This window comes from Brassica napus, chromosome C5 (genome assembly GCF_020379485.1).
Source record: "Brassica napus cultivar Da-Ae chromosome C5, Da-Ae, whole genome shotgun sequence".
NCBI classification, from domain to species: domain Eukaryota; kingdom Viridiplantae; phylum Streptophyta; class Magnoliopsida; order Brassicales; family Brassicaceae; genus Brassica; species Brassica napus.
Genome location: NC_063448.1, coordinates 56080823 through 56214298, shown reverse-complemented (window position 1 = coordinate 56214298; position 133476 = coordinate 56080823). Strand labels below are relative to the sequence as shown.

Below are 133476 nucleotides of genomic sequence, written 5' to 3'. Positions count from 1 at the left end.
AGAAAAAAGATAAAAGGGGAACAAAGTCACATGAAGCAATTGGGCAAGTGAGACTTGGTGTTGGGGTTGATGGGGAACCATCTAAGCAAAATACATTTTCAACAATATTTTAGAAATAGCAATTTTGAAATCAATTAAAAAGACCAGTGTGTATTCTTTTACGTTAAGTTTCAATGTCTATTCATCCAGTTCAACTATTGGCACATGATCCCACTTATCATATCCACCATTCAACATTTGTTTAACTTCACCATTAATTTCTGTGGGGTTTCTCTCCTTGATTTTGGATGTCAACATTACATACACATCTTCGCATGGCTATATAATTCCTGCTTGGAAGTTATTGGAAAATGTTAATAAAAAATCTAACGAAGAACAATTCTACGTGAATTTAATAGTACTGGTTTTATTCTGACTATATATTTAAGCCATCATATTTGACTAGGTACTATAATTAATCATCTGGCTTATGGTCATCGATAATTAATATTATTACTTCCGTGATTTTGTATTAATTAGTGAAGCAAAAACTAGTATATTAATTGTAAGAAACGATGAAATATGTCTTTGAATCGATACATCTTTAAACGTCTAGATTGTTAATTAAGCAATGATTCCTTTCTTCATTCATGCTTATAGTTATCTATTACTATAATTCAGTGTCACATGAGACGTCGGATCTAATTTTAGGGAAATCCAAAAACAAAAAGTTATTTCTGTCATCGTTTATCGATCGGTTTTAAGTCGTTGGTTTTGATTATTGATTAACATTACAAAGTATGACATGTTGTATCGTAGTATTCTTTACCAAAAGAAGCATCTGCTAGCTCATAAGAACGTAAAGTTCTAACCGAACATGCGGTAGCTCTTGTTTAGCTACATGATTCCAAGTGTTATGTTTAGTGTTTAGGTGAAATAGATAGAAGTAATTTTAATGATTAAACTGTGATAACTCTTTTAGAATAATTTGTTTTATAGCTTCTTTCATATGCACATGGTCATTTCATTTGCACTTTTACCCATATCAAGTTAATTCATTTGTTGGATATGCTAGCTTTAAAATGTTTCTTGAGTTGTGGTAATCATATGGGCATTTACTTTCACAAATCTAAGACCCATAAAGTAACTAAAAGCTCACAAGTACATGTACCTTGGAGATTAATTTGTTAGATTCTTTGCAGAAAATACATTTTGTTTAACACATGGGCGGGAGAAATAGAACCATAATAATACCGTAAACCATAAAAAATAATAATGCAGAGTTACTTTACAAAATGGGCGTACAATTGCAAAAGATATAGTATGGAACCCATATAAGATAAGAATCATTATGCTTTGTCTGATGCAATCTTTTACTTTCTCGTTTCTTGTATCTTAATATTTAAAATGAGCTCATTTCCTGATGATCTAATATCTATAATGTTTGGTCCCTTGGATATGATCACTTGGTGCGTGCGACTCATGTTAAATTAATAGTTCACTGTTACAAAATAAAGACTATTTTATTGTTTCGTTCACTACACATTGAACATATATATTACATACTTCAGAACCAACAAGGAAACGATTTGCTACAGCTCTAAGAGTTATAGGAATCATAGTTTCCCTTATTAATAGAGTCATCCTGCCCATGAGATCATTTACTTTCAAATAATTTAAGGTCGGTCATATACAAGATTCTTGTACTCTTAAAAAGCAAGAATATTAGACCATGATTAATCCGGGGTTCTTAGAGTAAAATTCTTAGCGGAAGTTAAGAAACGGTTTCTTGACTTTTAATTAAAAAACTAAAAACCAATTCTTAAAGTCTTTATTTAAGAACTGGTTTTTAGTTTTTTTAGTTAAAAATTAAGAAACAATTTTTTAACTTCCGCTAAGAATCATATCCTAAGAACCCCGGGTTAATCATGCTCTAATGGGCGTCCGATGAAAAGTAAAAGAAAGATATTCAAAGGCAGAGTACGATTTGATTTTCACATGTCGTCATTGCCATCTTTCAGCATCACTTAAAAATCTTTAAAGAAGTCAACTAGGGAATCTCATCCGTAGGTTAAAGATCATGATGGGATGTTCGTACATATTCTATCATGATGATCACCCTCGAAGTCATGGGTTCACATAATGGATTAGGTTCTTTTCTGTCACAATTTCCAAAGCAATTGTAACTCTGCTGTAATATTTTATTGTTTCTATTTATTCTAACAAACTAGTGCATATCAAACCCTACTGCTAGAAACTAGTGCATATCAAATCCTAACAGTTGTTCGGGTTGTTTAATGTTTGTTCTCGTTCAAGCTAAAAAACGGCCAAGTGTGTTTCTAATTAGGGTTATCTAAATTTGAATAAGTACTTTTTGATAACTTTGTCTCATGCGGAGCAAAACCTTTTTTAGTCAAGTTTAATTCCTTTAGAGTATATTTAAAGGGAAGTGCCGATCTGGAGTGTTTTGTGTAGACGCTCATAAAACCTCAACCCTTGAGTAGCTGTCCAGGTACTAAATTTCGTATCAAATGAGTACGAAGACCTATGATTAGCTTTTTAGAAAATTTCTAAACGAACAATTTCAACAAAATCTCAATTTCTTATTTTACTAGGTTCAACTCTATGTATTCTTCTATCCGTAGAGTACATTGGATGTAGGCTATAACAAAATTTCTGTCATTCATATTAACAGAGTAGGAAGAATGTTTTTATGTGGTTTAGGAAAAGCTTGAAAGACTTTAATCCGCGAGATCATTATAATTCCAAAGATATGATACTTTTTAACCCAAAGAATAGGAAAAGTTTAATAGACTTTAATCAAAACTTTGAATATATTTTTGTATAGGTATTACCTATAGAAAAAAATGTAAAAATTTGAGTGAGTTATTGGATATTAAATTAATTGGGGGACAGCCACTTTCTAGACTCCTAATAAGTGAGTTTTGATCAAATGAAAACATAGTCCATATTACCAAACTTTCAAAGTCTGAGATAAACAGAAAGCCCATAAGTAATTCAAGAAGAAAAGCCCATAAGTAATTCAAGAAGAAAAGCCCATTATGGATAGCTTTCTTTTTCCAGTTTATTCTCTCGGTGAATAATCCACTCTCACATCTGGTTCTTGACTTCTTGTCTTCCTTGATTTGCGACCAATCGTAAAAGAAGAGAGAAGAGAGATTCTACGAACTACAAAGAGGTAAAGACCAATCCTTTTGACGTGCCTTCTTACCTACGTTTCTGTAATTACTCCGTTATAGAGAAGATTTTCTAAAACATATTTTGAGATTCAAAAGAACTGAATTTTTTTTAATTTCAAAGCTGATAAAACCACCAAAAAAATGTGTTGGATGATAATGGGAACAAGAGAGGCCATCAAATGTGCGGCTAAATCATACTGCGATGGAGTGTAATGTTTGAGATTTATCTGTGAGCATTTTCATAATCCGCTTATGTATTCATCATAAACTAGAAGCAGAGTCAAATCAATAACAAAACGTAATAGAAAGGGTGTAACTTTAGATACTCATAATATATTATTCATGCAGAAGATAAAAACTAAAACTTAAACCACAATTCCGAAAGTAAAATAGCAAAACTCGAACGAATAAGATCATGGCAGCGAGCTCGGATGATCTAGAACCCGAGCTTGGTACGGCGCCAATGCCTACGCTTAGCGTTGTACCTGCGTGAAGAAGAAACAATGGGCTTTTAGTATCAAAGACTCCAACTTTTTTTTTTCTCAAAGGCAAACAAAAACAAAGATGAAGAACCTGATCTTGTTATCGGTACGGAGACGGATCCAGCCAGGGATAGGCCTGTTTTGCCTCATCTTCTTCCCCAGCTTCTTCTTGATTATGAACGTCTTGTGCGACGGCTACAACAGTTTATCGTGATATTAGTCAGGCGAAGACAAAGATAAGAAATATGGAGGAGAAAAGAGTGAACGAGTTATAAGTACCATCTTAAGCTCTCGAACGGTGAACTTGAGCCTTGAGGTGGCAACGGTGATGATCCGGCGGAACACGGCAGCTCTAAAACCCTAATTCCAAATGATAATAATTTGAGGAAGCGAATGGTTTTTATACGCGGTGTAAAGAAAGTAAAGCTCAATCTCGACCGTTTGATTTTTACTTACTGGTTAACTAGCCGTCCGATGCTTAAACCGTTAATTAAGTGAACCCCATCCCGGTTCGGTTTAACTAAACCGGGAAAGATAAAAATGTGGATTAGGGTTTATTTCTTCTCTCTCTGCTCGGCTGCTCAAAGAAGATTATAGTTTCGGTTTTTTTTTGCTCATCAGCGCCGCCGAGAGAAGAGAGCTTAGAGAGCTAAGAAGCTATGACGACGATTGTTCCCACCTCCGAAGAAGATCCATTTCTCTCCGTCGTCCAATTTACTTCCCAGCTAGCCTGGGCTGATGCTGGTCCCGAGGTACAATCTCTAATCTTTTTCGTCTCGATGATCTGATTGGTGAAGCATGAATGGTAGAATCAGTTTGATTTAACTTTGCATTGATGCAATTTGAATAGTTTGTGTAATTTTTCATGATTCTGATGCATAACAAATTCAATTAGTCTAATTTTCTAAGATGTAGTTTGAAATTTTGAAACTTGTGTTGTTTGATTAGGCTGCAGAGCCAGAGATTAGCAGGCTATGTAGAGAGGCTGAGGAATCGATAGTAGCAGGAAAGTGGTTGGAGTTGGCTTCGTTAATGGTTACTTCAGCTGAATTGGTTTCTTCCAAGATGTCTGAGAAAGGTTTGTTTCTCTATTATATTACACAATCCACATCCTTTTTTTTTTGCATTATCAGTAGGTTGATGTTGTTTGTATGTTTTGATTCAGATCTTGAGTGTACCTACACCATCATTTGCAGCCTTGTTAAGAATGCGAATAGCCCTGAAGATGTTCTCGAAACGGTGAAAGCTATCTCTTCTAAGGTTGTTCAACAGCCGAATGACAAGGCTTCACTTCGTTTGAAGATGTATGAAGATTATCTCCAGCTTATATGTTTAATGTTGTGCTTATAAGTTACATGTGTCTTATTTTGGCTACTTTGTCTTTGTTTATTAGCCTCTTCAATCTCTATAACCTCCTGGATCACCCGTATGCTCGTTTCCAAGTGTACATGAAATCTCTCACACTGGCTGTTGAAGGGAAGGTTACTGAGTACGTTGTTCCTTCTTTTAAGAAGATCGATAACTTCTTGAAAGAGTGGAACGTTGACACTAAAGATCAGAGGGAACTCTTCCTTGCCATTGCTAATGTTCTGAGAGAGAACAAAAGGTACTGCAACTTATAACCTGCTCATCAGTCATTCTCTCCCTAGTTTCCTTTTAGTTATAACAACAGTATAAATTCATGATTTTATCTTATCAATATTCCAGCTTGGTAAAAGAATCCCTTAACTTCCTGACGAAGTATCTAGCGACTTTCTCCAATGATGATGCTCAAGTCCTGGGTGAAGCTAAGGAGGAGGCTGTGCGTGCAGTTATTGAATTTGTCAAGGCTTCCAGCATCTTCCAGGTATCATAATTCGTAAAAAGCTTGATGATGTGTAAGATCTATCTTTCTTGTTTTGACATAGCTCTTATAATAATTCTGTGATTGCAGTGTGATTTATTGGACTTGCCGGCCGTAGCACAACTAGAGAAGGATGCTAAGTATGCACCTGTTTACCAGCTGCTAAAGATCTTTCTTACTCAGAGGCTGAATGCTTACAGTGAATTCAAAGCTGCAAATTCAGAATGTCTGCAAAGCTATGGTACTATATTGTATATCCGTTTATGTTTTTTTCCTTCTAAATATTATCTCCGGAGGACCCCTTTCATTTGTGTATCTGCCTGTTTCTTAGGACTTGTCGATGAAGATTGTGTAACGAAGATGAGATTGTTGTCACTAGTGGACTTAGCGTCACATGAATCTGGCAAAATACCTTACACCTCAATTAAAGACACTCTACAGGTAATAACTCAGATAAACATGAAAATTGTAATATCTTCGTTAGGTGCTTACTTTTCCGTGTGTGTGTTTTCAGGTAAAGGAAGAAGAGGTTGAACTATGGATCGTGAAGGCAATAACTGCGAAGCTGATCGATTGTAAGATGGATCAGATGAACCAAGTTGTCATTGTCAGGCAAGTCCTTTCGATTGAAACTTTATACTTATAGATATGTATACGTATGCAAGTTGATAATTTGATGTATGATTTATATCTTTCAGCCGCTGTTCCGAGCGTGAATTCGGGTCAAAGCAATGGCAATCACTTCGAACTAAGCTCGCTACTTGGAGGGTAATTTCAAAACTTCACTTCATTTTTCATACAAAACATCCCCTGTATCTGATTTTTGTTGTTCTTTTCGTGTTGTTTTAGGATAACATTGGAAACGTCATAAGTACAATTGAGTCGAACAAGGTAACCGAGGAAGGCTCTCAGACATCATCATCTGCTGCACCACTTCAAGGCCTGAGTGTTCGTTGAAAAGCTATCAATATTAAACCCTTTTTCATTGCCAGAAGCTCTCAAACCCGACGTTGTAGTTTTAAAAGCTTTTGTTCCTCTCTTGGCATTTGGTTGCAGAGATTTTTTTTTTAGTCTTTGAATATTGTTTTTGTCCCTGAAACAATGTGGAGGAGACTTTTGCTATACTTTATCTATCGCTTAATAACTCATCAATCAAGACTGAGAATACTTTTTCAACTGGATCTTGTGTGAACATGCAATGAAAGACAATAGTTGATTAAAATGTTTAAGACGAGATGCTAAGCTAATGATACTCGCTGATGAGTTTTCCTCAGATCAGTGCAATAAAGTCTACACTAAAATGATTCTTACAACATGCCATGTGAGAAGGCAGTCAGTAACAAGGAGATCGATCCTAGTATTGCTGCAAACCAAGAACTTATAGGCTTGTGTGAGGCGGTATTGGGGAGCCAAGGGTAAGAATCAGGAGGTGGCATCACACAGTTATCTCCATTGAAATAGATTCTTCTAGGGAACGCCCAACCTTTCTCAAGTGTGAAAGCTGATGCTTCTTTCTGGAAAAGTAACTCGGATTGTACATTCCCATAAGGTCCAGCTTGCATCAACAGATCATTGTAGAACTTTACTCCCCAGAGTATCCCTGTATCATCTACACAAACCAATAAACAAAAATCAGGACTGTTAACTTTCTAAGGAAACAAGAACTCTGCAGGTTCTAGATGGTACTTACTTATGGAAGCATAAGGAATCAAGGGCTTGTAGTTGAAGCTGAAAGTCTGAGTGAGGTTATCGAAATTCGGATGCTGCACCACCAGGTTCCACTGAGAATAGTTCATGTTGTAGTTGAAATTTGTGATGGTGACTTTAACTCTCCAGTAGGCTTTGTAGTTAACCTTGACATGCCAGTGGATTCTTACTGGACACATATGGTTTGTACATTGGACCAGAGGCGGTACGTACAAGCTCTTCCCTGTATTTGGAACAACAACAGATGCTATCCTTGGACCTTTTGAGCTGTGGTTGAATCAAAGAAGTATACACCAAAAGATTAAAATAAAAAGTTTAACAGGCTTTTGTGAGCTATGAGAAGAACTTACTCTACACAGTTCCCTGGCTGAGAAGTGTTTCGGCATCCACAAGAGCATGTAGGACAAGGAACTATTGTGCTGTTATAGAAGGATGAAAGAGAGACACAGCAAGTAGGTGTCCTCTGAGCTAAGAACTGTGAGTAAGTGCAAGTTACATTCCAAGTCACTGTCACAAAACAAGAAGAAAAAACACAAACTCAGTTTCAATTTGACTTTTGTTACATTTCAAGAACAGTATTAACTTACTCATTGCTTGTGTGACTCTACGCTTGTCAGTACCAACGAATCTACTAGGTTTCACAATCTTCCCAGGGCCACAAGTGTAGCCAGGTCCAGGAGCCTTTAGAGTGAAGTTCTTCGGCACCCTGACCGTCTTATTAGTGGTTCCAGCTTGTCCAACAGTGAGCTGGAAAGAGGAAACGGCAGTTGCTGGATCTTGAGCCCACGAGTTTATCACACCGCCTCTACAACAGTTAGCAACTTGTTGATTGTAAGGCATTCCGGGCAAGAGATCAACAACGGAAGGTGTTTTCTTGCAGCAATGAGGAATGGTTCCTTTGAATTTTGAGCAGTCCCCTTGCTCTGTTGTCTGTCCTCCATTCATTCCCCATATGACCTCTCTCTTTGCCCATGACCATCCAAGGGTCCAGCCTGGTGCTTGGATGTGTCGATATTGCTGGAAGTTATACAGCGTTACAGTCGCCTGCACCGTGGAACAAATAACACAATCAAGATTCAAGATATGTTGATGATAATGTGTGTGTGTTTATACATACCACATAGCCATCTCCGGTCCAGGTTATGATGTCCCATTTGATGGTGATGTTCCCACTTGGGTCCAAAGGATCATAAGCATCTGAAAAACCCCCAAAAGCAACATCATGACCAAGCAATAATTGACGCTTTTTTTTGTTTTTATGCTTTAAAGTTTATCTTTCTAATTTCCATAACAGAGCATTAGAGATGAAATGTCATTAAGAAAAACTATTCAATAGCTCTCTTTCTATATGCATCTAAAAGCTTATACAACTCAAACAAACACAAGCTTCCTGCAATGTCAATTAAAAAAGACCCCCAGAACGAAAGTTGCACTTAGACTCAGAGATGAAAGAAAACGCTAGAAAGTAAACTCTAAACTGAATAGTAAAACAGCGAAAAAGTTGGATAAAGATGGAATCTTTAACGGCTTACCTGCAGGAGTGTAACCAGAGAAAGAAACTAGAAAGACTATAGAAACTCCGAGCTTGAAGACGATTGAAGAAGAAGAAGAACACAAGAACCCCATTTTTTTTTTCTTAAGAGAAAGAGAGAGAGAGAGAGAAACTCTTCGCCTTCTTTAGCCTTAACTTCTGACAAGTGACAAGTGACAACACAGGGACGAAGAATCTCGGTGTAATATAGACTTTTAAGGCAAAAAGAAAAGCTTAGGAGATAAGTCAAATTGATTAGCAACCATGAAAAAAGATTATACTACTAGATTTTAATTAGAAACAAGTAATGACCAATTAACTTCGAAGTCTTTGTAATTAATCTTTGAAATTATAAAGGCTCATAAGTGTTGTTCATTGAGAATGGAGAAGTCCAGCTTTTCGCAGAGATTAATGAAAAGCCAAAAAGAAAGTTGCTTTAGTGGGAGATGTGATATGCCAAGTGTAATAATGTGCCTTAATGCACACGTATTTATGCCACTTAGCCTGCAATTCTTTTCTAATTTCAAACATTCTGATTCACATTTATTATTGTTCAGTGAATCCAAAGACTTTTGAGAATCTCCAGACAGTGTCATACACGTTGCTGTTAAACTGGGCCGATAAGGAAAAACACAAGGCCCGTTTCAAGTTCAGCCCAATACATTATAGCCATGGAATGCAGGTAACAAAGTAAAAGTTTATCAAAACATTAAAAGGATAACCAGTTTTGCAAAATCTCACAAGCCTCTATCAAAATTGACAGAAGTACAACCAAAGTTACATTCACTTCTGCACTTCTTCATGCTCATCATCATCACCACTGTGATCCTCGTCCAATTCAGGTTCACTAGCAACATCATCTTCATCTTCATCTTCATCGTCAACAACATGGCCATGACCAATAATCCCGCTAACTCTTCCAGACTTGTTTGCATATTCTTCAAGAGATGTTGATGGAAACACATCACCAACCTTGCTGCTATCGCTCCTCGTTGCTTCTTCATCTGATTTCTTCGGGTTGCTATCTTTGTTCATCTGTGTCACGCCAAAAACACACACAACTTTAAGGCCTCACGCACACTCTACAAAGTAAAATAAACACATCATACATGTTTGGAAACACAGATAGTTAAAACTACAGAAGCTTACAGCACGCAAAAGCGTCCTTCGATCTCTTTCCCTAGCATTCTTGATAGTCTGCAACACATTAACCAAGTTTTAATTTCGAAACCCCCTAAAGCTTCTTTTAAGCTCCAATAAGAAGGAAATGAGCGTTGTGCTAAATACTATATAGACAAACCTCATCGAGCAGCTTCTGTTCAGCTTCTACTTCATATATATCCCTGAGAAACAAACAAACAATTACCTTGAAGCTCACGATATAAATAAAGGCAGCATCTAGCAGAAGCAAAAGAAAGACTTTATTCAGTAAATCAAAATTACCTTCCCATGATTTGCTCAGAAGAAGAGTAACACTTGGCACACACTTTCTGCTCCTTGGCACAACCTGTTATCAGAATTTCACTAAAACACATCAAAACCGAGATACCTAACTAATGTCATGGGAAGGTAATATGCTTGTGAGAGAGAGAGAGAGAAACAGAAGACTAACCAGTGCATAACTTGTGATATGCTTGACGAACATTACGCTTTAAACACTTCTGACTGCACCAAAGGAATAAAAATTGAATCTTTCAAATTTTATCGACAGAGAAACAATCAAATACAGTGAAACGAGATCATACCATTTGGCGGGTTCGGTTAGCTTTTTGTATTTGCCGTATTTGCGCTTCCAAGCGATCTGCTCCCGACAGCGATGGCAAACTCCCGTTATCTCCGACAGCGGTCTGAATCTCCCGCCCACTTCCTAAAAAAAAAATCATAAATTTCCGACAATAAGATCAATTGTTTTACCTTAAAAGTATTCAATGGATTTCGTTAGAACGAGCAGAGAAAAATTGTTTACGGTTTCGTTGATCTTCACGCCGGCGTTGGGTACCCACGCGAATTTGTTCTGATGCTTCGGTGGTCCTTGCCGTGAGCCCATCTCTTACTTCTTCTTCTCTGTCAAAATCAGAGCTCGGAAGCGCGCGAGTAAACGAATGAACAGAGTAAATGATTCAATCAGTAAGACGGCGAGCCAAGGGAAGAAGAAGAAACAATTAGGGTTTTTTGTCTTAAGTCCATTGGGCCCTTTTGAATGCCGATTATGGCATGACTTTCATGATGGGCTGCTAATCTATTAATTTAAAGCCCATGTATATCAGTAACATATTTGTTTTATTTTCTCTCTATTCGGTTTATGCATGTGTTTTCTATAAACTTCCCAAAACTATTTAAAGTTTTAGTTTGTTTGGTTTTGGCCTTAACACTTTTCCGATATGTAAAAGGAAGACTGATATGCTTGGTTATATGGATTTGTCTAGATGACTTCTTTCCTTTTGTTTCTTCCAGTTTGGATGTTTCAACATTTTATATTTGTGTAATCATCACATGTTCATGCTCATGTAATGTTTATGGATAAGAAAAAAAAGAAGAACTTTTGCACCCAAAAAAGAAGAAGAAGAACTCTTACGTTTTTTTCACGATGCACGACGTTACTCCATTCATTTAATGTTTATTGATATGCAATTTCACTTCATTTTTTCTTTCAAAATAGAGTAAAACTGAAAATAGAATAAGGATTGGTCCAATCCAACTCCAAATCTTATTTCATAATAGAGTTTGCTCCATAAATGAAGTAATTTATTTTTTGTTTGTTCATCACTCAGTAATGCAGTAGGATTAGAGTATTTTTACTCTATTTTTACTCTTAATCCATTTTGGAAGAAAAAATGGAGTATTACATTGGAGATGCTCTAAGCAAAAGATCAATGATGGTTGTTGAAAATACTAATGTTGTCCGTTAAAAGCTATGGAATTTTATAACATCCAACGTATAATATACCGAATTAGTGACTAGTGAGCAGTTATTATCCGTGTGTATTTTATTATGGTCGTACTTGAAATATTTCAATTTCGTCTAAAACACTAAAAGGAATGTGAAGATCAGAAGATAATTTGTATAACTTTCCCACATGGAATGGGAATGTTCCTTCGTTAAGTAAAGTAGAATAACGTTGACTACCAGCTTCTGGTTTGATGTATGGACTCCGTTTGGCCAACTCATTAATCACATCGGGCCTGGAGGTCCACGGGCACTGCATGTGAGAAAGGATGCTATGGTGGCAGATGTTATCAACAAAACATCCTGGCTGCTCCCTCATCCACGCTCCCAAAAGGAAGTACTTCTTCACACTCATTTAACCACTCTCCCTCTTCCTTTACAAAATAACATTGATGATGTGTTTGAATGGAGAGCTGCTGATTATCCTTTGAATGTGTTTAATTCTAAAGCTACTTGGGAGGTGCTGAGGCCGAGACAACCTGTCCAAGATTGGCATGATGTGGTCTGGTTCAAGGGGGCTGTTCCGAAACATGCTTTCACGATGTGGGTGGCTAACTATGACCGGCTTCCGACTCGTTCAAGACTGGCTTCTTGGGGGATGGCGATTCCGACTGTGTGCCCTCTTTGTGCCTCTCTTCCTGAAACTCGAGACCACCTTTTCCTATCGTGTCGCTACAGCTACGACGTCTGGTCCTTAGTGTTTACTCGTTGCAATCCTCCTCACCAGAGGATAGCGAACTGGCCCGAACTGCTTTCTTGGATCCGAACGACGCAATCAAGGAGGATGCTACTACTCAAAAAGCTTGCAGTACAAGCGGTTGTTTTTCACCTTTGGAAACATAGGAACAATTTAATTCACAACAGTGTCTCTGTGCCTCGTTCAATTGTTTTCAAACCCATTGATAGGGAGCTGAGGAACATCATCTCCTCTAGGAGATCCATCAAGCAATTCGAACGTCTGATGGTTTTGTGGATTCGATAAACTGCTGCGGTTTAAGCTTTCCAATGGTTTGGATGTTGTTGGTCCATCTTGTTTTTATTATTTTTTGTCAAGATGTATCAAACCTAAGATCTTGCCTTTGTAAAATCTTTTCTTTATTTATATGATATTTACAATTTAGCAAAAAAAAAAGAATAACTTTAACGATCTACGTTAATTAATTTGCATCCTAATGAACACCTTTATTGATGTTACACTCCGGTCAAAATGTATTAACTATTGTTAGGTTTTCTATCTACCATCTTTTAATTCGCAATCGCACACACCACTTTTCTTGTTTGTTTGTTTGTTAAAAACGCACACATGCCACTAAATACATTTATGAAATCAAGTAGGAAAAAGTTATAAACCGAAACTAATTAAATTGTTAGGTAAAATATCTCCTTTATAGCGTTAGCCAAACCTACTAACGTAGTAACCACGTTAAACTTCTAAAATAAGTACAAAATTTTGAACCACAAACACTTAATTAGGATACCACTAGTTTAACTTAATATGTTATTATTATCGTAATGAGAACAATATAACGGTATTGCTTCGTATCTAACAATTTTTTTAAAAAAGTTTTGTAATGATTATCTCATCGTGTTGTAAATTCTTGGTTTTGTCAAGAGATGTAATCACTAAGTTTTATAAACAAAATTTATTTGAATTTTTGTGATTTTTTAGTAAAATATCTGAGTTTCTACAAGTATTACCGGTGAAAGGTAAATCAATTGACTCAAACTTCAAACTACAGAGCTCTAATAAAAATTAATAAATTTAAGAAATGTATGTGTAAGTTTATACAAATTGATTCAACAGCAGATAAATAATAAGATTCTATTTTTGGAAATCAATTAATTTTATAATGTGAATTTACAAACGAACAAAGACAAATTAATTCCCCATAGAATACGGACAATTAAGAGACAAAATAGAAAAGTCTTCAGTTTCTCACCAAAACAAGGGTAAAATTCTTTTGACCTGTTAGAACGAGTCTTTATCGACCACGTGTTAATCTTCATACACGTCACACAAATACATCGCACGTGCCGGATCTGTTATAAAACTAACAACGACGCTCTTCTTCATGTTCATATCAGTTTCAAACAACGCCGATCTCAAACCTCCCTCTCTTCTCTCAATCATGGTTGAACCGGCGAATACCGTTGGAATCCCGCTGAACCACGCCGCGTTGCTGAAGGATGAGCTCGACATCGTGATCCCGACGATCCGCAACCTCGACTTCCTCGAGATGTGGAGGCCATTTCTCCAGCCTTACCATCTCATCATCGTCCAAGACGGAGATCCTTCCAAGACCATTGCTGTCCCCGAAGGGTTCGATTACGAGCTCTACAACAGGAACGACATCAACCGTATCCTCGGTCCGAAAGCTTCATGCATTTCCTTCAAGGACTCTGCTTGTCGCTGCTTCGGCTACATGGTGTCTAAGAAGAAGTACATCTTCACTATTGACGACGATTGCTTCGTAAGTTTCCCACAATTCTCAAAGTTTACTCCTTTTTTTTTTGGTGCTGTAAAAAAAAAAACCAACTTTTTTTTTGGTCGTTCTGTTTCGTCTGAATCTGTAGATCTGCTCTCAGGTTATGTCTTAAGGATTGTGTTGTGTCTATGCGAGATCTGGTTACAGTGTCGGTACATTTAACAGATCTCAAAATTTTGAATTTTGACATAGATCTATAGATTCATATGCTCTGATTGTGCTCGATCTGTTTTTTTCTGAACTTCAATTGTATAGTCTAACTCAGTGATCATGATCTCTTATGTTTTGGTGATTCTAGTGATGACATTGTTGTTGGATCAATCTATCTTAATGTCGTAACAGTTTAAGTTCACAAGAATCTTGCATGTCATTCTCCTGAAACACTTTAAGGAACCGTGGGGCTTGTGTCCAAGAATTGATTTTTTCAGTTACGCCATGAGTGTAGCATTGATGTTGCTGTCATAATGTTAATGTGGTGGTTTGAATAATGTTTTGTTAATTTTTAATATATTATTGTGTTTGTTGTCATGTGTTTATATAGGTTGCCAAGGATCCATCTGGAAAAGCAGTGAACGCACTTGAGCAACACATCAAGAACCTTCTCTGCCCATCCTCTCCGTTTTTCTTCAACACCTTGTACGATCCCTACCGTGAAGGTGCTGACTTCGTCCGTGGATACCCTTTCAGTCTCCGTGAGGGTGTTTCCACTGCTGTGTCGCACGGTCTCTGGCTCAACATCCCTGATTACGACGCCCCAACTCAACTCGTCAAGCCTAAGGAAAGGAACACAAGGTACTACTTTATTTAAAATTTTCTTTCCACATTTTTTTTAATTCTTTAGCTAACAATATGCTTAAATGGCCATCACTGTGAAGGTATGTGGATGCTGTGATGACCATCCCAAAGGGAACACTTTTCCCAATGTGTGGCATGAACTTGGCCTTTGACCGTGATCTCATTGGCCCAGCTATGTACTTTGGTCTCATGGGTGATGGTCAGCCCATTGGTCGCTACGACGATATGTGGGCTGGATGGTGTGTCAAGGTACTTACTTACTTCCCCACTCTCCTACATAGTTTTTGCGGTTTCTTAATGGTCTGTATTTTTGCAGGTGATCTGTGACCATTTGGGATTGGGAGTGAAGACGGGTCTTCCCTACATATACCACAGCAAGGCAAGCAACCCGTTTGTGAACCTGAAAAAAGAGTACAAAGGAATTTTCTGGCAGGAGGACATTATTCCTTTCTTCCAGAGCGCAAAGCTCTCGAAAGAAGCTGTGACGGTTCAACAATGCTACTTGGAGCTGTCAAAGTTGGTGAAGGAGAAGCTTAGCCCCATTGATCCTTACTTTGACAAGCTTGCTGATGCTATGGTCACTTGGATTGAAGCTTGGGATGAGCTTAACCCGGCCACTAAAGCTTGAGCACACCGCAGTTTTGGTTTTTTAGCTCAAACCTATCATCATCTATCTTCCTCCCTTCCTTCCCTGTTTTGTTTTATCTCATTTTCCGGCGATTCTTCAGTTAAGTCGCCGGAGTTTATTAAAATAGTGATGATGGTGTAGTTCTATTTAAGATCCGAGACAAATCTTCCTCTGAGCTTTTTGTCTTTGTTTCAATAATAAAATCATATAGTATTCCTTTAGTCTGGTGTTATAGTCTGCTTCCTAATTTGTTGACAAGAAAGTTTGAATATGAATTGATACTAAACCAAGGCTTAAACTATGCTTGATATTAGTTGACTTGAGCTCAGTTGCTTAGGAGCAGTGGTCTCCACCATATGTTTAGCAAAGTTCAGCAACATGACTAAAAATGTGCCTATAATAATGGGCCTCTAAGTATTTGAATGCCCCACTAGGCACCATAAGCCCAGATATTGGATTTCTCATCTAGTAATCCTTTTTCTAAAATATTTATGAATCTTTTACACCAATTTTCCAAGTAAAACCCCAAAAATTTAACGTTTTTTTTGTTTAAACTTTAAAGTGGCATCCACACCTACGACTACGACAAAGCCACAAGGATTGAATCGGAGGACCCGCCCTCGTGTCTCAAAAAGAATATAGTATCAAATTCTTCGTAAACATAAAAACTAATATAGTAGACTTTTTGGCTCAAATTTAGCTAAGTATACACACACAAAGCATTTTTAGCAAATCCATGGTTAAAAAAGATTTTTGGAATTATAAAAGGGCTTCATTTAGAAACCCCAAGCAATAAGCAAATGTATAACATTAACTTAAACTACTTTTTTTCTTTTGCTAAAGAAAGGTAATGTCAAAATATTAACTCAAACTACTTGTACTTTAGGGCACTTAAACTCATGAAAGCTTCTCCATGCCATGCCTCCTCGATTTCTTCAAGAATATTTTTGTCCTTTCGGTTTATATACTCCATGTCGGTACCAACTTTCTTGACCACTAATAGCAGTTTCTCGTTAAATCTCTTGTGTTTAAAATAATTAATAAAAAAACTGAAAAAGAGAGAAAAAGTGTTAAATGCTCAGAATCGTCTCTCCGGGAAAAGACTTTGAAGTACTTTTTATCTATATGTTCTTTTAATTGGTCTAACCCTCTTTTATGTTTAAGAAATTAAAATAAATATCTAAAGATACTCTCTTAAAAATATGGACCGATGCTAATGCTCTAAGTTCTTTATTTTCTATTTTCCCATTCGGAAATATGGATGTTTGATCTACATAAATTTACAATATTCCTTTTATTTTATTTTTTTGACAAAATTTTACAATATTTCATTCCTATATATATAAAGTTATTTTCATAAGAAAAGGTTGATACACAAGACAAGTTGAGTATATTATAGCTAGTATCCTATCTGAATGAAATAATATAATCTGAACTGTATGATCGTTTGGCGCTAGAGCTGTGAGACAATCGCAAGACTCAATTACCAAAGTATCGTGAAACCAGCTTATTTGGATAGAGATGGCAAAAAAATTGTTGAGTTATTTACTTTGATAATTAAAAAAAAAATGGTTTGACCTATACATCGTTCAAATGTATACTGCTGGAACATTTTATTTATTTCACACTAGCATTAACAATTACCGATGATGAGTGTGCCTTTTTCCGGTTTAAATTTTTTTTATACATAAGTATAGACAGATAACTCTTATAAATGAGCTTCACTCACATCAACTAAAATACTAATCGCTTCCTTAATATTGTCAAAGGCAAACGACATGAAGAACACAAACGCAAAGTTAATCACACTCGTTGTAGGGTTTCTCGTCCTCATGATGATGATGAATCTTCATCATGCGCTTCAAGGTCTGTACATGACAAACTCTTAGTTTTCTCCTCTGTTTTTTTTCTCTTCTTATTAGATCATCTTCATGTGTGTCTACATATATCTTTAGGAGATGTTAAATGTGTCTGTGGCGTCCCTTCCTAATGATGAAGATGATATATGTAGCTAGGTTTTATATAATGTGTGTTCTGTATATATATTTGTGCGTTGTTTGTTATGACGATGGTAATCATCTATTTATGTGTGTGTGTATGTCTGTGTGTATTGATGTCTACAATACATCATGCATGTGTTTGTCTTCTCAGTATACCTAAGCGTATGAGTACATAACCATGTGATGCTGATGATGTTGTAGTCTTTGAGAACTTACAGGTGGAAACATAGATGTAGGTGGATCCAAATATGAAGATTATGGTCTTATGGTGAGCCGAAGTGAACCTCTCTTGATGGGACGAAAGGTACACATGCACATTAATCAATAGCTACAATATCTTATTGTTAATTGTGAAAATATAGTCGTGAAAAATACAAATATGAGTGAGGAAGATTCATATAAGCATGTTTCCTTATATATAATCATATATGTTTTCTGGCAGTTAAAAAGTTCAAAACCTATCGAGTCTGGAACAAAGAAAAGATCAACAAAAGGTTACCGTCAACAGATTCAGCAAAAGAGATCGATAATCTAATGAGAGGCGATTATTCTTCACGTATGAAAGGAAGGAAAAGGAGCCCAATCCATAATTGATGGTCATTTAAGTAGTTTAAGAAACTTAATTAGAAGTTCATTATGTGAGAAGACAACGTTAACCAGGCCTATATATGTATATATAAAAATATATGCTTTTTAAAAATAATGTTTTGTTACCCTTTTATTTTGCTTCAAACTATGTATTCCCTTACTTTAGCTCATATATTAGAAGGCTCATATATTAGAATAGAGACTGTAACATTTTTTTTGTAAAATGCATAATGAGGGGACTTCTACATATGATACTAGAATAGAAACTGTAACATTTGTTGCTAAAAAAGGCTCATATATTATAATAGAAACTGTAACATTTGTTTGTAAAATGCATAATGAGATGACTTCTACATATCATACTATCTTGTGGGTAAAGCATTTATTTTCTTACACTTCCCTCAAAACATTGATAGCTCTTCAGAAAGTCGCTGTACACCAAAGAACCTCAAATAACGTCTCATTGGGGGTGATTGGTCACCTTTTAAACCCCATCTTCCAGATTGATATACAATCCAAAGATCTCGGCTCCAAGATCTCCATCGACAATGGTGTGGATCAGATCACATTGTTTCTTTAAGTGAAGTGCCATTACTCTCACGTAATAGCTGAAGACATTCATATGGATTAGCATAGAAGTAGTTTTCTTCTTTAGGTTTACTCGGAATCACAAGCCGCTTCTTGGGACCTCCCATTCTTGTACCGTGAGAGGCCTTCAGCCTGGTCGAAAACACTTCCCAGCTCAACAGTCCTTCATAGTATTCATCTATTAGATCAACCAAGAACTTCCTCTTTAGCTCAATCGTTTTCTTGAACCCCAAGAACCTGAGGATGAGGAATTAAGTGCATATATTAGTCATTGATAAAAGAAACATTATATTTTCTTTAGAGTACAACAGTGATAAATTGATAATGATTCACCTGCGATGACCTTCCACAACTTTGGCCATGTTCCCATAATAAGTAGGAACGAATATATCACTTTCTAGAGCGATGAGATAATCAAGAGCAGCCATTTGAGAAGAACGGTTCTGACAGAAACTCAGATCAGACGAATCCAGCAGAGTTTCTTTGCTGACCTGGTTTCATCATCAAAGATCATCATCAGTTACTGACACTATTGAGTGAACCTTTCAGACATTTTTGATACTAACCACATTTGGAAAAACATCTGTTAAAGCCTTTAACCGTCTTCTACCACCGTATATCTCTCCAGCCGCTATGTAAATCTGAACGTTACGGTCAATGCCCAATGCGGATAGTGTAAGAGCTGTTTCTTCCGGAGTTAATGGGCAAAGACCTTCTTTCCTCTTCAACTCGGAGTTTATTACTTTCTCTTTCCACCATGGATAAGCATATCTAAGCAATATGGAAAAGATTGATAACATCAATATCATGAATAAATTTTAACAATAAGATGAAATGTTTTTTGGCTAACCTCATTCTTGTGAGCTCTTCCTCTTCGTAGCGGTTGCAACCGTGAGAGCAACCAGAGAATGCCAACATGTCCATTTCGTATCTGAGATGGAGAACCAGAAAGGGACCTTTCTCCCTCAGAATCTTGACTACTCTTCTACCTAGTTCCTCAATCTTTGGAGTGAACCTAAGCCCGTTGAAATTTACTCTGCATCTCAGCTTCTGAACCTCGACAGGAAGTTCGTTATTGGCAAGTCGAGTATCTGTTTTGTTCAGTTGTAAGACCTTGTGCTTCTTCACCAACGGAAGAATCTGTTTCCAAAGGATCAAGTACAAGAAGCTATGAGAAAGAAACCACTTGGGTATATAGAAGACAAGTGTTCTAAGAACCGGTCAAACCGGGTTTGAACGAAACATTTGTTTTAATTTTTAAAAAATCGGTCTAGTAGTTCAAAAAATCGAACATGTTGGACCATAATTCTCTCTAAGACGCCTAACTACCGCCTAATGATTTTTTGAACACTGTAGAAGACTAATCATATAAAATTTATATTATTGAACTCCTAGTGTGACCGAGGAAAGAACCTGGTCTTGGTAGTAGGACATGTTAGACCAGCTAACAGGAGGCATGGTGTGGTACACACCGAGCTCGACCCTTCTCCTAAGCCTTGGAGGAACCGCTTTGAGTATACGAACCTCATCTCTCAAACAAGTTATGAAGTGGTCCACATCAAATATGTCTTTGAATTCACTGTCAACATGAGAATCCGATCAATAACTTTAAGAGAGGTTATCAATTATGAAAAATAAGTAATTCAGAAAGAAGCTCTGAGTGAAATGGATGGAAATGATAACCTAGGATCATTCCAGAAAGAGGCCTTGTCAAGCTCTGGGACAATAAGTGTGACATTCATGTACCTTGCAATAGTGACCATATCACATATCTGAAAAAAAGAAAGCAGAGTTCCAAAGTCATATCTAAGTATTAAGAAATGTAAATTCATTTTTGATAAGGATCCTTTGACAAAGCAAACAGATTAGTTCTGATGTTTACCGCAGCTCGCATTTGGTTGAGTCCTCCATTGCAAGAAACCATAAGATAACCATTGTTCTGATATATCCCTGAGTGAAAACAAAGAGTACACAAAGGTATAAACATTGGTATAAGTAACCAGAAAGAAAACATGCTTACTTTTAGGAGGGAGGGCTATTTTCATTGGAAGAGAAGCCATTTCTTGTGCAGCCATTGGGAACTCATGGTGGCTGAGCCAACAAGGCCAGCCTTTCAGCAACCTTGGTCCCCACATCCCACCCAAAGCAACCAAATGAACAAAACAACTCCATATCAGCAATATGGTCATAACCCGAATCATCCATAGGCTCATACGAGACCTGGAAACCAAGGAGTTCTTGAACTTGTCAATCTTGGTTTCTCCTAGAAACTTAACCTTCATCTCTAAGAGCTTCCTGTGGTATAGACACTTCTCCGCTTTACACATTTCTAAATCTCCTCACAGGGGGGGGGGGGGGGGGGGGGGGTGGTTCATCAAATAGATTCCACGCTTTAAGTCTCTATAAGAAGACTAATCAGATCATTAAGTCAAGGTAAGTGTAATCATCACCACGCAAAACCAGGGGAAACATTTATTATTATTACTCCTCGAAAAAATCAAGAATCTCTCTCACTCAAGTCAACCACAATTTCCGGATTAACACGACCGCATTCTCATAATCTCTGAGTTTATGAACCGACAATTCTCAACGCATTAACAATCTCACCAACCAAAAACAGATCTCAAGTTCTATGAGAAAACTCTCCAAATTACAAGGAAACTAATGCAATGGCCATCCTTGGAGCTAAAAGTAAGTAAAGCAGCAATCAAAACTGAAGAAAAGGAGGAGACAGAGTTGCTTGAGAGAGAATGCTTGTTGATATTGTCGACGAGATTCTTTCTTGAACCAGATCCGGTTGGTGATCACCGGAAACTGAACCGAAGCTAGTCAAAGAGATTGGGAGGAAAGAAGAGGAAGATTGAGACAAGAATGTGGCAAAAGATAATTTGTCTTTTTGATATCTTTTATTTTGTCGGTAGTCTTTTTGTTTGTTTGTGACCGTTCTGTGTTAACAGTTGAAGCCATTGTTAAATATCATATAGCTTCTTCATCATATAATCTATGAAGGAAACAAAAATCTTCAAGTTGCATTCGTTTCCTTTTTAGCCAACTAATTGTACAGATTATGGTAAGTAAATTATCTATATATATCAACGATAAGATACTTCGCTGAGTTAATCTTTGTCTTATAAGTTTATGTTTTATATGATACGAATAAAGAATACTCCGTAAGTTTCTAAACAAGTGTCACATTTTTCGCACAGACTAAAAAAGTTAGTGAAATATATGTAAATTGTTATTAATTACACATCTCTGACCAATAGTATTTGAGATAAATAAAATTATTTATAAAATCAATGCAATTTTCGGTTGAAAGTAAATATAATTTGCATTGAAATTGTAAAGTGACATTTTTTTTGTGTAACAAAAAAAAAATGTTAGAATGACTCTAAACAGGCGGAGTATAAACATGGGTGTCATCTCAATATTTCTTTCCCTTTCTAAAAATATTTTGTTTACTTCTGAACAAAGAATTCAAAATTTTATATTGTAGTTAGCATTATAACAGTTGTATTATGCATGAATATATGAGCTGCAGTTGGAATCATAATATTAATTAACAATGCATTGACGGAAAATATGATTTAAAGATGTTTAATGACTAAGGGCATTCATGACCTGAATTCAACTTTACGTGTACGTTGCATGGTTGATACACTGATATGTAAGTGTATTGGTTGAAGAGAGTCAACCTTCAAATCAATTAGTTAATTATATTCTAATCACCAAATCCATGATTTGTATTTTAGTAGTAGGAGTATTTATTAAGATATTAAGTAACAATTTTTTTCTTCATAAATTAACCTCATCGATCAACAAGTCTTTTTTTTTTTTTTTTTTGAGTGAAACAACAAGTCTTTTCTTAATGAAACGATTGAAGTATTCTGCCTATCTTTTTTTTCTTCTAATGCCTAACTTAAGTACATGTACATAGACGATAAAATAATATTTCTTCATTTATTCTTGATAATCTTAAGAATCTATAAATTGTTGTATATTGATTCGTTATTCTCATGAGTGACCACCAAGTTACTTAAACCATAGTATATAGTTTGCTTATATTTTTGCTCATATTTATGATTGTCTTTTGATATTCTTAAATAATTAATTCTGAATGTTTTCAAATCTCAAAAACGTAGGTTCCACAAAATACTAACCTACATTGTCACTATAAGCTATCAGTTTTCATTCTAATTACAACTAGATACATCTTACCCGAATCCTTCCATTCATGCATATATATGGATTATGGATAAAATTCAGCAAACTCCAAATAGTTTTACTTCACGTGAGCTATGTTTTATAATATACGTTTCACCAGAATTTCTACTGTGGAAAAAATAATAGATATATAAATTAGACCTTAACATAGTTAATATGAAAATTGAGAAAATTCATCAAAATAGAGTTAAAGGACAAAATGCCCGTGACCAAGAGAGTTGCTTGCTTCGTTTGTATTTTACTATCTTCTCAAGCTACAATTATAGAAACGTCACGGTCCACACACATATACACATAACCACATTTTCTCTATTATCATTCATTATATGACGTATAACGATATACAATTATTGATTGTTAATGACTTATTGTGCAACCATAAGTATACAACATCAAAAGGAACACAACCCATAAGTATTCATAAAATTGTTAATTTTGGGCCTATTTAATTCAGCTGAATTCTATAGCAATTGCCCACGTTGTGCATGCAGATGCACAGAAAAATAAATAGATTTTAACAAAGCCCAAAATTGACACAAGTATTTAGATTGGGCTTCAGAGTCGGAATCCTACGAATAGATAGATTGCTCCGACCGAATTAAACACTACAATCTTAACTAAACCAAAGTCTGGTGAGAGGTAACCAATTTTTGTTTCTTCTTATGTCTGCGAGGTTAAACAACAAGCGAAATACGTGTGCTCTGCATTAATAGCAAAAGAAAACAAGTGTCTCGATGTTTTACAAGAACGAACATTCTCTAAAGTACACAACAACTCAATCACACAGTATCAGAAACAAGAGACACACAACCAAATATAAATACACAGATCAGAGCTCTCTTCGTCGTTCTCGACAAAACCAAACTTTTTTCAGCCTTTCCCATTTCCAGCAACTATCGCTGATCTCACAAACTCATCGCACTGAGAAACTCCTCCGGACAAAACATCAGCTAGAACGCCGACGATATCAAAAGCTTCTTGTAGATCAGTTGCAGAGTTGATGTCGTCGAGCCAAGAGATCAATTCTTTTGAGAAACCAACCATATCTTTCACATTCAACAACTTCTCTTTCATTACAATCTCCCACGGTTCCAGCTCTACCCCACTTGACGTACCTTCTTTCTTGTTTGGTTCGACCTGAGCTGGTTTCTTTGGTTTAAAGAACTGTTGAAGCTGTTCTATCATACCGGTGTAGACCAGCATTGGCTTGACGATAGAGAGAAGTTCATCGCCGGTTAAGGTTTCCGCGTCTTGGCTTTTGCCTCCTGCACTGGATGATTCCGCAGCACGAGAGGCTGCCCGACCGTGAGCGTGTTGCATGAAGGTATGGTAAATCCCGCGCTGGAGAAAGACACGACGGTGTTGGAGCCATGATTCATACGATTCCGACAGAAGCGAGTTTACCATCATGAACTGAACGGTTTCCTCCGTTCCAGTTGATGATAGCTGAGATCCAGGAGTTATAGGCCGTGAGTCCGATGACGGCGCTGTTGCTGTAGATGTCGATGATGATATGTATGATGAAACGGATTTAGCCATGTTGGTGCGTTGCGAGGGACCTCCTTGGTCGAGAAGATGACGGGCCATTTGAAACATGAAAGGCAAGAAACGTGAATTGCTATCTCTTCCTCCACCTCTGCAATCCGCGCTAAAAGAAGCTCCCGTTGCAAACCGAGCCAACATCTAAGCGAGGAAACAAATGGTTAGCATATCAGACAGTGACGAACAAAAAGAATTGTTTTAAAATCGATTTTTTAACTTACCAGGACTATGTCATATGTCAATAGGCGGAGTCTGCTTCCGTCGGCTCGACCAAGAGCATTGAGATTATCCCAGTACTGGTCAACGTAGCGTAGGTACTGAGCTAAAGGAACCAAGGGACCTTTGACAGGGAAGAGAGAGTTGCAAAGAGATTCATTGTTACGTAGCATAGCTCCTTCCCATTCTTTCTTCGGGTTTTTAAGAGCAGCATCGGCTCTTTTTGCCTCTTGATGACACTGGAAATGAATGATGTTGAAGTAGCTCACGGTAGTATAAACGCATTCGCCACGTGCACTTCCGGAAGTGCCAACACCAAGATTCACCCGTTTGCTGTAAGAGTACACTCCTAATAAATCAGTAGGTCTGAGTTTGTAGCCTTCTCTGCACACCATGCAAGCTAATCCATCACCTTCTTCCTCCACATCCTCAAAACCTTCGAGAATTGGTTGAGAAACCACAATCCTTTCACCACCATCAGAAGATACCTCTTGATGCATTCCAAGGCCCTGTTTACAAGTGAGAAACTAGGTTAACATTGTCACAAGACCACTACAATCTTTGCGAGAGAAATTTACCTTTAGGAGCTCCTGTCTCTTTTTTAGTGCACGGCGTCTCATCTCATTTTTGGTAGCATCTCGTAATGCACAAACTTTCTCTCCAAGAAATCCATCTCCTTTTCCTTCTTTATCAGCGAGAGTGTCTAGCAAATTCTCAGCTCTTGCACCAATCTCGTTTTCTCCAGCGACTCCTTCTAAGGCATGAAGTAAGGGTAGAATTCCTCCCTCGTCTATGCAGGTCTGGGTTGGCAAATGCCCCATCGACAATCCTCTTAGCATTGACAAAATAAGAGGCACCGAAGGGAGTTTAAGAGCCGCAAGCCATTCTGGGCTAGATTTGTATCCAGCCTGTTTTGTGACAGAGAATATTTCTTTGATGTGTTTGACAGCAGCAGCTATGATGCCTTTCTCCAAAACAATGTCCTTTAACCTCTCTCCACATGAACTTGTCTTCAGAGATTCTGACACTCTAACAAAATTCTCAACAGTAAATCTCTGCTTCACCGCTTCCTGAGTAATGCTCTCGTCTTTGGGATTCTCTTCATGACGTTGCTCAAGTTGATCAAATTCGGCCCAGTTTTGCAGATAAGGGTTGAAGTGCTCTATGAGTGCTTCCATCGCTGCTGGCTCACCGTATGTTAAGTAAGGCAAGATTCTAGCAACCATCTCCGTGTTTCTTTGCTGTTTGTTTGACTTCTTAAGCCCCGAAGGATGGCTTAGCCTTTCTAAGAACATAAGCACTATTTTCTTGGCCTGTTCCCAAGTTCCAGTTTCCTCGTTACTGGCAGTCAAAGAACTTTGTGCAGCGCTGACGCTGTCACTTTCGTTTGCTTCAAGAGTCAAACTCTCGACAATTAAGAGAATGCCTTCAGCTGGCTCCATAGCATCCACAGAAAATGCCCTCCTAGCTGTTTCAAGAAGTAAGCTTAAAGCTCCTAGCCTGAGCAAAGCTCGCCTGTTCTCTCTAATCTTGCAGCAGTGGTTTAGGAGATCAAGAACTGCAACCATCTCTTCTTCGTTGGATTTGAAGTCATCTCGTAAACTCTGCAAAGTCAGCAATGTAAATTAAATTAGCGAACTCAACCAGTTTCTTCGGATTATACTACATGAATCTTCGAAAAAGCCACTTTTTTCGTATAAAATATTCTTGTTTTGAGCACCTCTACCCTGTATCCAAAACTGCACTAAGACAATAAGGTCTACCCAGCGTGTGATTACAATGAGAGGAAAAATGTCATTTCCTTTTATGATATAAGAATCTTACCTTGATCATATCAAGTAAAATTTCCAGACCACCATATTCCCGAACTGCACTTGCTATTGCAAACTCAATCTCTGGATCTTGTGATTCTTCTCTATCTTCTTCCAATTCCTTGATCATAGGTTCAGTAGCTTCACCATCTAGCCCCTGTCAATATTTAACCAAACAATCAGAGCAATGACTTTTTCAGCGCTTTCATATTAAACAAAAACACGGAATCACTAGATTTTTCCGGGGCCTAAACAGTAAGTAAAGGCGAGTAAAACCCAAACCCAAAAGTCACGAACCTGAAGTCTGTATGTCACAGTCATGGGAGGACAATCCCTGCTGGGAGCTGCATTTGAAGCTAAAAGTGCCGAGTTTGTCAGGGAAGTAGAAGACTGATTTGATTTCTTCCAAACCAGCTCATAAACTTGTGCTACACTCAGGTCTAGTGAAATAATGTTTCCTGCTACAAGCAACTCCATGCCATAGTCATCTTCCAATAGACCTAACAGGTCCAACTGCTGACAAATCTTGTTTTTAACATCCCGCATCAGTGGGCCAATATCAGCACTTGAATATGGACTTTTCGTCATTGAACCCCGGATAAACTCCTCTTGCGTGTGTGACTTGTTCAAGATCAGCATATACACAGCCTCGGGTTTCGATGGGCAGATCAAATTACAAAGCTGCTCAAGAATAAACTGCAGATACCATTGAAATGTCAGATGACCGGTCAAAGATATACGTTAATCATGAAATAAAGCTTCGATAACTACAAGTGATGAATGCGAAGATCGTTTCTAGGAAACGAAATTTGAAACCATAGCTACATAGGCTGTGCGACATACTCCTAAGTCAGACTACGTGTATATAAAAATACTCTCATCCAGAAGTCTTAAAAGAAGAATATAAGATCCCCATGTTGTAAAGTAGTGAACATCTCCACAAAGAATCATAAAATTTCGAAAATGATAGTGGTCAGAATAATATTTCTTCTTACCAAACAGGTACGTCCTTTCTTCTCTACCGCATGGGTTTGTAGTCCAGAAACACATGCACGGATGAATTGTCGTTTATTTTCACTGCTTTCAAGCAGAAGACCGTCGAGAAGATCTTTCAGGAGTCCGTTACAGTCATTTATAAGCTTCGTCTTTTGCACTATCAAGCCACGGATGACAATGAGGGCCTCCAGAACATGTGACAGCAAATTGTCTCTCATGAATCTGCCAGAATCGTAACATTAGACATGTATGAAGAAGTGGATGTAAGATCAATAGATTTAAGGATGAGAAAATTACCTGGATCGAATATTTGGAACCTCTAAGAACTTTCCAAGGAGTTCTAAGAGCTTATGGAGGGTAAATCCCTGTGAAATGTCTATCTGAAGGCTTCTTTCTAGAGATTCAATGTTTCCTACCTCTTGGGAGATCAATTTACAGATAGTTGTCAGACAACCCCGAACGGTTAAAAATAGAAGTGAATCTTGGGTCTCGATCATTTTAAAGAGCAGATCAAAGTATTCGGCGCTGCTTTCACCAGCTGCAAGCGTAGCGGGAAGCAACCCTATCAGCAAATTGATCAGCCTGTAGCGCCTAGGTGAGCTTTGGGCAGAGAGTAAACTAACCAGCGTGCACATCTCTGATCTAATAGATTGAGAACATGCACTAAGAATTAGCTCTGTGACCCAAGACCCGAGCTCAAGCGCCTGTAAACCACCTTTAGATGCCCTGCTAGTGCGTCGCTTCCACCTAAGTGCATATTTAAGTGCCAAGAAATCTGATCTGTGGGTTCTAGACTTTTGGCTAGCACCTCTAATTGACTGAGAGGCTTTGTATTGCCTCCTCACAAAGTCGAGATATGATGCCCCCTTCTCCCATTCCAAATAACTCACAAGCTGAATATCTAGCGTCTTCTGAGATACATCCGAGTTATTATCTTCGGTTTCTGACGAAGACTTTGAGATGCCGGGAGCTTTCTCATCCTTTTCTTGCACTGTGGGAGCAGTTTTTCCTATCATTGTTTCTTTCTCTGTCGTATCTGGTTTTGGAGGTGTACACGCCACAGAAATGATCTTTAGGCAAGGAAGAATTATGTGCTCTGATATAGCAGGATGTTTAGCACCCAATTTAATGGAAGAAAATAATAGCTGAAAAACAAGGCGCAGTCTTGACTCCCAGAATTCATCAGTGAGAGAGCATACTTCTGAAAGCAACAACATCTCCTCACGAGTGGCGAGCGCAATGTCCATGGAACGATGGTGTTCAAGGCAGTACATTATTTTCTTCTGTACCAGATTATTTAACTCACTCACTGCATTCAGATCACCTTCCGAGAAAGTTCCTAGAGCTGCCCTAGCTTGAGCACGGGCTGTTTTCGGACCTTGGTGAATATTGTTTTCAAACAACTCGGACAAGATACCAGCTGCAACAAGTTGTTTCCTAGATCTTGGATGCTTCGACAGCATTTGAAGAATCTCGAGACATTGAGTGACAAATGTAGTGGCACAACCGTAACAATTGTTTGGGGTCTTTGAAACCACACATCTTGAAGCACCAGATGAAAAGTTCGAATTTTTCTGATGGAGGTAATTCATCAGAACTCTGCGAAGTCCCTGCAGTGTTTGTACACTTTTGCTGACAGAATCAAAAGCAGCTTTGCACTTCTCACCATACAGTACACCCAAAAGTGCGACTTTGCGGTTTATCTTGTTGCATGAGGGACCAGGCAAAGATGCCATCATTTGCTGGACAGTGTCCTTGTGCTGTGAATCCATTTCAGTTTCACCAATGCTTGATACTATCTTCAGAAGCGGCTTCTTGAAGCCTAAGAGTTGCTGATATCTCCTGTGAGCGTTTTCAGACTCAGACTCTATAGCAGCCAATCCCCTCTTCATATCTTCGTCATTTTCCATATTATCAAATATGAAGCTCGGTTTTGCCATGAAGTTGAACTCAAACCTCCCATACTTGCTATAACCACACTCGTTGCACAGGAAAGAATCCAAATTTTCGTAGTTGATGTTGCGGCATTGCCTGCACTGATAAGCATTCTCATGACAGTTGCTGCAGATACCATGCTTATCAGTAACCGGTCGACTGCATCGAGGGCATTGCAATGGTTCAAGAGATAACGCCTGAAGATTCTCATAGAAGGAATCCAACTCGATCATGAAGTTACAAGCCGTAATAGGAATGGGAAACTCCACCTTCAGTTCAGTTTGGTTAAAGGACAAATGGCAACTCTTGGCACGCTTCCACAGTGACCAGTTGTTTTTAAGCTCTGACAAATCCGAGACCGGGCGATTGTTGTAATACAGGTTTAGGACCTTCACCGACTTTGACTTCCGTGCATCATTAACATTCATGGTCACAGACTGTATCGTATAACTCCCAGTACATTTCACAATGATGCGGTTATCGGTAAACTTTGTCTCAGATTTCAAACTTTCAAGCTTCATTTTGCTATATGGCACATCGGGCGAACTGCAGGCAACGCAGGGTTCGCTCTCAAGATAATAACCGTCAAATTCCACAAGATTGCTCAGAGTGTTGTATATACGGGAGTTTGGATGATTGGCAATGAGTTCGTTCTGAGAATGCAGCGTCTCAAAAATGCACCTTATCACTTCAGGGTTAAGGCAACGATCCACAAGCTCGTTTATTGCTTGCTTTGAGTTGCTTTCTGGAGCCTTGCCGAGCAACAAGCAGACAAGTTCTGTGTACTCAACAATATTCTGACCATACACTGGCAAGTCTCTAACCTTCTGCAAAAGAGCTGCTAACAGAATTTCTTTGAACGATTGTCTTCCATGATGCCACAAGCCATAGATAACAGATTTTGCTTCAGTGCGAACAGAACTTGAATTCCATTCCAGCAGAAAGAAATCAATAAACTGCTTCAAGAGATCTCCGCCCTTGGCACTGAAGATATCTACCACCCCTTCCATATCCACGTATGATTTGTCCAAACCAGAATCATGCGCATCTTCACCTTTTTTCTTCTTTTTTGAATCCACGGACTGGGGTCCAGATCGGTTTGAGCCTGTCAATACATCACTTGCTTCAGCTTTCTGCACTGAGCCGCTCACATCTTTTCCTTGATAAAAGGCTAAATTGAGGAGTTTAAGTGTCTGGATAACAGACTCTTCCGCAAAATGGAATACGCCATTCAGTAAGAAAGACAGAAAATCTCCATGCCTGAGACAGTATTTTTGCCAGTTCCGAGGGCGCGCTAAAGCAACTTCAGCAATTGTAGAAAGCGACTTCACAATCTTTACACTCCTTTCATACGAAACATTGTTTTCAAAACCTCCAGACTTTTCAACATGCTTGTATAGGTTCTTCACTTCATTGGAAAACTGCCATGAATCTCGGACACTGTAGTACTGAGTTTTGCTTCCACAAAGATGCAAAAACAGCCTTCTAGCATATCTCCTAACAAAAGCCGTATGAGGGTTATTGATATAGCTGCACAGAGCATCCTGGAAACCGTCCAACTTTAAATCTTTAGAAGAAGCATTCCTGTAAACCTTTTCCTTTTCCCCCATTTTCTCTTGCTTTTCAGGTCTAACCAAGGTATAAACTAAGCGAAACACATTCTCAAGTAGCAGCCTGTGATAGTCCACAAATAAATCTGCTCGATGGGCTTTTGCATATGAATCCGAAAAGAAGGGGGAATAGTTACCCGCAGGTAAATCTCTTCTTACTGTAAGCATGGCCCCACAACCAGAGCTTGATCCACGTGCTTCAACATTGGCAGTACGGGACTTAAAAACATGCACTAGCTGCTGAAGAATGTTCATTAGATAATTAACAAACTCTTGGCTCCTGAGGCAACTACAAGCTCGAAGTAGCTGAGACGTAAAGTCATCTCTCACTTGAACATCTAATGAAGACTGAGAAGTAACCACAGTGGAGCTCTGGACACTCCTCCGATCATGTACATCTGTGCTTCCACCTGCCCTGGACGTACTACCATCACTGCCAGGTTGGTGCCAACTCCGAAGCATCAAGGTGAAAAACATAAACACAAGAATCACAATTTCCCCAAAGGAAGAGCGAGTTGACGCATCAAACGGCTTGCTTAGGTTGATTTCAGCCAAAAGCCATTTAACTAACTTTTCCAAGCTTATTTCTTCGGGCTTTGAGCTATCCATGAAGGCTCCACCAATGGCAGATGATAATCTGTAGAACAATTGCATGATAGGTATAGCTTGAACACCGGATGCTGTATCCATCCATCCACTCAACTCTTGAAGAAACTCGGAGAGAATTAACGAATTAACAGCCCGCATAGAAGCTGAGATAGAAACGGGATCGGTCACTGGGGCCGAAAACTCAGCAGATTCACCAGGTTCCAAGACATGGATTGAAGGAGCTGACGCTTGTGGGACACTACTGGTTATCGCTGGCAACAAATCAGTAATACCTTCATCTGCGGAGAACTGAATTTCATTGGTATCAGCACCAAGTGATTCCACATCAATTGGAATTGCTGTCATGGGATGATCTCGAGTATGTGGTGGTGGCAGACGATCTGCATCTAACACTTCATGGCATGCCTCACATAAATCAAAATCTGGACACACGGTGCAATGCCACCTCCTTCTCAGTATAGGGACAGTGGAGCAGCCATCACAGCAGTATTGAACAGATGAAGTTATAGAGTCCTCTTCAATCATGACATGTGTATTTCCACCGGCTGTTCTGCTAGGTACCGGAGGAGTTGTAACATTGTCTACCAATTCATCTGTTGTCAACATCGTTTGCTTTGGGAAAGGAACCTGAAGTAACCTTGATGATATGGCTAAGCTGTAAAAAAAATTAGTTAGCAGACTGGTTCATATCTAAGAAACAGAATACAATTAAACATAAAGAACACACCTGCTGGATGTTTGCACAGACTCATTAGGAGATAATATAAGTGCTTTCAGTAACTGAACAGCAGGAGCTACAGAATGAACCCCGGTATCCTTTCCTTGAGATGCCAAACACTCAGCATAGCTATAGATTAGTTCAACGGAGGACATCACGATATTGTTCATAGTTGGTGTATCAAGTGGCTCCGTATCTAAAATTCCCCATAGCACTTGCATCAGATTATCCACTACTTCAGAACCTACAAAACAAAAATATTTCATTTAAACAAAGCGAAATGAAGATGACAATTTTAAGATAAATGTCGCTACTATCACCTTATACAAAGGATAAACGAAACAAAATTGTGTTTGAACTACACATGCAAATAGATAGACAGTAAACAGTAACAGAAAGGCATATACCATTCATCTCCAGAAAGACGGAGAAATTGGATTTACGGGTCAAAGCTATTTTAGACACCGCCCGCATCTGAGCACTGAACTCTTCAACAATCGACCCTCCAGTACCAGAAATGCCCAACCTTGAAGAAAGAATAGAGGTGACCTTGACCACTCCAAGAAGTCGCATGGTGTCTTTGACCTATACCAACAGATAAATCAATGTCAAAGACAACATACATATTTAAAGCTTATCTGCACAACTGAACATGCAAAGCCGAATTTGGTAGAGGCATTACCTGATAGTATATCTCCTTTTTTGGAAAGATAGACTGCAAAACACGGCAAGCTGCAGTTTGTAACAGAATTTCCCTATCACTTTCGAAAATTGTCTCCAGTAGCTGTTTGCATTTAAGTTCACTAAGCTCCACTTCTTGCCGTGGCCTACAAACTGAATAATAGATTGATAGGAGTTTGAGACCATCTGCGATAACTTGCTCCTCAATAGAAGCAGACCGTGTCAACGCTTTCTTTTTACTAGAGCCTGGAAGAAGCAGACCATGACCAAGCACACGAGCTTCCATATCTATCACAGCATCCATTTTCTCTTTCCAGCCAAATTCATCTTTAGCACGACCATATACTTCAAGTGAGTCTATTCTGGGCAATGCAGTCCCACTAGTAGTCGGCCCCACTGAGATTACAATATCTTCATCAGCTAGAAGTGACTCAGCCACTGTAAATGGAATGTCATACCAGCACCTCATGCCCTCATCCATCTTAATCGATCTCTGAAAAATGGTCACTTCTGAAGGTATAGAGCTTGCTGATGTAGTACCCACATGCACCCGGATGCCAACCATAACAATGTCAGGGTTTGGATTGGAGACTGATATCTGAAAAAGAGAAGAAAATTAACTAACTAAGATGCCTTAGGGATCCGGTCACAATACTCGTAAGAGTAATGACTAAACATAATACACAGATTAACTTATCATACAAAAAAAAAATAACTTGGGAAAGCCAACCATACCTTAAAGCCCATGGGACTGGGGCTCTCAATAAAACCATCGTCAGATCCCAAGCTTTGTTTCGCTCCCTCGGAATCACCATTTCTGATAGCATCACTACCGAGTCTCACATCTGCTGTAATGCAAAATGCCTTCTCAAAGAAATCCAGGGGAAACTCCGGCTTTTCACCAGCGAAGGTTTTGTTGTTAAGAATCTTAGAACCCAACCTTTTAACCTTTTCAGCTGAGAAATTGGAGTCAGGATCAACTCCATTCCGAACAAGGGAATAAATCTGAAGGCTGCCATCATCATGCAGAACAAGACAGTGAACATTGTCTTTTGACAAAGGTTTGTATGCAGTTATTCCGACCATAGGGGACGAAGATCCTGTCGGATGACGTAGATTCTGTGCACATACCCCATCACCCCTTAGGGACACAGCCAAGGCAGCATTTGATTTCACGGTGGAGAAGCAAATAAATAATCCACTACCACCCAACAACTCCTTCCAACGATGCAGTCCAGCCACACTCTGTTTACCATCTGAGTCCTCCTCAAACATTGCAGATGTTTCAGTTACGGATGTTGCGTTTGAGCTGAGCCGACCCACAAAGGAACTTCCATCATGATAGGATATAAAAAGCAGTCGATATGTCGGAGAGAAATAGACAGATGAACCCTTTCCGGCAACATCCTTTCCTAAAATCTGAACGATTTCCTTAAGTGGTGTTGCGCCTGCATTTCCTCCCAGAGATAGTTCAAACCTGTACAAATTTCCCTGCTCTGAAAGAACAAGAAGAAAAACCCTCCCACGATGAGCAACAAAGAGGGTAGCATCCACAATCATGTCATCTGGCAAGGTGAAGTACTGTGTTGGACTGATGATATCCTGGGATAAATCATAAATCTTCACGAATTTGTTTGTAACGACCATTAACTGAACCTGTGAACCAGGAACCCAGTCTATACGCCTGATGTATGCACCATGCAAGGCAAGCTCAACAGCAAGCCTGTCGATGACTTCACCTCGATGATTCAAAGTAAGTATCTGGCAGTCTTCAAGGCCTGCGACAGCAAGATAATTCTCCACAACTGAGTTGAAAGAAAGATGCACAATCTCAAAACGAACAATATTCCTGGAAAGTGGTTTAACATTGGCCTTGTCTGCATTTATCGTTGCAGGTGTGGCTTGTCCTATTAGCTGCCCAACATCAAATATAGCAACTTTATCACCTTCTCCAACTGCGAGGCGACCCCGCATACTAACACTCAGAAGAGACTTGGCAAGGGAGCCACTGGCTAAAAGAGATTTAAGGTCCTTCGAGTTAGCATAGTCAGCCTTTATTTTCAAGTCAAGTGATCCACTTTTATATGCTTTTTTCAACTGCAAAAGATCTGTATCAAATGAAAGAACCTTGTCTTTCCCGAGACTGACTTGCTTATCTCTCGGAAGACCAGAGTCTCTTTTGCTAGTGATAGACGGAAGCAAAGAAGAGAAAAGCTCCAGCACTCTGTCCTCTATGCCGAGCTCTTCTAGTAGCAGTGACATCTTATATTGAGTTTCCTTAGGGATAGATAACACGACGTTATTTTCCTCCTCGAAAGTATCTTCGTCCACATCGGAATCGCTTTCTGCAAGCTGTTCTACATCCTCAGACAAGGGTAAAAAGGACTGCAAATTATTTGTACCAAGAGCTGGAGCGCTACCAATGCCACTGAATTTCCGCGGCTTCAAGCACTGGCAGCTGCTTCCCCTTACACCTCCGGCTCCACAGTCACAGAAAAACCGACTTGATCGTGAATAGACAACACGGTGACCCCGGTGGCAAACTTTTGCGCAAACAGAACAGCAACCTTTGGACACAGTAAGGTCGCAGGTGTAACAAAAATACCAGTGTTGCTCCATGAAATTACTGCCACTGGAAGTGAAAGTGCAGACTTTTGAGGCAAGGTACCTCTCACTGTTGGCATCTTCTTCATCTTCCTTGTCTAAGCTGGCCACTTCACCATCAGATGTTCCATCATCTTCATCTTCATCAACAGAAGTGACATCACATTCAAGTGAAATTGAGCTTCCTTCCTGATCCAGGGGGAGAGCCAATGTTTCAGATTTTTTTGCTGTTCCTGCAAGTTTTGGGATCAAAGGACCAGTTGCAGTATTTTTATTGCTCGCCAAGGACTTTCCACAGGAACTCGTTCCGGGGCTTGGAGAACGGTTACTCAACAAGCTGCCTATCACGCCAAAAAGAAACTTTAAACCAGGAAGCAACTTCTCATCGGCAGAAAGCTTCTCCATTAGCATTATGGTTCTCTTTAAGACCATTTTCATCAGGCTGTCTTCCTTTGCTAGTTGAAGAACAAAATGAAAATATGACATAGCCATGTGGCTATCAAATGAGATAAATGCTGTCTCAAGGGAGATCAGGATGGCCTCGAATAAATGATTCTGTAACTCTGTGGTCTGTAGGTCGTTAGCAGATGACACAAGACAATTCACAAAATTCATTGCTGCCTCTCTGAGAGGAAGAGAATTTCCTTTTGCAGTCTTTTTACCATCATTTTCCTCAACGACGGAACCCAACAGTGTTCGCTCCAGCCACCCAGACAGAGTTGTTAAATCCATGTCAATAAATTTTTGCTGTATTCTTCTCCTGATATCGGGGGATATAGCTACAGACAAAAGATCAACAAGGAAGTTGAGTACTTTTACGTTTACCAGTTCCGAAGAACAGTAGTCCAGTGAGTCGATAAAAACAGACAGATCTCCGCGTTGCAACCGATAGAATTCCATGGTATGCTCAGAGACTGAATCCACACCAAGATAAAATTTGAATATATCAGATTTCGAAGAATCCTTGCTTAGGCTGTCCATAACATCTACAATCTGGGTGATCACCCCTTCAAGCACATTGCTTTTATCTATCTTCTCAGCATTGATATCTCTTACAAACCCCTCCATGTCTTTCATCAGGAACAACTCCGTAAAATCTGGAATCTCCAACATGGCACATATATTTTGATTGATATCCTCACATTTGTCATGAAAGCTTTGGAATACCTGATCAAACTTAATAGCCATGATCGAGTTAAATATCTGTTGAAGTACATGAGAATCTGCCCCAAAATTTTCCTTTGACTTGCGCAGCTTGAGCAAACCATCTATTGTCAGCACAATACACCTTATGCTTAGAATACTTGACAGAAGAATCGCACTGGAAGTTTGAAGACTAGTGGGAAAACCATGTACCATAAATTCCCAAAAGACTTTCCATAAAACACCCGAACCTCTTCCATCACCCAGAGCATCCAGTTTCGACAGATAAGAAATGCACTGAAGATGAAGGGAATTGTCACCAATCTTCGCGTATTCAGCTTGGAGACTTTTACCAAATAGAGTATGCTTGAGAAGTAGCAGAGACGGCAAACTGTGGCCATGGTGATTCCAAGTACTGAAAGTTGCAAGGAAAGCTTTCCTATACACTTGTAGATATTTGCTAGCCAACGATGAAAGCATTTTCAGCAATTCTGTAAAGTCACCAGTTTCCATCAAGCAGGAGAGTACGCCTTCGGCAGTAGCAATATATTTAGCGTCGATAGATGTGCACTCCCTCCAGAAGGGATCGATTTCTGAACATGAATTTTTCTTGCAATAACCCCAGACGCCACCATTGATGAAATATAACAGAAGAGAGAGCCAAGATCCTTCACGAATAAAATCCCAACCCAAATCCTCAACCGCCTTCTCAGGTGCAGCATGGAGCTGATTTAAAACACCAATCAGAATGTCTCTGAACTTCATATTCTTACCAACGATGTTGGAGTCGCCTACAAGCAAATGACTGGTGTAGATCATATCCACAGTGCTACATATGTCCACATTCTGGTAATTGATATGCAACGAAGGCTGACTATCCAATGAACAGTTAACACGAGCAATATCCCAAGAAAGTATGAAAATGTATCTTTCCACTATCAGGTCTTCCACTTTTCCAGCCTTTTTCCCCTTCCACAACCCCAATATCCGGGACAAACTTGCAGACAGATCTCTGTAATCCAGGTTTAGGGTTTTGGCAGCAGACACATCAATCTGAAATGTAGGAGGATGTGGGGAAAAGTCGATCATTTGACTCATCAGATGGTTGACTGACTCCTCTTCAGCCCATGAATCAGTTATTCCCCTTGCAACAAGAGACGCCCAAGAAGACAGATGATCAACGGTTACATGTAAATTACTGCCAGAGCTACGAACTTCCCTCAGTTTAGACCTCAGATCTAGCATTAATGATGTTGGACAAGTGTTTGGATGCAACAACATATGGTGCAACAGCACTAACAACCTAGATATCAGCATCGCCCAAGAGGACAACTGAGGACCATCACATATTCCTGACGGAGTATCAACTTTATGCAGACACGAGGCAATAAGATTTGAGAAATTGGCCTTCTCTGATTCATCTGATAAATGGAAAGCCATAAGAAGAATCTCAATATGGAAAGCAGAGGGAAGACACGAGTTCAACTCCTTGACACTCGAACCTTCAGCACATATTACTCTTGCTCTGTCGGCAATAAAACTAACGAAACCACCATAAGCTTTGGCTCTCAACTGTGCCCCAGCCAATCCCGGCCTACAAAGGAGAGTGTGAGCCAAAAGTGCCAGAGTCTTATCGTTATACTCGAACTCACCATTTTCAACAGCAAGGATTTTCTGAAAAAGGTAGGACTCAAGAGAATCAGACAGAGCACGACCTCTTAAGAAATTGAGTAACAGCTCAAAGGCAACATGTCCAGGTTTTCCTTCATCTTGAAGCATGCAACCACCACCATCAGAGGCCTTGTCTTCAAAACTGCTGCCTAGTATATTGAGCAGGATATCAATGTGACATGTATCAAGCTTTTTGCATCCATCTTCGTATATGCTAGGAACCCATTCTTTACAGAAAATGCACACTCTAAGAAAGTTCAACAGTTCCTTTACAGCTTGCAGTGGTAAATTGCTGCTGACAGCAACGGGTGGATGATCGTTTGGTTCTATGGAACACAGAGAGCGGCGATCCTCAGAGAACAAGTTTCCAAACAGGGCTTCATCATCATGAGAAATTTGGCTTTCAACTTCAGCAAAACTGTTGGATCTCAAACTAGAATATGCTCTCTCCACTTTTGGTCGTAATTTTACTCCTTCAAGGTGAAGGAAGTAAACAAGATGAAACAAGTTGTCCACCCACTGACTTGAGGAAGGAAATATCACTCTCACTATATCCTCGACCGTGAAGCCTCTGAGCAACGGGATCTTTTCCTGGCGCAGATGGAAATAAACAGAATCAGCAGGGGAATTGGCATTTTCACAGCCGACTTCTGACTCTAAAACCCTCAGATCTTGGATATGGTATGTTTGTCTATTCAGATCTTGAACGAGTCTCAATGTGTACATGACAGACCGAGGGAAGTAAGCAATCGGAGGCATCAAATTACAAGAGGACACATCATATCTCCACACTGAGGCATCTAGATTGTTCACAATAGAAGCTGATACACATGCCTGGACATTTTGAAATAGACTACTCTTGCCAAAGATGAGTTGGACAAGATTAAGAAACCCTTCCACCAGCGCTAGAGAAAGACTCTCAATACTACCCTCTGTAGAAGTGTGAGTAGTGAAGTCGGAGAAAACCCTAAACAGCTTAGGCAAAGCATCTGTGAATGTAGCTACAGCTTGTAACAAGGTCCCGTCGTTTTCTATACTTTGAACATCTTTGGAAAGTCTTCCAAGCAGCTTCAGAATTCTTAAGCAGAAGGACAACTTATCAAGGAAAGCATGATCAATGATCTTCTCATCTAACACACTTGGCAGTTGAACAAGCTCTTTGCAGACCATAATAAGACGACAAACACAGCCAAGGTGAACAACAGCCAGGTGTCGAGTCAGGGGATTCAGGTTGCCGTAGTCTTGCTGAAAAGAGGGTTTGCTTACTGAATGAGTCTGGACATCAGATTCAATGCATTCAGACATCAGCGAAATAAGAAGCCGGTCAACTGGCTTCTCTTCAGTTGAGCACCTGCCCCCTGATTGATAGGTCAAAAGGTATTAAGATCATCAGATCAATTTGAAGTAATATAACAATACATTACTGAGTGGATTGGCAGCAACAAGCATTACCTTGAAAAGTACATTTCACAAGGCTATGTAATTCCAAATTATCATTCTCGGGAGAAAACATTGACCACAGTTCTGCAGCTTCACCAGGAGAGACAGGTGGCAATATATCATATTGCTTCTCACTTCCATCAAAAGAAGCAATCTCCAAAAGCATTTCCATGTTAATCTGATTCAAAAACAAGCATTTGGAGAGATTTAGATTACTTAACGCACTATACCCCTCATGAGAAAAGTTAAACGAAGACACATGCTAATGAGTTTGTGTGACTTATATTCCTACGGTACAATACTGAAACTATCAAGCTTTAAGCCTTTAACGACGAATCTATATCACAAGTTGAAGTAAATAATCCTGGTAACACAATTATTATATAAATAAAATAAACAAACCTCCATTTTCAGATCATTTTGTGTGAAGTTGGACTTCTCCAAGAAGCTGAGAGAGAACTCCATCACCTCCTGGATAACACCCAGAACTATAGGTTCCACTTGGTCCACTGACACACACACACACACACAAACAGTTAGGCCATCACTGTTTACTTCTTAATCTGAATTAAAAAAAACATTTCTACGAATTTTTGACAAAATAATCAGATACCAAAGCTCATAAAGTGGGAGATAAGTGTATAATCAACAAATCTGGCAAGTAAATCTCGATTCGATTTAAAACTATTCAGTTACCTAATAGAGATCGCGATAGTAGAAGGATCGCCTGAGATATCGAAACAAGAGCTTGAAGCTGCGAATCTGACCAGGTCGCAAACCGTAGCTTGACGGATGAGCCATCATCATCTCCGCCGATCGGAGCGATTCCCGAGCGGAGGAGTAGATAGAAGTAACGGAGGCCGCGCTTGATCGAATCATCGGAGCGTATGCGTTGCGAAAAGAGATCTGAGGATGACGTCGACGAGGTGAGGCCGGTCTCGTCGAAGAGAAATCGGCAGAGATTCGCCAAGTCATCTGCCATCTCTGGCGAGGCGAAATAAGAGAAAGTGAGCAATGAGGAAAAAAGGGGTTTCTAGAGAGATGGGGAAGGAAGGAAGGAAGGGTTTATAAGTAAGGAATCAAAGGCGGTGAGAGAGGAGAGGACTTTGTAGAGAAGACGGTGCTTTCCTCTTCTTCGCCGTAATCATTTTCTATTTTCTACGAGAAAATATTTATAAAAGTACATTATTATTCTTTGATTAATACTTTAGTTAAAATCTAATCGAGAAAAAAAAAAGACAAAAATAGCACTAAATCAAGTTTTGGTTCCCAGACTAGCACTCAAAGTCAAAAATCACAAAAATAACACTTAATGTTTTATCAAAAGTCACAAACTTAGGGTTTAGAGTCAAAGGGTGGGGTTTAGGGTTTAGGGTTTAGGGTTTTGAGTTTAGGGTTTAGGGTTTAGAATTTAGGGTTTAGGGTTTAGGGTTTAGAATTTAGGGTTTAGGGTTTAGAGTTTAGGGTTTAGGGTTTAGGATTTAAGGTTTAAGGTTTAGGGTTTAGAGTTTAGGGTTTAGAGTTTAGAGTTGAGAAATGAGGTTTTGGGATAAGATATAAACTTAGAAAGATGTTATTTTGGTCATTTTAGTTTGTGAGTGCTACTTTTGTGATATAAACTTAGAAATGTGCTATTTTGGATATTTGTCCAATCTAATTCGGTAGATAAGTATAGTTACTATTCGTTTTTGGGAAATAAAACTTTACAAATTTATGATTAATTACTAATTAGTAATTTCCCCTGTTCTAAAAATCGGCCGCCTAGCCGTCTAGGCGGCCGCCTAGGCGCTACGCGTCACTATTCCACCCCGATTTATGCCAAATCGGTGAAAAAAATCGGATATCCGATTTTTTTCCGCCTAGACCGCCTAAATGACCGCCTAGCCGCCTAGGCGGCCGCCTAATCTATTTTTTTTTTTTTTTTTTTTTTTTTTTTTAATAATATTTTTATTTTTTATTTGATCTAAAATTTTATAAATATCATTTATATTCATAATTTTGATGAAAAATACACTATATTAAGTTTATATATTCTATTTGTGTGTTTTATACAATCTTAAACATGAAAATGTATTAATGTTACACACAATTAAAGATTAACATGTTTTATAACACAGTAAACCATCTAAAAATTCCGCCCCGCATAATTTCCGATTAATCCCCGATTTTCTCTTTAGGCGCTAGGCCCAGCCCGACCGCCCGACTAGCGCCTAGCGCGTTCAAGAACAGGGGTAATTTCCAGTATAATAAACTTTTTAATCGGGCATGTGTAACGAAGCCGACGTATCTGGGCTTCTATGAGGCCTGTTTGATCCTTATATGAAGTTAAAAAGGCTTTGGAAACCCAAATGTCTAAATCAGAAAAGGTCAATACCAAAGCACAAAGGTTTTTTTTTTTTGCACAAAGGTTATCTTCATTCTTCAAACTTTAACACATAATCTAATCATATTATATAGTTTATTATGTCCTTTGATTATCATTATTTTAAACACACTGTTATTTAATTTTTATTAATGGAATCGTATTTTTGAAGGTCAATTCTTGTTTGTTTTTATTATTGAAGCTTCCATTGGCATTCAACAAAGCTCTCTCTCACCCACTTTCACAACAACAAACATCATTCATCATCGCCCATCATCTCCAGTGTCTCCCACTTTTTTGAATTTCCTGGGAAATTGCGAAATAATAAAAATTAATTAATGAGTATCAGTATTTAATTAATATTGAATTTTTTAAATCTTTCTTATTGGTTCTCTCTTTCGTCGGTTATCTGTTTTCATCGCTCTCTCTTTACGCTTAGCCCCGATCAAAAGATTGAATTGGATTTGGGGGTAATTGATTCTTCTCTCCGTCCAGCTCAATTCTCGATCATAAAGGTTTGCTCTTTCTTCTCAATTTTGCGATCATTTCAATATTAGTGGAAATGGGTTGTGATAATTCGATTCCGATCGTTTCTGATCTCAATTCTCTGGTCAAATTTCGCTGATTTTTGTACTTGATTCACTCTGTTGTCTCAGTGCAATCGAAATGGGTTTTCACTCTTATCTCAATTGGGCTTATTGTAGCAAAGTTTTTATTTTTCACTTTTGGAGATTTACCCAAAATAGGGTTTTATCAGTTCATGTGCTTGCATTTCACTTTAAGTTAGTTCTGTGAGTGTTTGAAGTTCAGATCCAAACTCTCAGACAAAAGTTTTATTGAGATGGGTTTAGTTAAATGTGCTTGATCACATCATAAGGGAATCAAACCCCATTTTATCATTGTAGGCAACTTGGAGATATGAAGCAGACTGTTCACCATATGGTTTGGTGAACGAGACTTCTTTAGATAGAAGCTTTCAATCTTTGAGGAAAATAGAGAGGAGGAGGAGGAGAAGATGGGATGTGTTACTTCTTGCTTTCGAGTCCAAGACATTGATGAGTACATGAATCCAAATAGCTCTGTATATAGGAACTGTCCCTGCATAAGATGCCTTGCTCGTAACTTCCTTAACCTGGTACGTTCTCACTCGCATTGCTTTTTTATCAGCTCATAGCTTTCATATGTTTACTCTCACGAGTTTATCCCATATTGAATACTTTCAGTATAGCTCGGTGTTCGGAAGAGGAGAAATACGCGCTCTGCCATCTTCCGTTCAAGCGACCACTCCATCGATAACTTCCTCTTCTTCACACGATAACTTTCTTTCCGAAGCTTTCCGTTCTACTCCGAGGCCTCTGCCTTACGATGCTGATCCTAGACACTTCCGTTCACTCGTCTCACGGCGTGAGAAGGGTTCAAGTCACTCCCATGAGGAAGCTGAGCCTCTAAGGAGCGATAGCGATGCGGATTCTGAATCTTTCGGATGCAAATGGGCGAATAACAAATCAGTTGTCTCTGAGAAAGATCCCAAAGAAGAGTACTCTAGTAAATCCAGTCTTAGGATTATGAAATCAAAGTCGGCGTCTGGAAACATATGGGATTTTCCTTTGTCTGAAGATGAAGATGCATGTCCAACTTGTCTTGAAGGTTATATATAATCCTAATCCTATTATTTTTCTTTCGTTGTTCCTTCAGGCTTCAACGTTCATCGGTCTTGTTTGGCTTTTTTGGCAGAATATACATCAGAGAACCCAAAGATTGTAACAAAATGCTCTCACCATTTCCACCTTGGTTGCATTTATGAATGGATGGAGAGAAGTGAGAACTGTCCTGTCTGCGGAAAGGTATCTTCTTTCTCTTTCTCTGTTCATTCTCAGAACATATATGCTTTTGGTTTTATCTGTCTGTGTGATAGATACAGTCAGACAGAGAAGTCTCCATATAAAGAGGTCCCATTTTGTTTTCCAATGTCCTTGTGTGCAGGTGATGGAATTCAATGAAACACCGTGAACATCGATCATCTATCTGTGTGTCCTGTATCTGAACTGAAACCGGGGAAGATGGCAAGGCAATTGCAGAGGGGATGTTCTGTAAATTTGGCTTGTTGGTTTTTGTGAATATTGTCATTTTACAATGTTAAATATATGAAGCAGGAAGGGTGAAAATGTGCCTCTGCAACATTTTAAGCTTTATGATAACTCCATGAAAGGTGGCCACAAAAAAAAAATGCAAAACAAGAAGCAATGTTTCCTTTTTTAAAAGTGATTCTTCTGATTAACTGCCTCTGTTTGTATTCTTGAATCGTCGAAACTCTTACATCATTGTTGGTATATAAATTATTTTCCCCGTTTTAATGTGTTGAATCTAAAGAGTACAAAGGACTGTCTTACGAACTGGGAAAAAGAGAAAACAATTGAAAGTGCACTGACTTTTGATTAAATGTTTCATAAAATGAAGGACTTAAGGTGCTAATATACAGAAACTTCTCATAACTTTCTCGGAGACAGTGAATCTCCGTTTTATTACACGCATTAGGCATCGTTGCCCAAACCGAACACACAGAAAGGTCCAGAAACTTCGATTCTTTGTCAAAGTTTCAACATTGATCTGTAGAGGTATGCTCTCTCTTCTGTTAATTAGTTTCCTTTTGACTTGTTGTGAATCGAGTTCTCATTTGCGTGTTGTGTCATCTTACTGGTGAAAGTTCCTTCCTTTTTTTTAAAATTCATGATTAGCTCTAAAGTGGGTCTTGCTTGATTCGTGATCGCTTCTGCCTAGAATGATACACGAGTTTTCTCATCTCTGTTGCCGTGATTTGCCTAAACCCTTTTCTTTCTCTCTTTTGGGAAGTCAGTCTCTAGTCTTAGTCTAGTCGCTGGAAACTCCACTCTCGACTTCTTATTTAAAGCGTAGTGGTAAAAAAATATTATTTTTTCTTGGCTTTCATTTGCCTGTTCGTTCTCAAGAAGCCTATTACTAAACCACTAACATGATTGATGGAAACCAAGTCTGTCTTTCCTCACCTGTGACCCAGACCAAGAAAGTAAATTCTGTATCAAAGCTGGCAACACCATGAACAGGTTCGCACGAGTTCTCCCTTTTTTTTTTTTTTCGCTTTTGTGTCGGTGATCATGTTTCTGGTGTATGGACAGATTCAGCAATCTGTCTAGAAATTTGGGTTTCTTGTTAGATTACTTTGTGTGTGTTGTTGTTCAGTTTTTAAGGATATATATACCATGTGATGTCTGATGTAATTGTCCTCTGGGACAGGGTGCTTGCAAGGCAACTTAGGACTAATGTCTGTGGATCAAAACATATCTTTCAGAGGGCTTGTTCTACTCATGTGACACGCAAAGTCTCTTCTACTGCGGGTTCCAATGTAAGATGATCTGCTTTTATGTCCTTGTGAATTCGCTGTCTTGTCTTGGAAGGACACTTTAGATATTCTTGTTGTGTATATTGACATCCCCAAAGTCTTCTTTGGTCCATGTAGTTCATCGTGTTTGGGACAACAAGAACCTTGTTTGTTTGCTAGAGTGGGACATTGAATATGATTTTGTACAAGTTGATAGTCACTTTTGATAAATGATTTGTAGGAGAGCAATGCAAATTCCACTGGCGATAGTCCTCAACATGACATTGCTATTGTCGGTGGTGGAATGGTTGGAATTGCTTTAGCTGCTTCGTTAGGTAATCCCATGTTTGCTGGCTAGTCTTGTTCTTCTCAGTTGTTGATTTTGACGACATGGTTGTCTTCTTTCAGCTAGCAAGCCATTGACAAAGCACTTGAATGTTGCTATTATTGACAACAATCCTCTTTTGGGGAGAAAAAACATCATTGAGAAAGGGCACCTACCTGATCCTAGAGTCAGTACCGTCACACCTGCAACAATATCCTTCCTCAAAGGTTTCTCAACTTTTCTCATTTCTTCCCACAGTTTGTATTTTCTAGAATTTGCTACCAGAAGGGCTTAAAAATTGTAGCATAAGGAGTTTGAAATGCTCTGCTTTTGCCACTTCGAACCCAAATTTTGATCTAGTCTTTGTCCTCTGATAAAGTCCATTTATTTCCTTTATAGTTATAAAACTTTGGTGTCATTTTATCATGCAGATATTGGTGCCTGGAAATACATTGAAGAACAGCGACATGCCTATTTTGACAAAATGCAGGTAATGATTATTAACTTCTTAATACTTCCGAAGTTGTTATATTATGGCTGCTGAAATGCATATAGCTCACTTTGGTTTGTGGCTATGATTTTGGTGGAACTTATTTCTTGATCATGGCTCGACATTGGTGTGATTTACTGCCGTTTTGCGCTTATCTCTTTATTTGAAGTTGATCTTAAAACCAAAACTGTTATCAGATCTAGGTGTGATGTGTAGGATCTGCATATACTGATAATGATCTGCTAGACGTTAACAAAGTCCTCCTATGTCATTTTTTTGTTGTTGTTGTTTTAGGTCTGGGACTACACGGGCCTTGGATATACAAGATACAATGCTAAAGATGTCGATCAAGATATCTTGGGGTAAGCATATTGGTATATACAGTACATCTGCATCCTTGATGATGTTTACAGCCATGTGCTCATTCTTGACATGATCCAGGTGCGTTGTGGAGAATAAAGTTCTTCAGAGTTCTCAGCTATCTTGTGTTCAGGTATTTTTCTTTCTTGGCTCCATCCCAGTTTACCTAAGAAGGATACGTTATATGCCCCCATCCTTGTAACTCGCACCTTGCATGTCCTTTCTCATGTCATTGCAGTAGTTTTGCCCGTTTCAAAATTTCCATCTACCTTTTCATTCGTTTCTTTCGATAAATGAAGCATAGCTAAATATCAAACTTCCAAAAAGCTTATGTATATAGCTAGTCTGGTTTCCCCTGAACGCAAGTTTAGAAAGAGAGTTTGTGGTAATTTCTTATAAATTGCTAAACCAGCTAGTACTTTCTTCAACTTCTTAGTCAGATTATCTGAATTTTAGAGAGTTCATAAATCATATTTTTGTTTTTCTAACACGAGAGAGGTTGGGATTTGCAGGAATCAGATCTTCAGAAGACTATTTATCCAGCGAGGTTAAACTCAATGGATATGTTACCTAGTTCTTCTTTGACTGGTCTTGGTGAGGTACCATCCACAGCAGATTTATTTATGCGAGGGCGCCTTGCGAAACTGGAGCTAAGCGATGGAAACAACGTCTATGCAAAACTGGTGGTAGGTGCCGACGGGTCCAAGTCGCGAGTGAGGGAGTTGGCAGGGATCAAAACAACAGGATGGAACTACTCTCAGAACGCTATAATCTGTACAGTTGAGCACACTGTCGAAAACTTCACTGCATGGCAACGGTTTTTACCCAATGGACCCATCGCACTTCTTCCTGTTGGCGACAAGTTTAGCAACATAGTATGGACTATGGATCCAACAGAGGCCTCAGATCGCAGATCCATGAGCGAGGATGACTTCATCAAAGCTGTAAACGACGCTCTGGATTATGGATACGGCCCACATCCAGAGACAACAAGTTCAGGAGGTAGTAGTCTCTCTTGGCTTACAGGAGATGTGAACATATCTGCCAAGGAGAGGTTTGAAACTCCACCAAAGGTTGTGAAGCTTTCATCAGAAAGAATGATGTTTCCTTTGTCTTTAAGGCATGCAAAAGACTATGTTTCAAACCGTGTGGCTCTCGTGGGTGACTCAGCTCATACTGTTCACCCCTTGGCCGGCCAAGGAGTTAATCTAGGATTTGCAGATGCGAGTGCCCTCTCCAGAGCTATAGCAGAAGGCATCGCTCTTGGTACCGATATAGGCGAGGTACGTATGCTCGCTTGGATTCTAACTCTTTAAGCCAAATATTGATGACCTTCTTCCCTCAGTTATTGATTGATTGAACATTTTGTCTTGTAGGCGAATCTTCTGAAACGATATGAAGCAGAGAGAAAGCCTGCAAATATAGCAATGATGGCGGTATTAGATGGGATCCAGAAGATGTATGCAGTGAATTTCGGACCTTTGAATGCATTCAGAGCGGCTGCATTTCACGGGGCTCACTACATTTCCCCTCTTAAAAAGCGTATCATATCATATGCTTCCGGAGAGCAGTCTTTGCCACTCTTTTCTTGAGAAAGCCTCTCTCTTATCAGAGATATTGGTCGCCTCATACTCTGAATCTTCTCTTCCTTTACCTTATAGATACTTAATGGTTATTGCAAAACAGCTTCTCTAGTGTAATGTGACATGTATCTTTGAATTTTATATTTCAGAATAAAATCTTGCATGATGTGATAAAATTATGCCTTATCTCGGGAGGATAGAGAAATGGGTGCTACTCAATACCTTTGATGATGAAGATAAGCCTTATCTTCCAAAAGTTTGCTTTTGTGCTTTTGTATAATTTTGTTATATTAGCTCTTTTGACTCTCTACGTTCGAAGCGTATTCTGATATCAATTTGTTTTTCTTCTTAAACATGATTAGATTAGTTGAACACAACCAACACTAAAGTGGTATTTGTCTGTCTTTCTTAAGGACTGTTCAATTATAAATATGCTAGCAAAAAAAAAAATCTTTCGTCCCCTCCTCAACCTCCCATAAGCGACCTCCTTCATTGATGTCTTATTTACGCGCCGCTGCTCTTCTATGACCATACCACTAAACAACAACAACAACAAGCCTTCAAATGCATCTCCACTTCTCGCAACAAGCCTCCATGTACCATAGTTGATGTGCCCCAGTCCGAGGATCAGTCTTTGGAATCAGATCAGAACGAGGATCAGAACGTCCGGAACAACGCAAGTGAGGTTCAATCCATCGATCGGGCCGAACATACCGCTCGGGCCGTGTATCGTCTTGACCCGCACTCGTCCGGATTGGAGCTTCAGCATAACCCACGACCAGATGGTCAAATCAACCGCACTGAAGTTCGCCTTTCCCGTCCTGTTCGTCATGCTAAGTCCATTGGTCAAGCCAAAAGTGAAGTTGTTCGAGTGGAATCCAAATCCGACCATGGTCTCTCTCTCTCTTAAGCCGTCTTGGCCGAACCGGCGATCGTTCTGATGAACTGATCCGACACTTCGATCAGTTCATGAACTTTGATCAGCCAAATCTCTCTAAGGCAAGACTCTTGAGGTTGTCCGAAGACTTAGCCACCTTTTGGCCCGGAACAGTCCATGAAAGTCACCCGTCCGTACATGAAGAACGAACCGGCCGTGTACTTCTTCTCACCGCGGAACGTGCTATCAGTTACACCGAACCTGGACAAGAGTAGCCGAAGAGTTCAAATCGACCAGTCAACATTATTTTCTGTGCTTTGACTAGATCTGGTCTTCTATCTATTTTCTATGTCTCTTTTTCATACATTCTACTTATTATCTTTGACTACAAGTTGTATAAGTATGAGAACACATCTTTGAGATAGAAATAATCTGAACTGAATTCTCAACAGTTAATTTGCTTCTGTCATGTGATTGTTCTCTTAGTCTTAGTTGACGTCTTTAACTGACCAACAGATCTCTAATTTGAAATGATAAGAGAATCTGGTCTCATCTCATATACTTTGGTTCGGTTTAACCGTGTAGTGTTTCTTGAATTTTTATCCATAACTGATTCTTTAGTATGGTCTGATTCTTAACTGCTGCTACTAAGGATCACTAAAAGGTCCTTCAGATTCAAGGAATACATATAACCCCAACGACAAGAACGCCATGACTCGAGTGGTTAAAGTTCTTAAAATATAAAACCTCAGATACTCAAATATTAAGTAGCACAAAGCTCAATTTTCTCAGAGAAAGAAGGTGTGTGATAAATAGAACAAGTGAAACACATGTTCCTTTCTATGGCAGGTGATGGAATTCAACGAGACACCATGATCATCGATCATCAATCATCAACCATCTATCCTTTGATCTATGTCACGTGTCTGAACTGAAACCGGGGAAGATTACAAGGCAATGTAGAAAGGGATGCTTTTGTAAATTTGGCTTGTTGGTTTTTTTGTGAATATTGTCGTTTTATCAAATGGTAAATACATGAAAGCATGAAGGGAGAGAATGTACCCCTGCAACATTTTTAAGCTTTGTGATAACTCCTTGAAACAGTGAAAAAAATGCAAAACAAGAAACAATTTTCCATTTGATTGCCGCTGTTGTATTCTTGAAACCTGCATCATTGTTGGTATATAAATTACTACTTTCCCTTTCTATGTGCTCAATCCAAAGAATACAAATTACTGATACACATTCTTATGAAAATGGGGGAAATAGATAACAATTAAAATTTAAGTGACTTTTGTGTAAATAATTTGTAAAATAAAGGACTTAAGGTGCTAATATACAGAAAAATTCTCAGAACTTTTTACCCAGAGGTCTCGGAGACGAATAAACGAACGACCCTCATTGGTTCTTCTCTCCTTCCCTCCGTTTTATTACACACATTAGGCATCATCCCCCTCCCCCCCCCCCAAAACCGAAAACACAAAAACGTCCAGAAACTTCGATTCTTTGTCAAAGTTCCAACATTTCATCTTAGAGGTATGCTCTCTCTTCTGTTAATTAGTTTCCTTTGAATTTGTTGTGAATCAAATTCTCCTTTGCGTGTCGTGGTGAAAGTTCCTTTCTTTCTTTTTAAATTCATGATTGGGTCTTCCTAAACTTACTCATTTCTATATTATCAGAGTTTAGTTCGTTTATTAATGCATATTAAACCGCATAAATTTCGAGACTTTTTTGGAATAATTTATGCAATTTTGTTACAGGATTCTTTGTCTCAAAAAAATGGATATTGGAGAGATCATTGGCGAAGTTGCTGCTCCTGTGAGTATCCCAACAAAGAGCGCCATATACGTTTGGGGATACAACCAAAGCGGGCAAACCGGTAGGAAAGGGCAAGAGAGTCTTTTGCGTATCCCAAAACAGCTTCCTCCTGAGCTTTTTGGTTGCCCTGCTGCTGGTGCCAATTCACGGTGGCTCGATATCTCCTGTGGCCGGGAACATACAGCCGCTGTTGCATCAGATGGATCTCTCTTCACTTGGGGTCTCTCTCTCTCAATTTCCATAAACGCACATTGCTGTTTTTATTTGATACCAAGTTATTTCCTTTCTGTAGTCTTTGGATCTTGTGGTTGAATCTTAGGCAATGTGTACTTTCCTTAAGTCGGTGTGGTTGATGTCTAATGGTTTCAGGGGCTAATGAATATGGTCAGCTTGGGGATGGAACCGAGGTTGGGAGGAAGCATCCAAAGAAAGTGAAGCAGCTGCAGTCAGAGTTTGTGAAATTTGTGTCTTGTGGAGCTTTCTGCACTGCTGCTATTGCGGAGCCTCGTGACAATGACGGTACTCTTTCAAAGAGTAGACTCTGGGTTTGGGGACAAAACCAGGTAATATAACAAAAGGTTTATTCCCATTTAATGTGTCTGAAACCAAAGTTGTGCCATTCTCTAAATATTTCTCAAAACTTTGAGTGACAGGGGTCAAATCTGCCACGATTATTCTCAGGGGCATTCCCTGCTAACACGGTATGTACTCTCTCCTTGTGGAAAAAAAAACAAGGATTAATAAGCATTGGTGTATGAACGTGTTTCAGGCAATTCGCCAAGTTTCATGTGGGACAGCTCATGTTGTGGCCTTATCAGAAGATGGCTTTCTTCAAGCTTGGGGTAAAGAAAGCTTTGAAACATTGTTATATGGTTAAACTTGTTTGTGGTATAATTATGGTATTTAACTTGTTTGTGGTATCATTATGGTATTTATGATTTTAATTTTTTTGTGTTTTGTGAAAATAAGGCTATAATGAACAAGGCCAACTTGGTAGAGGAGTCACTTGTGAAGGACTACAAGCACCTCGTGTGATAACTTCTTATGCGAAGTTCCTTGACGAAGCACCCGAGCTTGTGAAGATAACGCAAGTCTCATGTGGAGAATACCATACTGCTGCTGTATCAGAAACGGGGGAGGTGTAAGTTTTCTAAAAGACCTTTCTCTTTGAAAACTTTGTGGTTATTCACATACCAATTCTCTGCAAGGGTTCTGGAAAAGGAGATATCTATCTCATCACCATCCTACCAGATGGGGAATGCTTGAGGAAGCAAATGCAAGTCTCCCTCCCTTTTGATTAATTATCTTTCAGCTAATCCTACTCAGTGTCCACTCCTTATCTCTCTCGTTGCAGTTACACTTGGGGACTAGGAAGCATGGGCCAACTCGGTCATGTTTCTCTTCAGTCCGGGGACAAGGAGTTAATACCAAGGCGAGTCGCTGGTCTGGATGGTGTGTCCATGAAAGAAGTCGCTTGTGGCGGTGTGCACACTTGTGCTTTATCTCTGGAAGGAGCGCTTTACGCTTGGGGTGGTGGCCAAGCAGGACAGCTAGGCCTTGGTCCTCAGTCTGGTTTCTTGTTTTCTGTCTCTAATGGAAGCGAAATGCTTCTGCGGAACGTCCCGGTTCTAGTCATCCCGACCGATGTCAGGCTTGTTGCTTGTGGACATTCACACACTCTGGTTTATATGAGAGAGGGACGGATCTGTGGTTGGGGATACAATAGCTATGGTCAAGCGGCTAATGAGAAATCATCGTATGCTTGGTACCCTTCGCCTGTAGACTGGTATGAGCTCAAAGAAGTTTGTTTGTCATGCAGACATTGTGGTATTTTTCGGTTAGATTAAGGGGAAACTCTGGTGTTGTTTTCAGGTGTGTGGGACAAGTGAGGAAGCTAGCAGCAGGAGGTGGTCACTCAGCTGTTTTAACCGATGCATTCTCGTTGAAGGAGCTATGTGAGTTTCAGTTAGCAGATAGTGTGAACCTCTCGAATGCTTCAGAGATTCAAGATGTTGCATTCAGGATGGGTTCCGAAGCTTTAGCCCGCCTCTGTGAAAGACTCAGGTGATAATGTTTTTCTCCAAACTTCTCTGTTACGTGTAGTAAACTTGGTATAACTTGGGAAGAATCCAAGTCAAGCAAAGCTAATTACATTGTGAATTGTTGTGTTTCAGGGAGCAGTTTCTTGATAAAGACTATCCTGATGGGGAAGAAGTATATTGAAAAAGCACAAACCCCAAATTCTAGAACAGTTTAGTACTGTTGGAAGTGATTTGATTATATGCTATTTATCATGTTATCATCGAACAATTGAAAATATGTAGTAAACTAGAAAGTCCATTCTTCAGCAGGACTCTCTGTATCATTTTACTTTTCAGGACATAGTACTTTATTATTATCTGTGCTGTCTGAGCAAGATCCAGATACTGTAATGATCTATTATGTACATTTAAGACTTGGAAATAAAAGCTGGATCTTGGTGGCATTGTGAAGTGTTGAAATCTAATTGTTAATTTGAAGTTCATTTGCCTCTCTAGCAAGCAGTCTCTGCAGTTACTTTTAGCATCTAACAGCGTTTTGTATTATACAAAGACATGATAACGTGGTTAACGTTAACATTTCACACATTACAATCCGTTTATATATAAGCAAGGTTTCAAAAGGCACAAACATCTCCTGCAACGGAAGAAGAGAGATGTTGAAGGCTATCACAGCTATGTATAGCCACTTATGTCTACAAATAAAAAGTCTTTTCCAGCATACATAAACACAATTCATTACATTCCATACTTATTCATATAATAATCCATCTCATTTTCATCATCAAGAACCCACCCCTTGAACGCCTAAAGATCCATCTGATTCTCATCATCAAATCAGAGGCATCAACTCACAGCATCCAGCCAGGGATGTAGCCGTTTCCTGGTTGGTTCTGACCTTGAGTTGTTACAGCCATTTGCTCTGAACACACTGGATGGCTGTACCTGTTTTTATCACCACAACAACATAGTTTAACAATCTACAACAGAAATTAAATTTTTTACAGAATCTGAAACTCAAGGCCTATAGTTTTTAAAAAACGTGGTTCCATGTAATTGATTTTCCTTCTTTAGACATCAAACAAAGCGTTTTAAAAACCAAAACTACAGTGTTAGGCTATATCAAACGTTTAATGGTTTACCACCCAAAAGTTGATGTGTTAAAAATCAAGAGAAGTTGTTTGGTTTAATTTACCCAATTTGCAAAGTGGGATCACATTCAAGAGACTGGAATAGTCCCTGAGATTGAGCCTGATGATGTCCATAGGCAACATTTTGCTGATCACCACCTTCCCATGCCCCTCCTATTTGGTGACTCCTCACGCCGATCATATCTTCCAGCTAAATAAAGAACAACAGATCTTCAGACTCGCATATAAATGTGGACTATGTATGAAGTTTTGAGATTCTATTAGAAACTAGGGAGAGGTAGAAAGAAGCAATGTGTACGTACCTTAATTGACAAAGCTCTATTGGCTTCAAGCAACATATGCTCTTTGCCTTGGAGGTCAGTGAGCTGGTCAAGCATATACTGCGTCTACACGAAACAAGCATTTTCAGACATTAATCTCACGCAACTAAACCAATGCAAGTGTGTTCTGTAGATATACAGCGGAATAGCTAATTAAATCACCTTGATGCAGCGAACTTGCTTAAGAGAGCCGTCTAGTCGACGCTCAAGCTGCTCTAGCTCCTTTGAGTTCAAAGGTCCAAGGTCCTCTCCAAGTAGATTTCTGCAGCAAACGTACACTTACATCAATTCAAACACATAACATATATAGATATGCTGTTTATTATGTGAGCATACATATACATACCTCTGCTGAAGTTGCAGATTTTCATATCTACCTTTCAGCTTCAAATACTCTCTGTAGCTATTCTGAAAAAAATGCCAAGCAAAGAGACGCGTTAGTGTTGGACTCTCTAGCTAAAAAAATATATTTTTATTCCAGTCTTTGAATCTTTAGTTCTGAAGCTCTCTAGCTTTGGTGTTAGTTATTATATCAAATAAAATTAGTTAATTTAAGTGATGGTGGAGATTTAAACCTCGAGTTCTTTGGCAGGTTTGTTGTTGACTTCAACTGAACCATAGCTACACTTCTGGTATCTGTCCAGTGTCTTGAGCATGCTGAAAGATCAAACCATTAAAAATTTAGAAGAACAACAAACTATTAATTATTAATTTAGTGGCTGAAATAAGAATCTAGCAAATATTTTAAAAATTGTTAAGAAGAAGATCTTTTGGCATAATTGAAAAGAGATGTAATTAAATTCCTTTGGTGCTTAAATATCTGCATGAAGTTGAGTAAGACTGGTTAATGCATGGATCCACAAATTATTCTACGTTGGATCCTTTATATTTTTATTGAAATCCGTGAATCTTTAACTACTTTAACAAATCTCTAATCGAACATATATATCTGTGTAGATACAATGATATCAGTATATCATTAAGACACTTCTGTAACCTATAGATCTCAAATCTACTAAAAAAATGACATGATTAGAGATCAGATCTCAAAATTTAATCATTCAAAACTCAATTAACCAAAACCTTAGACATCAGATTTAAAAACTGAAACTCAAATTTGTCAAAAGTAATTAAGAACAACACAACCAAGAAAGATAAAAGTCAACACAAGATTTAAAAAAAAACGAAAGATATATATATACATAGATCTAACCATTTTTAACATGTAAGAGGTAGAAGAGAGTATATAAGTAAGTACTTGGAGGTGCTGCAGAACTCATAGAGCTTGCCACGGTTGGAGAAGACGATGAGAGAAACCTCAGCATCGCAGAGAACAGAAAGCTCATAAGCTTTTTTCAGCAAACCGTTCCTGCGCTTAGCAAACGTGACTTGTCTGTTAATCTTGTTCTCAATCCTCTTTAGCTCCACTCTTCCCCTTCCCATTTTGATATGTAACCTTATTAGGGTATGTAAATGTTTATCTATATTCAGACACACACACACAAACACGAGTTGGGTTTTACTTTTTTGGATGAAAGACCTTTTTCTTTTGGAGAATAAAATCAAACCCTAGTTTCCTCAAGAACAAGAAGAAGAAAGTAAAAGAGGGAACTTTTGCTTTCTGGTTTGGTTATGATTTGATTGTACAGAAGGGTTCTTGTTTCTTCTTTAGATCATTTTGAAAGGGTTTGTGTGTGTTTGATGAGATTGTGAATCTGAAGGAAGCTTCTGTAAATCTATAAAAGCTATAAAGATAAGATATTTGTGAGGGTGAGAGAACATTAGGGTTTGGTGATGTATCTGGTGTGTCTCTCTCTCTACTTCTTTACTCTTTCTCTGTCCTCCCTCTTTCACAAAAAGTTAAGAAAATCTCACACTCTCTTTTCTACCCGCGTGTCACAGAGACGCCATTGTTTGTAATGAGTTGCTACTAATTAAGAGAAATGAAGTTTATAATTCATGTCTATTACATAGATAATTAGATATTGTGTTTCCACTCCTTTTATGTTTACATACATTGCCTAACTCCATAGAAAATTTTGAAACATCGATATAGCATAACTCTACTACTGCATATAAAATTTTGATTTAACAAAATGTTTTATGTATGTACCTTTCTTCTTATTTGGCTCAAGATAACGTAGTTATCCAATTTGTCACGAGAACTATCGTTCGTTACAATAGGCACGTGTGTATGTAGTTATGGGTACTTTGGTATATGCATTCCAATGAAATAGTATTATAAAGGTGTCTAAGTGGTGAGGCGCGTGGAGTGGGATTAACATTTGGCTTCTACAGTAATAATATGAAAGTAGCTATATCATTTTCTACTTCACAAGTTGCAGAAAAAAACTCTCATACCTTAATATGGACATTGTATGTGTCGCATGTCTATTGGTAAGTTCCTCTGGTATTTATTGCTTTAAAATCTTTAATAGATTCATTGATCCTCTTAAATATAACAATCACTCACTTTATATTTGAATAGAGTGTTAAAATTGGATAAGATGGAAATACAATCATAAACCATGCTTGTACAAATTTGAATTGAATGTTAAAATAAATCTCCCACAAATTTAAAGCATGTCTTCACTATTAAATCACAAATCTTCTTGTTTGCAAAATAGGTTTAGCATGTTTCAAGTTTTGAAGATATAATTGAAATAATTCTACGTAGATGTCATTTAATCACTTACACGATTTTTTTGGTATGTTTCAACGGTCATATACGACCACTATTATCATCTCCAAAAACTAAACATGCTCAAGGTGTTAGTAGCAAAATCACTCCATAGGTGATCGATCTGATTTGGTTTACTCGGTTTTTAAAGATGACAATCGGATCGAAATTGAATTTTAATTAATGACCCAAGTAAATTTTTTTTTTTGTAAAAGTAAAGGGTTAAACCCGGGTCTATTAAAGACACAGACCTAACCCCCGAGTGGGAGGTGCAGCCCACGGATAGACCCTCTCCCGGGTATTCAAATGGGCTGAAATGCAATAGCCCATATCCGTGTAGGTGACCAGGAAAATGTGACTTAGTTTCGCATAGCAGGTGGATCGAACTTGAAATGTGGTGACATCCCAAGCCCTTCCCCTTACCACTTGACCACAAGCTCCCAGTCGAATGACCCAATTAAATTTCAGTTAGTAACTATGATATGAATATTCATGTTGTATATATAATGTAATATGATGTTACTTTTTCAATAATCATGATGATTTAATTACTTTAGAATTAGTGGAAATTTGGTATGTGAAAAGAATAATATTTTTGATTTTTTTAACAATATTGTTGACTTATATAATACGATCCAACAGAGAAGATCTACGACCACCGACTAGAGCTGAAAATTTTAGTTTTTATCCGCGGATCCCGTTCCGTTTAACCCGCTGCGGGGTGGATGTGGGTCGGTCATTTCGAAAAATTCAACATGCAGGTGCGGGTCGAGTCGATTCTACCCAGAGCGAGTGCGGATCGGTCGATTTTGAATCGCGGTTACCCGCTAACCCGAAAAAAAAAAAATATTTTCGTAAAAAATATATAAAATACTATAAATTTAGAAAATAGTATATAATTTAATTATTTTATTAGAAAAATAAGTATTATATAATTAAAATAATTATTTTATTAAAATTTATATTATCTGCGGGTCCCGCGGGTTATCCGCAAACTTGAACGGAGCGGGTGCGGGTATGTAAATCTTTCTTTGCGAGCCATGCGGTCGAAGTTTTGAGTGAAAAAAATGAGTCGATCCGCGGGTTGGCGGAGCGGGCGGGGCGGGTTGACCCGCAACCCGCAGACCCAGCTCCACCACCAACCCACCTCTTCTCACCTAACGCAGAGTGGCCAACTTTGACAAATACTTTTATTTCCAATTGGTGCGAATCAGACCCGTTCATTTGCTATATATCTCTGTTGCTCCCAAAATCACCACTCCGAAATTCTTACGCGTTTCAGATCTCTCCTGGTAAAAACTCAAATCAATTTCGGGAGAAAGCAGGTTTGTTCGTAGATTGATAGGTTGGTTATGTAGTAATCTGCGTAGTCGTAAATTTTGTATTCTAGATCTGTAACACTCTTCTTCTTGTTGATTGATCCTTAGTTTCTTAGTTGCATGTATCAGTTATGTGTTAGATATTTTTGATCCCTGGTTGAATCGATTGGTTTAATTGTTACTAGTTTGCATCTTGATCTCATCAATTATCTATTAAGGTGCCTTCTTTGTTCTAGATTTGAGATCTGTGAGTTTCTTTTATAACAGCAGAGAGAAGAAGAAGAAGACAAATACAATGGCTGTTGTTCAACCAACAAGAATAGGTTTAGCTGGACTGGCTGTGATGGGACAGAACTTAGCTCTCAACATTGCCGAGAAAGGCTTCCCAATCTCAGTCTACAACAGAACAACTTCCAAAGTCGACGAGACCGTCGAACGAGCCAAGAAGGAAGGGAATCTCCCCGTCTACGGCTTCCATGACCCTGAGTCTTTCGTCAACTCCATCCAGAAGCCGCGTGTTATAATCATGCTCGTTAAAGCCGGTGCCCCCGTCGACCAGACCATCAAGACCCTCTCTGCTTATTTGGAAAAAGGTGATTGCATTGTGGACGGTGGTAACGAATGGTATGAGAACACCGAGAGGAGAGAAAAAGCCGTGTCTGAGAACGGTTTCCTCTACCTAGGAATGGGAGTCTCCGGCGGCGAAGAAGGCGCTCGTAACGGCCCGTCTCTGATGCCTGGAGGGTCCTTTGACGCTTACAAGAACATCGAAGACATTCTCCTCAAGGTTGCGGCTCAGGTCAGAGACAGTGGTCCTTGTGTGACTTACATTGGTAAAGGCGGGTCTGGGAACTTTGTCAAAATGGTCCACAACGGGATCGAGTACGGTGACATGCAGCTGATTGCTGAAGCCTATGACGTTTTGAAATCCGTTGGTAAGCTATCTAACGAGGAGCTTCACGGAGTCTTCACCGAGTGGAACAAAGGTGAGCTCGAGAGTTTCTTGGTGGAGATCACAGCGGATATCTTCGCGATCAAGGATGATAAGGGAGATGGGCATTTGGTTGACAAGGTATTAATTACAATGATCACTAGTGTTAACAAACTATTAAACCAATAACACAATATTAAACCGACTAAACTATTTTTTACATAAAGGTTTTGGACAAAACGGGAATGAAAGGTACCGGGAAATGGACTGTGCAGCAAGCAGCTGAGCTCTCTGTTCCTTCTCCCACCATTGAATCCTCTCTCGACGCGAGGTTCCTCAGCGGGCTAAAAGATGAGCGTGTGCAAGCCGCTAAGGTCTTTAAAGAAGGTGGGTTCGGAGATGTCTTAACCGACCAAACCGTTGACAAGAAGCAGCTCATCGACGACGTGAGGAAGGCTCTCTACGCGTCGAAAATCTGCAGCTACGCGCAAGGGATGAACCTAATCCGCGCCAAGAGCATGGAAAAGGGCTGGGGCCTTAAGCTAGGCGAGCTGGCGAGGATCTGGAAAGGAGGGTGCATCATCAGAGCAATCTTCTTGGACAGGATCAAGCAAGCTTACGACAGGAACGCAGAGCTGGCTAACCTCTTGGTGGATCCCGAGTTTGCGAAAGAGATCATCGAGAGGCAGTCGGCTTGGAGAAGAGTGGTCTGCTTGAGTATCAACTCGGGTATTAGCACTCCCGGTATGTCTGCGAGTCTGGCGTACTTTGATTCTTACAGGAGAGAGAGGCTGCCGGCGAACCTTGTGCAAGCTCAGAGAGATTACTTTGGTGCTCATACTTATGAGAGGACTGATGTTGAAGGCTCTTTCCACACCGAGTGGTTCAAGATCGCAAGACAATCCAAATCCAACATGTGATGATGATGTTTCACTCTCTGTTTCTCTCCTTCAATAATATTTTTCACACTGAATGTGTTGTTTCCTCGATGTGTGAAATACCTTACGTTATGATTTGTAAGTTTTTAATTATTTTGGTTCAAATTGTTACTTTTCTTTTAATTGGGTCGTTTCTCAAATTTTTAAATACTGTGTGGTCTATTTATCAAAAGGCCATCTACTTTTGTCGACATAGAATCGAACAGGAACTGAACCAAAAAACTCGAACTCAAAATCGAATTGAAATTTATAAATAACCGAACGGTTCCTATGATCACCGAAAAACCGAAACCAAACTGATAATTGAATGGGTACCCGAATATCCGAAATACAGTTTATATACAAAAAAATATTAGTTATATTTTATTTTAATGATTCTAAAAATATTATTTATACACCAAACTACCCGGAAAACTCGGATTACCTTTATCTAAATTATTTGAATTATTCTTAAGAATTGGATTACACCGAATAATTTTCATTTAAAATATTAAGTTTTATCCGAATTACCCATTTTTAATCTAAAAACTAAAATTTATGTTTTTTCATTTGAATTATCCAGAATTAACTAAAAAATTGGAATCGAACCGGAGCCGAATTTAAACTTAAAATTTATCGGATAGTAGCCGGTTCTTATATTTGTTACCCAAACCAAACTAAAAACTGAAATAATTAAACCGAAATCGAACCAAATTTCATAAATAACCGAAGGTAAATACCGAATGAACCACTGAAAACCGAATCCTAGCCCAGTGATATACCATTCGCGAGTTTCTCGGGAAACAGTAAAGCCTATTGGGCTATTACGAAAACAGCCCACTGGGCTGGAGAGTGGTTTAAATATTTCAGCATTTCGTATCCCCTCGATCGTTGACAAATTCGAATTTTCAAATTCAGTTTGAATCTTCACAGAGAAGATGGTTCCGCCATTGTTGAAGCTCGCGTTCGTCCAGGGACCAAGAGACGGCGAATCTCTAGAGTACAAGCCCGGATCCACTATCCGGATCGGCCGAATCGTTCGCGGTAACGAAATCGCCGTTAAAGACGCCGGAGTCTCCACGAAACACCTCAGAATCTTCTCCGATTCCGAGAACTGGATAGTCCACGAACTTGGATCCTCCAACGGCACAATACTGAACTCGGAACCTCTCGATTCCGATACTCCCGTTGCTCTCCTCCATGGAGACGTGATCAAGCTAGGTGAGTGTACTTCCATTGTAGTGAACTTTGAGACTGATGCTCAGGTGGTGAAGGAGGAGGAGCATAAGATTCCTCCGAGGCCGAGAAGGAGTAACAGGCGTCTTGCGGATTCGGATCCGGTTCCTATCGAGTCGGTTGAGGAGAAACCGACGCGCAGGGTTGGTAGGCCTCGGAAGAACGAAAAGAAAGTGGCGGTTATGAAGGAGGAGGAGGAGGAGGAGGAAGCTGTTGCGGTGGAGAAGAAGGGAACCTCTAGGGCTCGGAGAGGTAAGAGGAACACTGAGGCTGTTTTGGATTCAATCAAATTGGAGATTGAGGATATTCCAAAGGTAGTGGAAGTCTCAGAGATGAAGAGAGGCACAAGGAGCAGGCAGATTGGAAACGAACGTTTGGGGTTGGAAGAGAATGTGAAATATGAGGATAGTGTTATAGAGGAGAAGAGACCTTCAAGGGCTACGAGAAGCAAGAAGGAAGCGATTGGTGGAGATTCTTTTCAGGAGCTGGAGATGGTTCTGAACCAAGCTCGGAAAAGCCGTGCAAAGAAGAAGAAAACGGAGCAGAAGCCGTCAGAGAGCGTTGTAGAAGAGATGGAAGCTATCAATGAGGATGTTGAAGAAGATGAGAGGGTAGATCAGGTGGAGATTAAGCCGAGAAAGAGCAAAGTAGTAGGAGAAGAGGACATCAACTGTAGTGTTGGAGAATTTGGAGAGGCAGAGAACTTACAAGATGCAATTGACAAGGAAAGAGACTGTAAGAGAGATGAGGCTGTAACTGAGACATCAGAAGAGAAGGCTGAGGAGGGATCCAGGAATGAAAAGAAGGTAGAGAAGGTAGATTTAGAGAATATGACACTAGGAGACTGGTTTGAATACATGAAAGTATACCTGAGGAAACAGATAGTGGATGAGACGGAGAAGTTGATAGAGGATATGAGAAGTAAATCTTTAAGAGTTCGCCACCATATTGCAGAGCAGAAGCAAGCAAAGGAAGAAGGCAGTGTGAATTAATCTGTACATGGTTGAATATATGATATTCTGATAGGAAACTTGCTTCAGTTTTGACTCTTTTGGATCCATATTGTTTTGTTGTCCAGAGTTAAAAGATGTAGCTTAGGAAAAGAGAGGCTATAATTCAAATCATATTTACATGTGCAAGTTTTTTTACATATACTTTTAGTCAAATAAATAAACAAATTGAAGAAGAAGAAGACAAAACAAAACAGAACAAGAAGTTACAACAAACATATCGAACATTAGTCTTCATGTTCAGAAAGGGCTGACCTTACCAGCCAGTTTAAGCAAAATCTCAGGCACAAGCCGTCTTCTCGGTGGTGCAACCGCATCTTTACTCAAACCGTCACTGTCATTGGCGTGTATCATGGAGACTATATGATCAAACAGCTCGTCTTTACCTCCTCTCAAAGGATCCTTTGCAATGCCCAAAAAAAGTGATTATCCCATTACTTCGTTATTATGTACATAACATTGAGCTATGTAGTATTTTGCTTACCTGAAGAAATAGATCGGTGTGAGTTTTACCATTGTAGACAATTAGGTCTGTTTTAACTTCAACACCTTGAAGAGCTTCTGCAAAAGTCTTGCTACAAAACGAATAAAAATGTTTTGTCTGTTTTTAAGATGATGATTTAAACTAGCATATTGTCCAGATTTGTAGACGGGTGATCTAACCTTGCTTCACATGGGATGGAGTAATCTTCAGATCCATGAAAGAGCACAATGTGAGTCAATAGAGATGCAGCTTTCCTTACTCTCGGCTCTTTCAATCTGATGCCAGGAGAGTATTGTTCAAATGACTCTTCTCCTTCCATTATGCTGCAAAGTTGATCAACAAATGAACAACCATAAGTAATGTCTTACTTATAATTTATCCATATGGTGCCTAAGCAGGATATACCTAAGGAAAATAGAACGATACAGGCCTCGGTTATGCAAGTGTTCAACCATATTGAAGAGATTGTACCTGTTCCAAGTTTTTCAAATGGTGAAACAAATCTAAGCTTCATGGTAGTTAAGTAACGTTTAAGTCAAGTAATAATTTACTTACCCGCCAGATAAACCGAAGTAAGCTTTTATCTGAGAAGCACTCCATGAGATACGTTCTCCTCTTGATTCTTTAATGGCTTGTTCAATGAGAGCACAAGAAGAGATATGTGCACCAGCTGATTGTCCCATCAAATATATTCTTAAAAAAAAAACAGACATGGTTTAATCACCAGAGCTTGTGAAATATATGGAGAAGCCAATATAACCAACAAGTACCTATTAGGATCGCCTCCAAATGCAGAGATGTTATTGCAGACAAACGAGATTCCTTGAGAAACATCTCTTACCATATCACTAATTGTTCCCTGAGGGAAGTTTCTGGACCAAAGATGTTTTGGTTACATTTTATATTTGTAGATAAAGTTATATTAAAACGGGTAAGGGATTTTTTTAAATTTGCTTTACCTGTAATCAAGACATGCAACAATGATATCCCTTTCTGCTAGCTGAAGTCCCAAGAGAGAGCCCCAAGCTTTGTACCTAAATGATATGCAAAGTATGAAACTACCAATTCGACTTTTATCTTTAAAAGAAAAAAGATGTAGTAGCTTCAGGGAACCTACTGTTCTATTAAAGTTAACCAAGATAAAAAAATTTATGGATTTTACATACTAAAACGTATTTAAGCAGAGATGATTGAGAGTGGGATTACCCGATAATCCAAGCTCCACCAGTCACGAAAACTACAACAGGCTTGAGGCCGGCACTTGTTGGTGGTGGTATGTACAAATCCAGCCTGCCAAAACAAAAAAAAAAATCTAGATCACATCAATCGTTTATGATATAAAAGTGAAGGGAGCACGCCTAGATTATGCTTGGTTACACAAGCTCAATTACCTATTCCTGGGTTGATCTCCATATACAATACTCCTCCTAACTTGGGGTGAGAAAAAATAATGATATGCAACTGTAGAAGAAGAAAAACAAAACAAACTTGTTTAATTTAGTGTACAATAAACAAACAGCTTCTTAATAATCAATAAGAAGAAATCCTTCAACACTATTTATCAGCAACGAGGATAAGATCACCTTGAAGAAAACCAGGCATAAGGAGGATTGCATAACAAGCAAGAGCAAGTAATCTTGTGATCCACCGATAACCTACCCTGAATCAAAACTTGCAACCATTAAAACACAATCTCTCTGTTTCTTACATCTGATATGTCACAAGATTACCATAAAACTAATTAATAAATAAATAAAAATTCAGGGACTAATTGTAAACTCTTCCACAATTTTTTTTGTTTGTTTCCCTGTTGAGCAAGTTACAATCACAAGAGCAAATTAACGATACCCTGCCGCACAAGGTACTCTGAGGACATCTTATGTGTATATCCATGCGAGTGGGGGAGGGAAAATTGAAATACGTACCCGAGATAACCAAGAAGGTCGAAGCTAAGACGAGTTATCAAATAAGTTTCCGCCGCTGCATGGCCTATGTCGCGACCGAACGACTGCTGCCTGCAAATTTGAGGCGCCGAAGACTTCCCCATTACTCTACGACGAACCTTTCCTTTGTCGGAATCCGCTGGGCCAGTATTCTCAGTTGGAAACACTGGACGGCATCTTTCATGATGGTGAATCTCCGAAGATGATTGCATGTCCGCCGTGAAAAAATATTGGATCTCGTGTTTGGTTTCTCCTCTTCCCTTCTTGGCTTTCCTTTTATTATTGACCAGGTTCTGTTTTTTAAATTACTTCAAACTTTTGAAAAAGCTATTTAAGCCTCGTCACCGAGGAGGAAAGATACAATACGCTGGAAACGGCGTCGTATCATCCTAATTGACTATTTTTAATTGGGATCTCTACTAGTGAATTGTTTTTGTATTTTTTTATAGGTGAGAGATATCATTGTTAATTAGCTATGTATTTGTTAATCTTACTAGCCATACTTTGGAGCTGATATTAAACAACTTGTGATACAATAATCTCCCAATAATTGCGATGGGAAGAATAATGGGATTGCGTTCCAACGCATGGTAGGTGCTAGCGCTAACGCTATGTATGGGTAATCATTTTGTGTGTTTGATGTCTTGTGTATAGACGCCACATGGAACCGCGAGATCCACGTCTTAGAACGTGATGGGTAAACTTAGCGGTGGCACGAGCACCAACCATGAGAAGAATCCAAATCAATGATGGCATCTCTTTTGTTCCCTATTATTGGATTCTTTTTTCTCCTCTTCAGATTCAATATTTTAGATTTTCCCTTTTACGAACAGAAGACTAATTTACAAACAACCAATCAATTATGAGCACATATACTATATTTTCCAATATCTTTGATTATCCTTAAAATTTGCTTACACTATAAACCCGATTTTAATAGAGCCATATATGATATGTAGGAAATTTATAAATCTTAAAATGATAACCTATGCAAAAGGGAATTAAGTCACATATATCTAATTAACAACCAGAAGAGAGTAAAAAATCATTAGCAACAATAATATTTCATAACCCAAAAAGAGAAGAATCTACTTTACGCAGAAAGTTGAAATGAAAAATAAAGCTGAAACCTTTTCTTCTTTTGTTTTAAGGGGTTTCAAAAGTCACCTCTGCATTTTTCTGTTGGTTTTTCACCTGAACCACCATCTCTTGACGGCAGTGACCGGAGTATTCAAGAAGGGAGCGTACCGTTGGATAATCGGATTCACCGTCATCCCGATTCTGCTCCACGTGCTCTGGTGGTATCCTGCTGTTACTGGTGCTTGATACATCAGCTTCAATAGCTGCCAACAAAAACAAAACAAACTCATGGAGAGAATGATGAAAAGGGTAGCTATAAGCTTATGTCCATATGTTCAGTTGATCAAGTTTTAACAATGAATTCTACTTGGAGATGTTGAGCCAATAGAGAGATATGATGACTCAGAACCAAAAGCAAAGCAAGAAAAACATTTGAATAGACGTACCTGCCAGTACATGAATGTCTGTATAATGTTGCGTTGCCATCTGCAGTAAATAAAATGATAGCCTTGGTCAGATGAGTGAAAACGAGTAAATGCAGTTCGAACCAGAGCAGCATATATGAACTCAATTTATTCCAAAGGGTTCCAAGGAATTTACGAGAGCAGAGAGATAATCAGAAGGAAGCCGATAGCTATCTCAGCCTGCGATGAGAGGATGTTAAGAGTAGTTGTGTTTGACTCCACCCACACGCAAGGATCTTCCAAGTACTTTCTGATAATCATTACAAAACAGGACACAGAGCAAGAGGTAAGGATCGGCAAGAATTCACAAATGAAACCTAGTTCTACAATCAAACCTGCTGATCAGCAGGATGCAAATCTACCTGTATATGGTGGAGCGAGCGAAGTTACGCCTCAGGAACTTGGCTAATTGTTCAAGTGCTCGACACAAGATGGGAATCAAAGCAACTGCAACAAATCGAAAAGGAAACTAATCATTAGAATGTATATAGTTTGAAGAAAATCAGCCCCAAAAAAACTCAATCAAGCAACTCTTACACTTGACACAGAGATGTGAAGTGACAAATGTAAGGCAGTAGATGAAATAGATGAAATCTTTTGCTCCCATAATTGATTGAAAATAAACTTGCAGCCCTTGCATATTCCATGCACTTGGCCTCTGCAGATAACAAAATTCGGCTTAGGAAAGGAAATTCGACACTGAATGGATCCTAGAGAGTAGTAAAGGGAGACCACATGGCTTACCCCGTAAAGAGAGTACAAGGAATAAAGAGATGAGCATGCAGTTCCCATGAAAGATAGACGATAAGCCCTATTAGAGAGGTTCTTTGGCACTAGAGGTAACACTGCCAGCACAGCTATAACGAAAACCTGCAAAAGATGAAATAGATTAAGAGACTAGCCGAGGAAGAAACAGTTAAAGTGAAGTATACCAGACAAAACGCATTAGTCTTCATTAGTTCAAATCTGAGTATAACAAGCACATCAAGACATGAGAACAAAAAGACAGAACACCACACAACATCTAATAAAAAGTCCAAGTAAAGGATTCAACAGCAGAAAGTAAAAGTAATCCCAAAACTCAGAGCCCTAATAAGAAGCTAAACCTTTTATAAGAATTAAGTCTAGTAAAATTCTACACTTGTGATTTTTAAGAAGAAGATACACAAAAGTCTGGAGTTCACTGCATAAGGAGTGATGCTGATCAATAAATTACAAAGAGAAAAGCACTCGGGATAAAATATTTTCACTTGCACAGTTGCACCAAGAACAAGAAACTGCAATAGGGAAAACAGAATAGTACCCAAGCATTGACAGAAAACTGAATAGTCTGCTGATCCCAGCGCCCTGAACTTGGACTTGCACCTGCAGTAGCAGATGGCCCCGTTGTTCGGGGAACAGATCCTGATACACAACAGTATAGTCAGTAAACTCAATCTCATATTAGCATAAACTGAAAGTTGACTATATCAGAAAAGGAAAAAAAAAAAAAAGTCCACCAGAGTTCCGTGAACGAGCTTGTTCATTTGCATTGGTAGATGCAGATGGTCTTGCAGATTGCGACGAAGAAGATGAACTAGCCATAGGCTCCACAACAAGATCAGGATCCTACAAAAAAAAATACCATAAACACTCCAGATTCAGCAAAGAAAATTTAATTATTCAGCAGAAGGAACATCTAAATTTCAAATCAATCAACTACAACACACGTTAAACCCTAAGATTCAAAGTTCACAAAAACTCTTCACACAAAATCAAACTCGAACTCACACTACTGAGACTTGAAACGCAAATTCAAGAGTGTAAAAGAGAGTACGGACCACGTAGCGTTGGTAGAATTTGCGCTTGTAGTGCTCGACGACCTCGGGGCGACTAGCCATGTGAGGAGGGATGAGGATATTAGACCAGTAATCCACCCATCGAGAATCGTTATCGTACTCGTAAGCTGCCGCCGCAATCTTCTTCAATCGCTGTGGATCATCGCCGCCTTCCGCCATCGAATGCGATCGTTATTTCCGCCGGAGAGATTCGATTCGACGACCTTTCTGGGTTTTTGTTTACTCCATTTCTCTTTTTATAAGGGAATCTTCGAAAACGACGACGTCATGTACATGTTTACAATACGTTCTCGAAACGACGACGTGTTAACAGCGTTATGTTTTTTTTTTTTTTGTCAACTTCATTATATTTAAACCCATTAGGCTAACATGAGTACAAGTGGATCTTTTATGAACACAGCCCAATCACACAACAAACCCACCCAAGCCCAACAAAATTAGATAAGATCAATAACACATGTTCAAATCGAGCTCTCTGGAAGCTCTTCCACGTGTCGCTCTACGCATCTGTTGAAGGATGAGTCGTCGCTTGGTTTGCTTGAGATCCCACCGATCTTCTTCTCCGGCTAGAAGCAAAAACTACTCTCCGACCATGGTGAGATTCCTCCGGTTTGATCCACTTGCTTCTCCCTTCCCCTATCTACCGTCGAGACTAAGAAGATTTCAAGACTTCCTCCGGATGTGAACAGTAGTGAAAAGCTTCATAAGAATCCCGGAAAGAGACTTTGTTGAAACACTTCTCTATATGAGAAACTTCAACTCTACTGAGTCTTCCGAAAATTCCCAAGCAAAATCAATAAACTCACTGACTAAATTTGATCAGATACTTTTCTTAGAGGCACATGCCAATATTTTAGAAAGCAAAGATTGATTCTTTTCAAATATTAGCCATGAGAATAACCGGAGTAAAACCATCATCTCTTCAATATCAAACGGGATTTAAAGAGGGTGAAAATCAAAAGAGAAGGGAAGATGAAACTAAACTAAAACACCACAAAAAGATCGCCAAGCGAAGATGATATCCGCTACCGGAAATTTAGATCGATCTTCAAGATCGAATTTATTATACAAGAACAAACAAAAAAACAAAAGGGAGGTGGTGACCGGCGGCGAGAAGCCACCGGCCACCGGAAACGAAATTTTTTTTTTTTTTAGTCTAGTGAGAAGTTAGAGAGAATAGAGAGAGAAGTAACAGCGTTATGTTAATAGGTTTGTATTTGACTTGTTTAATTTTTTTTTTTTTAAACAATTTAACTTGTTTAATTTTTTTTTCCGTGACAAAAAGAAAAATTTGACTTGTTTAATCAAAAACGCTTTGTAAACACTAAACAGAGATAGGAACGCATACAAAAACGTACATTTCAACAAAATTCAGATACAAAGAGACTTTATCAGTGGATTTGCTCTCTAACCGGTTTGACTTGGTTTGGTTCAGCTGAGAGATTGATAACCTAAGGGTCCTTGTAAACCGTCTTGATCTGGTCCGTTCCTCCCAGCCAAAGAAGGCATCCACGGGAACAACTTGCTGAGCTCATTTCCTAACGTCCTTGCCTTCACTTCCTTATCATTGATCCCATACTTCGCCCTCTCTATAGCTTCCATTATATCTTCCCTTGCCACAGCTTCCCCACCTGAAAAAAACAATCATCTCTTTTTACACATAGGAAGCAACAAGATTTTGCTATATATTATATGAAACAAAAAGGCTGACCTCTACGAGCAGCGAGCAATGCAGCTTCATTGACAATATTGGCGAGATCAGCACCTACGAATCCGGGAGTCAGAGAAGCAACCAGATCACATATGAGAAACGCGTCTTCTTCTAGAGGAACGTCTCTCAAATGTACGGCCAAGATTTTCCTACGTCCTTCTTGGTCTGGCTCTGCAACCACTACTTTCCTCGAGAATCTTCCTGGCCGACAAAGAGCAGGGTCTAATGCCTCTGGTCGGTTAGTTGCTGCGATTACAATCACTTTTATGTCTGACTCGAATCCATCCATCTCAGTAAGCAACTACAAAAAGGGAAAGAACCATCTCAGCAATTGGGAAATCACGGCAAAACCACGTGGAAAGTGGGAACAGACGAGGACTTGGCCGTATCATCAGCAACTACTTAATTAAAAGGTTTGATTCATTACCTGGTTTAGGGTCTGGTCACGTTCATCGTTGAAACTTCTACCGCGTTTTCCTCCAACTGCATCGAGCTCATCGATGAATATAATGGAAGGCGAGTTCTTCCTGGCTGCGCTAAAAAGATCTCTGATCCTCGCAGCGCCTCTTCCAACAAACATTTCAACAAACTCGCTAGCGGAAACAGAGAAGAAGGGAACTCCTGCCTCTCCGGCTACGGCTCGAGCCAACAAGGTCTTACCAGTCCCTGGTGGACCGACTAAAAGCACACCTCTAGGTAGCCTTGCTCCTAGTTTCTTGTAGTTTATACTTCCTTGAAGACATGACACTATCTACAAAAGTAAAGACACCACAAAACATCATAAACTAAGCCTAGAAAGTTGAATTAACTGAATCTTATTATTACCTCAACGAGCTCGTCTTTAGCGGAATCAACGCCCTCCACGTCATCAAATCCAACTGTGGGATTTTTAGACCGTCGTTTTTTGGCAGGGCTGTTGGATGCTGAGAGTTGCCGGTAGAGAAGCCACATGAGAGGAGTCAAAGGGATCCATAGAGTGATGATAGTTATCAGAGCAGTTCTCATTGACTTCAACGCAGATTGAGGAGCTGAGGTATAAGTAATCCCTTTCTCCCTCATCAAACCAAGAAGAAACTTCTCATCGTGATCTACTTTCCTCGTCACGTACTTCCACACAGGAGCCAATGCTCGAACCTTTGGCCGAACGTCTCTCGTAACTGCTACTTCAGTGTCAACATCTTCAACAACCTCAACGTTCTCCTCAGCAGTGTTGTAATAGATTCGACGAGAACCTTCTTCGAGCAAAACCTTTGAGACAGAACCACCTCGAAGATTCGTTACGAAGTCGGAGTAAGGGACAATGGATGGAGAGGGAACAGCTGTTAGCCTCAAGAACAGATAACAAAGTCCGAAGATAACCGCCACGCCGGTAGATAAGATCACTCTTTTGATATTCTTTCTCAAAAACAATCGAAAATCTTCTAGTGATGCTCTGAGATCGAATCTGCCAAGTCTCATGCTCAGTAAGCGTAACCTAGGTCGAAGCCTAAGAGAAAACCTTCTTCTTCTCGTTCCTTTACTCGTACCATTTTCACCGTTCACTAGTCGCTTAACCTCGCTATTACAAGAAAACCGACCAAGTCTCCGACAACTAAACGACAGATTCTTTGTCCGAGCGACACTAAGATTAAGCTCACTAATCCTCGAATACACTGTTCTGCTGAATCTCCCCGGAGGATTAGCTCCTTTGAGATGAAACCGATCACTACAGATAACATTGAAAGTAGTAGCCATTGACTCTGGTTCCTGGGAAGCTGAATCATGCGTTGTTCATCGTTATTGGGCGAAACATTTGAAATGAAACCAGCGCAAATAGTAGACGACTGCGTGAAGCTCGTGACCCGATTGAATTGGAGATGGAATTGGAAAAGTTATCGTGTTGAAGCTTGCGGCTGTTTCAATTGAAAGGATAAGAGCTCGCAAAAGCTCCAAACAATTGACGGAAAAAAAAAAAAAAACTTAGTTTGTGAACATTTTTTCTTTTTTAAAAATTCCTTAATTATGACGAATGGATTATCCAATAGAAAAGTAAGACGCAATAGCCCATTGGATATGGATGGGCTAATCTGGGGACATGATTAGCTTGATGGATAGTTTTATCCTACTTCTAGTGAACAAAGGAGGCACTAATTTGTTGCTCAAAAAAAAAAAGGAGGCACTAATTTTTGTTAATTCTTGATTGGTAGATATCTGAGCATATAAATGCTTTATTCATCCCATGTATGTGTTTGGAAAAACTGGTAAGCGGATTATGAGAAGAGGATTGCCAAACCGGTTCAACCATAAGAAAACCGGTTTGGCTAATAACATGTACCCATACGCAGGGATTTTAGTTCTTTACTCATTCTTTATCTTCTTCTTTTTTGTTGGAACATATTCTTTTTATGTCATATTGGTCAAATTTGGTGGGGTAGGGGGGGGGTGGTGTGGTGGGAGGGAATTCTTATCAGAAAACGCTGTGATTCTTTTTAGCAATATCTTGGTAAAGACGGTATATGATGATCCATCCAGCTTTTAGATAGTGAATTGTTTTTGGAGAAAGAAATCTCATTATTAATTTAGAAAGGTAGATCATTATTAAAAAAGTTTTAATAATGTTTGATTGGTTTTTTTCTTTGTCAGCCATTAAGATTCATTAAGAGCCCACTAAAGAGAGAGGTACAAAGGATTTTCAGAATTGGGTTTACTTTTTGAGTAGAATAATTACATAAAAGTCAAATGTTAACTGGATTTACTTTTTAGTAGTACAAAATTGCATTAATGTTGTACTTTTGTTGACAAATGGGCTCATGAGTCATGAGTGAGTCACGGGAGGGCTCGCTTTGTCATTTAGGGGTGTAGGTAAGAGAGAGTAGGCCTCTGAGAGGAAAAAAATTAATAGAAGTTTGATTCTCTCAGCCCGAGTTACGTGACAGACAGCTCACCTCGAGCTATCCGCCCAAACGATACACGTATCTTCTTTACTCGGCCGAAAGATAATTGTCCAAAAATATAGTGCATGTTCAAAAAGAATGTTAAAAGGAATTAAATAATTTTCCTAGTGGTAGCAGGAAAACCAATTAAAAACAAATAACTATTCACGCACCTACCGTTACCATTTTCCACATATTAAAGAGTTATTTTTTAGTAAATCGTTGAAATAAAATAAAAACGGACGGTTCAAGAAGTGGTTAACGCATTTTTAACACGAAAACCTTTCTCATTATTAAGTTATTAGGGTAAAACCGTAAATCACGTGGCGCGTAACTTTAGGACAGGCCTATATAAAGGACGATCTCTGTCCTCCTTGTCTCTTCAGAAAACGCTTCTTCATTGCCTCATTATTACCAAATCATTCACAAGCGTTTCTCTCAAATTAGGATTTTATCTTTTATCTCTTCGAAATCCTCCAACAGTTTTTATCGTTCAAAAAGTTTTTCGGCTTCCTGATTTATCTTGACCTGGTAAGCTTTGTTCTGATCGTTCCTTTTGATGAAATTGCATTCTTAACGAAGAATTCATTACTGTTTTGACTTTCAGGTTTGATTTGATATCTGGAAAGGAGGGATATTTTAATTCGTGGTCTTGATTTAAATTCATATATTATATGTAAGTATCTCTGACGTATGATCTATGTTTTTGATTGATCTACAAATGTTATCTTAGGTTTTTGTATGGGATTGATATTGATAATCGTTATGTCTTGATTCTAAATGTTTTTGTATGAGATTGATATTGATAATCGTTATGTCTTGATTCTAAATTCATAGTTTTACATTTTAATGACTAGCCGTAATCTTAGAGGTTCATCATAGTTGTAGATCTAATGAAATATTTTCAATAATGTGCCATCTGATTAACTGATATGTATCATGTTTTATTCGAGATCTGTAATAAAAAAAGAACTCAACTTGGAACATCGAATCTCTGTTCCTCTTTATTTGACCATTTGTGGTTGGTCTTGTAATAACATTGATGAGTCTCTGTGTTACTCTTTACCTAACACATATGGTTTTGTTTGGTCTTGTAATGACAGAAGAGCGTGAATGAGATTATGATGGAATCGAAAGGTGGTAATAAAAAGTCGTCTAGTAGTTCATTATTTTACGAAGCTCCCCTCGGTTACAGCATTGAAGATGTTCGCCCCAACGGTGGAATCAAGAAATTCAAATCTTCTGTCTACTCCAACGTAAACCTTCTTCTTCCCCATCATTTTACTACTCTTCCTCATTCATTAAAGTTTCTTAACATTTTTTTTACTTTCTTTGCAGTGCGCTAAGAGGCCATCCTGAGTTGTAACGTGCACCGAGTCTCCTAATATTAGTTATCGCTTTCCTCATTTTCCAGTTTACAATTTTACTTTCTTCTAAGCTCTGTTTCTGCTTGGTTCCCCAACCCAATCGTTCTCTCCTCCTACAATGGCCTTATCTGCAATCGGTTTTGAAGGCTACGAGAAGCGCCTCGAGGTCTCTTTCCTCGAGCCAAGCATCTTCCAAGACTCCAAGGGTTTGGGTCTCCGTGCTCTGACCAGGTCCCAGCTTGACCAAATACTCACTCCCGCTGCCTGCGAGATCGTTTCTTCTCTCTCCAACGATCATTTGGACTCTTACGTCCTCTCTGAGTCCAGCTTCTTTGTCTACCCTTACAAAGTCATCATCAAGACTTGCGGCACCACCAAGCTCCTCCTCTCCATCCCGCCGCTTCTTGAGCTGGCCGGTGAGCTCTCTCTGAGTGTGAAATCTGTTAAGTACACTCGTGGCTCCTTCCTCTGCCCTGGAGGGCAGCCTTTTCCTCACAGAAGCTTCTCCGAAGAAGTCTCTGTTCTTGATGGTCACTTTACTAAGCTGGGCTTGAACAGCGTCGCCTACTTGATGGGGAACGATGACGAGACTAAGAAATGGCATGTCTACGCTGCCTCCTCTCCCCAGTCCTCCGGGGACAACAACAATGTCTACACGCTCGAGATGTGCATGACTGGTCTAGACAGGGAGAAAGCCTCTGTCTTCTACAAGAACGGCGAGACGGGAACAATGACTGACAACTCTGGAATCAGAAAGATCCTCCCTAAGTCCCAGATCTGCGACTTTGAGTTCGAGCCGTGTGGCTACTCTATGAACTCCATTGAAGGAGATGCGATCTCCACTATCCACGTGACCCCTGAGGATGGGTTCAGCTACGCTAGCTTCGAAGCTGTGGGTTATGACTTGAACACTATGGACCTGAGCCAGCTGGTGACGAGGGTTCTCTCTTGCTTTGAGCCGAAGCAATTATCTGTGGCGGTGCACTCGAGCGTTGGGGTGAACGCGTACAAGCCTGAGATCAGTGTGGACTTGGAAGATTATGGATGCAGAGAGAGGACGTTTGAGTCTTTGGGAGAAGAGAGTGGAATGGTGATGTATCAGACGTTTGAGAAGCTAGGCAAGTACTGTGGGTCGCCTAGGTCTACGTTGAAGTGTGAGTGGAGCAGCAACAACAGTAGCTGCAGCAGCGAGGACGAGAAGGACGAGGGAATCTAGCAGAACTCTTATTATCTAAAATTACTTTTGAGCTTCTGTTTTTTTTTTTTAATGAATAATGTCTTGAGAAGTAGAGGTAATCTCCTTGTCAAGCAAGTGTGTTGTGTTTATCGTGCGTTTGTATGAATTTGGTTTTTATAATATATATGGGAGACTAATTATGCTATTATGGCGTTTTCCTTGTAATGTCGAACCTGAAGCAATTGTGTGCTTTTCTTGTTCTTGTTCTCAAGTTTTGTAGCATGATTATAATGGCGAAGAAGAGAAAGAAAAAAAGTACCAAAAACAAGGTTTATTGATGACCGGCACTGAAAAGACAAATCAGTTGTTGAAAATAGAAGAGTCCGGCACTGAAAAGACAAATCAGTTGTTGAAAATAGAGGAGTGTTGATATTAATGTATGATGTTGGTTTATATCGGTTATGTAAAATGTATTCGGTACAACTATAAACCGATACTATAAATGTAACTCGATTGTAACAGAATCTAATAACAGAAAAGAACTTTCTTCTCCATTCTCTCTCGAGCTCGAGCTTTACTAACAGTTGATGTAATAATAATACAAATCCATTAAAAAGAAAAAAAAAAAAACATAAAGGTTTGACAACATGAGCATCCAAAACACATACTGCTCACAAGATCTTATTTCATTAGAGAATCCCCGTAGAGTGAATCCGCCTTCATCACCTGAAAAAAAAACACACACACAGATGTAAGAATATATGCAAGTATCGTTTGTGGTTTTTCTAAAGAGAAACAGAGAGACTCTGGAAATTCTGTGTATTGATAGCGTGATATGAATGAAGATCTCACACATATATTAACTCGAACAGAGAGACTTAAGGAGTATCTACGCTCTAAACTTGACTCCTAAGTTACAAACTTATCTAGACTACAGAGAAAATAGATAACCAAACTCCAATAGTTTCTCAAAACAACGAAAAAGATAAAAGGACAAAAACAATTACCTGTTCACGTAGCAAATTGTTTGATTCTATCTGTTTATCCAACATCCGCTGGCGTCGAAGTACATTCATCCTACCTGAGGTACGGAAAAGAATGTCTTGTAAATAATGGATATAAATCAATAAAAAAGAAGATATACGAAGCATTACTCCGAACAAAGCTAACTGTATAACCAGCCACCACCCATGGGAGAATAGAAGGATTCTTCTTCTTTGGCACCAAAGATGAGTCTCTACTCTTCAAACCCCTCGTAGCCTCTCCTGAGATCACAAACGAAAAACATATTATATATATATATATATATATATATATATATATATATTCATAAATCAGAAACCGACTCATAAACAAATTTAATGCGTACTACCAAGAGGCGATGAGGATAAGTTGCGAGACCCACCCCGGTACATCTGCGCAACGACGGCTCTCAGATTACTCGGCGGCATGATCAGGAATTTAGGTTTTGCTTCTTCTCTCTCGAAAGGGGTAAAGCTAAAATTAGTCATGGGCATACTATCCAAAATCCTAACCGAGCCGAACTGAAAAAACCAAGACCAAAATCGGTCCAAAAATTACAAAATCCCCGGACGATTACTATATCTCTTAATACGAAAAACCGAAACAGAACTGGACCGATTTGAAAATCGAATATTTTTTGAATGTATTAAAATATTAATTATTTTAAAATTTTAATATATATAAAATATACTTTATAAATAAAAATATTTTTAAAAAATCGAACTACACGAATAACTTTTAATATTTTTTTCGGTTTTTCCGAATTTAACTCGAGTTTTCGGGATTTTTTTTTCGTTTTTTGGGGCTTTAAACATGAATTATTTGTAATATGGTTTCACTTTGGATTTTATAAAGAAAAATAGAAATCCGATCTGAACCCGACATTATCCGAACTGAACCGATCCGAAAAATGTCCGGCTCGTAAGCATCCCAGCCCAAATAACCTGAAAACCCGAATGCACTTGACTAGCTAAAATTATAGGGACATTAAATGGGCCAGCATTGTACACTGTTGGGGTCATAGCCCGAGTCCTGAAAAAAATCTATTTGGTTTGGACCAGCAATTGCTTTAGAAGCCACAGGTGGAATCATCCCAAAGACGGCTCAATTCCTGACCAAAAACATTTCCTCTTCTAGAGGCAAGTTACAGATAGTTTATTCCTTATTCTATACAAACATCTTGGAGAGATAGTTTAGTACTTTCGATCAGACACTAGAGCAGCTCGTGACCTCAGTCGATCTTCCGCCGCAAACTGAGCCCACATCTTCTCGGAACGTTCAAAGTATTCAATGTTTTCATCATACTTCCTCTGGTTCTGAAACACAAGATGATCAAATATGAATACTAGCAATCAACTGTCGGTCACATAATGTTTAATGATTATGCTTTTACCTCTTGGACCCAATCGTGCCAATAAACCTCCCCTTAATACAAAAAAAACACACACACACACACAAAACAAAAAAGAAACCAAAGAAGCTGTAACTCGAGGGATCTTTCAATTACGGATCTCAAATTCGGCGTCATGATCGGCTACTTAGGGTTTGATCTTCGATTTGGGGTAGATATATGGTCTCACCTGTGGTAAATTCATAAAAATGTTAAGCAGATCACACCCTAGATGGATTACAGCTCTCACTAAAAGCTAAACATACTTTATCGCGTACCAGATAATCACGACGACGAAGAACGCTTGACGCTGGTGGTGGAAAGGTTTACAGCTTGCTTACAGAGCTTCGGGTTCATGAGGCGGTTTCAAATATGGTGAACCAAGAGTTATAAATAGGTTTCTGTGCTCATGGTTGATGATGTTTATCACCCTAACTGGGCTGTTAATAGGTTTTAAACCAATGGGCCTTATAAAATTAGTTTTCCTAGGTAGCCCAATGTGCATCTTTAAAACCTTTTACGCATACCTCTTTCTTTTGTTTGTTCACCCTGCTTAGTGTCATGATAATCTTCTTATCAAGTGCATTAAAGCATCAAGTCCAACTCTGCGTATTTATAAATTTAGTTTTGCGTCAGTTCATATCTTTGAGAGTTTAGTTTGGATTTGGATATCATGTTTAAATAATTTTAAAATTTTAATTTTTTTTCAAAATTTGAAAACAGAAATAATATATAATACATAATTTGAATTTTGTATAACTTAACATAACACATGTTTAGTTTGAATATTTAGATGCAGATTCAATATATATTAAAAATACTTCTGATGTTTTGAGTATTATTTAGTTATTTTGTATATTTACTTTTGACTATTTATATATACATCTCCGAAATTTTGTTGAACTTCAAAATATGTTGTATATTCATAGCTTGAAGTGTCTTTCCCTTCGGTGGTGCTCGGGGGAAAAGTCTTATATCTAGCCAGCAGAGGACTGTGGTCTGATACTGTCTTAAAAACATGTTCACAATCCAATTTGCATGTTTCAAAAGATAGTGAAATAGATGGATTTTGATATGATGTCTTAAGAGGGTGAATAGCCGTGGTGGCAAAGAGGAACATTTTAGAGTCCAGAGAGTTGATATACGATGGGCGAGAGAGTTGTTGGAATATAGAGGAGTGTTGATGTCACAATACATCAACTCATTAGAAAAAAAAGATACAACATAAAATTTTGACAACATGAGCATCCAAAACACATACTGCACACATGATCTTATTGTCTCTACTAAACAAGGATTTATAAATTAAAAAATAAAAAAACACCACAAGCGTAGATTCATTAGAGTCCCCCATAGATTTAGAGTGAACGCGCCTTGAACAGTGAAAAAAACACAGATGAAAGAATATATACTAGTGTATCGTTTGTGGTTTCTCAAACCAACAAAAAAAAAAGGGATAAGAACAAAAACAATTACCTGTTCACGTTTCGACTCGTTTGATTCCATCCGTTTTTTCAACATCCGCCAGCGTCCAATTACCTTCATCCTACCTGAAGTATGAAAAAAGAAGCAATCACAAGTCTGTATTGTAAATAATGAATAAATCAATAAAAAAAAAAGATGATATACGAAGCATTACTCCAAACATAGCTAACTGTATAACCAGCCACCACCAATGAGAGAATAGAAGGATTCTTCTTCTTTGACACCAAAGATGAGTCTCTACTCTTCAAACCCGTAGCAATAAGAGCAGCTGCAACGGGATCGTTGATGGTCCTTAGCGCATAATCATATGCTTTTGGGATTATAATAATATTATTTGAGCTAAATAAGCTAAGGATTAATCCTTACATAAGGATTTAAAGGTGTTGATCCTTAAAGACGTGGCAGCGGGTGATTCGTTGGTCGGCTTTCGTCTTTCGTATATCAAAAAAAAAATCATTTTCGACCGAAGCGGAGAAAAAAAGAAAAGCTCTCGAGGAAAGGCAAATTGGAACCGTCTCGCTACGAAGGTAAAATCGAACCCTTCTCTTGCCGATTTAGGGATTTAGATTACGTTCGATGTTGTTTTCCTGTCAATTTAGTGTTCGGTTTTGTGTTTTCAATCGATTTGGGGTCATTTACGTTTGAAATTAGGTTTTCGAAAAACTAGGTTTTCAATCGATTTGGGGTTTAGGTCGTTTGTAGTTAGGGTTTGAAAAGCATTTTGGTTTCAAACGATTTGGGGTTTAGGTCGTTTGTAGTTAGAGTTTTGTGTTTTCTGCTCAAGTGTTTTCGTTTGTTCTTAACTCGATCCCTATGATTTGATAATCTTTGGTGATGATTTGTTGTCGTTTGTTCTTACTCGGGTTTTTAATTGATTTGATAATCTCCTCGTTTGTTCTTTTATCCTTTTACTCTGATTTAGTTTGCTTGGAAACTCATTGTTGATATTGTTTACATTCGTTTCTTGTTTGCAGATGGCGAATCCACATGAACCTCATTTCTTCAAGCCTCTGCTTCCTGGTTTCCACAGTGGCATCGTAAGAACCTCACTCTCTCTATTTGTTTACATTCGTTTATTGATTAGATGTATTTCTTGTTTGATTAACTTTGCCTTTTCTTGCAAACAATACCACTTGGCTTCTTCTCAAAGCACATAGAAGGGAAGACGAACCAGAAAACATGGAAACTAAGATCGGACGCTTCAGATAAAATTTGGGAAGTGATACAAGAAGGCAGGAGACTCACCGGAGGTTGGAAAGATTTCGCCACAGCACATGACCTTCGAATCGGTGACATTGTCATCTTCAAACACGAAGGAGACATGGTGTTTCATGTCACTCCTTTTGGTCCTAGCTGTTGTGAGATTCAGTATACAGATCCTGACATCATCAAAGAAGAAGCCGACGCGGGTGATGCTGATGACAATGAGATTAGTAAGTTTCAATCAAAGTTCATCGTTTTGGTCGTAGCTGTTGTGAGATGTTTTGACGTGGAATTTTGGTTCTTTTATTTCAGGAGGAACAAGGGCGATGTCTTCATTCTCATTCGACTACTGTTTTTTGGCGGAGGTCACTGCTTCAAATCAAGAAGAAGACAAACTTGTGAGTCAAATTTCAAACGTATATACCATATTTAGTTAGTCAAATATATGGTTTGATCTGTTCTGTGTCTTTACGTTCTGTGTTTGCAGTATCTTCCTGTGGAAGCTACGCAATCTACTGCTTTGAACAAACAATGCCAAGAGATAATACTTGTGAAAAAAGAGGGAAACTCATGGACTGCGAGTTTGCGATTTAGCGAATCAGACGACATGTACTACATCAGAAGAGGCTGGAGAAAGTTCTGTCTTGATAACAGATGCGTCATAGGAGACTTATTTGTGTTCAATGTGGTTGGAGATGACAAAACTACTCCATTAATGTGTGTATGTCCAGAAAGGAAAGAGTGTTCTGAACTGTTGACCAAACACTTGAGCAGAAAGAATGGTGAGTCTTTAACTTGCTTGTTATTTCTTTTACTACATTGCTTCTGCTTTAACTTGTTTTGTCTTGTTCTGCAGCTCACATTGCTTCTAGCTCACGGATGATTTAGGAGTGATTGTGACCGGAAATAGATATCTCTTTTGCTGTGTTTCCTCTCTATCAAACTTGTTTCCTCTCTTGCTAGTTATCTCTTTCGGTTTGTTTCGTCTCTATCAGAACTTGTTTCCTTTTCTTTCCTTTTGGTACTACTGTAAAATCTTGTTGCTACAACTCGAAGTTGCCACAAGTGTAATCTTGTTTCTTATCTTATATGCTTCTCTTATGTTATTTTCGGCTAAGGCTAGTGTGTTAAACTTGAATTTGGCTTGTAAACATTTTTAAACTTGTATCAAACGTAGATATTTTTAAACTTCTATCACACTTATAGAAACCATATTAAATGAAACTTATAGTTTTTTTTTTTTTTTGACAACAACAAAGAGACTGATATAGTCTCTGAAACTTATAGTTTTAAGAAGATAAACTTATACATAAGATAAGAAAAACTAATAGAAATTCTTTAGCTTATAGCTTATAAATTTTTTTAAAAAAAATTGACATTGTAAAACTTATAGTTTTTAAACTTCTCTTTTCTTGTATCTTTATTTTTAATCATGCAATTAATAAAATTTCAATTTCAATTTTTTTAAAAAAATTATTCCTAAGGACTCCATCTTCGGTAACAGCATTGGACGAGCAATTTTGATTCGAATACTTAACTATTCAAACAACAACCAAAAAGAAAAAAAATTATTAAAAAAATGCTAAGGATTCATGGGTTGGTCTCACCATTGCACATGCTCTAACACCCTCTCCTGAGATCATAAATATTTATATATTCATAAATCAGATACCAACGACTCATAAATAAATTTGATGGGTGATTACCTTTGCCGCGCTACCAGGAGGCAACGAGGATAAATTTCGAGCAACTTGGCGAAACCCATGTCGGTACATCTGCGTTCTCAGATTCGGCAGCATGATCGGAAGGGGGTAGAGGTTGCTCCGTCTTTTCGCTTGCATTCACGTTTAAATGTTTCATTTAGTATCATTTTCGTACAATCAATAATAAAGTTAATCATAATTAAAAATAATTAGGCATATACACATGGAACTATAACGCATTAAAAATAATTAGGCATATACACATGGAATCATAATTTTTTTTACGCGGGGTAGAGTAGCAAAGAGTAGACGTAAGATGCACATGTAGCCGTCGATTCTCTCTTATTTTGGACGTTGAATTCGTTCTTGCTGATCTTTTCCTTTTCCCTGAGAAAAGTCCTGGATAAACTAGATATAGGATTTCATAATCTGCTTAAATGTGACTGATACTTACTATCTTTCTTAAAGATCTAAATCCTTGTGTTAATGTATTTCCTGAATCCTGACACAGGTTCAGGATCTACACTCGATCACTCCAGTTCATTTCCTGGAAGTAAGTGGCTACTGTGGGAGCCTCTAGTGGGGATGGTTCTCAGGATGATTTTGGCTCCGAAGCAAAGAAACAAAGATTGGAAGATGATTCTTCAGATGGAACTGTTGCAAACGCTTCCTTATATGGGAGTGAATTAAAATCTGATGATGCAATGGCAACAGATAATACGGTTTTAAGAGACTACGAAGGTGCAACAGCATTTTCTGTTAATGCTTCATTGGCCGAACGTGCTATTGAACCTGCTCTTGTCATGTTTGAGGTAATAGATATTAAGAATTTTCTCAAATTTGAGCGTTGCATGGATTCTGGCTTTGTGGCTAACTTGAATGAAATAATATACAAAAACTGAATTTTCAACGTTCGGAGTTCCTACTCGCCAGAGCTATGAAGTATTACTTTAAATTATGTCACCAGACCATGTTAGATTTGGTAACGATTTCTACAAGTCTGGAAAATGATAATCTATGGATGCTTATAAGAAAACCATTGAAGTACAACCTGGTGTCGGAATTACTGCGTGGCTAACTATGTTTCTGGTATTCGTGGTTGTAGTTCTTATTGTGATTAAAGGCAACTTGCATCTTCTGAAACTATTCTCTCTTATACAGGTTCATCGTGCAGTCTTGATGGTGTACATTCACAACATTTTTTTGGGACCGGCATCATTCTTCGAGCATGGGACTTGCTGTGGTGGACAAAAACACTGTTGCCATTTCTGCATCTGATGTTATGTTGTCGTTTGCTGCTTTTCCAGTCGAGATTCCTGGAGAGGTTAGATTTCCTTGAGAATCTTATAGTTCATGGAAGGAAGCTTAATATTGATCTTTCTTAACCGAAATGCAGGTGGTTTTTCTTCATCCTGTTCACAACTATGCTCTAATTGCATATAATCCATCAGCAATGGGTCCTGCGGCTGCTTCAGTCATTCGTGCAGCTGAGCTACTACCTGGTATGTCAATATAAATCTGTGGAAAAGCACCTTTGATGGAGAGGTGTGATTGGGCTACTACTTTGTTTTTGTTAAACCATTTGAAAGTTCCACCGTTGTTCTTGTTGGTTATCACTATCTAACAGATGATTTTGCTTTTGTGATTAGGTGGCTTGTTAGATTTATGTATTTGTTCTATGGCTTTCAATTGCGTGTCTAAGATAACGTTTTCAGTCTCTTTTTTTAACTCTGACACTGACAATCGAATGTTATGTTTGCTCAAGGCAGAGTATTGAACTCTTTTACCACTCAACAGCAAGTTTTGATAGTTAGTTTTTTCATGACACAGATAAGATTCAGGAAGTAACAGTCCATATATCTCACTAAACGTCACAGTAAACTACGAAAGAACTCTTACAACCAATGTCTAGAAAATCCAACTTATCCTGCTGGTAATTGACAAGGCAACAAACTGTCTTCTGAGCACAAACAAACACGACTTCAGAGCTTATTATCAAAAGACACTTTCTAGATGATCAGTTTCAGTTTGTTTTAGTCTTCTTCTGGAAGAGCAAATTCCATGAGTATGTGTTGCCTTTCTTCTCAGCAACCTCCACACGTCTGCTTGTCGGAATATTCTTTCCTTCTGTCATGTCCTTTGAAGGTTGTAAAGATAACCAAGTACGGAGGAACTGCCGACGAGTTGTTACATTTAAAGGATATTTTAGGGAACCTATCACGTGTTTATGTTATGTCATATTATCATGATATTTGATTTTATCTAATTAATGACGATTTATCAATAATTCATTTTCGAATGTCACTTCTTGTATAGCATTGAGCTTACGATCACGATTCAAGTTTTGTATGGCTTCACAGCGAGTACTGGAAGTTTGGAACCCTTAAAACAAAACAAAAACGAGTACTGGAACCCACTAATGGGTAATACTATTAAGTTTATAGCAAAAACAAATAACCGAAGCATAGTCGGTTATCTCAAAAACGATATCTATAGAGAAAAATTGTGCTTAATTTACTAGAGAAAACATCATTGATCTTTCTTCTCATTTTATTGAAACAACTAGGGATGCTTCTTGCTTTTATGTGTGTGTGTTTGAACATTAATTTAATAGAATCGTGATCATAACATGGAAAGATTGTTGCCTACCGAGAGATGAAGGTGGCTTGGGTTTGAAATCCATAGCTGAGGCAAACAAAGTTTCAAGTTTAAAACTTATCTGGAAGCTCATTTCTTCTCCATCCTCTTTATGGGTAAAATGGGTCAATGGCTACTTGATAAGAAAGGGGTCCCTCTGGTCGGTAAAAGAGAGTTGTACGCTAGGATCATGGATATGGAAGAAACTGATAAAGTATCGAAACATTGCGAAGGATTTCTCCAAAGTGGAGATCGAAAATGGTGAAACTACTTCGTTCTGGTTTGACGTTTGGACTCCATATGGAAGATTATTCGATCTCACTGGCAGTAGAGGATGCATTGATCTGGGAATAAGAGTGGATGCAACGGTTGATCTAGTTGTCAAAAAGCATCGACGACGAAGACACCGAGTGGCGGTGCTTAATGACATCGAGAATCAGATACAGAACATGAAAGAGAGAGGACTAACGGGTAGAGATGATGTTAAGTTATGGAAGAGAGGAGACAAGTACACATCGACTTTCAGCTCCAAGGAAACTTGGAAAATATCAAGAGTACCTCAACAGAAAGTGAATTGGAGCTCTGGGATCTGGTTCTCTTTCAACACGCCTAAATACTCTTTCATAGCTTGGCTTGCAACTCTCAACAGACTTGCAACTGGTGACAGAATTCAGAAGTGGAACACTCAACATCCTAGCTCCTGTGTGTTCTGTAATGACCCCTTGGAGTCAAGAAATCATCTTTTCTTTGCTTGCAAGTTCTCAGAGGAAGTTTGGAAAGGTTTAACACAGAATCTACTATCTGCGCGCTACACTAATCAGTGGGAACAAATTTTGCAACTCCTTCTCGATCAAAACAGAGACAAGACTGAAACATTTCTTGTGAGATATGTGTTTCAAGCTACTTTATATGCCTTATGGAGGGAACGTAACCAGAGGAAACATGGAGAAACACCGAAGACACCGGGACATCTAATCCAAATGGTGGACAAAAATGTGCGTAACCGACTCTCTTCCATTCGTTACCAGGCACATTCGGGTGGCCTAGCCTACTGGTTTGGAACACGATAGCTTCTTAAATGTTTAGCTTTGATCTTATGAAAAAATCAATCCCAATGTAACACAAAGTGTAAAACAGCTTTTTTGTTTGAATTAATTTAACATTCTTTCAAAAAAAAAAAAAATATTTACAATTTTGTTGCTAAGTTGTTATATATATTTGTCCACTATGTCTGAGGTGAACAACATCAAACATTTCCATGACATATCTTCTCTAATGCAACATTCTATTAACAGTCAATATCAACATTTTTCTTCATTAAGTTCGTTTATTATGGTTACATTTTATTACAAACATGCCACTCTTAACATAACTTCACTAACACAACATTCTCTAGCTAACTGTCTCTTATAATCCGACTTCTCTCCCGTAGATCCAGCTGAAGGCAACAGAAGGCCTCCACCCAAGTTTCACTCTATCGTTAGCCCTTTCCTCTAACCTCGTGATCCTCTGCGGCAAGCTACACAGATACTCCTGTGCTCTCCTTCCTTCGCCGGTCAAACCAACTCCTAAGCTCTCCACCTTCCACCGCCGCAGCAAAAACTCCAATATCCCGGCGTAATCCATCGCCGTATAAACTCCTATTCGTTGCGCCACCGCACCGTAATGGTCGAACAGATTGTCGTCGCGACCATCGTGCATCAGATGAGCCGGCATCGTGATTCGCTTCCTCATCATGCTCGCTAGAGCCTGTACGGTCCCATCAGGATCGATCTCGAAGAGCTTCTCGACGATCCGTGTGTAGGCTGTCTCGTGCCGCTTCTCGTCAGCAGCGATTGTGCCGCAGATTTTGGCGAGAGTGGTGTCACCGTAGGTAGTGGCTAGCTTCGCCGTGTTGGCGTGGGAGATGAAAGTCGCTCTCTCTTGGAAAGACGTGTAAATGAAGCCATTGTAAGGGTTGTTTTCAAATTTTGAGTCCTGAAAAAAAATTGTTTAATTATAAGTTTTGATCACATAAAAGTATAATTTACATTTTGGGCTCATAGTTATGTGATCGCAAAATTCGACTATGCCCAACCGAACTTAAACCGCGTGGAAAAAAACCGGACCAGACATTAATTCAGCATTGTAGAATTATCGGTAAAACAGGATTTTAAATTTTAATTTAATTTGAAGTTAAGTAACTATTTATATATGTATAAATATAAAATTATTTTTATAAAACTTATATCATTGCAAGAATCTAAAAATAATATGAAAATAAAATAAAAATTTCAAAATAATATAAAATATAATGAAATTAATTTATTTAGGTATATATAAAAAAACAATATGAAATTTTTATGATTTTTTAAAAAATTGAAATTTTAAAAAATTTTAATTTGAAATTTTGATAACCGGGTTATAACATTGAATCAGTCACTGTTTTAACGAGTTTTGACTGGTTTTTGTTCAGGTTTGTCGGTTTAACTAAAATTCGGTTTTAGCACAATTTGGAACCGGTTAGAAAAGCAAGTCACGGTCCAACCTGTCAGGTTTCCAAAACACTGTATGTAACCGAAACCGATTCTGACTAGAAAAGAAACACTATCATTTTCATTTTGATAAAAAGACCATGCATAAAGATATAGTATGAGATCAAAACGTACCATGCCAGATCCGATCAGATATTGAATAGTTCTTTCAACATGTTGCATATCAACACGACCAGATAGATAGAGATACTTATTCAACAAATCACCGTGTCGGTTTTCCTCTGCCGTCCACGCTCTAACCCAAACCGCCCACGGCGTTAAACTTCCGCCGGTCTCATCCTTGACACCGTCGAGTGTATTCAAAGTCGTTTGATAAGTTGGCAATGCTTCCTCGGTGATCATATCTCCGACAAGAACTACAAAGTAATCGTCGGGAATCTCTCTTGTTCGATCTCTTAGCTCTTTCACTTGCACGTAGAATCGGTCTTCGTCATTGGTTTGTGGCAAAAGGTCTTGTGGTTGCCATGAAGTTTCGACGGGTTTGAGGTAAGACAGTAAGTTTTCTTGTGCCCAATTCTCCATTGATTTGAAAATCTCAAGCTTCTCTTGGGTTATCGTGTGGGTTATTTGGTTTGGTACTTCTTTGATGGGTCGAAACGTCTTCTTCTGTGTTTGTTCACTTGTTTTTCTATAACATTTTAATCGTTACAACATTGTTATATTTTGATCAAGTCTTGTGTCCTATATATTACAGCTCATATATTTGTTTGCAAGCATTTCATATCCAATCATGAAAAACACAACCCCGGTACTTACCAAACTGCATGCATGCGAAAATTCGGATACAATGGCTTCACCAAACTACATGCATGCTATTTCTCGGTAAGATTTCTAATACATGTAAAGAGGGTTTATTGAAAAACTTATTTTGAGGTAGTTTTAATATTTATAACTATCCCTTGAATTTAAATATTACATGAATTTTCAAAATTTTGTTTATTTAATTATTAATAGCCAAGTAGACAATATATATATATATCATTTATTGAATTACTAAGCATCGATCTTTCATCCCATTTGTTGAAAAAAATATCCAATGAGTCAAGAACCATTGAAAAGAAATGAAGATCTGAAAAACATACCTAGGGTTTGTGGCAACGCAGGAAACTCGAAGACGACGAGGAAAACTCTGACCCAAGGAAAGAGACGGCGAAGAAGATACCGTCACCACCGGATTATGCTTCATTGGAGTCGTCATCGTCGAGTTCAAGGCCAGAGTCGTAGTCATCTCTCTCTCTCTATTTTCTAGATCTCTCTACTCTTTTTCTTTCTCTACTCTATCTTATATATAAATAAATATAGAGTTGACAAAAGATGGAGTGTTAAACATGGCATCCCAGATATAATAGTAAGTATTATTATCTAATGATAATCTCAATTATGTTACTAATTATTTGCTTAATAATATACAACAACGTGACATACCACCAGTCTTTTTAATTAAAGAAATTATGGATACGGGCTGTCTAAATAGATAATTATGTTTATATATAATTAATTAACGGTAACCGACAATTTTTTCTCTCTTTTTTTTTGGTGCAAACCGACAATTTCTTTTGTTGTTAATCGGAATTCCAATATGCAGTTTATCAGTACACACTATTGCCGCTATAAATTATGTATATCAAGTAAAATCAACATTAATGATATGAGATTTCTTGCACTTTCCAAAATAAAAAATTACTACTATAATGCATTAATGTTTAAGTTATTAAGGTCATAAAGTTATATATTCTAGAGAAAAAATTTGTTTCAAAAAATTTATTTTTTTAATATTTTTCAATGCATGTTTTATTAACTAATTGCAAATTTTAAAAAATTAATTGTATTTATTGGATTTTTATTGGCTTAAAATTATAGAAAAAGATAATCACAAAAAATTATGCTCATTTAATGTGTTTTATTAAAATATGTGAAAAATTTAAAATATGTAACATTTTGAAATGGATGGGGTATGTACTAGTACTAAATAAAACACTAAGTAAAAACTGTAATGCAAAGATAACAAATCACGTTTAAATGTTTCATTTAGCAGTACTTTCGTACAATCAATCATATAATTAGTCATAATTAAAAATAATTAGTCGTCATATACAAATGCATATGTACGTTACTATTTAAATACAAGCACAATAGTTAATTTATTGTTACAATAGACAAAAGATCACATGGATTGTGATTGGTTTAAGAATTAAGATACTCTTAACGTGATCGTTTTAGGCATAAATAAAGTTTTGTAACGCATGCATGCCGTGCCGTTTATAAACAAACAAATCGGCAAACAAACAAATCGGCTTGATTGAGAAAGCTGGCTTATTCATGTTTACTAATTGCCACGAAGTGTTGAATATATACATGCCAACAACTCTGAAAATCAAACGTTACAAAACTAATTGCAAGGATGTTTCTCAAAAGAAAATAACATATGCAATTATTAGAGATTATTCAATGTAAGAAACGTTTCTTTTCAATTTTTATCAACATAAACAACTGCGCGTTATATTTCTTTATGTGGTAGGAAACGTTTTGTATTAATAAACATCATTTCGATGTAAATACATCTTTGAATGAAGATAATTTCATTTACGTTTTGAGTATTGAACATTGATTAGGCTGCGATTAAATTATTTTTTTGGTTTAGTAAGGATATAAAACCGTTTAAAACAAATTATAACGGCTTAGTTAATCCCAACAGAGCAAGAGAAAATCAAGAAACTTTATTTAATAAACCGGGGTCTAACCAGTTAAATCAAACCAGACAAAGAATCTACAGAACAAGAGAAAGTGTCCTAAGCAACGACCGAACCGCCTTCCATGTTTCTTTCATATCTCAACCTCTAGGCACTCTACCAGCTTCTACATCTTCTTCTTCTCTCCTCATACTCGGATTATCCACCAAATGTAAACCCATAAACCCTCCGTCTTCCTCTTCACCGTTACCTCCCTGAGCCACTCCATTCTCTGCTGCTTGCGCTTGCGCTCGTGCCGCCTCCAACACTTGGAAGTAAGCATATGGCCCCCACGCTTCAAAAACATATCAAAAAATTTCATCCTAAATTCACAACAAGCCTGTAAATGGAATCCTCAATTCTTTTTGTTTACCTTCGGTGTGATAAGGTGGTGGAAAGAATTGAAGATAACAGAACGTAGACACCACGAGACCTGTAGAATATAGTATAAGTTTGTATGATGTTCAAAGGGAAACAAGTTTTGAGTAGAGAGTGAAAACAAGCAAACCTAGCAAGCCTCCTGCAAAGACGTCTTGCCAGTGATGCCAATAGTCATCCACACGGGATATACCAACAAGAGCCGCAACTAGCAAAGGGAGTATAACAATGCATAGCTTCGCAACGTGGCCTTTACCGTCAAACGCTTGAATCTTCCCTGATAAATACAGCGACAAGAATCCTAGACCCGCAAAAGACCCTACAAAAGGCCAAAACAAACAATCTTTTTGTCAAAAATTCTGAAGAAAAAGTAATAATAAACATTAGGCTTTGTGTTGTCTTACAAGAGGTGTGTCCGCTTGGGAAGCTTTTGTGCCCTTCCCTTATGACACTTTTATCACCATGGCATATCACATCTCCAAGGGTATCGTAAACCTGAGAAGCAAAAAAAAAACAAAACTCAAGAGACAGAACATGAACTAAAAAACACACAATAGTAAAAAAAAAAAAAACACTTACAGCTTTGCCATCAGGAAAACAACGCCAGAAGAAGTCAGGGCGTGGTCTACCAACTGCGTTCTTTATCGAATCTGTAAGCACTGCCGTCACCAGAACAGAGTATAACAGACCTAGCACCGCGTGGTGAAGATCGTATACGTCTCTTCTACGGAAGTAGATAGATATGAAGATCACCAATGGCAGCAGCATTGCATAGACCTGTCATTTTAGAAGAAATAAATGGTTTTTATATTGTGAAAAATGTGAGAGGTTGAGTTCATGGAAGGGTTACTTACCGGGACAGACCAGATTGGTACGGTGTTACTCTTTAGAGGGTAGCTTAGATCAGTCATCATGTCTTTACCGACAAAGCGGTAAAACGGGTGGATTATGAGGAGGATACACTCGAGGACAACGAGTAGTACGAGTATGATCCAGTCGTGCATGTGGGTCCTTGCGAGTGTCATTCCATGGGACCTCACAGTGTGCGCGCCTAGCTGTGCCTCCCTCATCTTGTGCTGCTTGGAGACATTAAAATATGACATTAATAGCATAATCTTCCATTTTTTTCTCTATGTTTTGAAGCGGTCATAGAGATGGAAAAACAAACAATCTAAGCAAGAAAGGTACGTGCAGTGTGTGAAAATAGCAACATGGACTCGCTACAAAATCTACTTGTAGCATAACTGAGCTACGTAAAAAGAAGTGTTGTCTTGAATTAAATTCATCAACAAGGACGTTTTGACATGGACAAGACCAAGAGACAAATACAATAAGAGGTACCTCTTTACTAAAAGGTTCTATGAGTGGAATGTCAGATGGTGAGACCCAATTATCAGCAGTCACAGAAATCTCAGGTTCCCGGTTTGTGACAGCCTAAGATCATCCCAGGAATCACAAACTCTTCCGTGTAAAAAGTTTTGCAAGGGAAAGACAAAGAGAACCACCCCCAAATATTCAAGAAACAAGATTTTTAAGACAATTAACATTCCTGAGCATGTGTACTTTAACTCAACTGAAACAAAGATATATCTACTTGATAATGCTTATGGAAGGTGACTTGGTTGTAGAGTCAGTTTATACAAGTGGTATTATTAAAGACTATGATTGTCTTGAATCAACCTATCTAATCACTAAACCAGCTTGCATAAATTGCACAAAAATAACAGAAGCTTAGTACTAAGAAAACTTAACAAAACTACCAATTCCACTGACAACGTTCTTTAACGACTTGGTGATTCTACAATTCAACTGATCATTATCTGTTATAGTGTTATATGATCACAAAGTCATTATTGCCATAAATAAATGGTTTTCTTCTGATCTGAAAAAAGTCTTTCTTCTACGTTAACCACCTTAATACAATAACTATTCCAATGTTCAAGCTGGAAACTAAAGTTTACAAGAAACCCACCAAAATATATAAAGAAATCTAAACACAGAACCACAAGTCTGGAACCAAAAGTCATTGACTCGATACTATTGCAAACCTATAGCAAGAATCGATAAAAAAAAGAAAAAAAAAAAGGGGTAACTTCACCTAAATTAATGGGTAGAAACCTAAAACACACATTTGAAGGAACGTATCAATTTGAAGTGAGAAACCCACCAATTTAAAAACCTTTCCCAAAAATCACTAGCAAGAATCAACAAACCTGAAAAAGCCCACCAAAATTCAGAAAACGCGGAAAAGGCATCGTAGCAGTTTAAAAAGCCACAGAAATTAGTTAGCTGAAGAAGAAGAGGAAAAATAAAAAAGAAGATCTAGCTGGAGAAAAAAGGACAGGAACTGATAGTAATTGAAGGAGCCATACACAGTGACTCTTGTGGGGACAATCATAATCTACACAAGTGGGAGAAAAATAAATACTTGTATATGTCTGTCTACACAACAACAAAAAAAACACATGTGAAAGGAACAACCTTTATTCCCCCTCCATGGATATGATGCAAAAGAAAGATGTTTTTTAACTGAAACGAAAATTACCGGACTCTGTTCGTCTTCGTGTGTAAAAAAAAAAAAGCAGAGAAAAGGAGGAGTTTTTTTTACCTGATGCTGATCGATTCGTTGCTTTGATGCTGATGAAGAAAACGTGGGTTAGTGACAAAGGTGTATTCCCCTAGTTATATAGTTCCGTGGCGGATGAAACAGAGAAAGCACGCGTTTTGATGCATTGATGGTGAATGAATACAATTGTATGTACACAATTGTATGTACACTGTTTAGGTCACTGATTGGGTTCCAATTATGTCAAGTTTAGGCCTTTAATTTTCTTCAGCTGTTATGTTTTTTTGAATTTTTGAATGTTTTCTATTTTCTTCTTATTATTCTCTTTTGGTGCTTTTCTTGTTTTTGGATTAAAAACATCTTCAGCAACCTCACCTAACCTTAACCTTACAGGTGTAAAGAATGAAGAGCTGCCTCTGAATGTAAACTAGTCATTGTCTCTAAAACAAAAATAACTAAAACCGTTTGTCAGAGACACTCACGTGACGAATACGAATAGCTTAACAAGGTTGAAACTTTGAACACACAAACGGGCATTCTCACTCTGCTTTGTTGTCATCTTCTTGTAAGAGAGGGTCTCTAAGAGAGCCAAACATCCAATCCATCCATATGGTGTAATGACCATAGTTATGCTTGTACGTGGTGTGGTGTATCGTATGGTACCCTGCACCCATCACAGGCCAAATGTTGCCGTGGATGCAGTCATGTATGTTCGCTGTCCATATCGCTTCCATGAACAAGAGACCTAGATGGGTTGTGAAATGAATCGGCACTATGAACAGAGCTACCACATGCGGTACTGCCTGAAGTATCCCGTCTAGTGGATGAAACGCAAGCCCTGAAAGAAAACCAAAAACTGGTAAGAAACTGAATGCTACCAAATCTTTGCCATATGACTAAAGCATTAAAGACATTATATATATATATATATATATACTTACCGGCAAAGGGAGAGAGTGTGTTCTGCTTGTTGTAGATATGATGGGTGGCATGGAGATACTTGTAGAGAGGCTTAATGTCATGAAGCTCTCTGTGCATCCAATAAATACCAAACTCGACTAGAACAAGGTAGACAGCGATGGAAACAAAGTAGAGGAACCAGCTGACTTCGCCTATTCTAGAGTAACATTTGGTCCAACCACTTTCGATCATGTACTCGGATACAGTTGGAAGCAGAGTGTACCAAGGCATCGCCTTCATTGCCACAGATATTTGTAAAAGCATAGCCTTTCTTGTAGGAATGGCCTCTAATCACAAAGTAGATTATCAAAAAATAAAAAAGATTTCAAACTAAAACAAAACACTATACTTCTACAAATTTTATCACAGAAACTCTGCTATATTGTTAGCCTGAAAAAGTTTCATAGATCAAGCAGAACACACATTCATAATATCGAATGAAGTCAAGATTCAACGTAGACAACCATTGCAACTAGCAATTTAATTAGAGGTAATGTGAAGTATTATTGCCTAAGAACTTTTATATCAAGCCCAAAGATAGAGAGAATTGTAACCAAGCAAAGGTATATAACGCAAGCACAGAGCTAAAGAGTCTACTCTATCATAAACCTCATCAAGCAAGAGACATCATCAGAAGTAAAACACATAGTTCATCAGTTTCAACATAATTATTACAACTGAGTTCAAATTTCATCCATATATTCATTCAGACTTAAACTGAAAAATTAGCTATTGAGGTTTATTTTCATGACGAAGAAAGTGAACTACCAAACCAAAAACATGTAAAGTCTAACATGACATTCATCATTCAGATGCTAAGTATTAGAAACAAAAATAAAACTTTCCTTTTTTTTCTGAAAAACTGACATGAACCAATCAGACCATGGCAGGATCGAACACTAAACTCCAAGATCGAGATCACCACAGGAAACTAATTCAAGAAGCTTTTAAAATCACCTCTGGGGAGATAAACGTTAAGTTTGAGGTAATAGATGTAGAAGCACCAGAGAAAGCCTGAGATGAAGTAGAGCAGTGTTCCAGCGAGGTAGTTCCGGAGCCATGTCTGGAGAAAATGAGGTAATGGATCCCACAGATTCGACGGCAAGAGGTGACTCAGAACAATGCGATTGTAAAACGAGGTTTCTTCCACAAACTGCATCAGATACTCACTGTCCACCGCCATTTCAACCCACCGTCCGATAATCGGTGCGGAAAACGAGAGAAGATTCGCCGGAGTGTTTTTTTTTTTTTTTTTTTTTCTGTACTTAACTTGTCCTGAAGTGGAACAAGTCAATTGAACTAAATGCATGCGTAAAAACTTTCACACTCGGGCTGTAATGCGTTGGCCCACTTTGACTTTATCGAAATAGCTTAATTCTTCCCAACGTTTATTGTATTTACAAATTGAACCTCGTACTTCTACATAGAGTCCGTAAACCCTCATTGTGTCTGCACGTGCGGTCCGAACGAATTAAAAGGCCTGGGACTCATTATATTCTAATGGGCAATAATTAATAGCCCAAATTATAAAGCCCAAACTAGTCCAGAACCAAATCGTTTCAATTATCAAACACACTTGAACTACCTTAAAACAAACTTCCAGTTTAGTAGATTATAAAACAATAACATGGATGTTTGTAACATTTGTTATTTGTGTGACCAATTCCATATGTATTCATCCGATGGAGATTGATTGATTTTTACAAACAAGGCTTTGATTTTTTCATAACCTACTTCAAATGCTCTAGATTTCGTAACAGGCTTTATGGGCGGCCTATGCAATATCTACTACATCACTCAAGAAATTTTATAAATATTTACCATTTATAAATTCTTATTACTCATTTATAACAATTTATAATAAATATTATTTTGTGAAAATGAGAATCTGTGGAACCAATATACACTAGCAGATCAAAACAAAGGATAATAATTCAGAGAAAACTCAATTGGTAAATATTGGAAATCTTCATAACCAAACATAGAGAGAAGATCTGAAACTATGAAATTATACGAAGAGCAGCAGCAAATGTAAATAATGTGCTTTTGATGACTAGTTTAATATAAGGAGCCGTTGTTTTAGATTTAATACTAAACTAGAGTTTGGTGTGTGGGTATGTTTTTCTATTTATATACATTTTTTTCATTTTGTTTATACATAACAAAATTATTTAAAAAAACTATAACTTAGTTTTGTATGTTGTGTAACCTTATTAGCAATGTTGGTGGATAATTTTTATTTGATTATTTTTGTATGAAAAATAATTAAAGATTTTATTTACAATCTATACATATACTGTATAATGTGTACACTTTGTACATTATGTAAAGTGGTAAATTAAAAACATTGCGAGAAAGGATAAAACAAATTTTGGTTAGTTAAGAAAATTTATTGGAATCAAAAGATCAATATCTTTATGGTTAGTGTAAGGTGGCGTTAAGCTAAGTTAAATTAATGGGAATGACATTGATTTTAGGAATATTTTCTGGAACAATAATGATATTGATTGTTGGTTGCAATCGGTTTATTTCAAAATAATTAATTCAATGATAGTTAATTATATTAAATTAATTAATTCAATGGCAGTCAATTGTAAATTTCCTCTTCACTGTTACCTCCCTGAGCCGCTCCATTATCTGCTGTTAGAATTGAGCTCGTGTCGCCTCCAACACTTGGAAGTAAGCATATGACCCCTAAGATCATGCCAAAACCTTTCACACTCAGTTGCGCTGTAATGTGTTGGCCCACTTACATTTTATCCATATATATGTGATTCTTCCCAAACTTGTATAATCTTTTCAAATTGAACCTTGTGAGAAGTTAGTAAACCCACACGTGCGGTCCCGAACGAATTAGAAGGCCTGGAACCTTATATATTCTAATGGACTATAATTAATGAATAAAGCCCAAATCGTTTCAATGCAACCAGAAAGAATTGGGTGTGTTTTGTACCACTCAGTCAATTATCAAACATACTTCTCCTTCAATTTTTTAAACTTTAAAACTACAAGCATTGTCGACCAAACAAAAAGCTACAAGCATAGAATATATGGTTTGGAAAAATACAATTAGATTAGCTAGTTGTCATAATGAGATTGAAATCGATGTGATTTGTTTTTTTTTTTTCTTTGCTGGTGAAACTCTTCTTTGCAGCGTATATTAGTATTGGGTAAAAATGAAGATTTCTTGGCTTAAATAGAATTTTTTTGATTAAAAAAAAGAGAGATAACATATCGGCTAGATTTTTTCCCCAGTTGATGATTATATTTTGGCTGTTTTATATATATAAAGACATAATTTGGAATTATCGTCAAAAATGAGAACGTTTTTAAATTTATTTTGGTATATATTTTGTCGGTTTATTACAAAAACGTGAGAGTGAGGAGTCATCGTGCAGTCCACGTGGACAGCTAGCAACCGGCCCACAAACCACGGACGACGTTCAATCCGTCGGCAAAACACGTGATTCCTATAAACCATCTGTCACTTTTCCACCTTCTCAAGCTAAACATCTCACCCCCCACACTTCTATTTAATTTCCCATTTAGACCCCACACTTTTAAAATTCGCAATCATACCCTCCTCTGTTTATAAATTTTAAAAATCCACGATTCAGGAACTTTGAGTCTTCTTCCATGGCCATTGGCGCTTAAGCTTGAGAATAAACTTATCTCCGAGAAACGAATTTTGAAACTTCGATTCGGAAATGGAGATCGCTACTGTCGTCAAGGCAAATGGCGGTTACGAAGCGGATCGACGACGACGGCTCCGCCGGTTGAGATGCTCCGTGAAGGACTACGCTTGGGGCAAAATCGGGTCGGATTCACTCGTTTACAGAGTCTACGCGGCGAATTCGGATCAACCAATCGATTCGACGCGTCCTTACGCGGAGCTTTGGATGGGGACTCACGAGTCAGGTCCGAGTTACTTGGAGGATGATGATGCTGATGGTGGCTCCGATGGCGTAACGCTGAGATCGTGGATTGCTGAAAACCCTGAGGCTCTTGGAGATAGGGTTTTGGAGAAATGGGGTTGCGATCTTCCCTTTCTCTTCAAGGTACATTGTTAAAGATCTCTGCTTTGTTACGATTTTGCAGAATCTGTACTGTTATGAGTTGAAGAAATGTGAGTTTGAACATTGTGAAATGTGATAGGTGTTGTCGGTGGGAAGGGCCTTGTCGATTCAGTCACATCCAGATAAGGTTTTGGCGAAGAAATTGCATAAAGCTCATCCTAATCTTTATAAAGATGATAATCACAAACCTGAGATGGCATTGGCTTATACTCAGTTCGAGGCTCTTTGTGGGTTTATACCTCTACAGGTATCATTGCTATCTATCAGTTATCACTATTTATATTTGTTTATCATTATAGCCAATGGCCCACTTAGCACATGTTATTTGGTCTGTCCTAATTTTAATGATAATTGAATGAGTTATTGTTAATAACTGTAACATCTCCTCCTCTACAGGCTACTGTTCTAAGAACGAGCCTAAGGTTTGAGATTAGATTTGATGAAGAGAGATCTTTAGGCTCGTTCATGGTGTTTAGGAACCAAATTGATTTGGAGAACTTTTCACTGTCTAGGCTTTTGTTTCGTATATGACTTTCCTCCTTTTGCCTGTATATATCTCAAAACAAGTACACATTACTGAAAGTTAGGAACTAAATTGATTTTGGAGAGTAATTCTATGAATTTGAGTTATTCAGTTTCCAAAACTCCAGGATAGCTTGTTTTTTTCAGGATCGTAGGATTTAATTTTGTTCTTGTGAAAAATTGCAGGAGCTTAAGAGTGTGATTCGTGCTATTCCTGAGATAGAAGAGCTTGTTGGGAGTGAAGAGGCAAACCAAGTCTTCTGCATCAGTGAACATGATGAGGAGAAAGTCAAATCTGCTGTCCGAACTATCTTCACCCTGCTAATGTCTGCAGGTCCCGACACAACAAAGCAAATCGTATCCAAACTGAAACACCGTCTGCATATGGAGAGTCAGGTCTTTTTTTTTTCTTCTATTGATTCCTTCACTTACAAATTATCTTGTGAAGTGCAACTGGCTAAATCCTTCCCCTGGGATTTATTGCAGGAACGCCATCTGACAGACAAGGAACGGCTTGTTTTGAAGCTAGAGAAGCAGTATCCAGATGACATTGGGGTCATCTCGGCATTCTTCTTCAACTACGTGAAGCTCAATCCTGGTGAAGCTTTGTACCTTGGTGCAAACGAGCCACATGCGTACTTATTTGGTGAGTGCATTGAGGTCATGGCCACTTCAGACAACGTAGTACGAGCTGGCCTCACTTCCAAGCCTCTGGATATTCAAACACTTTGTTCCATGCTCTCATACAAACTGGTAAACCTTTTAACTTAAAAAACCAAACTCAACGCACGCACCAAGACCTTTTACTGAGTTGTTATCATTTCTGAATTTTCAGGGCTTTCCTGAGATCCTAAAGGGATCAAGGATTCGACCATACATCACAAGATACCTCCCACCTTTCGAGGAGTTTGAGGTTGATCTCTGTGATCTTCCCTGTGGAGCCTCGACGGTGTTTCCCTCTGTTCCAGGCCCTTCTCTTCTGCTTGTGCTCCAAGGCGAAGGAAGAATGTCTACAGACGCTTCAGCAGATGAGATTTCGATGGGAGATGTTCTGTTTGTGCCTGCAGATACTGAGATTCACTTGAAGTCTTCATCTGACTTGAAGCTGTACAGAGCAGGAATTAACAGTAGGTTTTTGGATTCTCCATAGTTGAAACTACACACAAGCTACTGTTTATCAGTGAAGCTTTTCTTCAGTTATTGTAATATTATACAAACTGTGTCAATGCCCTTCTGTGACCAGAAATTCAATTTGTTTGTGAGATTCTTTATGATAAATGTTTCAGAAATTTTAATACTTTAATAGAAATTTCAGGAAGAGTGAAGTAACTTGTACTAGAAACAGAATCAAAAGCTCTCTAGCAGACAAAACAACAAAGAATGGAACAAACAATCATCTCTTCAAGCTTCTGCGACTGGGTACTCGAAAACTACATCTCTCCCTGTAAGTTTCCTGTAGACACCGACCATTGTCTCAAGCTTGTACTCAGTGTTGTTCCTCTCCTTAGGCTCCAAAAACACCTGCCGAAAAAAGAAACATGTTAAACTAAGAGCTTAACAGACAATGAAAGACCAAGCAAAATGTATCAGCTTTTTTTTTTTACCTTCATGATCTTGGTGCCATCAACACGGTATCTAGTACGCTTTCCAACAATCTCAGCAGGGTAAGCGACATCCTCAAGCATGGCTTCATGGACGGAGGTGAGAGTCCTGTTGCGTGGTCTCTGAACAGCTGAGCCCTTCTTAGGGGGACGCATGATTCTCCTGGTGGCAACAAAGATAACATCTTTGCCACTGAACTTCTTCTCTAGCTCTCTGACAAGACGAGGATGGATCTTGCGGAAGGCTTTCCTTAATCTGAAGGGAACGTAGATCACAATAGCCTTGCGGTTGCCAGAACAATCCATCTGACTGCACATGAAGGGAAAGGAAAAAAGAATAAACACTTACACAGCCAAGTTAAGATCATAGCAGCCTCTAGAAATGAGTACTTACACAGCTTGGTTAATGTAGAGATCTTTCAAGTCGCTTTTCAACTCCTGGTTGGTGTTTTCTAAGTCAAAGAAAGCCTGTGAATATGTAGAATCAATAACCAAACCAATAAAAATTAAAAAAACCAACAAAACACATTCACGAGATTAAGAAAGAAGAGAGAACCTGAGCAACTTCCTGTTCGAAGTCTGTTGGTGCCACACCCTTGTCCTTGTGGATCTTGTTCTGAGCAGAGAACATCTTGGCAGATTCTAAAACAGAAGACAGAATAAAATAAGGATAATCCAATCAACACTTTGATTGATAGCTATAAAGTAAAAGCTACACTTTGTGATCAATCCTAGTTCTCAATTGATTACAAAAGCTAACGTATTTTAAGCAGATCACTCTACTTGTAACACTAACCAGACTCTAAATGGATTATAGCTCTCACTAAAGCTAACCATCGTTCTCCAAACAGAGTGAGAAAACAACGATTGGACTCGAAAAGGCAGACATAACAATTGAGCTTCGTAGGGTAAATACATTGAAACGTACCAGAGAAACACGACGAAGAACCCTAGAAGGTGGTGCAAAGGTTTACTGCTTGGTGAAGCAATGGTTTAAGGGTTTATCACCCTCAATGGGCCGTTAATAGGGTTTCAATAAATGGGCCTTATATATCAGTTTTTCGGAGGCAGCCCAATATGTATATCATCAAAACGACCTTTTGTTTGGTTCCCCTGCGCGCGTGTTCGTAACCATATATCGTATAAAGTTTGATAAAAGTTTAAATTCTTATCTTGTTCGTTTTTTTTCTTTGGTCTTTTTCAGTTTTGAGTCCCAGTCAATACGTCTGTGCTCTTTGACCTTTTATATTTTCTATGGAATTAGTTTCTTATGGTCAATGCATTCGTTGGCTTCTTCTCTGTTTCTGAACATCCTTTTAAATACAATAATTCTCTCTGAGCTTTGAAATCATAAAAAAGCTACGAATTTTGTTCTCATCTTCGGTTGTGTGTTTCAATTGATGAAACAGGTTAGGCGTTCTTCTGGAGATAAAAGTGGTTCGAAGATGAATCATTGCAACCTTAAGCAGAACGCCTTCATGTCTCCCGAGGAATCCATAGGATTTGTTGTTCCTGTCTCTTGTAACTCTGTCGACACCGTTGTTTGTCCTAAGCCTCGTCGCGTTGGCATTCTCCTCAATAACGTTATTCGTCCGTATAGATTATTACATTCTAGGTAGGTTTTATAATGTCTCTTTCGTTTGTCTTTATGCCCACAAAGATCGTATTTATGTAAAACAAAATACTGATTTTTTTGCTTTGTTCTGGGGTTTAAACAGTCAATCAGGAGCAGCGGATGTATGTGATTCTAAAGCTGGGGCAGATCTTTTGGACATCATTCTTAGAAAGGTTTCTCTCTTTCTTCAACCTTGTGCGTTGTATATCAAGCAGTCACTTGTCTTCCTTTCTTTGGTTTTGTATCATTCTTCATTGATCTGTGTTTCTTTGTATTAACACCAAACGCTAGATTATATTATAGTTGCTTCAAGACGTTTATCCACATCCATGTATATAATGGCTTCATCAGAATGCACCTGTCTTCCTGTGTCTGAGTTATGATTGTTTGTTGTTCTTCCCTGTACATAATACTTTTACGAACCTTCTCCTTGTTTTGTTTTTATCAACTCGTAGCTATGTAGCATGTGTATGTAGATTGATCTTTAGTCAAATTATTTAATGGATTCACTAATAGATGTGTCATTATTATTCCGATCTGAACTTAATGATTCTCTTTTCTCTGTAGGATGAGACATTGTCCGCTGTAGTAGCTTCATCACCTCCATTTTTCCTCGGGTCTCCCCCGAGCAGAGCATCAAACCCGTTAGCTCAAGATGCGCGATTTGGAGACGAAAAACTCAACCCTATCTCACCCTCGCTCTCATCTCCATCTTCATCTTCATCTCGTGTCAAAGGAGGAGGTTGTGGTCGAGTGAAGTTTGGGATTATACAGGGAGCTGTAAGAGTTGAGGGATTCAATTGCTTAAACAGGGACTCATGCATACCTGCCACGGCTTAGAAGAAGGAACAGAGATTCACAAAGTGTACATAAAATCCAGAATCAAAACTCCATTTCGTTTTTGAAGTATGATATATATTGAAGATGAAGAGGGAAAGTAAGGTTAAAGATCAGTCAATATCACCAGCTAAGGCTTTTACCGCAGTTTTCTGTAACTTTGAGATCAATGATGCGTTTAACGCATAGATTTCAAGAATAATTAGAAAAATATGACAATACTGTTTTAATATATATGTAGTTGAATCCTGCCATAACTACGATGAAGGTCAAAGAGGTTTGGAATTTTGCTGTCTCCGTTTCTCAAGAGAATAACGATTTTATATTGGTTTGTCCACTAATTTAGAGAGTATTTGCAGTTTTGTTAAATTAATTGATAAAATATTAGAACGATGTACGTGTACCATGAAAAGAAGTTTAACATACATTAATACAAATATATAATGTGGTTATAATTTTAAAACAAATCTAAAGATCATAGGCTTCAATATATAGAGCGTTTACCAAAAAACTCAATATTTTTGTAGGGACACATAGATTTTGAGAAAAACTCAAAAAATATGGCAATACTATTTTAATACATAGTTGAATCCTGCAATAACATATGATGAAGGTCGAAGAGGTTTGGAACCTTTGTTGTCTCCGTTTTTCAAGAGAATATCGATTTTATAGTGCTTCGTCCAATGATTTAGGGAGTATTTGCAGTTTTGCTAAATTAATTGATAAAAAATTAGAACGATGTCCATGTACTATGAAAAAGAGTTTATCATACATTAATAGAAATGTATAATGTGGTTATAAATTTTAAAACAAATTTAAAGATTATAGGCTTCAATATATAGAGCATTTACCGAAAACTCAATATTTTCGTAGGGGTTAACACATAGATTTTGAGAAAAATTCAAAAAATATGACAATACTGTTTTAATACATAGTTGAATCCGCTAATAACATATGATGAAGTTCAAAGAGGTTCGGAACCTTTGTTGTCTCCGTTTCTCTAGGGAATAGCAATTTTATAGTGGTTCGTCCACTAATTTAGAAAGTATATGCATGTTTACTAAATTAATTGATAAAAATTACAACGATGTCCATGTACCACGAAATAGAGTTTATCATACATTAATACAAATTTATAATGTGGCTATAAATTTTAAAACAAATCTAAAGATTATAAGCTTCAATACATAGTTGAATCCTGTAATAACATATGATGAAACTCAAAGAAGTTTGGAACCTTTGTTGTTTCCGTTTCTCTAGGGAATAACAATTTTATAGTGGTTAGTCTAATGATTTAAAGAGTATTTGCAGTTCTGCTAAATTAATTGATTAAAAATTAGAACGATATCTATGTACCATGAAAAGGAGTTTATCATACATTAATACAAATGTATAATGTGGTTATAAATTTAAAAACAAATCTAAAGATTATAGGCTTCAATATATATAGCATTTACCGAAAACTCAATATTTTCGTAGGGGACACATAGATTTTGAAAAAAATTCAAAAAATATGAAAATACTGTTTTAATACATAGTTAAATCCGGTAATAACATATGATGAAGTTCAAAGAGGTTTGGAACCTTTGTTGTCTCCATTTCTCTAGGGGATATCAATTTTATAGTGGTTCATCCACTAATTTAGAAAGTATATGCAGTTTTACTAAATTAATTGATAAAAAATTAGATCAATGTACATGTACGATGAAAAGAAGTTTAGCATACATTAATTCAAATTTATAATGTGGTTATAAATTTTAAAACAAATTTAAAGGTTATAGGCTTCAATATATTGAGCATTTACCGAAAACTCATTATTTTCGTAGGGGTTAACACATAGATTTTGAGAAAAATTCAAAAAATATGAAAATACTGTTTTAATATATAGTTGAATCCTGTAATAACATATGATGAAGTTCAAAAAGGTTTTGAACCTTTGTTGTCTCCGTTTCTTTAGGGAATATCAATTTTATAGTGGTTCGTCCACTAATTTAGAAAGTATATGCAGTTTGACTAAATTAATTGATAAAAAATTAGAACGACGTCCATGTATCATGAAAAGGAGTTTAGCATACATTAATTCAAATTTATAATATGGTTATTAATTTTAAAACAAATCTAAAGATTATAGGCTTCAATATATAGAGCAATTACCGAAAACTCAATATTTTCGTAGGGGACACATAGATTTTGAAAAAATTCAAAAAATATGAAAATACTGTTTTAATACATAGTTGAATCCTGTAATAACATATTATAAAGTTCAAAGAGGTTTGAAACCTTTGTTGTCTCCGTTTCTCTAGGGAATATCAATTTTATAGTGGTTCATCCACTAATTTAGAAAGTATATGCAGTTTTACTAAATTAATTGATAAAAAATTAGAACGATGTCCATGTACCATGAAAAGGAGTTTAGCATACATTAATTCAAATTTATAATGTGGTTATAAATTTTAAAACAAATTTAAAGATTATAGGCTTCAATAAATAGAGCGTTTACCGAAAACTCAATATTTTCGTAGGGGTTAACACATAGATTTTGAGAAAATTTTGAAAAAATTTGAAAATATTGTTTTAATACATGGTTGAATCCTGTAATAACATATGATGAAGTTCAAAGAGGTTTGGAACCTTTGTTGTCTCCGTTTCTCTAGGGAATATCAATTTTATAGAGGTTCGTCCACTAATTTTGAAAGTATATGCAGTTTTACTAAATTAATTGATAAAAAATTAGAACGATGTCCATGTACCATGAAAAGGAGTTTAGCATACATTAATTAAAATTTATAATGTGGTTATAAATTTTAAAACAAATTTAAAGATTATAGGCTTCAATATATAGAGCATTTACCGAAAACTCATTATTTTCGTAGGGGTTAACACATAGATTTTGAGAAAAATTCAAAAAATATGAAAATATTGTTTTAATACATAGTTGAATCCTGTAATAACATATTATAAAGGTCAAAGAGGTTTGAAACCTTTGTTGTTTCCGTTTCTCTAGGGAATATCAATTTTATAGTGGTTCATCCACTAATTTTGAAAGTATATGAAGTTTTACTAAATTAATTGATAAAAAATTAGAACGATGTCCATGTACCATGAAAAGAAGTTTAGCATACATTAATTCAAATTTATAATGTGGTTATAAATTTTAAAACAAATTTAAAGATTTTAGGCTTCAATATATAGCGCATTTACCGAAAACTCATTATTTTCGTAGGGGTTAACACATAGATTTTGAGAAAAATTCAAAAATATGAAAATTTTGTTTTAATACATAGTTGAATCCTGTAATAACATATGATAAAGTTCAAAGAGGTTTGGAACCTTTGTTGTCTCCGTTTCTCTATCGCATATCAATTTTATAGAGGTTCGTCCACTAATTTTGAAAGTATATGCAGTTTTACTAAATTAATTGATAAAAAATTAGAACGATGTCCATGTACCATGAAAAGGAGTTTAGCATACATTAATTCAAATTTATAATGTGGTTATAAATTTTAAAACAAATTTAAAGATTATAGGCTTCAATATATAGAGCATTTACCGAAAACTCATTATTTTCGTAGGGGTTAACACATAGATTTTGAGAAAAATTCAAAAATATGAAAATATTGTTTTAATACATGGTTGAATCCTGTAATAACATATTATAAAGGTCAAAGAGGTTTGAAACCTTTGTTGTTTCCGTTTCTCTAGGGAATATCAATTTTATAGTGGTTCATCCACTAATTTTGAAAGTATATGAAGTTTTACTAAATTAATTGATAAAAAATTAGAACGATGTCCATGTACCATGAAAAGAAGTTTATCATACATTAATTCAAATTTATAATGTGGTTATAAATTTTAAAACAAATTTAAAGATTTTAGGCTTCAATATATAGCGCATTTACCGAAAACTCATTATTTTCGTAGGGGTTAACACATAGATTTTGAGAAAAATTCAAAAATATGAAAAATTTGTTTTAATACATAGTTGAATCCTGTAATAACATATGATAAAGTTCAAAGAGGTTTGGAACCTTTGTTGTCTCCGTTTCTCTATCGCATATCAATTTTATAGAGGTTCGTCCACTAATTTTGAAAGTATATGCAGTTTTACTAAATTAATTGATAAAAAATTAGAACGATGTCCATGTACCATGAAAAGGAGTTTAGCATACATTAATTAAAATTTATAATGTGGTTATAAATTTTAAAACAAATTTAAAGATTATAGGCTTCAATATATAGAGCATTTACCGAAAACTCATTATTTTCGTAGGGGTTAACACATAGATTTTGAGAAAAATTCAAAAAATATGAAAATATTGTTTTAATACATAGTTGAATCCTGTAATAACATATTATAAAGGTCAAAGAGGTTTGAAACCTTTGTTGTTTCCGTTTCTCTAGGGAATATCAATTTTATAGTGGTTCATCCACTAATTTTGAAAGTATATGAAGTTTTACTAAATTAATTGATAAAAAATTAGAACGATGTCCATGTACCATGAAAAGAGTTTAGCATACATTAATTCAAATTTATAATGTGGTTATAAATTTTAAAACAAATTTAAAGATTTTAGGCTTCAATATATAGCGCATTTACCGAAAACTCATTATTTTCGTAGGGGTTAACACATAGATTTTGAGAAAAATTCAAAAAATATGAAAATTTTGTTTTAATACATAGTTGAATCCTGTAATAACATATGATAAAGTTCAAAGAGGTTTGGAACCTTTGTTGTCTCCGTTTCTCTATCGCATATCAATTTTATAGAGGTTCGTCCACTAATTTTGAAAGTATATGCAGTTTTACTAAATTAATTGATAAAAATTAGAACGATGTCCATGTACCATGAAAAGGAGTTTAGCATACATTAATTAAAATTTATAATGTGGTTATAAATTTTAAAACAAATTTAAAGATTATAGGCTTCAATATATAGAGCATTTACCGAAAACTCATTATTTTCGTAGGGGTTAACACATAGATTTTGAGAAAAATTCAAAAAATATGAAAATATTGTTTTAATACATAGTTGAATCCTGTAATAACATATTATAAAGGTCAAAGAGGTTTGAAACCTTTGTTGTTTCCGTTTCTCTAGGGAATATCAATTTTATAGTGGTTCATCCACTAATTTTGAAAGTATATGAAGTTTTACTAAATTAATTGATAAAAAATTAGAACGATGTCCATGTACCATGAAAAGAAGTTTAGCATACATTAATTCAAATTTATAATGTGGTTATAAATTTTAAAACAAATTTAAAGATTTTAGGCTTCAATATATAGCGCATTTACCGAAAACTCATTATTTTCGTAGGGGTTAACACATAGATTTTGAGAAAAATTCAAAAAATATGAAAATTTTGTTTTAATACATAGTTGAATCCTGTAATAACATATGATAAAGTTCAAAGAGGTTTGGAACCTTTGTTGTCTCCGTTTCTCTATCGCATATCAATTTTATAGAGGTTCGTCCACTAATTTTGAAAGTATATGCAGTTTTACTAAATTAATTGATAAAAAATTAGAACGATGTCCATGTACCATGAAAAGGAGTTTAGCATACATTAATTAAAATTTATAATGTGGTTATAAATTTTAAAACAAATTTAAAGATTATAGGCTTCAATATATAGAGCATTTACCGAAAACTCATTATTTTCGTAGGGGTTAACACATAGATTTTGAGAAAAATTCAAAAAATATGAAAATATTGTTTTAATACATAGTTGAATCCTGTAATAACATATTATAAAGGTCAAAGAGGTTTGAAACTTTTGTTGTCTCCGTTTCTCTAGGGAATATCAATTTTATAGTGGTTCATCCACTAATTTAGAAAGTATATGCAGTTTTACTAAATTAATTGATAAAAAATTAGAACGATGTCCATGTACCATGAAAAGGAGTTTAACATACATTAATTCAAATTTATAATGTGGTTATAAATTTTAAAACAAATTTAAAGATTATAGGCTTCAATATATAGAGCATTTACCGAAAACTCATTATTTTCGTAGGGGTTAACACATAGATTTTGAGAAAAATTCAAAAATATGAAAATATTGTTTTAATACATGGTTGAATCCTGTAATAACATATTATAAAGTTCAAAGAGGTTTGAAACCTTTGTTGTCTCCGTTTCTCTAGGGAATATCAATTTTATAGTGGTTCATCCACTAATTTAGAAAGTATATGCAGTTTTACTAAATTAATTGATAAAAAATTAGAACGATGTCCATGTACCATGAAAAGGAGTTTAACATACATTAATTCAAATTTATAATGTGGTTATAAATTTTAAAACAAATTTAAAGATTATAGGCTTCAATATATAGAGCATTTACCGAAAACTCATTATTTTCGTAGGGGTTAACACATAGATTTTGAGAAAAATTCAAAAAATATGAAAATATTGTTTTAATACATAGTTGAATCCTGTAATAACATATTATAAAGGTCAAAGAGGTTTGAAACCTTTGTTGTCTCCGTTTCTCTAGGGAATATCAATTTTATAGTGGTTCATCCACTAATTTAGAAAGTATATGCAGTTTTACTAAATTAATTGATAAAAAATTAGAACGATGTCCATGTACCATGAAAAGGAGTTTAGCATACATTAATTCAAATTTATAATGTGGTTATAAATTTTAAAACAAATTTAAAGATTATAGGCTTCAATATATAGAGCATTTACCGAAAACTCATTATTTTCGTAGGGGTTAACACATAGATTTTGAGAAAAATTCAAAAAATATGAAAATATTGTTTTAATACATAGTTGAATCCTGTAATAACATATGATAAAGTTCAAAGAGGTTTGAACCTTTGTTGTCTCCGTTTCTCTAGGGAATATCAATTTTATAGTGGTTCGTCCACTAATTTAGAAAGTATATGCAGTTTTACTAAATTAATTGATAAAAAATTAGAACGATGTCCATGTACCATGAAAAGGAGTTTAGCATACATTAATTCAAATTTATAATGTGGTTATAAATTTTAAAACAAATTTAAAGATTATAGGCTTCAATATATAGAGCATTTACCGAAAACTCATTATTTTCGTAGGGGTTAACACATAGATTTTGAAAAAAATTCAAAAAATATGAAAATACTGTTTTAATACATAGTTGAATCCTGTAATAACATATTATAAAGTTCAAAGAGGTTTGAAACCTTTGTTGTCTCCGTTTCTCTAGGGAATATCAATTTTATAGTGGTTCATCCACTAATTTAGAAAGTATATGCAGTTTTACTAAATTAATTGATAAAAAATTAGAACGATGTCCATGTACCATGAAAAGGAGTTTAGCATACATTAATTCAAATTTATAATGTGGTTATAAATTTTAAAACAAATTTAAAGATTATAGGCTTCAATATATAGAGCATTTACCGAAAACTCATTATTTTCGTAGGGGTTAACACATAGATTTTGAGAAAATTTAAAAAATATGAAAATATTGTTTTAATACATAGTTGAATCCTGTAATAACATATGATAAAGTTCAAAGAGGTTTGGAACCTTTGTTGTCTCCGTTTCTCTAGGGAATATCAATTTTATAGAGGTTCGTCCACTAATTTGAAAGTATATGCAGTTTTACTAAATTAATTGATAAAAAATTAGAACGATGTCCATGTACCATGAAAAGGAGTTTAGCATACATTAATTCAAATTTATAATGTGGTTATAAATTTTAAAACAAATTTAAAGATTATAGGCTTCAATATATAGAGCATTTACCGAAAACTCATTATTTTCGTAGGGGTTAACACATAGATTTTGAGAAAAATTCAAAAATATGAAAATATTGTTTTAATACATAGTTGAATCCTGTAATAACATATTATAAAGGTCAAAGAGGTTTGAAACCTTTGTTGTTTCCGTTTCTCTAGGGAATATCAATTTTATAGTGGTTCATCCACTAATTTTGAAAGTATATGAAGTTTTACTAAATTAATTGATAAAAAATTAGAACGATGTCCATGTACCATGAAAAGGAGTTTAGCATACATTAATTCAAATTTATAATGTGGTTATAAATTTTAAAACAAATTTAAAGATTATAGGCTTCAATATATAGCGCATTTACCGAAAACTCATTATTTTCGTAGGGGTTAACACATAGATTTTGAGAAAAATTCAAAAAATATGAAAATTTGTTTTAATACATAGTTGAATCCTGTAATAACATATGATAAAGTTCAAAGAGGTTTGAAACCTTTGTTGTCTCCGTTTCTCTAGGGAATATCAATTTTATAGAGGTTCGTCCACTAATTTTGAAAGTATATGCAGTTTTACTAAATTAATTGATAAAAAATTAGAACGATGTCCATGTACCATGAAAAGGAGTTTAGCATACATTAATTCAAATTTATAATGTGGTTATAAATTTTAAAACAAATTTAAAGATTATAGGCTTCAATATATAGAGCATTTACCGAAAACTCATTATTTTCGTAGGGGTTAACACATAGATTTTGAGAAAAATTCAAAAAATATGAAAATATTGTTTTAATACATAGTTGAATCCTGTAATAACATATTATAAAGTTCAAAGAGGTTTGAAACCTTTGTTGTCTCCGTTTCTCTAGGGAATATCAATTTTATAGTGGTTCGTCCACTAATTTAGAAAGTATATGCAGTTTTACTAAATTAATTGATAAAAAATTAGAACGATGTCCATGTACCATGAAAAGGAGTTTAGCATACATTAATTCAAATTTATAATGTGGTTATAAATTTTAAAACAAATTTAAAGATTATAGGCTTCAATATATAGAGCATTTACCGAAAACTCATTATTTTCGTAGGGGTTAACACATAGATTTTGAGAAAAATTCAAAAAATATGAAAATATTGTTTTAATACATAGTTGAATCCTGTAATAACATATGATAAAGTTCAAAGAGGTTTGGAACCTTTGTTGTCTCCGTTTCTCTAGGGAATATCAATTTTATAGTGGTTCGTCCACTAATTTAGAAAGTATATGCAGTTTTACTAAATTAATTGATAAAAAATTAGAACGATGTCCATGTACCATGAAAAGGAGTTTAGCATACATTAATTCAAATTTATAATGTGGTTATAAATTTTAAAACAAATTTAAAGATTATAGGCTTCAATATATAGAGCATTTACCGAAAACTCATTATTTTCGTAGGGGTTAACACATAGATTTTGAGAAAAATTCAAAAAATATGAAAATATTGTTTTAATACATAGTTGAATCCTGTAATAACATATTATAAAGGTCAAAGAGGTTTGAAACCTTTGTTGTCTCCGTTTCTCTAGGGAATATCAATTTTATAGTGGTTCATCCACTAATTTAGAAAGTATATGCAGTTTTACTAAATTAATTGATAAAAAATTAGAACGATGTCCATGTACCATGAAAAGGAGTTTAGCATACATTAATTCAAATTTATAATGTGGTTATAAATTTTAAAACAAATTTAAAGATTATAGGCTTCAATATATAGAGCATTTACCGAAAACTCATTATTTTCGTAGGGGGTTAACACATAGATTTTGAGAAAAATTCAAAAAATATGAAAATATTGTTTTAATACATAGTTGAATCCTGTAATAACATATGATAAAGGTCAAAGAGGTTTGGAACCTTTGTTGTCTCCGTTTCTCTAGGGAATATCAATTTTATAGTGGTTCGTCCACTAATTTGAAAGTATATGCAGTTTTACTAAATTAATTGATAAAAAATTAGAACGATGTCCATGTACCATGAAAAGGAGTTTAGCATACATTAATTCAAATTTATAATGTGGTTATAAATTTTAAAACAAATTTAAAGATTATAGGCTTCAATATATAGAGCATTTACCGAAAACTCATTATTTTCGTAGGGGTTAACACATAGATTTTGAGAAAAATTCAAAAAATATGAAAATATTGTTTTAATACATAGTTGAATCCTGTAATAACATATGATAAAGTTCAAAGAGGTTTGAACCTTTGTTGTCTCCGTTTCTCTAGGGAATATCAATTTTATAGAGGTTCATCCACTAATTTTGAAAGTATATGCAGTTTTACTAAATTAATTGATAAAAAATTAGAACGATGTCCATGTACCATGAAAAGGAGTTTAGCATACATTAATTCAAATTTATAATGTGGTTATAAATTTTAAAACAAATTTAAAGATTATAGGCTTCAATATATAGCGCATTTACCGAAAACTCATTATTTTCGTAGGGGTTAACACATAGATTTTGAGAAAAATTCAAAAAATATGAAAATTTTTTTAATACATAGTTGAATCCTGTAATAACATATGATAAAGTTCAAAGAGGTTTGGAACCTTTGTTGTCTCCGTTTCTCTAGGGCATATCAATTTTATAGAGGTTCGTCCACTAATTTTGAAAGTATATGCAGTTTTACTAAATTAATTGATAAAAAATTAGAACGATGTCCATGTACCATGAAAAGGAGTTTAGCATACATTAATTCAAATTTATAATGTGGTTATAAATTTTAAAACAAATTTAAAGATTATAGGCTTCAATATATAATGCATTTACAGAAAACTCATTATTTTCGTAGGGGTTAACACATAGATTTTGAGAAAAATTCAAAAAATATGAAAATATTGTTTTAATACATAGTTGAATCCTGTAATAACATATTATAAAGGTCAAAGAGGTTTGAAACCTTTGTTGTCTCCGTTTCTCTAGGGAATATCAATTTTATAGTGGTTCATCCACTAATTTAGAAAGTATATGCAGTTTTACTAAATTAATTGATAAAAAATTAGAACGATGTCCATGTACCATGAAAAGGAGTTTAGCATACATTAATTCAAATTTATAATGTGGTTATAAATTTTAAAACAAATTTAAAGATTATAGGCTTCAATATATAGCGCATTTACCGAAAACTCATTATTTTCGTAGGGGTTAACACATAGATTTTGAGAAAAATTCAAAAATATGAAAATATTGTTTTAATACATAGTTGAATCCTGTAATAACATATTATAAAGTTCAAAGAGGTTTGAAACCTTTGTTGTCTCCGTTTCTCTAGGGAATATCAATTTTATAGTGGTTCATCCACTAATTTAGAAAGTATATGCAGTTTTACTAAATTAATTGATAAAAAATTAGAACGATGTCCATGTACCATGAAAAGGAGTTTAACATACATTAATTCAAATTTATAATGTGGTTATAAATTTTAAAACAAATTTAAAGGTTATAGGTTTCAATATATAGAGCATTTACCGAAAACTCATTATTTTCGTAGGGGTTAACACATAGATTTTGAGAAAAATTCAAAAAATATGAAAATATTGTTTTAATACATAGTTGAATCCTGTAATAACATATTATAAAGTTCAAAGAGGTTTGAAACCTTTGTTGTCTCCGTTTCTCTAGGGAATATCAATTTTATAGTGGTTCATCCACTAATTTAGAAAGTATATGCAGTTTTACTAAATTAATTGATAAAAAATTAGAACGATGTCCATGTACCATGAAAAGGAGTTTAGCATACATTAATTCAAATTTATAATGTGGTTATAAATTTTAAAACAAATTTAAAGATTATAGGCTTCAATAAATAGAGCGTTTACCGAAAACTCAATATTTTCGTAGGGGTTTTTTTTTTTTTTTTTTGTTTAAGTAAAGATGGAATTAGAGCACCACATCTATAGAAATTTATATACTTTCAGATGATTATGTACTGCTTCTAATCTAATAATGATAAACAACCTTAAATAGATAGAATGAAACAATTTATACACATAGATTTTGAGAAAATTTTGAAAAATTTGAAAATATTGTTTTAATACATGGTTGAATCCTGTAATAACATATGATGAAGTTCAAAGAGGTTTGGAACCTTTGTTGTCTCCGTTTCTCTAGGGAATATCAATTTTATAGAGGTTCGTCCACTAATTTTGAAAGTATATGCAGTTTTACTAAATTAATTGACAAAAAATTAGAACGATGTCCATGTACCATGAAAAGGAGTTTAGCATACATTAATTCAAATTTATAATGTGGTTATAAATTTTAAAACAAATTTAAAGATTATAGGCTTCAATATATAGAGCATTTACCGAAAACTCATTATTTTCGTAGGGGTTAACACATAGATTTTGAGAAAAATTCAAAAAATATGAAAATTTGTTTTAATACATAGTTGAATCCTGTAATAACATATGATAAAGTTCAAAGAGGTTTGGAACCTTTGTTGTCTCCGTTTCTCTAGGGAATATCAATTTTATAGAGGTTCGTCCACTAATTTTGAAAGTATATGCAGTTTTACTAAATTAATTGACAAAAAATTAGAACGATGTCCATGTACCATGAAAAGGAGTTTAGCATACATTAATTCAAATTTATAATGTGGTTATAAATTTTAAAACAAATTTAAAGATTATAGGCTTCAATATATAATGCATTTACAGAAAACTCATTATTTTCGTAGGGGTTAACACATAGATTTTGAGAAAAATTCAAAAAATATGAAAATATTGTTTTAATACATAGTTGAATCCTGTAATAACATATTATAAAGGTCAAAGAGGTTTGAAACCTTTGTTGTCTCCGTTTCTCTAGGGAATATCAATTTTATAGTGGTTCATCCACTAATTTAGAAAGTATATGCAGTTTTACTAAATTAATTGATAAAAAATTAGAACGATGTCCATGTACCATGAAAAGGAGTTTAGCATACATTAATTCAAATTTATAATGTGGTTATAAATTTTAAAACAAATTTAAAGATTATAGGCTTCAATATATAGCGCATTTACCGAAAACTCATTATTTTCGTAGGGGTTAACACATAGATTTTGAGAAAAATTCAAAAATATGAAAATATTGTTTTAATACATAGTTGAATCCTGTAATAACATATTATAAAGTTCAAAGAGGTTTGAAACCTTTGTTGTCTCCGTTTCTCTAGGGAATATCAATTTTATAGTGGTTCATCCACTAATTTAGAAAGTATATGCAGTTTTACTAAATTAATTGATAAAAAATTAGAACGATGTCCATGTACCATGAAAAGGAGTTTAACATACATTAATTCAAATTTATAATGTGGTTATAAATTTTAAAACAAATTTAAAGATTATAGGCTTCAATATATAGCGCATTTACCGAAAACTCATTATTTTCGTAGGGGTTAACACATAGATTTTGAAAAAATTCAAAAAATATGAAAATACTGTTTTAATACATAGTTGAATCCTGTAATAACATATTATAAAGTTCAAAGAGGTTTAAAACCTTTGTTGTCTCCGTTTCTCTAGGGAATATCAATTTTATAGTGGTTCATCCACTAATTTAGAAAGTATATGCAGTTTTACTAAATTAATTGATAAAAAATTAGAACGATGTCCATGTACCATGAAAAGGAGTTTAGCATACATTAATTCAAATTTATAATGTGGTTATAAATTTTAAAACAAATTTAAAGATTATAGGCTTCAATATATAGAGCATTTACCGAAAACTCATTATTTTCGTAGGGGTTAACACATAGATTTTGAGAAAAATTCAAAAAATATGAAAATATTGTTTTAATACATAGTTGAATCCTGTAATAACATATTATAAAGGTCAAAGAGGTTTGAAACCTTTGTTGTCTCCGTTTCTCTAGGGAATATCAATTTTATAGTGGTTCATCCACTAATTTAGAAAGTATATGCAGTTTTACTAAATTAATTGATAAAAAATTAGAACGATGTCCATGTACCATGAAAAGGAGTTTAGCATACATTAATTCAAATTTATAATGTGGTTATAAATTTTAAAACAAATTTAAAGATTATAGGCTTCAATATATAGAGCATTTACCGAAAACTCATTATTTTCGTAGGGGTTAACACATAGATTTTGAGAAAAATTCAAAAATATGAAAATATTGTTTTAATACATAGTTGAATCCTGTAATAACATATGATAAAGTTCAAAGAGGTTTGGAACCTTTGTTGTCTCCGTTTCTCTAGGGAATATCAATTTTATAGAGGTTCGTCCACTAATTTTGAAAGTATATGCAGTTTTACTAAATTAATTGATAAAAAATTAGAACGATGTCCATGTACCATGAAAAGGAGTTTAGCATACATTAATTCAAATTTATAATGTGGTTATAAATTTTAAAATAAATTTAAAGATTATAGGCTTCAATATATAGCGCATTTACCGAAAACTCATTATTTTCGTAGGGGTTAACACATAGATTTTGAGAAAAATTCAAAAAATATGAAAATTTTGTTTTAATACATAGTTGAATCCTGTAATAACATATGATAAAGTTCAAAGAGGTTTGAAACCTTTGTTGTCTCCGTTTCTCTAGGGAATATCAATTTTATAGAGGTTCGTCCACTAATTTTGAAAGTATATGCAGTTTTACTAAATTAATTGATAAAAAATTAGAACGATGTCCATGTACCATGAAAAGGAGTTTAGCATACATTAATTCAAATTTATAATGTGGTTATAAATTTTAAAACAAATTTAAAGATTATAGGCTTCAATATATAATGCATTTACAGAAAACTCATTATTTTCGTAGGGGTTAACACATAGATTTTGAGAAAAATTCAAAAAATATGAAAATATTGTTTTAATACATAGTTGAATCCTGTAATAACATATTATAAAGGTCAAAGAGGTTTGAAACCTTTGTTGTCTCCGTTTCTCTAGGGAATATCAATTTTATAGTGGTTCATCCACTAATTTAGAAAGTATATGCAGTTTTACTAAATTAATTGATAAAAAATTAGAACGATGTCCATGTACCATGAAAAGGAGTTTAGCATACATTAATTCAAATTTATAATGTGGTTATAAATTTTAAAACAAATTTAAAGATTATAGGCTTCAATATATAGCGCATTTACCGAAAACTCATTATTTTCGTAGGGGTTAACACATAGATTTTGAGAAAAATTCAAAAAATATGAAAATATTGTTTTAATACATAGTTGAATCCTGTAATAACATATTATAAAGGTCAAAGAGGTTTGAACCTTTGTTGTCTCCGTTTCTCTAGGGAATATCAATTTTATAGTGGTTCATCCACTAATTTAGAAAGTATATGCAGTTTTACTAAATTAATTGATAAAAAATTAGAACGATGTCCATGTACCATGAAAAGGAGTTTAGCATACATTAATTCAAATTTATAATGTGGTTATAAATTTTAAAACAAATTTAAAGATTATAGGCTTCAATATATAGAGCATTTACCGAAAACTCATTATTTTCGTAGGGGTTAACACATAGATTTTGAGAAAATTTAAAAATTTGAAAATATTGTTTTAATACATAGTTGAATCCTGTAATAACATATGATAAAGTTCAAAGAGGTTTGGAACCTTTGTTGTCTCCGTTTCTCTAGGGAATATCAATTTTATAGAGGTTCGTCCACTAATTTTGAAAGTATATGCAGTTTTACTAAATTAATTGACAAAAAATTAGAACGATGTCCATGTACCATGAAAAGGAGTTTAGCATACATTAATTCAAATTTATAATGTGGTTATAAATTTTAAAACAAATTTAAAGATTATAGGCTTCAATATATAGCGCATTTACCGAAAACTCATTATTTTCGTAGGGGTTAACACATAGATTTTGAGAAAAATTCAAAAAATATGAAATTTTGTTTTAATACATAGTTGAATCCTGTAATAACATATGATAAAGTTCAAAGAGGTTTGAAACCTTTGTTGTCTCCGTTTCTCTAGGGAATATCAATTTTATAGAGGTTCGTCCACTAATTTTGAAAGTATATGCAGTTTTACTAAATTAATTGATAAAAAATTAGAACGATGTCCATGTACCATGAAAAGGAGTTTAGCATACATTAATTCAAATTTATAATGTGGTTATAAATTTTAAAACAAATTTAAAGATTATAGGCTTCAATATATAATGCATTTACAGAAAACTCATTATTTTCGTAGGGGTTAACACATAGATTTTGAGAAAAATTCAAAAAATATGAAAATATTGTTTTAATACATAGTTGAATCCTGTAATAACATATTATAAAGGTCAAAGAGGTTTGAAACCTTTGTTGTCTCCGTTTCTCTAGGGAATATCAATTTTATAGTGGTTCATCCACTAATTTAGAAAGTATATGCAGTTTTACTAAATTAATTGATAAAAAATTAGAACGATGTCCATGTACCATGAAAAGGAGTTTAACATACATTAATTCAAATTTATAATGTGGTTATAAATTTTAAAACAAATTTAAAGATTATAGGCTTCAATATATAGCGCATTTACCGAAAACTCATTATTTTCGTAGGGGTTAACACATAGATTTTGAGAAAAATTCAAAAAATATGAAAATATTGTTTTAATACATAGTTGAATCCTGTAATAACATATTATAAAGGTCAAAGAGGTTTGAAACCTTTGTTGTCTCCGTTTCTCTAGGGAATATCAATTTTATAGTGGTTCATCCACTAATTTAGAAAGTATATGCAGTTTTACTAAATTAATTGATAAAAAATTAGAACGATGTCCATGTACCATGAAAAGGAGTTTAGCATACATTAATTCAAATTTATAATGTGGTTATAAATTTTAAAACAAATTTAAAGATTATAGGCTTCAATATATAGAGCATTTACCGAAAACTCAATATTTTCGTAGGGGTTAACACATAGATTTTGAGAAAAATTCAAAAATATGAAAATATTGTTTTAATACATAGTTGAATCCTGTAATAACATATGATAAAGTTCAAAGAGGTTTGGAACCTTTGTTGTCTCCGTTTCTCTAGGGAATATCAATTTTATAGAGGTTCGTCCACTAATTTTGAAAGTATATGCAGTTTTACTAAATTAATTGACAAAAAATTAGAACGATGTCCATGTACCATGAAAAGGAGTTTAGCATACATTAATTCAAATTTATAATGTGGTTATAAATTTTAAAATAAATTTAAAGATTATAGGCTTCAATATATAGCGCATTTACCGAAAACTCATTATTTTCGTAGGGGTTAACACATAGATTTTGAGAAAAATTCAAAAAATTAGAAAATTTTGTTTTAATACATAGTTGAATCCTGTAATAACATATGATAAAGTTCAAAGAGGTTTGAAACCTTTGTTTTCTCCGTTTCTCTAGGGCATATCAATTTTATAGAGGTTCGTCCACTAATTTTGAAAGTATATGCAGTTTTACTTAATTAATTGATAAAAAATTAGAACGATGTCCATGTACCATGAAAAGGAGTTTAGCATACATTAATTCAAATTTATAATGTGGTTATAAATTTTAAAACAAATTTAAAGATTATAGGCTTCAATATATAATGCATTTACAGAAAACTCATTATTTTCGTAGGGGTTAACACATAGATTTTGAGAAAAATTCAAAAAATATGAAAATATTGTTTTAATACATAGTTGAATCCTGTAATAACATATTATAAAGGTCAAAGAGGTTTGAAACCATTGTTGTCTCCGTTTCTCTAGGGAATATCAATTTTATAGTGGTTCATCCACTAATTTAGAAAGTATATGCAGTTTTACTAAATTAATTGATAAAAAATTAGAACGATGTCCATGTACCATGAAAAGGAGTTTAGCATACATTAATTCAAATTTATAATGTGGTTATAAATTTTAAAACAAATTTAAAGATTATAGGCTTCAATATATAGAGCATTTACCGAAAACTCATTATTTTCGTAGGGGTTAACACATAGATTTTGAGAAAATTTCAAAAATATGAAAATATTGTTTTAATACATAGTTGAATCCTGTAATAACATATGATAAAGTTCAAAGAGGTTTGAAACCTTTGTTGTCTCCGTTTCTCTAGGGAATATCAATTTTATAGAGGTTCGTCCACTAATTTTGAAAGTATATGCAGTTTTACTAAATTAATTGATAAAAAATTAGAACGATGTCCATGTACCATGAAAAGGAGTTTAGCATACATTAATTCAAATTTATAATGTGGTTATAAATTTTAAAACAAATTTAAAGATTATAGGCTTCAATATATAGAGCATTTACCGAAAACTCATTATTTTCGTAGGGGTTAACACATAGATTTTGAGAAAAATTCAAAAAATATGAAAATATTGTTTTAATACATAGTTGAATCCTGTAATAACATATTATAAAGGTCAAAGAGGTTTGAAACCTTTGTTGTCTCCGTTTCTCTAGGGAATATCAATTTTATAGTGGTTCATCCACTAATTTAGAAAGTATATGCAGTTTTACTAAATTAATTGATAAAAAATTAGAACGATGTCCATGTACCATGAAAAGGAGTTTAACATACATTAATTCAAATTTATAATGTGGTTATAAATTTTAAAACAAATTTAAAGATTATAGGTTTCAATATATAGAGCATTTACCGAAAACTCATTATTTTCGTAGGGGTTAACACATAGATTTTGAGAAAAATTCAAAAATATTAAATATTGTTTTAATACATAGTTGAATCCTGTAATAACATATTATAAAGTTCAAAGAGGTTTGAAACCTTTGTTGTCTCCGTTTCTCTAGGGAATATCAATTTTATAGTGGTTCATCCACTAATTTAGAAAGTATATGCAGTTTTACTAAATTAATTGATAAAAAATTAGAACGATGTCCATGTACCATGAAAAGGAGTTTAGCATACATTAATTCAAATTTATAATGTGGTTATAAATTTTAAAACAAATTTAAAGATTATAGGCTTCAATATATAGAGCATTTACCGAAAACTCATTATTTTCGTAGGGGTTAACACATAGATTTTGAGAAAAATTCAAAAAATATGAAAATATTGTTTTAATACATAGTTGAATCCTGTAATAACATATTATAAAGGTCAAAGAGGTTTGAAACCTTTGTTGTCTCCGTTTCTCTAGGGAATATCAATTTTATAGTGGTTCATCCACTAATTTAGAAAGTATATGCAGTTTTACTAAATTAATTGATAAAAAATTAGAACGATGTCCATGTACCATGAAAAGGAGTTTAGCATACATTAATTCAAATTTATAATGTGGTTATAAATTTTAAAACAAATTTAAAGATTATAGGCTTCAATATATAGAGCATTTACCGAAAACTCATTATTTTCGTAGGGGTTAACACATAGATTTTGAGAAAAATTTGAAAAATTGAAAATATTGTTTTAATACATGGTTGAATCCTGTAATAACATATGATGAAGTTCAAAGAGGTTTGAAACCTTTGTTGTCTCCGTTTCTCTAGGGAATATCAATTTTATAGAGGTTCGTCCACTAATTTTGAAAGTATATGCAGTTTTACTAAATTAATTGACAAAAAATTAGAACGATGTCCATGTACCATGAAAAGGAGTTTAGCATACATTAATTCAAATTTATAATGTGGTTATAAATTTTAAAACAAATTTAAAGATTATAGGCTTCAATATATAGCGCATTTACCGAAAACTCATTATTTTCGTAGGGGTTAACACATAGATTTTGAGAAAAATTCAAAAAATATGAAAATTTTGTTTTAATACATAGTTGAATCCTGTAATAACATATGATAAAGTTCAAAGAGGTTTGGAACCTTTGTTGTCTCCGTTTCTCTAGGGAATATCAATTTTATAGAGGTTCGTCCACTAATTTTGAAAGTATATGCAGTTTTACTAAATTAATTGATAAAAAATTAGAACGATGTCCATGTACCATGAAAAGAAGTTTAGCATACATTAATTCAAATTTATAATGTGGTTATAAATTTTAAAACAAATTTAAAGATTTTAGGCTTCAATATATAGCGCATTTACCGAAAACTCATTATTTTCGTAGGGGTTGAACACATAGATTTTGATGAAAATTCAAAAAATATGAAAATTTTGTTTTAATACATAGTTGAATCCTGTAATAACATATGATAAAGTTCAAAGAGGTTTGGAACCTTTGTTGTCTCCGTTTCTCTAGGGAATATCAATTTTATAGAGGTTCGTCCACTAATTTTGAAAGTATATGCAGTTTTACTAAATTAATTGATAAAAAATTAGAACGATGTCCATGTACCATGAAAAGGAGTTTAGCATACATTAATTCAAATTTATAATGTGGTTATAAATTTTAAAACAAATTTAAAGATTATAGGCTTCAATATATAGAGCATTTACCGAAAACTCATTATTTTCGTAGGGGTTAACACATAGATTTTGAGAAAAATTCAAAAAATATGAAAATATTGTTTTAATACATAGTTGAATCCTGTAATAACATATTATAAAGGTCAAAGAGGTTTGAAACCTTTGTTGTCTCCGTTTCTCTAGGGAATATCAATTTTATAGTGGTTCATCCACTAATTTAGAAAGTATATGCAGTTTTACTAAATTAATTGATAAAAAATTAGAACGATGTCCATGTACCATGAAAAGGAGTTTAACATACATTAATTCAAATTTATAATGTGGTTATAAATTTTAAAACAAATTTAAAGATTATAGGCTTCAATATATAGAGCATTTACCGAAAACTCATTATTTTCGTAGGGGTTAACACATAGATTTTGAGAAAAATTCAAAAATATTAAATATTGTTTTAATACATAGTTGAATCCTGTAATAACATATTATAAAGTTCAAAGAGGTTTGAAACCTTTGTTGTCTCCGTTTCTCTAGGGAATATCAATTTTATAGTGGTTCATCCACTAATTTAGAAAGTATATGCAGTTTTACTAAATTAATTGATAAAAAATTAGAACGATGTCCATGTACCATGAAAAGGAGTTTAGCATACATTAATTCAAATTTATAATGTGGTTATAAATTTTAAAACAAATTTAAAGATTATAGGCTTCAATATATAGAGCATTTACCGAAAACTCATTATTTTCGTAGGGGTTAACACATAGATTTTGAGAAAAATTCAAAAAATATGAAAATATTGTTTTAATACATAGTTGAATCCTGTAATAACATATTATAAAGGTCAAAGAGGTTTGAAACCTTTGTTGTCTCCGTTTCTCTAGGGAATATCAATTTTATAGTGGTTCATCCACTAATTTAGAAAGTATATGCAGTTTTACTAAATTAATTGATAAAAAAATTAGAACGATGTCCATGTACCATGAAAAGGAGTTTAGCATACATTAATTCAAATTTATAAGGTGGTTATAAATTTTAAAACAAATTTAAAGATTATAGGCTTCAATAAATAGAGCGTTTACCGAAAAACTCAATATTTTCGTAGGGTAACACATAGATTTTGAGAAAATTTTGAAAATTTTGAAAATATTGTTTTAATACATGATTTAATCCTGTAATAACATATGATAAAGTTCAAAGAGGTTTGGAACCTTTGTTGTCTCCGTTTCTCTAGGGAATATCAATTTTATAGTGGTTCATCCACTAATTTAGAAAGTATATGCAGTTTTACTAAATGAATTGATAAAAAATTAGAAAGATGTCCATGTACCTTGAAAAGAAGTTTAGCATACATTAATTCCAATTTATAACGTGGTTATAAATTTTAAAACAAATCTAAAGATTATAGACTTCTATAAATAGAGCGTTTACCGAGAAACTCAATATTTTCGTAGGAGTTAACACATAGATTTTGAAAAAATTTAGAAAAATTTGAAAATATTGTTTTAATACATGATTTAATCCTGTAATAACATATGATGAAGTTCAAAGAGGTTTGGAACCTTTGTTGTCTCCGTTTCTCTAGGGAATATCAATTTTATAGTGGTTCATCCACTAATTTAGAAAGTATATGCAGTTTTACTAAATGAATTGATAAAAAATTAGAAAGATGTCCATGTACCATGAAAAGAAGTTTAGCATACATTAATTCCAATTTATAATGTGGTTATAAATTTTAAAACAAATTTAAAGATTATAGACTTCAATATATAGAGCATTTACCGAAAACTCATTATTTTCGTAGAGGTTAACATATTGATTTTGAGAAAAATTCAAAAAATATGAAAATACTGTTTTAATACATGGTTGAATCTTGTAATAACATATGATATAGTTCAAAGAGGTTTGGAACATTTGTTGTCTCCGTTTCTCTAGGGAATAGCAATTTTATAGTGGTTCATCCACTAATTTAGAAAGTATATGCAGTTTTACTAAATTAATTGATAAAAAATTAGAAAGATGTCCATGTACCGTTAAAAGAAGTTTAACATAAATTAAATCCAATTTATAATGTGGTTATAAATTTTAAAACAAATCTAAAGATTATAGGCTTCAATAAATAGAGCGTTTACTGAAAAACTCAATATTTTCGTAGGGGTTAACACATAGATTTTGAGAAAATTTTGAAAAATTGGAAAATATTGTTTTAATACATAGTTGAATCCTGTAATAACATATGATGAAGTTCAAAGAGGTTTGGAACCTTTATTGTCTATGTTTCTCTAGGGAATATCAATTTTGTTGTCTATGTTTCTCTAGGGAATATCAATTTTATAGTGGTTAGTCCACTGATTTAGGGAGTATTTGCAGTTTTGCTAAATTAATTGATAAAAAAATTAGAATGATGTCCATGTACGATGAAAAGGAGTTTAACATACATTAATTCAAATTTATAATGTGGTTATAAATTTTAAAACAAATTTAGAGATTATAGGCTTCGATATATAGATCATTTACCGAAAACTCAATATTTTCGTAGGGGTTAACATATTGATTTTGAGAAAAATTCAAAAAATTTGACAATACTGTTTTAATACATAGTTGAATCTTGTAATAACATATGATGAAGTTCAAAGAAGTTTGGAACCTTTGTTGTCTCTGTTTCTCTAGGGAATAGCAATTTTATAGTGGTTAGTCCAATGATTTAGGGAGTATTTGCAGTTTTGCTAAATTAATTGATAAAAAATTAGAACGATGTCCTTGTACCATTAAAAGAAGTTTATCATATATTAATAAAAATATATAATGTGATTAAAAAAATTAAAATAAATTTAAGGATTATAGGCTTCAATATATATAGCATTTACCGAAAACTCAATATTTTCGTAGGGGTTAACACATAAATTTTGATAAAAATTCAATTAATATGACAATACTGTTTTAATAATAGTTGAATCCGCTAATAACATATAATGAAGTTCAAAGAGGTTTGGAACTTTTGTTGTCTCCGTTTCTCAAAAAAATAGCGATTTTATAGTGGTTCGTCCAATGATTTATGGAGTATTTGCAGTTTTGCTAAATAAATTGATAAAAAATTAGAATGATGCCCATGTACCATGAAAATGAGGTTATCATACATTAATAAAAATGTTTAATGTGATTATAAATTTTAAAACAAATTTAAAGATTATAGGCTTCAATATATAGAGCATTTACCGAAAACTCAATATTTTCGTAGGGGTTAACATATAGATTTTGAGAAAAATTCAAAAAAAAATATGAAAATACTGTATTTAATACATAGTTGAATCCTGTAATAACATATGAGAAAGTTCAAAGAGGTTTTGGAACCTTTGTTGTCTGCGTTTCTCTAGGGAATAGTAATTTTACAATGGTTAGTCCAATAATTTAGGGAGTAATGGCAGTTTTGCTAAATTAATTGATAAAAAATTAGAACGTTGTCCATGTACTATGAAAAGGAGTTTATCATAAATTAATACAAATGTGTAATGTGGTTACAAAATTTAAAACAAATCTAAAGATTAAAGGCTTCAATATCTATAGCATTTACCGAAAAACTCAATATTTTCGTAGGGGGTAGGTAATACATAGATTTTGAGAAAAATTCAAAAAAGATGACAATGCTGTTTTAATACATAGTTGAATCCTGCAATAACATATAAATTATAATGAAGGTAAAAGAGGTTTGTCCACTAATTTAGAAAGTATAAGCAATTTTACTAAATTAATTGATAAAAAATTAGAACGAAGTCAATGTACCATGAAAAGGAGTTTAGCATACATTAACTCAAATTTATAACGTGGTTATAAATTTTAAAACAAATCTAAAGATTATAGGCTTCAATATATAGAGCATTTACCGAAAACTCAATATTTTCGTAGGGTTAACACATAGATTTTGAGAAAAATTCAAAAAATATGAAAATACTGTTTTAATACATAGTTGAATCGTATAATAACATATGATGAAGTTCAAAGAGGTTTGGAACCTTTGTTGTTTCCGTTTCTCTAGGGAATAGCAATTTTATAGTGGTTCGTCCACTAATTTAGAAAGTATATGCAGTTTTACTAAATTAAATTATAAAAAATTAGAACGATGTCCATGTATCATGAAAAGGAGTTTAGCATACATTAATTCAAATTTATTATGTGGTTATAAATTTTAAAACAAATCTAAAGATTATAGGTTTCAATATATAAAGCATTTACCAAAAACTCAATATTTTCGGAGGGGTTAACACGTAGATTTTGAGAAAAATTCAAAAAATTTGCAATATTGTTTTAATACATACATGAATCCTGTAATAACATATGATGAAGTTCAAAGAGGTTTGGAACTTTTGTTGTCTCCATTTCTCTAAGGAATATCAATTTTATAGTGGTTAGTCCAATGATTTAGGGAGTATTTGTAGTTTTGCTAAATTAATTGATAAAAAATTAGAACGATGTCCATGTACCGTTAAAAGAAGTTTATCATACATTAATAAAAATATATAATGTGGTTACAAATTTTAAAACAAATTTAAGGATTATAGGCTTCAATATATATAGCATTTACCGAAAACTCAATATTTTTGTAGGGGTTAACACGTAAATTTTGATAAAAATTCAATTAATATGACAATACTGTATTAATAATATTTGAATCCGCGAATAACATATGATTAAGTTCAAAGAGGTTTGGAACCTTTGTTGTCTCCGTTTCGCTAGGGAATATCAATTTTATAGAGGTTCGTCCACTAATTTAGAAAGTATATGCAGTTTTACTAAATTAATTGACAAAAAATTAGAACGATGTCCATGTACCATGAAAATGAGTTTAGCATAATTAATTCAAATTTATAATGTGATTAAAAATTTTAAAACAAATTTAAAGATTATAGGCTTCAATATATAGAGCATTTACCGAAAACTCATTATTTTCGTAGGGGTTAACACATATATTTTTAGAAAAATTCAAAAAATATAAAAATATTATTTTAATACTTAGTTGAATCCTGTAATAACATATGATAAAGTTCAAAGAGGTTTGGAACCTTTGTTGTCTCCGTTTCTCTAGGGAATAGCAATTTTATAGTGGTCCGTCCACTAATTTAAAAAGTATATGCAGTTTTATTAAATTAATTGATAAAAAATTCAAAAGATGTCCATGTACCATGAAAATGAGTTTAGCATAAATTAATTCTAATTTATAATGTGGTTATAAATTTTAAAACAAATATAAAGATTATAGGCTTTAATAAATAGAGCGTTTACCGAAAAACTCAATATTTTCGTAGGGGGGTTAACACATAGATTTTGAGAAAAATTCAAAAAATTTGAAAATATTGTTTTAATACATAGTTGAATCCTGTAATAACATATGATGAAGTTTAAAGAGGTTTGGAACCTTTGTTTTCTCCGTTTTTTTAGGGAATATCAATTTTATAGTGGTTAGTCCATTGATTTAGGGAGTATTTGCATTTTTGCTAAATTAATTGATAAAAAATTAGAATGATGTCCATGTACCATGAAAAATAGTTTATCATACATTAATACAAATGTATAATGTGGTTATAAATTTTAAAACAAATTTAAAGATTATAGGCTTCGATATGTAGATCATTTACCGAAAACTCAAAAAATATGACAATATTGCTTTAATGCATACTTGCTTTATGTACTAACATATGATGATGGTCAAAGAGGTTTGGAACCTTTGTTGTCTCAATTTCTCTAGGGAATAGCGATTTTATAATGGTTAGTCCACTAATTTATATACTTTTATGGAGTATATGAAGTTTTACTAAATTAATTTATAAAAAAAATTGAACGATGCTCATGTACCATGAAAGAGAGTTTATCATACATTAATACAAATGGAGAATACGGTTAGAAATTTTAAAACAAGACTAAGGTTTATATGCTTTAATATATAAAGCATTTACCAAAACTCAATATTTTTCGTAGGGGTTAACACATAGATTTTGAGAAAATTTCGAAAAATATGACAATATTGTTTTAATGCATAGTTGCATCATGCACTAACATATGATAATGTTTAAATAGGTTTGGAGCCTTCTTTGTCTCAGTTTTTCAAGAAATTAGCTATTTTATAGTGGTTATTCCACAGATTTTAGGGAGTATTATAAAGTTTTACTAAATTAATTGTTAAAAAAAATTATAACGATTCCCATATACCATGAAAGAGAGTTTAACATACATAATAAAAATGTAGAATGTGGTTATGAATTTTAAAACAACACTAAAAAGTATAAGCTTTAGTATATAGAGCATTTAAAGTAAAACTCAATATTTTCGTAGGGGTTAACACATAGATTTTGAAAAAAATTCAAAAAATATAACAATATTGCTTTAATGCATAGTTGCCTCCTGTAATAATATATGATGATGGTCAAAGAGGTTTGGAACCTTTGTTGTCTCCATTTCCCTAGAGAATAGCGATTTTATAATGGTTAGTCCACTAATTCAGAGAGTATATGAAGTTTTACTAAATTAATTTCTAAAAAAAAATTGAACGATGATCATGTACCATGAAATAGAGTTTAGAGTAATTTAGTAAAAATGTAGAATGTGACTAGAATTTTTAAAACAACACTAAAGATAATAGACTTCAGTATATATAGCATTTACAAGAAAAAATAATATTTTCGTAGGGGTTATAACACATAGATTTTGAGAAAAATTCAAAAATATGGCAATACAGTTCTAATGCATTGTTGAATTCTACACAAACATATGATGATGGTCAAATAGGTTTGAAACCTTTGTTGTCTCCGTTTCTCAAGAGAATAGCGATTATACTGTGGTTATTTCATTGATTTAGGGAGTATATTCAGTTTTACTAAATTAATTGATAGAAAATAAGAAAGATGCCCATGTACCATGAAAAAGAGTTTAGCATACATTAACACAAGTGTAGAATATGCTTAGAAATTTAAAACAACACTAAAGATTATAGGCTACAGTATATAGAGCATTTACCGAAAAACTCAATATTTTCATAGGGGTTAACATATAGATTTTGAAAAAAAATCTAAAAATATGACAACAATACTGTTTTAATACATAGTTGCATTCTTTAATAACATATGATGATGTTTAAAGAAGTTTGAAACTTTTTTTGTCTCCGTTTCTCTAGGAAATAATAATTTTATAACGAAGTTTGCAGTTTTACTAAATTAATTGAGAAAAAATTAGAATGGTATCTATGTACCATGAAAATAAGTTTATGATACATGAATACAAATGTACAATTTGGTTATAAATTTTAAAACAAATTTAAAAATTTAAAGATTATAGGTTTCAATATAACTCAATATTTGTGTAGGGTAATTAAGTTGAGTTATCATCTTTTATCTTGGTTCTCGTTGTAACATACAGTAAACCAATTTGTTCTGTTCTTTTCCTCTTTTTTTTTTGTCTGTAAAAATCCAACTTCTCTTTTATATATTGGAGATTGTAAATCTTTGTAAAATGTAATTTTGATAACTTCGATAAATATGAATGCTCTTTAGCCATTGGAGGTGAAAAAAATTGGAAAATGGCCATGATTAGTGGATACTTGAAAATATTATGGGCTTATCTGCTAACCATTTAGTAAAAACATTTTGGGCCTGTATATTGATGTTTTCCGCTCTATGACAATTCGGCGTCGTTTGACGGGATTCGTCCTGAGCTTCTTCATTTCGCAGCTTCACTGAAAATTTAAAAGAGAAAATCTCAGAAGCTCCGAGAAGAAAAGCCCTAAATCTCGTTCCATCGACTTCGATCTCTCATCATCGAAGATGTCTGTGCGTGTGCTGAATCCTAATGCGGAGGTGCTCAACAAAACGGCGGCGCTTCATATGACCATCAACGCCGCTAAAGGTTTACAGGATGTGCTCAAATCCAATCTCGGTCCCAAGGGAACCATCAAGATGTAAAGTCTCTTCTTCTTAGATCTATGTGGTTATTTCGTATCCGATACTCAATTGATTTTAACGCGACTGTTTCTATCAGGCTTGTTGGTGGCTCCGGTGATATCAAGCTTACCAAGGACGGCAACACGCTTTTGAAGGAAATGGTGAGTGAGCTCAATAAAGCTAGATCTTGTTTACTAGTGAAGCGTGTTTGAGGATCTTCTTACTAATTTTCAAAAATATTTGTCACGTGACTGACCTGCTCTAATGGATAGCTATATAATCTGAGCGTTAATTAGTTTTGATGAATGGTTACAGTTTCTCACTTTGCTTATCTTTGCAGCAAATTCAAAATCCTACGGCTATCATGATTGCGAGGACAGCTGTTGCACAGGATGACATTAGTGGTGACGGTACTACTTCCACTGTCATCTTCATTGGTGAGCTCATGAAACAGTCCGAGCGTTGCATCGATGAAGGTTAGCTCAATTAGCTTCTTCCTGACTTATACTTCGATTTGCGAATTTTTTTTTGTATCTAACCTCAATGGTCCTAATGAGAAGTCTTTAATGTGTCTCAGGAATGCATCCACGTGTCTTAGTTGATGGTTTCGAGATTGCAAAAAGAGCTACTCTTCAGTTTCTCGACACTTTTAAGACACCTGTGGTTATGGGCGATGAGCCTGATAAAGAGATCCTGAAAATGGTTGCCAGGACCACGCTAAGAACAAAGGTATTCTTCATTTTGATGATATCTATTATTATTTGGTTAGCACTGAATTTTATCTTCTAACTGCGTTTTTTTTCTTGCTATATTAGTTGTATGAAGGCTTAGCTGATCAACTGACTGATATTGTTGTTAATTCGGTAAGTTTACTGATACCTCTCGTTGAGTGTCATCATGTTTTTTACATATGTATACTAATCTATGAATTAGATTTGGTTTTCAAGCTTGTTTGGCTTATACTTAGCTTCTTCCTGTGCATTACAGGTTCTCTGCATTCGGAAGCCTGAGGAACCTATTGATCTGTTTATGGTTGAGATAATGCACATGCGCCATAAATTTGATGTTGACACACGATTGGTATGCCTGATGTATTAGAATTTAAGGATTCTCACTCTATAGATTAACTTAGTATTGGATTGAATCTTTTTGCTGGTCGTGGATCATAAATTCGATCTTTATTTACCTGCTGCTATATCACATGGATTGTTTCTCTTGTACTAGGTTGAGGGGCTTGTGCTGGATCATGGTTCAAGACACCCTGACATGAAGCGACGTGCAGAGAATTGTCACATCCTTACTTGCAATGTGTCTCTGGAGTATGAGAAGAGGTGTGTAAAAGAAACCTCTGGTTGGTTTATGAAAGACTAGAAGTTAGCGGAACATTCCGTGTATTCATTGATTTCTTAGCCTAACTTTGCATATATCAGTGAAATTAATGCAGGGTTTTTCTACTCGAATGCGGAGCAGAGGGAAGCCATGGTTACTGCAGAGCGACGTTCAGTTGATGAAAGAGTCAACAAAATTATTGAGCTGAAGAATAAGGTGGGTTGAAACTACTAAATCTAAGCTATATGCTGTAGGCCTGTAGCGTTTCAGATATTTACATGGTCTGTTTTCCATGCAGGTTTGTGCTGGTAACGATAACAGCTTTGTTATCATAAATCAGAAGGGTATTGATCCCCCATCATTGGATCTGCTTGCTAGAGAAGGGGTAAGCTATGACTAATTTTGTATCATTTTCTGGCATCCATAGTTGTGAAATCAAGTGAATTGAAACGTAAAGGCAAAATGAATTGAAACAAATAGAGAAAAAGGGTTTCCACTAAGAGTACTCACTTGAAAGCTTTTAGATGCATAGATCTTTCACAAAGCTTGTCTCTTATCTTGTACTTCTTCGTGTCTATAAGTTGTTACAGTCTATTTATCTTTATGTTTTCTTACGTTGATTTGTTTCTCCAGATAATTGCCCTTCGAAGAGCGAAGAGGAGGAACATGGAACGTTTGGTGTTGGCATGTGGGGGAGAAGCTGTGAACTCCGTTGATGACTTGACCCCGGACTCTCTTGGCTGGGCTGGACTTGTATATGAGCACGTTCTGGGGGAAGAGAAGTACACATTTGTGGAGCAAGTGAAGAATCCTCATTCGTGTACTATCCTCATTAAAGGTACAAAGGCCCGAACTTCTATATCTTCGCCGATAAGTTTTAAACGTCGGGTTTTCATTTTGCATGATGGGTCATTGATCATCCATGAATTACATTGTTTTTGTAGGGCCTAACGATCACACCATTGCTCAAATTAAGGACGCTGTCCGTGATGGTTTAAGATCAGTCAAGAATACATTGGAAGATGAGTGTGTTGTATTAGTAAGTACTTTCTTCCTCACAAAGATCAGAGATTATTCCTTTTCAGTGTGGTTGTTGGTTTCTGTATGCTTATGGTTTGCCTATGTTGGCAGGGAGCTGGAGCTTTTGAAGTTGCAGCAAG

General features: G+C 35.9%; 25 protein-coding genes and 1 pseudogene across 39 annotated transcripts in view; 12 read left to right on the top strand and 14 right to left on the bottom strand.

Moving 5' to 3' along the window:
* Positions 1-3478: 3478 nt before the first annotated feature.
* LOC125575595 (60S ribosomal protein L39-2) lies at positions 3479-4036 on the bottom strand. The gene is made up of 3 exons (XM_048758331.1): positions 3941-4036; positions 3753-3856; positions 3479-3664 (listed from the first exon to the last, which is right to left on the bottom strand). Exons 1-3 carry the CDS (start codon positions 3941-3943, stop codon positions 3616-3618), a joined length of 156 nt encoding a protein of 51 aa, XP_048614288.1. The 5' UTR covers positions 3944-4036; the 3' UTR covers positions 3479-3615.
* Positions 4037-4203: 167 nt separating this feature from the next.
* LOC106382873 (eukaryotic translation initiation factor 3 subunit M) lies at positions 4204-6680 on the top strand. The gene is made up of 10 exons (XM_013822954.3): positions 4204-4413; positions 4610-4739; positions 4827-4965; positions 5055-5267; positions 5369-5507; positions 5595-5745; positions 5836-5945; positions 6019-6116; positions 6203-6272; positions 6354-6680. The coding sequence occupies exons 1-10, from the start codon at positions 4321-4323 to the stop codon at positions 6459-6461; spliced, it is 1251 nt and encodes a 416-aa protein (XP_013678408.2). The 5' UTR covers positions 4204-4320; the 3' UTR covers positions 6462-6680.
* On the bottom strand, positions 6670-9126 carry LOC125587582 (COBRA-like protein 1). Its single transcript, XM_048758329.1, has 6 exons — positions 8744-9126; positions 8329-8408; positions 7799-8255; positions 7562-7718; positions 7195-7478; positions 6670-7113 (listed from the first exon to the last, which is right to left on the bottom strand). Exons 1-6 carry the CDS (start codon positions 8835-8837, stop codon positions 6812-6814), a joined length of 1374 nt encoding a protein of 457 aa, XP_048614286.1. The 5' UTR covers positions 8838-9126; the 3' UTR covers positions 6670-6811.
* Positions 9127-9363: 237 nt separating this feature from the next.
* Positions 9364-10914, bottom strand: LOC106379050 (uncharacterized protein C9orf85 homolog). The gene is made up of 7 exons (XM_048758330.1): positions 10709-10914; positions 10488-10609; positions 10355-10407; positions 10186-10249; positions 10043-10085; positions 9892-9939; positions 9364-9777 (listed from the first exon to the last, which is right to left on the bottom strand). Exons 1-7 carry the CDS (start codon positions 10787-10789, stop codon positions 9526-9528), a joined length of 663 nt encoding a protein of 220 aa, XP_048614287.1. The 5' UTR covers positions 10790-10914; the 3' UTR covers positions 9364-9525.
* Positions 10915-13748: 2834 nt separating this feature from the next.
* Positions 13749-15819, top strand: LOC125587581 (UDP-arabinopyranose mutase 1-like). The gene is made up of 4 exons (XM_048758327.1): positions 13749-14160; positions 14717-14967; positions 15051-15219; positions 15287-15819. The coding sequence occupies exons 1-4, from the start codon at positions 13762-13764 to the stop codon at positions 15596-15598; spliced, it is 1131 nt and encodes a 376-aa protein (XP_048614284.1). The 5' UTR covers positions 13749-13761; the 3' UTR covers positions 15599-15819.
* A 2641-nt stretch (positions 15820-18460) lies between these two features.
* On the bottom strand, positions 18461-21709 carry LOC125587580 (rhamnogalacturonan I rhamnosyltransferase 1-like). The gene is made up of 9 exons (XM_048758326.1): positions 21148-21709; positions 20795-21112; positions 20657-20724; positions 20458-20546; positions 20188-20353; positions 19625-19914; positions 19341-19545; positions 19108-19265; positions 18461-19011 (listed from the first exon to the last, which is right to left on the bottom strand). Exons 2-9 carry the CDS (start codon positions 21099-21101, stop codon positions 18750-18752), a joined length of 1545 nt encoding a protein of 514 aa, XP_048614283.1. The 5' UTR covers positions 21102-21112; positions 21148-21709; the 3' UTR covers positions 18461-18749.
* A 1969-nt stretch (positions 21710-23678) lies between these two features.
* LOC125587579 (auxin transport protein BIG) lies at positions 23679-41108 on the bottom strand. The gene is made up of 14 exons (XM_048758325.1): positions 40671-41108; positions 40377-40483; positions 39987-40152; positions 33852-39892; positions 33118-33714; positions 32843-33020; positions 32445-32679; positions 27861-32372; positions 27563-27785; positions 26865-27263; positions 26581-26724; positions 25335-26360; positions 24762-25265; positions 23679-24681 (listed from the first exon to the last, which is right to left on the bottom strand). The coding sequence occupies exons 1-14, from the start codon at positions 40954-40956 to the stop codon at positions 23869-23871; spliced, it is 15231 nt and encodes a 5076-aa protein (XP_048614282.1). The 5' UTR covers positions 40957-41108; the 3' UTR covers positions 23679-23868.
* Positions 41109-42533: 1425 nt separating this feature from the next.
* On the top strand, positions 42534-44597 carry LOC106379049 (E3 ubiquitin-protein ligase At3g02290-like). The gene is made up of 5 exons (XM_048758324.1): positions 42534-42851; positions 43242-43471; positions 43560-43983; positions 44071-44180; positions 44320-44597. Exons 2-5 carry the CDS (start codon positions 43352-43354, stop codon positions 44344-44346), a joined length of 681 nt encoding a protein of 226 aa, XP_048614281.1. The 5' UTR covers positions 42534-42851; positions 43242-43351; the 3' UTR covers positions 44347-44597.
* A 227-nt stretch (positions 44598-44824) lies between these two features.
* On the top strand, positions 44825-48625 carry LOC106445454 (ubiquinone biosynthesis monooxygenase COQ6, mitochondrial). 3 transcript variants are annotated; one of them, XM_048758321.1, is made up of 10 exons: positions 44825-44951; positions 45345-45416; positions 45607-45715; positions 45933-46026; positions 46100-46243; positions 46448-46506; positions 46801-46868; positions 46948-46999; positions 47379-48149; positions 48243-48625. In XM_048758321.1, the coding sequence occupies exons 2-10, from the start codon at positions 45409-45411 to the stop codon at positions 48456-48458; spliced, it is 1521 nt and encodes a 506-aa protein (XP_048614278.1). In that variant the 5' UTR covers positions 44825-44951; positions 45345-45408; the 3' UTR covers positions 48459-48625. The 3 variants fall into 3 exon arrangements, with proteins under 3 accessions (XP_048614278.1, XP_048614279.1, XP_048614280.1); XM_048758322.1 differs by having other exon boundaries at positions 44836-44951; positions 45371-45416; XM_048758323.1 differs by having other exon boundaries at positions 44848-44951; positions 45303-45416.
* A 2091-nt stretch (positions 48626-50716) lies between these two features.
* On the top strand, positions 50717-53629 carry LOC106382871 (RCC1 and BTB domain-containing protein 1). Its single transcript, XM_013822951.3, has 9 exons — positions 50717-50862; positions 51087-51364; positions 51514-51707; positions 51798-51845; positions 51914-51986; positions 52114-52285; positions 52499-52930; positions 53017-53208; positions 53319-53629. The coding sequence occupies exons 2-9, from the start codon at positions 51106-51108 to the stop codon at positions 53365-53367; spliced, it is 1419 nt and encodes a 472-aa protein (XP_013678405.2). The 5' UTR covers positions 50717-50862; positions 51087-51105; the 3' UTR covers positions 53368-53629.
* Positions 53630-53733: 104 nt separating this feature from the next.
* LOC106382868 (developmental protein SEPALLATA 2) lies at positions 53734-56501 on the bottom strand. The gene is made up of 7 exons (XM_013822948.3): positions 55913-56501; positions 55230-55311; positions 55001-55062; positions 54817-54916; positions 54637-54720; positions 54379-54524; positions 53734-54128 (listed from the first exon to the last, which is right to left on the bottom strand). The coding sequence occupies exons 1-7, from the start codon at positions 56095-56097 to the stop codon at positions 54035-54037; spliced, it is 753 nt and encodes a 250-aa protein (XP_013678402.2). The 5' UTR covers positions 56098-56501; the 3' UTR covers positions 53734-54034.
* Positions 56502-58417: 1916 nt separating this feature from the next.
* LOC125587578 (6-phosphogluconate dehydrogenase, decarboxylating 2-like) lies at positions 58418-60645 on the top strand. 5 transcript variants are annotated; one of them, XM_048758319.1, is made up of 3 exons: positions 58418-58659; positions 58921-59725; positions 59812-60645. In XM_048758319.1, exons 2-3 carry the CDS (start codon positions 58949-58951, stop codon positions 60502-60504), a joined length of 1470 nt encoding a protein of 489 aa, XP_048614276.1. In that variant the 5' UTR covers positions 58418-58659; positions 58921-58948; the 3' UTR covers positions 60505-60645. The 5 variants fall into 5 exon arrangements, with proteins under 5 accessions (XP_048614276.1, XP_048614277.1, XP_048614274.1 ...); XM_048758320.1 differs by having other exon boundaries at positions 58497-58626; XM_048758317.1 differs by having other exon boundaries at positions 58519-58659; positions 58924-59725.
* A 584-nt stretch (positions 60646-61229) lies between these two features.
* Positions 61230-62802, top strand: LOC125587576 (FHA domain-containing protein At4g14490-like). Its single transcript, XM_048758314.1, has one exon. The coding sequence runs from the start codon at positions 61440-61442 to the stop codon at positions 62727-62729; it is 1290 nt and encodes a 429-aa protein (XP_048614271.1). The 5' UTR covers positions 61230-61439; the 3' UTR covers positions 62730-62802.
* A 29-nt stretch (positions 62803-62831) lies between these two features.
* On the bottom strand, positions 62832-65478 carry LOC125587577 (probable isoprenylcysteine alpha-carbonyl methylesterase ICMEL2). The gene is made up of 11 exons (XM_048758315.1): positions 65157-65478; positions 64815-64891; positions 64623-64692; positions 64438-64521; positions 64191-64265; positions 64002-64103; positions 63787-63924; positions 63637-63702; positions 63411-63554; positions 63232-63322; positions 62832-63149 (listed from the first exon to the last, which is right to left on the bottom strand). The coding sequence occupies exons 1-11, from the start codon at positions 65384-65386 to the stop codon at positions 62988-62990; spliced, it is 1239 nt and encodes a 412-aa protein (XP_048614272.1). The 5' UTR covers positions 65387-65478; the 3' UTR covers positions 62832-62987.
* A 645-nt stretch (positions 65479-66123) lies between these two features.
* On the bottom strand, positions 66124-68797 carry LOC125587575. The gene is made up of 9 exons (XM_048758313.1): positions 68539-68797; positions 68218-68326; positions 68022-68122; positions 67463-67588; positions 67256-67376; positions 67081-67165; positions 66855-66968; positions 66701-66740; positions 66124-66517 (listed from the first exon to the last, which is right to left on the bottom strand). Exons 1-9 carry the CDS (start codon positions 68713-68715, stop codon positions 66365-66367), a joined length of 1026 nt encoding a protein of 341 aa, XP_048614270.1. The 5' UTR covers positions 68716-68797; the 3' UTR covers positions 66124-66364.
* Positions 68798-69838: 1041 nt separating this feature from the next.
* Positions 69839-72252, bottom strand: LOC125587574 (probable inactive ATP-dependent zinc metalloprotease FTSHI 3, chloroplastic). Its single transcript, XM_048758312.1, has 4 exons — positions 71093-72252; positions 70695-71018; positions 70268-70568; positions 69839-70187 (listed from the first exon to the last, which is right to left on the bottom strand). Exons 1-4 carry the CDS (start codon positions 71999-72001, stop codon positions 69988-69990), a joined length of 1734 nt encoding a protein of 577 aa, XP_048614269.1. The 5' UTR covers positions 72002-72252; the 3' UTR covers positions 69839-69987.
* A 1291-nt stretch (positions 72253-73543) lies between these two features.
* Positions 73544-75928, top strand: LOC125587573 (annotated as a pseudogene).
* A 201-nt stretch (positions 75929-76129) lies between these two features.
* Positions 76130-77492, bottom strand: LOC125587572. Of its 2 annotated transcripts, none has more exons than XM_048758311.1 (4): positions 77096-77492; positions 76878-76988; positions 76731-76804; positions 76130-76449 (listed from the first exon to the last, which is right to left on the bottom strand). In XM_048758311.1, the coding sequence occupies exons 1-4, from the start codon at positions 77238-77240 to the stop codon at positions 76405-76407; spliced, it is 375 nt and encodes a 124-aa protein (XP_048614268.1). In that variant the 5' UTR covers positions 77241-77492; the 3' UTR covers positions 76130-76404. The 2 variants fall into 2 exon arrangements, with proteins under 2 accessions (XP_048614268.1, XP_048614267.1); XM_048758310.1 differs by having other exon boundaries at positions 77093-77465.
* Positions 77493-79494: 2002 nt separating this feature from the next.
* Positions 79495-81707, top strand: LOC106425249 (B3 domain-containing protein REM7-like). Its single transcript, XM_048757636.1, has 4 exons — positions 79495-80657; positions 80744-81054; positions 81140-81222; positions 81312-81707. The coding sequence occupies exons 1-4, from the start codon at positions 80596-80598 to the stop codon at positions 81705-81707; spliced, it is 852 nt and encodes a 283-aa protein (XP_048613593.1). The 5' UTR covers positions 79495-80595.
* Positions 81708-86442: 4735 nt separating this feature from the next.
* On the bottom strand, positions 86443-89105 carry LOC125587571 (stearoyl-[acyl-carrier-protein] 9-desaturase 2, chloroplastic-like). Its single transcript, XM_048758305.1, has 3 exons — positions 88781-89105; positions 87813-88326; positions 86443-87141 (listed from the first exon to the last, which is right to left on the bottom strand). The coding sequence occupies exons 1-3, from the start codon at positions 88924-88926 to the stop codon at positions 86572-86574; spliced, it is 1230 nt and encodes a 409-aa protein (XP_048614262.1). The 5' UTR covers positions 88927-89105; the 3' UTR covers positions 86443-86571.
* Positions 89106-90399: 1294 nt separating this feature from the next.
* LOC106382859 (putative lipid phosphate phosphatase 3, chloroplastic) lies at positions 90400-93638 on the bottom strand. 8 transcript variants are annotated; one of them, XM_013822937.3, is made up of 8 exons: positions 93414-93486; positions 92147-92239; positions 91660-91881; positions 91385-91582; positions 91210-91300; positions 90936-91124; positions 90801-90860; positions 90400-90722 (listed from the first exon to the last, which is right to left on the bottom strand). In XM_013822937.3, the coding sequence occupies exons 3-8, from the start codon at positions 91873-91875 to the stop codon at positions 90529-90531; spliced, it is 948 nt and encodes a 315-aa protein (XP_013678391.2). In that variant the 5' UTR covers positions 91876-91881; positions 92147-92239; positions 93414-93486; the 3' UTR covers positions 90400-90528. The 8 variants fall into 8 exon arrangements, with proteins under 8 accessions (XP_013678391.2, XP_048614263.1, XP_013678389.2 ...); XM_048758306.1 differs by lacking the exon at positions 93414-93486 and adding an exon at positions 93019-93314 and having other exon boundaries at positions 91660-91884; XM_013822935.3 differs by lacking the exon at positions 93414-93486 and adding an exon at positions 93019-93310.
* A 131-nt stretch (positions 93639-93769) lies between these two features.
* LOC106382858 (delta(7)-sterol-C5(6)-desaturase 1) lies at positions 93770-95616 on the bottom strand. Its single transcript, XM_013822934.3, has 3 exons — positions 95289-95616; positions 94313-94618; positions 93770-94209 (listed from the first exon to the last, which is right to left on the bottom strand). Exons 1-3 carry the CDS (start codon positions 95512-95514, stop codon positions 93911-93913), a joined length of 831 nt encoding a protein of 276 aa, XP_013678388.2. The 5' UTR covers positions 95515-95616; the 3' UTR covers positions 93770-93910.
* Positions 95617-97898: 2282 nt separating this feature from the next.
* LOC125575642 (mannose-6-phosphate isomerase 1) lies at positions 97899-100232 on the top strand. The gene is made up of 5 exons (XM_048758301.1): positions 97899-98389; positions 98487-98654; positions 99116-99325; positions 99416-99682; positions 99765-100232. Exons 1-5 carry the CDS (start codon positions 98039-98041, stop codon positions 100077-100079), a joined length of 1311 nt encoding a protein of 436 aa, XP_048614258.1. The 5' UTR covers positions 97899-98038; the 3' UTR covers positions 100080-100232.
* On the bottom strand, positions 100208-101504 carry LOC125587569 (40S ribosomal protein S7-like). Its single transcript, XM_048758302.1, has 5 exons — positions 101459-101504; positions 101087-101172; positions 100925-100998; positions 100534-100840; positions 100208-100450 (listed from the first exon to the last, which is right to left on the bottom strand). Exons 2-5 carry the CDS (start codon positions 101159-101161, stop codon positions 100331-100333), a joined length of 576 nt encoding a protein of 191 aa, XP_048614259.1. The 5' UTR covers positions 101162-101172; positions 101459-101504; the 3' UTR covers positions 100208-100330.
* Positions 101505-101664: 160 nt separating this feature from the next.
* Positions 101665-103307, top strand: LOC125587570. Its single transcript, XM_048758303.1, has 3 exons — positions 101665-102145; positions 102249-102318; positions 102713-103307. The coding sequence occupies exons 1-3, from the start codon at positions 101931-101933 to the stop codon at positions 102983-102985; spliced, it is 558 nt and encodes a 185-aa protein (XP_048614260.1). The 5' UTR covers positions 101665-101930; the 3' UTR covers positions 102986-103307.
* A 27439-nt stretch (positions 103308-130746) lies between these two features.
* Positions 130747-133476, top strand: part of LOC125587567 (T-complex protein 1 subunit zeta 1-like) — a 3486-nt gene continuing 756 nt past the window's right edge. Inside the window, exons 1-12 of the mRNA XM_048758300.1 lie at positions 130747-131004; positions 131085-131148; positions 131328-131463; positions 131565-131716; positions 131803-131850; positions 131975-132067; positions 132212-132318; positions 132418-132532; positions 132615-132701; positions 132950-133154; positions 133261-133355; positions 133448-133476. The exon at positions 133448-133476 is cut by the window's right edge and continues 40 nt beyond it. Of these exons, the coding sequence (XP_048614257.1) occupies positions 130871-131004; positions 131085-131148; positions 131328-131463; positions 131565-131716; positions 131803-131850; positions 131975-132067; positions 132212-132318; positions 132418-132532; positions 132615-132701; positions 132950-133154; positions 133261-133355; positions 133448-133476 (1265 nt within the window). The 5' untranslated portion in view covers positions 130747-130870. The remainder of the gene's footprint in view (positions 131005-131084; positions 131149-131327; positions 131464-131564; positions 131717-131802; positions 131851-131974; positions 132068-132211; positions 132319-132417; positions 132533-132614; positions 132702-132949; positions 133155-133260; positions 133356-133447) is intronic.

What these genes read in the sequence shown, in the direction of transcription:
- LOC125587582 (XM_048758329.1), bottom strand. Translation starts at nt 8,837, where the DNA reads ATGGGGTTCTTGTGTTCTTCTTCTTCTTCAATCGTCTTCAAGCTCGGA. An exon ending in CTCTGGTTACACTCCTGCAG is followed by an intron (nt 8,409 to 8,743) that starts GTAAGCCGTTAA and finishes GGGGTTTTTCAG; the next exon opens with ATGCTTATGATCCTTTGGAC. An exon ending in GGACCGGAGATGGCTATGTG is followed by an intron (nt 8,256 to 8,328) that starts GTATGTATAAAC and finishes TCCACGGTGCAG; the next exon opens with GCGACTGTAACGCTGTATAA.
- LOC106382871 (XM_013822951.3), top strand. Translation starts at nt 51,106, where the DNA reads ATGGATATTGGAGAGATCATTGGCGAAGTTGCTGCTCCTGTGAGTATC. An exon ending in TGGATCTCTCTTCACTTGGG is followed by an intron (nt 51,365 to 51,513) that starts GTCTCTCTCTCT and finishes TAATGGTTTCAG; the next exon opens with GGGCTAATGAATATGGTCAG. An exon ending in GTATCAGAAACGGGGGAGGT is followed by an intron (nt 52,286 to 52,498) that starts GTAAGTTTTCTA and finishes CTCTCGTTGCAG; the next exon opens with TTACACTTGGGGACTAGGAA.
- LOC125575642 (XM_048758301.1), top strand. Translation starts at nt 98,039, where the DNA reads ATGGAGATCGCTACTGTCGTCAAGGCAAATGGCGGTTACGAAGCGGAT. An exon ending in ATCTTCCCTTTCTCTTCAAG is followed by an intron (nt 98,390 to 98,486) that starts GTACATTGTTAA and finishes GAAATGTGATAG; the next exon opens with GTGTTGTCGGTGGGAAGGGC. An exon ending in GTGGGTTTATACCTCTACAG is followed by an intron (nt 98,655 to 99,115) that starts GTATCATTGCTA and finishes GAAAAATTGCAG; the next exon opens with GAGCTTAAGAGTGTGATTCG.
- LOC106382873 (XM_013822954.3), top strand. Translation starts at nt 4,321, where the DNA reads ATGACGACGATTGTTCCCACCTCCGAAGAAGATCCATTTCTCTCCGTC. An exon ending in TTCCAAGATGTCTGAGAAAG is followed by an intron (nt 4,740 to 4,826) that starts GTTTGTTTCTCT and finishes GTTTTGATTCAG; the next exon opens with ATCTTGAGTGTACCTACACC. An exon ending in CTAAGCTCGCTACTTGGAGG is followed by an intron (nt 6,273 to 6,353) that starts GTAATTTCAAAA and finishes GTGTTGTTTTAG; the next exon opens with GATAACATTGGAAACGTCAT.
- LOC125587575 (XM_048758313.1), bottom strand. Translation starts at nt 68,715, where the DNA reads ATGGCGGAAGGCGGCGATGATCCACAGCGATTGAAGAAGATTGCGGCG. An exon ending in AGCTCGTTCACGGAACTCTG is followed by an intron (nt 68,123 to 68,217) that starts GTGGACTTTTTT and finishes GTTGTGTATCAG; the next exon opens with GATCTGTTCCCCGAACAACG. An exon ending in CTGATTATCTCTCTGCTCTC is followed by an intron (nt 66,741 to 66,854) that starts GTAAATTCCTTG and finishes TATTTACTGCAG; the next exon opens with ATGGCAACGCAACATTATAC.
- LOC106425249 (XM_048757636.1), top strand. Translation starts at nt 80,596, where the DNA reads ATGGCGAATCCACATGAACCTCATTTCTTCAAGCCTCTGCTTCCTGGT. An exon ending in TGCTGATGACAATGAGATTA is followed by an intron (nt 81,055 to 81,139) that starts GTAAGTTTCAAT and finishes TTATTTCAGGAG; the next exon opens with GAACAAGGGCGATGTCTTCA. An exon ending in ATCAAGAAGAAGACAAACTT is followed by an intron (nt 81,223 to 81,311) that starts GTGAGTCAAATT and finishes CTGTGTTTGCAG; the next exon opens with TATCTTCCTGTGGAAGCTAC.
- LOC106382859 (XM_048758306.1), bottom strand. Translation starts at nt 93,060, where the DNA reads ATGCCTTTTCCGCGTTTTCTGAATTTTGGTGGGCTTTTTCAG. An exon ending in GTTTTCCTGATGGCAAAGCT is followed by an intron (nt 91,301 to 91,384) that starts GTAAGTGTTTTT and finishes TTTGCTTCTCAG; the next exon opens with GTTTACGATACCCTTGGAGA. An exon ending in CTTTGCAGGAGGCTTGCTAG is followed by an intron (nt 90,861 to 90,935) that starts GTTTGCTTGTTT and finishes TATATTCTACAG; the next exon opens with GTCTCGTGGTGTCTACGTTC.
- LOC125587579 (XM_048758325.1), bottom strand. Translation starts at nt 40,956, where the DNA reads ATGGCAGATGACTTGGCGAATCTCTGCCGATTTCTCTTCGACGAGACC. An exon ending in AAAATGATCTGAAAATGGAG is followed by an intron (nt 40,153 to 40,376) that starts GTTTGTTTATTT and finishes TTTTTGAATCAG; the next exon opens with ATTAACATGGAAATGCTTTT. An exon ending in TGACATATGACATAGTCCTG is followed by an intron (nt 24,682 to 24,761) that starts GTAAGTTAAAAA and finishes TTCCTCGCTTAG; the next exon opens with ATGTTGGCTCGGTTTGCAAC.
- LOC125587581 (XM_048758327.1), top strand. Translation starts at nt 13,762, where the DNA reads ATGTTCATATCAGTTTCAAACAACGCCGATCTCAAACCTCCCTCTCTT. An exon ending in CTATTGACGACGATTGCTTC is followed by an intron (nt 14,161 to 14,716) that starts GTAAGTTTCCCA and finishes GTGTTTATATAG; the next exon opens with GTTGCCAAGGATCCATCTGG. An exon ending in GGGCTGGATGGTGTGTCAAG is followed by an intron (nt 15,220 to 15,286) that starts GTACTTACTTAC and finishes GTATTTTTGCAG; the next exon opens with GTGATCTGTGACCATTTGGG.
- LOC125587570 (XM_048758303.1), top strand. Translation starts at nt 101,931, where the DNA reads ATGAAACAGGTTAGGCGTTCTTCTGGAGATAAAAGTGGTTCGAAGATG. An exon ending in TATAGATTATTACATTCTAG is followed by an intron (nt 102,146 to 102,248) that starts GTAGGTTTTATA and finishes GGGTTTAAACAG; the next exon opens with TCAATCAGGAGCAGCGGATG. An exon ending in TGGACATCATTCTTAGAAAG is followed by an intron (nt 102,319 to 102,712) that starts GTTTCTCTCTTT and finishes TTTTCTCTGTAG; the next exon opens with GATGAGACATTGTCCGCTGT.
- LOC106445454 (XM_048758321.1), top strand. An exon ending in TGCTTTAGCTGCTTCGTTAG is followed by an intron (nt 46,027 to 46,099) that starts GTAATCCCATGT and finishes GTCTTCTTTCAG; the next exon opens with CTAGCAAGCCATTGACAAAG. An exon ending in CTCAGCTATCTTGTGTTCAG is followed by an intron (nt 47,000 to 47,378) that starts GTATTTTTCTTT and finishes TGGGATTTGCAG; the next exon opens with GAATCAGATCTTCAGAAGAC.
- LOC125587578 (XM_048758319.1), top strand. Translation starts at nt 58,949, where the DNA reads ATGGCTGTTGTTCAACCAACAAGAATAGGTTTAGCTGGACTGGCTGTG. An exon ending in ATGGGCATTTGGTTGACAAG is followed by an intron (nt 59,726 to 59,811) that starts GTATTAATTACA and finishes TTTTACATAAAG; the next exon opens with GTTTTGGACAAAACGGGAAT.
- LOC125587574 (XM_048758312.1), bottom strand. Translation starts at nt 72,001, where the DNA reads ATGGCTACTACTTTCAATGTTATCTGTAGTGATCGGTTTCATCTCAAA. An exon ending in CTAAAGACGAGCTCGTTGAG is followed by an intron (nt 71,019 to 71,092) that starts GTAATAATAAGA and finishes TTACTTTTGTAG; the next exon opens with ATAGTGTCATGTCTTCAAGG. An exon ending in GTGACCAGACCCTAAACCAG is followed by an intron (nt 70,569 to 70,694) that starts GTAATGAATCAA and finishes CCCTTTTTGTAG; the next exon opens with TTGCTTACTGAGATGGATGG.
- LOC106382868 (XM_013822948.3), bottom strand. Translation starts at nt 56,097, where the DNA reads ATGGGAAGGGGAAGAGTGGAGCTAAAGAGGATTGAGAACAAGATTAAC. An exon ending in AATCTGCAACTTCAGCAGAG is followed by an intron (nt 54,917 to 55,000) that starts GTATGTATATGT and finishes CGTTTGCTGCAG; the next exon opens with AAATCTACTTGGAGAGGACC. An exon ending in AGCAAGTTCGCTGCATCAAG is followed by an intron (nt 54,721 to 54,816) that starts GTGATTTAATTA and finishes TGTTTCGTGTAG; the next exon opens with ACGCAGTATATGCTTGACCA.
- LOC106382858 (XM_013822934.3), bottom strand. Translation starts at nt 95,514, where the DNA reads ATGGCGGTGGACAGTGAGTATCTGATGCAGTTTGTGGAAGAAACCTCG. An exon ending in TAACGTTTATCTCCCCAGAG is followed by an intron (nt 94,619 to 95,288) that starts GTGATTTTAAAA and finishes CTTTGTGATTAG; the next exon opens with AGGCCATTCCTACAAGAAAG. An exon ending in CACACTCTCTCCCTTTGCCG is followed by an intron (nt 94,210 to 94,312) that starts GTAAGTATATAT and finishes GTTTTCTTTCAG; the next exon opens with GGCTTGCGTTTCATCCACTA.
- LOC125587571 (XM_048758305.1), bottom strand. Translation starts at nt 88,926, where the DNA reads ATGACTACGACTCTGGCCTTGAACTCGACGATGACGACTCCAATGAAG. An exon ending in TGCGTTGCCACAAACCCTAG is followed by an intron (nt 88,327 to 88,780) that starts GTATGTTTTTCA and finishes AAAATGTTATAG; the next exon opens with AAAAACAAGTGAACAAACAC. An exon ending in ATCTGATCGGATCTGGCATG is followed by an intron (nt 87,142 to 87,812) that starts GTACGTTTTGAT and finishes ATTTTTTTTCAG; the next exon opens with GACTCAAAATTTGAAAACAA.
- LOC125587577 (XM_048758315.1), bottom strand. Translation starts at nt 65,386, where the DNA reads ATGCAATCATCTTCGGAGATTCACCATCATGAAAGATGCCGTCCAGTG. An exon ending in GGAGATCAACCCAGGAATAG is followed by an intron (nt 64,522 to 64,622) that starts GTAATTGAGCTT and finishes TTGTTTTGGCAG; the next exon opens with GCTGGATTTGTACATACCAC. An exon ending in TCCATCCCATGTGAAGCAAG is followed by an intron (nt 63,323 to 63,410) that starts GTTAGATCACCC and finishes TTCGTTTTGTAG; the next exon opens with CAAGACTTTTGCAGAAGCTC.
- LOC125587569 (XM_048758302.1), bottom strand. Translation starts at nt 101,161, where the DNA reads ATGTTCTCTGCTCAGAACAAGATCCACAAGGACAAGGGTGTGGCACCA. An exon ending in CTCTACATTAACCAAGCTGT is followed by an intron (nt 100,841 to 100,924) that starts GTAAGTACTCAT and finishes CTTCATGTGCAG; the next exon opens with TCAGATGGATTGTTCTGGCA. An exon ending in ATGGCACCAAGATCATGAAG is followed by an intron (nt 100,451 to 100,533) that starts GTAAAAAAAAAA and finishes TTTTTTCGGCAG; the next exon opens with GTGTTTTTGGAGCCTAAGGA.
- LOC125575595 (XM_048758331.1), bottom strand. An exon ending in CGTACCGATAACAAGATCAG is followed by an intron (nt 3,665 to 3,752) that starts GTTCTTCATCTT and finishes TTCTTCACGCAG; the next exon opens with GTACAACGCTAAGCGTAGGC.
- LOC125587580 (XM_048758326.1), bottom strand. Translation starts at nt 21,101, where the DNA reads ATGTGTAAAGCGGAGAAGTGTCTATACCACAGGAAGCTCTTAGAGATG. An exon ending in TCTTTCTGGAATGATCCTAG is followed by an intron (nt 20,354 to 20,457) that starts GTTATCATTTCC and finishes TCATGTTGACAG; the next exon opens with TGAATTCAAAGACATATTTG. An exon ending in TGTCCTACTACCAAGACCAG is followed by an intron (nt 19,915 to 20,187) that starts GTTCTTTCCTCG and finishes CTTTGGAAACAG; the next exon opens with ATTCTTCCGTTGGTGAAGAA.
- LOC106379050 (XM_048758330.1), bottom strand. Translation starts at nt 10,789, where the DNA reads ATGGGCTCACGGCAAGGACCACCGAAGCATCAGAACAAATTCGCGTGG. An exon ending in CTAACCGAACCCGCCAAATG is followed by an intron (nt 10,408 to 10,487) that starts GTATGATCTCGT and finishes CCTTTGGTGCAG; the next exon opens with TCAGAAGTGTTTAAAGCGTA. An exon ending in AACAGAAGCTGCTCGATGAG is followed by an intron (nt 9,940 to 10,042) that starts GTTTGTCTATAT and finishes AATGTGTTGCAG; the next exon opens with ACTATCAAGAATGCTAGGGA.
- LOC125587572 (XM_048758310.1), bottom strand. Translation starts at nt 77,240, where the DNA reads ATGCCCATGACTAATTTTAGCTTTACCCCTTTCGAGAGAGAAGAAGCA. An exon ending in ATCCTCATCGCCTCTTGGTA is followed by an intron (nt 76,989 to 77,092) that starts GTACGCATTAAA and finishes TTGTGATCTCAG; the next exon opens with GAGAGGCTACGAGGGGTTTG. An exon ending in ACAATTTGCTACGTGAACAG is followed by an intron (nt 76,450 to 76,730) that starts GTAATTGTTTTT and finishes TTTTTTTTTCAG; the next exon opens with GTGATGAAGGCGGATTCACT.
- LOC125587576 (XM_048758314.1), top strand. Translation starts at nt 61,440, where the DNA reads ATGGTTCCGCCATTGTTGAAGCTCGCGTTCGTCCAGGGACCAAGAGAC.
- LOC106379049 (XM_048758324.1), top strand. Translation starts at nt 43,352, where the DNA reads ATGGGATGTGTTACTTCTTGCTTTCGAGTCCAAGACATTGATGAGTAC. An exon ending in ATGTCCAACTTGTCTTGAAG is followed by an intron (nt 43,984 to 44,070) that starts GTTATATATAAT and finishes CTTTTTTGGCAG; the next exon opens with AATATACATCAGAGAACCCA. An exon ending in ACTGTCCTGTCTGCGGAAAG is followed by an intron (nt 44,181 to 44,319) that starts GTATCTTCTTTC and finishes CCTTGTGTGCAG; the next exon opens with GTGATGGAATTCAATGAAAC.